At 41.9% G+C, this 110,000-nt stretch overlaps 7 protein-coding genes, 1 long non-coding RNA gene and 1 other non-coding gene across 17 annotated transcripts in view; 6 read left to right on the forward strand and 3 right to left on the reverse strand.

Moving 5' to 3' along the window:
* Positions 1 to 20,699: 20,699 nt before the first annotated feature.
* Positions 20,700 to 30,883, forward strand: LOC116224039 (hemicentin-1-like). Its single transcript, XM_042710028.1, has 10 exons — positions 20,700 to 21,099; positions 21,286 to 21,582; positions 21,808 to 22,077; positions 22,579 to 22,860; positions 23,103 to 23,351; positions 27,983 to 28,036; positions 28,239 to 28,487; positions 28,880 to 29,134; positions 30,405 to 30,701; positions 30,834 to 30,883. The coding sequence occupies exons 1-10, from the start codon at positions 20,880 to 20,882 to the stop codon at positions 30,881 to 30,883; spliced, it is 2,223 nt and encodes a 740-aa protein (XP_042565962.1). The 5' UTR covers positions 20,700 to 20,879.
* A 2,223-nt stretch (positions 30,884 to 33,106) lies between these two features.
* LOC122133569 lies at positions 33,107 to 34,008 on the forward strand. Its single transcript, XR_006152874.1, has 3 exons — positions 33,107 to 33,176; positions 33,381 to 33,629; positions 33,875 to 34,008. It is a non-coding gene; the product is annotated as an uncharacterized LOC122133569 (long non-coding RNA).
* Positions 34,009 to 34,607: 599 nt separating this feature from the next.
* rpap3 (RNA polymerase II associated protein 3) lies at positions 34,608 to 42,324 on the reverse strand. 2 transcript variants are annotated; one of them, XM_012828056.3, is made up of 17 exons: positions 42,033 to 42,324; positions 41,372 to 41,530; positions 41,127 to 41,276; positions 40,891 to 41,004; positions 40,594 to 40,721; positions 40,385 to 40,506; positions 40,119 to 40,189; positions 39,904 to 40,035; positions 39,654 to 39,781; positions 39,273 to 39,394; positions 38,831 to 38,901; positions 38,595 to 38,684; positions 38,211 to 38,491; positions 36,312 to 36,507; positions 35,913 to 36,010; positions 35,652 to 35,752; positions 34,608 to 35,169 (listed from the first exon to the last, which is right to left on the reverse strand). In XM_012828056.3, the coding sequence occupies exons 2-17, from the start codon at positions 41,522 to 41,524 to the stop codon at positions 35,084 to 35,086; spliced, it is 2,043 nt and encodes a 680-aa protein (XP_012683510.2). In that variant the 5' UTR covers positions 41,525 to 41,530; positions 42,033 to 42,324; the 3' UTR covers positions 34,608 to 35,083. The 2 variants fall into 2 exon arrangements, with proteins under 2 accessions (XP_012683510.2, XP_012683508.2); XM_012828054.2 differs by lacking the exon at positions 42,033 to 42,324 and having other exon boundaries at positions 41,372 to 42,026.
* Positions 42,325 to 43,093: 769 nt separating this feature from the next.
* Positions 43,094 to 48,059, forward strand: LOC105900681. Of its 2 annotated transcripts, XM_031583218.2 has the most exons (9): positions 43,094 to 43,305; positions 43,940 to 44,142; positions 44,218 to 44,310; positions 44,566 to 44,661; positions 44,871 to 44,981; positions 45,108 to 45,225; positions 45,766 to 46,420; positions 46,532 to 46,590; positions 46,677 to 48,059. In XM_031583218.2, exons 1-9 carry the CDS (start codon positions 43,302 to 43,304, stop codon positions 47,867 to 47,869), a joined length of 2,532 nt encoding a protein of 843 aa, XP_031439078.1. In that variant the 5' UTR covers positions 43,094 to 43,301; the 3' UTR covers positions 47,870 to 48,059. The 2 variants fall into 2 exon arrangements, with proteins under 2 accessions (XP_031439078.1, XP_031439077.1); XM_031583217.2 differs by lacking the exon at positions 43,094 to 43,305 and having other exon boundaries at positions 43,325 to 44,142.
* A 2,131-nt stretch (positions 48,060 to 50,190) lies between these two features.
* On the forward strand, positions 50,191 to 57,992 carry LOC105900680 (zinc finger protein 454-like). Of its 2 annotated transcripts, none has more exons than XM_031582638.1 (9): positions 50,191 to 50,282; positions 52,126 to 52,328; positions 52,424 to 52,513; positions 53,229 to 53,324; positions 53,500 to 53,610; positions 53,865 to 53,982; positions 54,868 to 55,495; positions 56,105 to 56,154; positions 56,259 to 57,992. In XM_031582638.1, exons 1-9 carry the CDS (start codon positions 50,279 to 50,281, stop codon positions 57,233 to 57,235), a joined length of 2,277 nt encoding a protein of 758 aa, XP_031438498.1. In that variant the 5' UTR covers positions 50,191 to 50,278; the 3' UTR covers positions 57,236 to 57,992. The 2 variants fall into 2 exon arrangements, with proteins under 2 accessions (XP_031438498.1, XP_012683482.2); XM_012828028.3 differs by having other exon boundaries at positions 50,240 to 50,471.
* LOC116224245 lies at positions 51,519 to 51,660 on the forward strand. The gene has a single exon (XR_004165517.1). It is a non-coding gene; the product is annotated as a U4 spliceosomal RNA (small nuclear RNA).
* On the forward strand, positions 57,343 to 68,011 carry LOC105900679 (zinc finger protein 91-like). Of its 3 annotated transcripts, none has more exons than XM_031582636.2 (10): positions 57,343 to 57,675; positions 58,028 to 58,090; positions 59,974 to 60,176; positions 60,379 to 60,483; positions 60,962 to 61,057; positions 61,201 to 61,311; positions 62,716 to 62,839; positions 63,277 to 64,075; positions 64,165 to 64,223; positions 65,285 to 68,011. In XM_031582636.2, the coding sequence occupies exons 2-10, from the start codon at positions 58,063 to 58,065 to the stop codon at positions 67,486 to 67,488; spliced, it is 3,729 nt and encodes a 1,242-aa protein (XP_031438496.1). In that variant the 5' UTR covers positions 57,343 to 57,675; positions 58,028 to 58,062; the 3' UTR covers positions 67,489 to 68,011. The 3 variants fall into 3 exon arrangements, with proteins under 3 accessions (XP_031438496.1, XP_031438497.1, XP_012683481.2); XM_031582637.2 differs by having other exon boundaries at positions 57,343 to 57,671; XM_012828027.3 differs by having other exon boundaries at positions 57,343 to 58,090.
* Positions 68,012 to 87,430: 19,419 nt separating this feature from the next.
* LOC122133573 (uncharacterized protein K02A2.6-like) lies at positions 87,431 to 88,897 on the reverse strand. The gene has a single exon (XM_042710029.1). The coding sequence runs from the start codon at positions 88,895 to 88,897 to the stop codon at positions 87,431 to 87,433; it is 1,467 nt and encodes a 488-aa protein (XP_042565963.1).
* A 7,997-nt stretch (positions 88,898 to 96,894) lies between these two features.
* The window catches only part of btbd11a (BTB (POZ) domain containing 11a), a 133,057-nt gene continuing 119,951 nt past the window's right edge, over positions 96,895 to 110,000 (reverse strand). For 2 of the 4 annotated variants that reach the window (XM_031582466.2, XM_031582465.2), the window contains 10 exons: positions 107,503 to 107,596; positions 105,363 to 105,498; positions 103,428 to 103,726; positions 102,548 to 102,726; positions 102,004 to 102,112; positions 101,507 to 101,609; positions 101,225 to 101,306; positions 100,564 to 100,632; positions 100,098 to 100,211; positions 96,895 to 99,773 (listed from right to left, as the gene is read on the reverse strand). In XM_031582466.2, coding sequence (XP_031438326.1) covers positions 99,552 to 99,773; positions 100,098 to 100,211; positions 100,564 to 100,632; positions 101,225 to 101,306; positions 101,507 to 101,609; positions 102,004 to 102,112; positions 102,548 to 102,726; positions 103,428 to 103,726; positions 105,363 to 105,498; positions 107,503 to 107,596 — 1,407 coding nt within the window. In that variant the 3' untranslated portion in view covers positions 96,895 to 99,551. Of the gene's footprint in view, positions 99,774 to 100,097; positions 100,212 to 100,563; positions 100,633 to 101,224; positions 101,307 to 101,506; positions 101,610 to 102,003; positions 102,113 to 102,547; positions 102,727 to 103,427; positions 103,727 to 105,362; positions 105,499 to 107,502; positions 107,597 to 108,621; positions 108,724 to 110,000 lie in introns of all 4 variants that reach the window. The other 2 variants (XM_031582464.2, XM_031582463.2) reach the window with 2 other exon arrangements.

Genomic DNA, 110,000 nt, shown 5'->3' on the forward strand with positions numbered 1-110,000 from the left:
CCTGTCTGTTCCTGCTGTATGTCTGCCTGGCAGGTAGGTTTGGGAGATGATTTTAACCATCTTTCAGTTTTGATGTTGAGGCTTAGTTTTACTAAGATAGGTAGTTTTAACTGTTAACTGTTTTAACTAGTTCTCACAGTTTTGATGTGTAAGCTTCGGGTAATGGAGGAAGGGCCTGTGATGTGTTACAGGAGCTGCTGCCAGTGACCAGCCTCAGAGCGCTACCGTCGTGGAAACATGTGAGTCCGGCCAGGCAGCGGGCAGTCGCTGAACATTTACATTTCATGCACTTGTGCTGTGTTTGGACTTGTATTATGCAGTGCAAGAATATGTTCCTTTCAATTCAAACTGCATACTGGTCCATGGGGGGCCTTAAAGTATCAAGTTTTATCAGTCATTTTGTGTGTGTCCTCTTTCATAGTACACATTGTTAAAACATTACGGTTACCGAAGAAACAGCTAAAACACGTTTACATATCCAGTGCAAATGGGATACATTACACTCAAATGAGCATTTTTAGATGAAATACTGCATATTTTTGTCTTACCAGATATCATTTTAAGAATGCATTATTTTAAACAGATGACCTTCAGTCAATACAGATAATCAGGGGTGGATTAAAAAAAATTATAAATAAAATAATTGTGTATTTGTCTGTTTTGCAAGTTACGATTTTAGAAGAGCCTTCTGTTTCTTTTTTTAGTAGACGATAACGAGGGCCCCACGTCTGTGAAGATTACAGGGGATGTTATTACAGTAGGAGTTCCGTCCAGTTTTGAGTGTTCCGCAGACTGCTCCCCACCCTGTACGTACACCTGGAATCTGGATGGGCAGATTGTACACGGAAGTGGACTTGACTTTACTCTTAACGGATACGCACCATCAGAAGTCCTCAACTGTGTGGCTAAGAATCCAGCCACTGGAAAGACCGCCAGCGTGAACAAGACTGTTAACGTGTCAGGTATAGTGGTGTGTGGCAGGTGCTTTTGTGAGTGATGAAGCTGATGCCAGGAGAGTGAAGTACCTCACCCTGTGAGGGAAGAGTTTAAGTACTGGGTGTGTGTTAGGGCTGGGTCACTGAACACAGGCGTATTATTAAGTAAAGAGTCGTTATGAATAGAGTACGTGTTTTAGATAACCACAAACATTTGCCTGATGTTTGTCTTCTAAAACTACCTCAACACTTTAGGTCACTGAACACAGATGAAATACTGCATATATTTGTCTTATCAGATACCGTTTTAGGAAAGTTTTGTTTTAAACTAATGGCCCTACGTCTATACAGATAATCAGGGGTGGATAAGCCTTTTTATGAATTAAATAGTAGTGTATTTCTCTGTGTTGCTGGTTATGATTTTAAAAGAGCCTTTTATTTCTTTTTTTAGTTGGCGTTAAAGAGGGCCCCACGTCTGTAAAGATTACAGGGGATGTAATTACAGTAGGAGTTCCGTCCAGTTTTGAGTGTTCCGCAGACTGCTCCCCACCCTGCACGTACACCTGGAATCTGGATGGGCAGATGTACACGGAAGTGGACTTGACTTTACTCTTAACGGATACGCACCATCAGAAGTCCTCAACTGTGTGGCTAAGAATCCAGCCACTGGAAAGACCGCCAGCGTGAACAAGACTGTGAACGTGTCAGGTACAGTGGTGTGTGGCAGGTGCTTTTGTGAGTGATGAAGCTGATGACAGGAGAGTGAAGTAGCGCACCCTGTGAGGGAAGAGTTTAAGTACTGGGTGTGTGTAAGGGCTGGGTCACTGAACACAGGCATATTATTAAAGTTAAGAGTGGTTATGAATAGATTACGTGTTTTTCATAACCCGATAACCAAAAACATCTGCCTGATGTTTGTCTTCTCAAACTATCTCAACACTTTAGGTCACTGAACACAGATGAAATACTGCATATATTTGTCTTACCAGATACCGTTTAAGGAATGTTTTGTTTTAAACGGATGGCCCTCAGTCTATACAGATAATCAGGGGTGGATGAACATTTTTTTTATAAATAAAATAATAATGTATTCCTCTGTTTTGCCAGTTACGATTTCAAAAGAGCCTTCTGTTTCTTTTTTTAGTTGGGGTTAAAGAGGGCCCAACGTCTGTAAAGATTACAGGGGGAGATGTGATTACAGTAGGAGTTCCGTCCAGTTTTGAGTGTTCCGCAGACTGCTCCCCACCCTGCACGTACACCTGGAATTGGGATGGGCAGATTGTACACGGAAGTGGACTTGACTTTACTCTTAATGGATACGCACCATCAGAAGTCTTCAACTGTGTGGCTAAGAATCCAGCCACTGGAAAGACCGCCAGCGTGAACAAGACTGTGAACGTGTCAGGTACAGTGGTGTGTGGCAGGTGCTTTTGTGAGTGATGAAGCTGATGACAGGAGAGTGAAGTAGCGCACCCTGTGAGGGAAGAGTTTAAGTCCTGGGTGTGTGTAAGGCAGGGGTGTCAAACTCATTTTAGATAAGGGGCGACATACTGCCCACTTTGATCTCAAGTGGGCCAGACCAGTAAAATCATAGCATAATAACGCATACATAAACGACAATATTTCTCTATGTTTAAATCATTGGTGAAGGTTTTTGGATGATAAACCCTATTTTAAGGTCTTTCTACAATAAACTATAAACATAAAGACCAAAAACTTAGACATCAGCCCATTGTTTATCTGCCTGGGCTCTCCTCTGCAGATTCCCTCGCTTTGTGACGTGTTTGACGTCAAATGCGCCACTAAGCAAGCAACGAGTGCTGCTTCCTGTGGCAATGAGCGCTGTCGCTACCCGATCCTAGTCCGCTACCCGATTCTAGTCGATGCTCATGCGCATGCTCAGACACAAACAGTTTATGGCATAAGGCTCATCATCAACATATGGGGCTTGTCTTAAGGCATAATGTGGGTTTATTTAACGTAATATTTAATAATGTTGTAAACGGTTTATAGCATAAGGCTCAACGTCAACATATGGGGCTTGCCTTAACGAATAATGTGGATATATTTAATATAATATTTATACCTTTCACCCTTTTTAAGCTAATTGGCTCAGACTATTTGAGCAGTCTTCGATTTACTGCTGTTGTGCTGTACAACGTACGTACCCCTCAAAATGTAACTGGGGATAGACAGTGTGAGCCTCCACCTCATATTTTTAGTCCATAGTGACACCATCTCTCTCGTTTTTAAATAAACGGTCATGTTTCGGTAAAACTGGCTGTCTTCGCTGTCTTCCATGATTGAAACCATAGACAAATATAGATATAAATGTGTATGATTGAAACCGGCAATCTTGCATGATCTGTCGTTGTGACGCCTGCGCGGCTTCGCTGTCGACAATGTCGCAAAGTGACGCATGCGCATGAGCATCGACTAGGATTGGGTAGCGGACTAGGATTGGGTAGTGACAAGCGCTTCTGCCTCCGGAGCAGACATCGCATTTACAGTGTTTTTAAAAGCAATTACTGGATCGATAAAAAAAAATGACAAAACGTTTGTACTCATAAACCTCCATATTCTTAAGAGACATTCTGATTCACAACCCTTGAAATGTATTAAGAAAAACAAGTGCAATTTCACCAATACTGTGCTTCAGTTAATCATTTACACATGTGCATTACAACTTCAGATCACAGTTGATCAGGGGGTCGAGCTGGACCCCCCTGGTGGGCCGGATCCGGCCCGCGGGCCATATGATTGAAACCCCTGGTGTAAGGGCTAGGTCACTGAACACAGGCGTATTATATTAAAGTAAAGAGTCGTTACTAATAGGTTATGTGTTTTGTTATTAGGGGTGGATTAACTTTTTTTTTTATGAAATAATAGTGTATTTCTCTGATTTGCCAGTTACGATTTCAAAAGAGCCTTCTGTTTCTTTTTTTAGTTGGCGTTAAAGAGGGGCCCACGTCTGTGAAGATTACAGGAGTAGATGTGATTACAGTAGGAGTTCCGTCCAGTTTTGAGTGTTCCGCAGACTGCTCCCCACCCTGCACGTACACCTGGAATCTGGATCCGCAGATAGTACACGGAAGTGGGATTGACTTTACTGTTAACGGATTCACACCATCAGAAGTCCTCAACTGTGTGGCTAAGAATCCAGCCACTGGAAAGACCGCCAGTGTTGACAAGACTGTGAACGTGTCAGGTACAGTGGTGTGTGGCAGGTGCTTTTGTGAGTGATGAAGCTGATGCCAGGAGAGTGAAATACCTCACCCTGTGAGGGAAGAGTTAAAGTACTGGGTGTGTGTAAAGCTTAATTCATGGTCTGCCTTTTATGCAGACATGCAAGCATGCAAGACACGCAAGAGCCCCTTGCGTCATTGGGAACCCCCTCTGAGCACCTCTTGCGTGCTTGCGTGCATCTCCCAAATTGTAACTATCCGACAAGGCGATGCAAGGCGACGCAAGCCGCAAGGGCTGTGATTGGTCCAACCCATCGCTGTTTACCTTGTGGGCAGTAGCATGCTAACATTAGATAGCTGGCTCAGACGCCTCGCAAATCCCCTCAGACGTATTTTTCAGTTACACTAACAGGTTTTTACATTGCAGAGTGTCTATTTCTTGGTAACTTTAAAAAAATCTTATCAAAATAAAGTCAAACAAACAACTTTTATCGCTGTTTACCTTGTGGGTAGTAGCATGCTAACATTAGATAGCTGGCTCAGACACCTCGCAAATCCCCTCAGATGTATTTTACTATAAATGTTCATGAGTCCCTCGAAGCAACTGCGTGACAACGCAGTAACGCATTCGTAGAAACATATTTCAGCCTTAAGGGCTTGGTCATTGAACACAGGCGTATTATTAAAGCAAAAAGTCATTACTAATAGGTTATGTGTTTTTGATAACCTGATAACCACAAACATTTGTCTGATGTTTGTCTTCTAAAACTACCTCAACACTTTAGGTCACTGAACACAGGCATGTTATTAAAATAAAGAGTGATAATGGATAGCTAATGTGGCGGGGATTTACGTATGCATATGTTGTGTACTTTATTCCAGTGTTAAGTTACAATGCCTTATTAATAAATCTGTTGTGAACTCCCACTGGCATGTTGCCATTAGTGATGCCATATAAGGTTACACTGTCAGTTCTTTATCCTCACGTTTCTTGACTACTAATGCAGCACATGTGTGATTTTTGTTCAGAGGGACCTTTGAATTTCACTATCACTGCACCCAAAAATCTGGTGAATGGAGTTGAGTCTTCATTTTTGTGCTCTGGTATTTGCTACCCTTCCTGTACCTATGATTGGTCCATTGGTGACAAAACATGGAAAAACTTCCCCAATGTACTACTTTACACACCACCAGCTGAAACCAAATCAGCAACTGTAACTTGCAAGGCTCAAAACATCCTATCTGGTCTTTTTGTGATATCCACCATTACCGTTCCAGTGGCACGTAAGTATCCGATTTCAATATGTAATCAGCAATTACATAATAATAATAATAATAATAATGATAATAATAATAGAGCTATATATGTCATTTCAGAAGAATAGTATATTCTAATAAAATGAATTAAACATGAAGATACAAACCTCATATGTTGTGTATTTTATTCCAGTGTTTCGTTACAATGCCTTATTAATATATTTGTTGTCAACTCCCTCTGGCATGTAGCAATAAGTGACGGCATATAAGGTTACACTGTCAGTTCTGTGGATTAGCATTTTTTTTTATAAATTAAATAATAGTGTATTTCTCTGTTTTGCAAGTTATGATTTTAATAGAGTCTTCTGTTTCTTTTTTTAGAAGACGTTAAAGAGGGCCCCACGTCTGTAAAGATTACAGGGGTAGATATGATTACAGATGGAGTTCCGTACGGTTTTGAGTGTTCCGCAGACTGCTCCCCACCCTGCACGTACACCTGGAATGTGGAGGGGCAGATTGTACACGGAAGTGGAATTGACTTGACTTTTCACGGACTTGCACCACAAGTCCTCAACTGTGTGGCTAAGAATCCAGCCACTGGAAAGGCCGCCAGCGTGAACAAGACTGTGACCGTGTCAGGTACATTGGTGTGTGGCGGGTGCTTTTGTGAGTGACTGAACACAGGCATATTATTAAAGTAAAGAGTGGTTACTAATAGATTATGTTTTTTTGATAACCACAAACATTTGCCTGATGTTTGTCTTCTAAAACTACTTCAACACTTTAGGTCACTGAACACAGATGAAATACTGCATATATTTGTCTTACCAGATATCGTTTTAGGAATGTATTCTTTTAAACAGATGGCCCTCAGTCTATACAGATAATCAGGGGTGGATTCACATTTCTTTATAAATGAAATAATAGTGTATTTCTCTGTTTTGCTAGTAACAATTTTAAAAGAGCCTTCTTCTAAAAGAGTTTCTTTTTTTACTAGATGTTAAAGAGGGCCCCACGTCTGTGAAGATAACAGGGGTGGATGTGGTTACAGTAGGAGTTCCGTACGGTTTTGAGTGTTCCGCAGACTGCTCCCCACCCTGCACATACACCTGGAATCTGGATGGGCAGATTGTACACGGAAGTGGACTTGACTTTGTTCTTCACGATCTCACACCACCACAAGACCTCAACTGTGTGGCTAAGAATCCAACCACTGGAAAGACCGTCAGTGTTGACAAGATTGTGAACGTGGCAGGTACAGTGGTGTGTGGCAGGTGCCTGTTGACAAAACTATCACTGTTTGTCTGATAACCACAAACATTTGTCTGATGTTTGTCGTCTAAACTACCTCAACACTTCACACTGTCACTGAACATAGGCATGTTATTAAAATAAAGAGTGATAATGGATAGATAATGTGGCGAGGATTTACGTATGCATATGTTGTGTACTTTATTCCAATGTTACGTTACAATACCCTATTATTATATCTTTTGCTTATTCCCACTGGCATTTTGCCATTAGTGACGGTCTATTAAGTTACACTGTCAGTTTTTCATCCTCACGTTTCTTGACTATTAATGCAGCACTTGTGTGATTTTTGTTCAGAGGGACCATTGAATGTCACTATCACTGCACCCAAAAATCTGGTGAATGGAGTTGAGGCTACATTTACGTGCTCTAGTATTTGCTACCCTTCCTGTACCTATGATTGGTTAATTGGTGACAAAACATGGAAAAAGGTCGGCAATGTACTACGTTACACACCACCAGCTGAAACCAAATCAGCAACTGTAACTTGCCAGGCTCAAAACACCCTATCTGGTCTTTTTGTGGGATCCACCGTTACCGTTTCGGTGGCACGTAAGTAACTGATTTAAATATGTAATCAGCAATTACATAATAATAATAATAATAATAATAATAATGGAGCTATATATGTCATTTCAGAACTATAATATATTCTAAAAAATGTAATTAAACACAATGACCTCATTGAACAGACAGATAGCTCTTAAGTATCCAATATATATATATACATTTTGCAATTTACATACAATGTTTAAGTGCAGGAGGTCTAAACTAGCTGCTGGAAACTAAAAGGCATTCACCAATAATTAGGGACTATCAGTGTCTCCGTGTATGGAACAAGAAATCAAATATGTATTTTCCCCATTCGGCCACCTGATGTAATTTCATGCCTTTATATACGTTAGGGTTAGGATGCATAGCCTTTTCCACTCTGGCAGGGGGACTTCATGTGTTTTATGTTCCTCAGAGGGGCCTATGTACACAGCCATTAGAGGCCAGCCATCGGTGATGGTAGGGGACTCTGTCTCCTACTATTGTTTTACTGATTGCATTCCTGCATGCAACATCACGTGGCACTTCCTGGGGAAAACCTTCACTGGAAACACGGTGTCTGTGCCCATCTTCAAGAGAGGGAAGACTGTGCTGGGGAACAAGCTGGTCATCCGGGTGGAGGACTTCTATGACACAGAGCCTCTGGGGTGTACAGCTGTGAACATTCTGTCTGGCAAGTCTGAGAGCATCACCAAGACCCTCAGGGTGTCTGGTAAGGAACGACACTTTATTTCTGTGCATTCTTGAGTAACAATGATCACAATAGGATAGAGTAACAATAGAATTTATGATATTTTCAATATTTTTCAATATTATCACAATGAAGACTGGTACAGGATAACACCTACGAGGAAAAAAAACACACTCTAATGCAATTGCAGTGGGAAGTTTGTACTTCAACACTCCTCACATAAATCAATTAAACAACTGCTTCTTCTCTGTCCACCAGATACAATTGCGGTGCGCCCTATCACAGTATCACCAGCTATAGCAAACAGCTCGTATTCCCTGAAGTGTGTCGGAGCTCATCAAGAATCTAATATTCAGTGGACCAAAAACTGGAAACCTCTGTCTACAAGTGACAGAGTCCATCTGGCTGACAACAAAGCTACCCTTTCATTTGATCCACTCCATCAATCTGATGCAGGCGTATATGCGTGTATTGTCAGCGAGCAAGGAAAAGTCATCCCTGGAATCTCCCATGAGCTGAAGGTCATCTGTGAGTACACTAGAATGCATTATGTGGTTGAGTATGTCTTTGAATTGATATGCACTGGCCCTACACATGAGGGATTCGTTTTACCTTTGCCCAATATGATAATGGCCTACTGTACAGGACCCTCATGCTCTGGCTGTCCAGTTGATGCACCCCAAAATGTACTCATTGTGCAAAGGGGGTTATTGACAGTTTCAAGACCTATGGTGTATTATTTTCAGATATTATATTGAATTTAGTCAATCCTAAATTATATCGATTCTGTATTCCTTTAACATCCAAATCTACAGACAACCAATGTGCATCTATACTGTTTTATAGATGGGCCACTACCTGTAAAGATAACTACCTCTGGCGGTAAAGCATTGGGAGAGACTACACTCCTTCTCCCTGGGTCTTCAGAAACATTTGTCTCCACGTCTGAGTGCTACCCAGCATGCACCTACATGTGGACTTTCAAAGGAAAAGTTGTGTCCAGAGATGCCACCTTCTCTATGAGTTCAGCGAGTATGGCTGATGATGGTGTTCTCGTCTGTGAGGTTATCAATCCGGAAATCAAAAACACTTTTGCGTATGCTACGACAGTCATTGAGATGATTGGTGAGTTGGCAAACCTTAAGTATTGACCTCTCCTACATTTATGTCTTCTGATCAGGAGAAGTGCAGGCGCACAAGTAGATAACACAATTTGAGATATGCAGAGATTCTTACATTCATGAAGCCTAAAACTTTTACTTATGAGAGAAAGTTCATTCTTAAATTAAAGTAATCATTGTTATGAGTATTTTGCAATTAACTAATTAGGAGCACATGTTAACTGTTATGTTCTATCTTCTTTTTCCGCAGATGGCCCAAAGAATGTCACTATCTCTGGGCCAAACTCACTACAGGTAGGACTGAAGTCCACCTTTGAGTGCTCAGCTGTCTGCTCCCCACCTTGCGTCTACACATGGGAGGTCTATGGGAAAACACTACATGGCAGTAAGGTGGATCTCACCATCAGCCACTATGTGGCCACTGAAACCCTGCGATGCAAAGCCCTGAACATTAATACCGGAGAGACTGCCACAGCGAATGCAATAATTGACGTTACAGGTAATACAGTTGCTCTATAAATAAAAATAATAATAATAATAATAATAATAATAATAATAATAATAATAAACTTTATTTGTATAGCACCTTTCATACAAAACAATGCAGCTCAAAGTGCTTAAAGCATATGATCACCAATATCAGGTAGTTCTACTAAGAGACCCATTTGTAACTCAGTATACAAATGCTTACCTTCACTACACGCTGCGATTGTAATACACTTTCATCAGTTTATTTTCTGTTGTTTCTGTCTCCTGCAGATCCTGACTGGTGTGGCTGTTAAATCCTGATTATTTGCTGAAAAAATAAATACAATTAGTTTCTCGAACAATGCTTCCTTGAATAAGGTGATCATAAATTGTACATTTGAATAGTGGTCAAACATTGTCTCAACTTCAAAACATTACTGTTTCTTTCTTTAACAAGGATTTATGTTGTCCTTGCTTGATGTCAAAACTTTCAAGCATCCTCAAATTAAGAGGTTCTTTCAGGTTCAGACACTTAACAAGGTCCAAGTAAATAATATGATTTTATATTAATTTAGTGCAAAAAAATTGTAGATGTCAGAGAGACGTTGTTAATTCTTGTTAAACCTTGTTAATGTCCGTGTCATTGAGGAGGTCTTGACACATTAATAAAAGTGTGTAGAGATCCTGCACACTAAGCCTCTCACCTCACAGTGACCCTGCCTGCATCCTATTCTTTGAGATACAGTTCATGTGCACAAGCATATTGCTTGAATCCCATCTGAAATAGAAAATAGAATAGAATTTGTTTTTGGCTCATTAATATACTGTAATCCATGATGGGGTGCAAGGGTGATGGTTCATGTACACTTTGACCACGAATATAAGCTGTATTTATACATTTAAATTATAATATATTAAGCATTTCACTGAAAAAATAAAACATGCTATTTTGAAAATAATTCTTTGTATAATTTAAGATTCACACACACACACACACACACACACACACACACACACACACACACACACACACACACACACACACACACACACACGTTCTACAGAGGAGTATACAGGAAACAAGACATCGATGAAAAGAATATGTAATGGCATGGGAGTACTGAACCTAAACATTTACTCAAGTTCCATCTATACAGATAATTAAAGTCATAAAAAGTTAGATGTTGTTCACCTATTTGATTTAATAAAGGCTTTTGGCACTGGCTTTCAGTGTCCATAACATGCCACCATATCATACAACACAAACACAGATCGACTCCATCTGGTAAGAGATGACTGGCATATCTGACTGGCAACTCTAGGCAGCTGATGTCATACTCCGCACATACTCCAGATGTCATACTCCGCACTTTGCACTATCCACACAATGTGTGTGTGTGTGTGTGTGTGTGTGTGTTTTTGCACTATCCACACAAGCAGGAGAACACTTTTCTCCTTGGCTTCTGGTTGATGAAATCCTTGTGAATGTCTTTGCATCAGGCAGATCTGTTAATGAGTAACAGACACATTTTATTTGAATTTGATAACAGAACTGCTATGTCAAATATTTTCCTCAGGGTGTCTCAAATGAGTGAAGGCTTCTTAGAGGGACATTTTAATACTTAAATATCCTGTAAGCGCACCTGTGGTAGTGTGGTTAGATTTCTGATGGCAGATTGGGATAGAAAATATACAAATTCATTAATCCTCACAATAAAAGAAAGGGAGCTGTGGCGCAAGCGGCAGCATCCCTGTACCATGAGTGGGTTGGACTGCCCATGAGGACCCGGGTTCAAGTCTGGCTCGAGTCTTCCTGCCTTCCTTCCTGCCCAATCTGATCAAAGGCATAAACCCCCCCAAAAAATCTTTAAAAAATGTTTAAGCATCCTCAAAATAAGAGGTTCTTTCAGGTTCAGACACTGAACAAGGTCCAAGCGAATAATATGATACTAATAGTGACCCTGCCTACATCCTATTCTTTGAGATACAGTTCATGTGCACAAGCATATTGCTTGAATCCCATCTGAAATAGAAAATAGAATAGAAGTTGATTTTGGCTCATTAATGTACTGTAATACTTGGTGGGGTGCAAGGGTGATGGTTCATGTACACTTCGACCAGAGAAGTAGGAGACTCACATTTACATTTACATTTAGTCATTTAGCAGACGCTTTTGTCCAAAGCGACGTACAAGGGAGAGAACAGTCAAGCTAAGAGCAATAAAAAAGCATGGTGTAACCATAAATACTACTTTACATGAGAATTAGAAAAACAACAACCTAGAAAAGAGGAAAAAGAAGTGCAGGAATGTAACTGCTGAAGTGCAAGTTAAGCACTAGTCAGGTGCCAGTTAGGAGGGGAGGTGCTCTCTGAAGAGTTGGGTCTTCAAAAGCTTCTTGAAAGTAGAGAGGGACGCCCCTGCTCTGGTAGTACTAGGCAGTTCGTTCCACCAACGTGGAACTACAAATGAAAATAGTCTGGATTGCCGTGCTTGCACGGACGGCAGTGCCAAACGACGCTCACTAGACGAGCGCAGCGTCCTGGGTGTAACATTTGCCCTTACAAGAGCATTTAGGTAGGTGGGAGCAGAACCAGTAAGCACTCTGTAGGCAAGCATAAGTGACTTGAACTTAATGCGAGCAGCTACTGGCAGCCAGTGGAGCTCGATGAGTAGCGGGGTGACGTGTGCCCTTTTCGGTTGGTTGAACACCAGACGCGCCGCCGCGTTCTGGATCATCTGTAGTGGTTTCACCACGCAAGCCGGCAGGCCCGTTAGGAGGGCGTTGCAGTAGTCAAGGCGGGAGCTCACCAAGGTTTGCACCAGCAGCTGGGTGGCATACTGGGTTAGGTACGGCCTGATTTAGCGGATGTTGTATAGCGCAAAGCGGCACGACCTGGAGACAGAGGCGATGTGGGCCGTGAAGGTCAGTTGGTCATCAATAATGACCCCGAGGTTTCTTGCTGTTTTGGATGGAGCAAGAGATAAAGAGTCAGTATTGATCTTGATGTTGTGGTGGATGACCTGTTTGGCTGGGAAGACCATCAGTTCCGTTTTGGCCAGGTTCAGCTGAAGGTGGTGATTTTTCATCCATGTGGATATATCAGCGAGACAGTCCGAAATCCGCGCCGAGACCGTGGTGTCCTCAGGAGGGAAAGACAGAAACAGTTGAGTATCATCGGCATAACAGTGGTAGGAAAAACCATGCGAGCGGATGATAGGGCCCAACGAGGTGGTGTAAATGGCAAAGAGAAGTGGTCCCATCACCGAGCCTTGGGGCACCCCAGTGGTGAGGCGGTGAGGTACAGACAGCTGACCTTGCCATGACACGTTGAACGAGCGCCCAGTGAGGTAGGATTCAAACCAGGAGTGCGCATTGCCAGAAATGCCCATACTTGACAGTATGGACAGAAGGATGCGGTGGTTGACTGTATCAAACGCAGCTGATAAGTCAAGCAGGACGAGAGCCGAGGATTGAGCTGCTGCTCTAGCTGTTTTTAAGGCCTCCATTACAGACAACAGGGCTGTTTCGGTGGAGTGACCGCTTTTGAATCCAGACTGGTTCGGATCGAGGAGATTGTTCTTTGACAGGAACTCGGTGACCTGTTTGGAAGCTGCCCTCTCAATGGTTTTAGATAGGAGCGTGAGAAGTGAGACCGGTCGATAGTTTTCCACCTGAGTGGGATCGAGAGACGGCTTCTTGAGCAGCGGCGTTACCCGAGCCACTTTGAAAAGAGAAGGAAATGTTCCAGAATTAAATGAAGCATTAATCACCTGTGTTATTGCCGGTAAGACGGCAGGCGATATGGCTTGAAGGATGTTGGATGGGATGGGGTCCAGCGGGCATGTAGTTGGACGGCTACCTGTTAGGATTTTGGAGACCTCACTCTCGCTGAGAGGGATGAAAGAAGGAAAAGATGAGCTATTGACGGTTGCGCCCTTGGGGGAGGGGGACAGTTGGTCGAACTGTTGCCCGATGGCTGCCACTTTCTCTGTGAAAAAGGAAGCAAAGTTATCAGCAGTGAGGTTAGTAGCTGGGGGGGAGGAGGAGGGTAGAGCAGAGTTTTGAAGGTGGAGAATAGTTTCCGAGCGTCAGTTGCACCGTTGATTTTGTCATTGAAAAAAGTCTTCTTAGCAGCAGTGATGCTGGATGAGAAGGAGGCCAGCAGTGTCTGGTAGCTTGCAAGATCGTCCAGCGCGGCAGATTTGTGCCACTTTCTCTCAGCCGCTCTGAGATTGGAGCGCTGCGTTCGGAGGGTATCACTCAGCCACGAATGAGACTGGGTAGATCGAGCAGGTCTGGTGGAAAGTGGACACAGGCTGTCCAAGCATGAGCTCAGAGTGGAGCAGAGAGCTTCTGTGGCATCATTGACACCTAGTGAGGAGAAAGTGGATAAAGGTGGAAGAGCAGAAGAAACCAGAGAGGAAAAGTGGGTGGGAGAGAGGTTGCGGAGGTTGCGCCGGAACGAGACCATCGGAGGGGGGACAGAGGGTTGCTTAATGAGCCGAACATCGAAGCGAATGAAGAAGTGGTCCGAGCAATGCAGAGGGGTTACCGTTAGGTTGTCCGTGGTGCAGTTCCGAGCAAGGATGAGGTCAAGCTCTTTTCCTGCTTTGTGAGTTGGAGGAGTGGGGACCTGTTGTAGGTCGAACGAGTGAACCAGGGTTCGAAAGTCAGCTGAGTTGGGATTGTCTAGGTGGATGTTCATGTCGCCAAGGATGAGTGTTGGACACTCCTGCTCAGAGATGGATGACAGCAGGGTGTCCAGCTCATGGACGAAATCACCCTGTTGTCCTGGTGGACGGTAGATAACAATCACATAAGTTTTAACAGGAGCAGTTACCATAATTGCATGATATTCAAAGGAGGCATACCTGTTTGAAGGCAGCAGTGGAGTGAATTTCCAGTTGTCTGAAATCAGCAGCCCCGTCCCACCTCCACGACCAGATGGCCGGGGAGTATGGGAGAAGGCATAGTTGGTGGAGAGTGCTGCCGGGGTAGCATTGTCTTCAGGTGTGATCCATGTCTCCGTGAGAGCTAAGAGCCCTAGGGAGAGGTGGTTGGCATAACCTGAGATGAAATCAGCTTTCTTGACTGCAGACTGACAGTTCCACAGGCCAACAGAGAAAGAGGTTACAGTAGATGAGGTTTGTTGAAGTGAGCGGAGGTTACCCAGGTTGCGCTGCCGTCTGCTGCGCTGTGATCTTTTTTGACAACCAGTGACAACAGAGATGCTACTGTGACACATGGCTATGGCAGAGTCAAAATGAAAAAAAGTTTACCTTGTTTGTGAACCTTGTTTCGGTGGACTTGTACAGGTAGACTTGTACGTCTTTACCCAAAAAGGTCTTGTACAGGTAGACTTGTACGTCTTTACCCAAAAAGGTCTTGTACAGGTAGACTTGTACGTCTTTACCCAAAAAGGTCTTCACACGAAAAGGGCTGAGCACGAGCGCTGACGCTTCAGCAGCAGCCCTATGGAAGTAGCATGCTCACTGATTGCACCTGGCTGAAGGCCCTCCCAGATCTTGATTACACAAAAGTGGCTGATTGTTGGAGGTGTGGCTTGACAAACCAGCCAGTGAGTGAAACTAACTTGGCAAACAGGGTAATTGCCAAGATAGTGCAAATTCAGAGTAATCCAAGTAATCTAAGTACAATTTAACTAGCAAAGCAGTACATAACTACACACATACAGTCCTTAAAGCCCTCTAGCTTTCTCTGAAGTAATTAAGACTGTAGTAAGCACTTATGTACCTGCTGTCCAGTGAAACAGGCCCTCCCAGATCTTGATTACACAAAAGTGGCTGATTGTTGGAGGTGTGGCTTGACAAACCAGCCAGTGAGTGAAACTAACTTGGCAAACAGGGTAATTGCCAAGATAGTGCAAATTCAGAGTAATCCAAGTAATCTAAGTACAATTTAACTAGCAAAGCAGTACATAACTACACACATACAGTCCTTAAAGCCCTCTAGCTTTCTCTGAAGTAATTAAGACTGTAGTAAGCACTTATGTACCTGCTGTCCAGTGAAACAGGCCCTCCCAGATCTTGATTACACAAAAGTGGCTGATTGTTGGAGGTGTGGCTTGACAAACCAGCCAGTGAGTGAAACTAACTTGGCAAACAGGGTAATTGCCAAGATAGTGCAAATTCAGAGTAATCCAAGTAATCTAAGTACAATTTGACTAGCAAAGCAGTACATAACTACACACATACAGTCCTTAAAGCCCTCTAGCTTTCTCTGAAGTAATTAAGACTGTAGTAAGCACTTATGTACCTGCTGTCCAGTGAAACAGGCCCTCCCAGATCTTGATTACACAAAAGTGGCTGATTGTTGGAGGTGTGGCTTGACAAACCAGCCAGTGAGTGAAACTAACTTGGCAAACAGGGTAATTGCCAAGATAGTGCAAATTCAGAGTAATCCAAGTAATCTAAGTACAATTTGACTAGCAAAGCAGTACATAACTACACACATACAGTCCTTAAAGCCCTCACCAGCAGCCAATAAGGTCAGACGAAGATGAGAAAGTCGAGGGGGAGCTGTGGCGCAAGCAGCAGCCCCGACCATGACCGGCTTGAACACCCACGGGGACCCAGGTTTGAATTCGACCCGTGGTCATTTCCCGATCCCACCTCTTCTCTCCAGCTCAGTTCCTGTCAAAAACCTTCACTATCCTATCTGATTTAAGGCAAAAAGCCCAAAAATAAATCTTTAAAAATAAAAAAATAAACAGATGAAAAAATCGGTTGCATTTGCTTCTCTTCCCTCCTTGCCCTGTTTTCTTTCCTTCTTGTTTCAAGGCTGTGAGAGGCTGTGAGAGGCCACGGCAAAGCCCTTCTTGTTTCGAGGCTGTGAGAGGCCACGGCAAAGCCCTTCTGCAGGGCCTGGAGGATGCTAACACCGATCACACCTCAGACTAGAGCCTTCGGTCATGTGGGAGGACCACCTAATGGAGCTAGAGAAGACTAACTCAATTCTTTGACTTTACATCGGGATTGGAGAGGAACACCTGGTGATATAAACACCATCACATGGGCGTGTAGAATGTCCAACTGATGTTGCTCATGTATCTCTGGTCCTCCTTAGCTGCTGACAAAGAGGAAATAAATGGATTATAATAAATGTTGTAGTTTTACTTTTGGTGGTGATCAGCCTATTAGTACCTTGTCATTACTGAAGTTAGAAAAAACAAAATGTAATATTTTTATTATAGCCTAGGGGGTGCTGAAGTTGCCCATAGCATGGTTCTCTTATACAACCCTTTGATACCTAATGTGATTTTTGTACTTTCAGTGTATGTGTCTAGTGCCTAATTCTAAGATCGTGCAAATTCCTTCTATAAGTTCCTTCTATTTATTAAACAGAGGGTGGCGTAGTCTGTCCATTTGTATAAGTGGAAGAGAGGATATTTTAACATAAGAGTTGGTACTGTGCCTGCGGTGTCTTTGAAGGTTGCACCTCACCCCTGTTGTGTCAGGGTAAACATCACCACCCTACAGATGTATATTTTAAGATGTATTTTAAGAACACTAGAAAGCCTTTTGAAAACTTGCACAACAGGCAGAGCCCTGCTACTGTAGTAGCTGTGAAACTGGATTGGTAAACCTCAGGTTTTAGGTACTTGCATGCTGGTCCTAAATGTTCAATGTTGAAATTCCATGTAATGTAAATTGATACTTATCAACAATATAGCAACAAATTGCTTAATAATGGATACATACATAAAGATTTGGAATCTAAACGCAGAATGAATCGATTGGTATTCATTTTAAAAACATGCATCATGTTGCTGTGTTTACCTCTGCTTTAGGGGACCTGAGGGTGATCGTGCGAAAGCCTCGAGGACTAAACACGTAGAGGAACGCCCAGAGGCCTCAGAGCCGGCCAACTCCAGCTTACAGCTTCCAGTTGGAAGCCGACCTGAGGAAGATCGGGAAAAGCAAATATATGTTGTCTTGGCTTTATGTTGAGCAAACACAATATTTTATCACTAAAGCCTTTGTTAGCTGGACTGCTGTACCTGATGTGTGCTAAATGATTTGAAACAAGAACAAAACATATCTTTTTTTTTATAGACTGTCAGCAAACTCTAAAAGATCATCTTGATCATTTACTGGCTTTAAAAATATACAGTCGAAAAATATATAGTTCCTGGGCAAGTGAAGTGAGAGAACAAGAAGTTGTTTCAGGACACTATAATATTTTAAAAGCCTTTACCCCCACTTTGCTTTGCTGAAAATAATAAAGCCAAAGATTGGCTCCAAAAAAGAAGAATAGAGTCTACTGCTGAAGCATGACAGCAACAAGCCAGCCAGCTCCCTAATGTTGGGACACCATGACTAATTCAGCAGTCCAAAAGTATCATGGTAGTTTGGGTGTTGCCATGAACTAAAGAAAAATGGTCTGACATTAAATTCTGGTTGATGAAATCCTTGTGAATGTCTTTGCATCAGGCAGATCTGTTAATGAGTAACAGACACATTTTATTTGAATTTGATAACAGAACTGCTATGTCAAATATTTTCCTCAGGGTGTCTCAAATGAGTGAAGGCTTCTTAGAGGGACATTTTAATACTTAAATATCCTGTCAGCGCACCTGTGGTAGTGTGGTTAGATTTCTGATGGCAGATTGGGATAGAAAATATACAAATTCATTAATCCTCACAATAAAAGAAGGGGAGCTGTGGCGCAAGCGGCAGCATCCCTGTACCATGAATGGGTTGGAATGCCATTCATGTTGCCATTCTTGTTTCGAGGCTGTAAGAGGCCACGGCAAAGCCCTTCTTGTTTCGAGGCTGTGAGAGGCCACGGCAAAGCCCTTCTTGTTTCGAGGCTGTGAGAGGCCACGGCAAAGCCCTTCTTGTTTCGAGGCTGTGAGAGGCCACGGCAAAGCCCTTCTGCAGGGCCTGGAGGATGCTAACACCGATCACACCTCAGACTAGCGCCTTCGGTCATGTGGGAGGACCACCTAATGGAGCTAGAGAAGACTAACTCAATTCTTTGACTTTACATCGGGATTGGAGAGGAACACCTGGTGATATAAATTCCTTCTATAAGTTTCTTCTATTTATTAAACAGAGGGTGGCGTAGTCTGTCCATCTGCTGTAGACACTTGTGGACACCACACTTGAATTTGGTTAAACAGCGATCAGTTTCACACTGAACATTAAAAACCTTTGGTTTATGGACTGTGTTCTTTTCGAAGAAAGGAAGGAAGCAAGATAGAAAGAAAGATAGATGGATAGACTATATTTACACACAAATACATAGATTGTCCATTTTTAAAAAGACATTTTCAGAGGACAGTGGACGGGGAGTAAAAGGTGTTGGTGCATATTTCCTTATTTTCTTAATGGCTAATCAGATCTCATGAGCTGGGTGAAAGTTGTCTTAATTTCTTAGTTTCCTAAGAGGGCGAGACAGAACAATCTATTATGTCTTAAGCACACAAGGTACTTCAGGTGTTATTAAAATAATCTGTTTACCATTCTGCTTTAATGCTTCTCTTGAACAAAAACGTCAGCAGGGTGGAAGGCTCCCTGCAGTCGTACATTTTAAAGATCCCCGGCAAACAAAAGGCAGCAACATGACTTAACGCCTTTTAATAGCATAATTAGCCCTTCTCGCTTATTTACGAGAATGCCGTATGAGAGCTGGACCTGATAACCAACAGAAAGGCAGTGTGCAGGTGATTAAGGCATTGTTTGTATCTCTGATATGAGTTTACGCAACCTCCTGACCCAGATTCTTGAATATATAAGGTGGCAGGGCAAGTTATGAAGGAGGAGTAACATTCAGGTCTCCACAGCCTCACGATGTCCCGCAAAACCTGCCTGTTTCTGCTGTTTGTCTGCCTGGCAGGTAGGTGGAGAGAGGATTTGAAACCTTAATCCTAATTCTGATCATACCATTTTGATGTGTGAACTTTGGATAATGGTGGAAGGGGATGTAATGTATTACAGGAGCTACTGCCAGTGAGACGCTGCAGAAAAGACCAGCCTCCGAGGCCAGCAAACCAAGTAAGTGCAGTCAAACAGTGGCCAGTCGTCGAGGCTGGTCTTTATGAAAATGTGCTATGCTTTCACCTTGGTTGTGTACTGCTAGAACATGATCATTTCAAATCAACCTTGAAATTAAGTGGATGAAAATTGTTTTTTTTTTGGGGGGGGGGGGGTTATTCAGTGAGAAATTTATTTAAGAACACACCACAGTTGTGCATATCTTCTGACACTGCACAGAGTGTAGACAGATGAAATGAGCATTTTACATGAAATAATAATGAATACATCTGTCTCACTAGCCAATGTTTAAGAAGTGTTTTTAATGTCTTATAATGAACAGATGTTTGCACCATGTATGTTTTCTTTATGAACAGATGGACCTCTGCATCTGGAGATCAAAGGGGCGGATGTGGTCACCATTGGCATCCCATACGGGTTCTGGTGCTCTGCAAAATGCCACCCGTCCTGCTTGTACACATTTACCTATAATGGGCAAACATCCTATGAAAGCGAGCTTGACATTATTTTCAAAAGGATCGTGTCCTCAGAAGTCCTCACCTGTGAGGCTAGGAATCCAACCACTGGAAAGACCGTCAGCATTAGCAAGACTCTCCAAGTGGCAGGTACAGTGATGCGTGACATCATGTGTGTTCATGAGTGATGAAGATGATGATGCCAAGATAGTGAAAGACATTATTATGAGGAGGAAGAGTTAACGCACTGCAAAGGCCGTGGCAATTATCACAGGCATGTTATTAAAGTAAAGAGAGATCATTAATAGAATAAACATGTCAGCTTTTGTGCATGCATAATTTGTGGACCTTGGTAGTACCAGTGTTGCATTACAATAATCTATAGTATCTTTTAAGAAACCTGTTACTATTTTCCCAGTTACTACTAATACTACCCCAAAATGTTTAAGACAGGGCTAACTCATAGAACAACTGTCTTGGGCATTTTGACCTTAACGATGGCACATAAGTAATAACTATTAAACAGCCTTCTTTTAAAAGTTTGTTCTCATCTGATTGCACAGTGAAATGCCTTGTGGTAGTTGTAGTTCCTTGACTACTAACGCGGCACATGTATTATTGTATGTATTATTTCCATAAGGTTACACTGTCAATTCTTAATCCTTATATTTCTTGACTATGTGTGACTACTAATACTACCCCAAAATGTGTAAGACAGGGCTAACTCATAAAACAACTGTCTTGGACATTTTGACCTTGTGTGATATTTCCATAAAGGTTTATAAGGTTGCACTGTCAATTCTTAATCCTTATATTTCTTGACTATGTGTGACGTGTGTTCTTTTCAGAGGGACCTTCCAAAGTCAGTATCACAGCACCTAAAATGCTGTTGAATGGAGTCGAGTCTACATTTGTCTGCAATGCTATTTGCTACCCTTCCTGCACCTACACTTGGTACATTGGTTTCCAAGTATGGACAAACGCCAGCCATGAACTTAATTACACAACATCACTTTACGCAAATAAGGAGACTGTAGAGTGCCAAGTTCAAAACAGTCTCTCTAATCTTTTTGTGGCAACCAGCGTTACCGTTTGGGTGGCACGTAAGTAAAAATGCTTTCAATATTTAATTACTGTATGCCAGGGATAGTTAAGTCATTAACCAACAGACACTCACAGAGTTCTTGTAGAAACATTGAGAGATAGTAAAAGAAAACATTCTCTATTTGGCAAAGCAGGTGTCACTTACTGTTTTTAAATCAGTTGTTCATGTGTTTGATGTTCCTCAGGGGGGCCTATGGACATGACCATTAGTGGACCATCATCTGTGACAGTAGGGGACTCCATCTCCTTCTATTGCTTTCCCAACTGCAATCCCTCATGCGACATCACGTGGCATTACCGAGGGGAGGCCTTCGATGGGGACACGGTGTCTGTGCCCATACTCCAGCAAGGGAAGCGGGCGCGGGCAAACAAACTGGTCCTCCACGTGGCACACTTCCACAAGACAGAGCGACTGGAGTGTTCAGCTGTGAATGTTCTGTCCGGCAAGACTGGAAATTACACAGTGACTCTTCACGTGACTGGTGAGAGACCACGTGTAATTAATGTGTGCTTTATGTGTTACTATGGCAACTTCTCTTATTTTCACAGTGAAGACCACAAGTCCAATATGGGGACATTATCTGTGCCAACCACATTTATAGTTGGATGTTTTTTCTTTCACCAAGTTGCTAATTAACTGTTATAAGTTGCACATAACAACCCTTACAGATATCAGTCAAAACAATCTATCCTTCTCTTTCCACCAGATCCAGTTGCGGTGCGTCCCATCACAGTAACACCAGCTATAGCAGACGGATCCTATTCCCTGCAGTGTGTTGGAGCACAGCATCAATCTAATATTCAGTGGACCAAGAATGGGAAACCTCTGTCTACAAGTGACAGAGTCCATCTTGCTGACAACAACGTTACCCTTTCATTTGATCCACTCCGTCCACCTGATGCAGGCGTATATGAGTGTATTGTCACTGAGCAAGGAAAAGTCATCCCTGGAGTCTCCTATGAGCTGAAGGTCATCTGTGAGTACACTAGACTGTAATGCACGTGTGTATCCGTTTTGGGATTTTGCAAAGGACCTAGGCATAGAATCAGAATCAGAATCAGAATTCTCGGGTATTCTTTTTAACATTGCATGAGGTCATAATGACATACTGCAGAACCTAAAGGTGGATATCACCTGATAGAACGCTACATTGTATTTCATTGGATTTATTTGACTCAATATGATAGTGGCCTATGGTACTGTAGCCTCGAGCCTTGGTAATCCAGTTTTTTAAGTGTATGCTTTACACTGTACCTATTTCTGCCAATGACACGTACTAACTGGTTATCCAGTTGGTGTTCTTCAGAACATATTCCCTATGCAAAGGGGTAACTTATAATGACATGCTAGTTAGATATTACGTAGAACAATTAGTCATTGCTAAATGATGTCATGCTATCTTGTACTGTAGCTATTTGTGCTGACATTGCCTAATCCAGTCCTACAGACAGCCACTGAGCATGCCTGTGTTTTACAGATGGGCCACTGACTCCTGTGTTAACTCAGTCTGGTAACAGACCAGTCGGACAGACAACATTCCTTCCCCCAGGAACTACAGACACATTTTTCTGCTCAGCTGAATGCTACCCAGCTTGTACTTACGTGTGGTTTTTCAATAGAGAAATGGTTGCCACAAATGGTTGCCACAGCTACTCTATCAGCACAGCAAGTATAGCTGATGAGGGTGTTCTTGAATGTGTGCCGTACAATCCAGTTACCCAAAACTATGCCGCTGTTCAGACGAACATTGAATTGACTGGTAAGTCAGACACATTTTGAGCTCTTTGATGCTGTTCTGATGCCTTTAGATAGTCAGTACATAATAACACTTAGGAGGTTGTTTAACATATTCTTCCACTCGTGGAGCCACATATTTACTTACAGTTATTCTTAAAGTAAAGTAAGTTCTGTTATAAGAATGTTAGTGTCCCCCATTTAGGAGTACATATTTAAATCACAGTTTTTTTCCTTCTTTTCCCCTGGCATTTTCATTTCCTGCAGATGGCCCAAAGAATGTCACTATCTCTGGGCCAAACTCACTACAGGTAGGACTGAAGTCCACTTTTGAGTGCTCAGCTGTCTGCTCCCCACCTTGTGTCTACACATGGGAGCTCTATGGGAAAACACTGCAAGGCAGTAAGGTGGAGCTCACCATCAGCCACTATGTGGCCACTGAAACCCTGATATGCATAGCAGTGAATGCCGTCACTGGAAATCTCGCTGCAGCAAATGAAACACTTGATGTCACAGGTAATACAGGTGCTCTATAACACAAAGACCAATAGCTAGTTAAAGTTACACTATGTTTTAATTGGTAACCAGTTTTGGTATCATCTTCCAATTTATTTGTATGGTATGTGGTCATGTGAAGGACAGATAATCACATCTGCCATTCCCACTGGCCATCCAGGCTATGCACTTTGTAGGGTTAAGAAACCCTGTGAAAATGTAAAAAAGCTTTCACAGCACGACATCACCAAAAATGTCACTAAAATACGCCAGTAAGCATTCTATCAAGCTTTCATCAGTGCCACTGGGCTGTTGATGGTGTTCGCAAGGTCTTTAGTTAGCTCACTAGTTTTAGACACAAACTCCACAATGCTGCTTTAAATATAGAGATGGTTTACTCTGGTAAACTGTAATCGCAGTACTTTAATAAAGATATTGAACAGTTGTTTCTTTCTCCTGCAGATCCTGACTGGTGTGGATGTTAAATGCATTACCAGATTGAATGTCTACATATATACAATTTCAGTAGTGTGTGTTCCTTGATTGCTTCCTTGATGTCTCCATCTGAACAAATACCTTTGAACGCGGAGAGGAAGGACTAAAAAGAAAACTAAAAACGTATCTCTTTACCTTAGCCTTTAACTAGCTACGACTTTGCACTATATATATACATATTTTTTTTTATGTGTTTTACTTTGATCTTCATAGTGATGTAACATGATATTAAGGGGTTAGATAAACTATATCTATGTCTTATTCTCTATCTTATGTTATGCATTTTATGTATTCTGTTTTATCTTAGATCTTTATGCACTCTATCCCTGTTTTTATGTTTTATGTTTTATGTTTATTTTATGTATATTTTTATGTGGATCACTGTGCATGTAATTTCCTTTTGCACGTAATTTCTTTGCTGTTAAGCACTTTGAGCTGCATTGTTTTGTATGAAAGGTGCTATACAAATCAAGTGTATTATTATTATTATTATTATTATAATAATAATAATAAATTACAAAACATTACTGGTTATTTTGCATGCTGAAAAATGTAGCTGAAATGCAAACTGTACATATACGTTGAACATATATTATGTATTTCACTGACAAAAATAAAACCTGCTTTTTTGAAAATAATCCTGGTGTATTTGAAGCTTCACATACAACACACAATGAGAAGTGCACTGAAAACAGGTAATGTGAAAAGAGCAAAGATAATATGGTGGGGATGTAGAGCCTGGACAATCACTCCATGCCCTAGACAATTATCTTTCAGTTGTCCTAACAGTCACTAGAATAATTGCACAGCAGAGAAACAAACTCCTTCCTCTGTCTTAAAACACTCAACTCAAAAGTCAAGAGATCATCTGGAAGTCTACTTAAGCCTCTAGAAATATATAATCACAGTGCTGCAAGGTAAAGAATAGCAAAGTGGCTATGGCAAAAAGAAGTGACAGGGCACTACCCATGAGGTTCAAAAAGGAGTTACAGGACACTACCCATGAGGTTTAAAAAGAAGTGACAAGACACTATCCATGAGGTTCAAAAAGGAGTTACAGGACACTACCCATGAGGTTTAAAAAGAAGTGACAAGACACTATCCATGAGGTTCAAAAAGCCTTTGTTCCACTCACAAAATAAAAATAGAAAGCCAAAGTATGGATCCAAACAAAGGACTACATCCAAAGCATGTCAACAACAAGCCTTCCTGATGTCCCAGATTGTCACCATCAACTTCAAGCCTCATCCCTTCCTCGCGCCCTGGCTGTATAACATGTAATAGGTGTAGGGAGTGTTAGTGGAGTGTGGGTTTGATGCCCGTGAAATAGGACATGAACTGGTAATGTTACTGCGCCCCCTGTCTGTTTAAGGGGGAAGTGCAGCGTGAGAGCACGTGTGTACTGTGAGAGCAACTGTGTTATGTGACAGCAAGTGTGTTATGTGACAGCAAGTGTGTACTGTGACAGCAAGTGTGGCAGCAATAAACACAGTGAGACTAGTTGTGCTATGTCATTTTCCACCTTTATACAACAAAACGCAGATAAGGAGGGGAACAATCATCCTCGTTCCACTTCCTTTACATCTCAACTTCACCCGAAGCATCCTCCTTTGGAGTTCTGAAGAATCCTGGTGCAAGGCTTGGTCTCAGTTTGACTCTGTCTGAGCTCAGTTTGGGCCAGAGACTCAGTTCGAATGAAAAGTGATTAACTGATAACAAACCAATTAGTTATACGTCCCTGACAATGAGGCTTTTGAACATTTGTAAAGTTTGTACAGATACATAGTTCCTCAGGGTGACGCCCTCCATGCTAATCCTGACATTCACCTCACAATGAACCAGTCCACACCCACGTCTTTCAGAAGCCTTCACATGCACAAGTACCATGCTTGAATGCCAGGAGCCAAAAGCCGGACTTTTGGCCACCCTAACACCAGGTCACCTGTCGTGGTGCAATAGGTCACACTGACCTGGATGAGGCCTCTGGCAGCCCTGGCAGACTCTGCAGGGGCCCGTGGCCTGTCTGCCTCACATGCACATTATCCATTACACCACAGTGGTTCTCTACGAACACTTTTATGCATACTGACAGGCATGGGCATCACCATAGGTTACCCATGGAAAACATTGATGAGGTTTTTACAGACAGAAATTATATTTCATGTGAACAGCATACTCTTTGAATATCAGAAAACCACGTCAACCAAGGTTTTGGTAACCCAGGGCTTAGACAGGCCTATAAAGAGGGCTGTCTGGAGACTGATTTTAAACTGGGAGATAACAAAGTTGAGTCTCAACAGTTCTCATAATCTCATTCCCTTTGTCCTCATCCTTTTTCTTTTTGAGAAAGGTTCTTATATCCACAGCCTTCAAGTCTTACCTCAGTGATGTAGCTAACTAGCGACTACCAGATGCCAACAATAGCAAGCGTTGAAACCAGTGCACTCTCCCTTTCTCTCTCTCTCTCTCTCTCTCTCTCTCTTGCGCTCACACAAAATGTGCACGTGCCAAGTCGTATGAAGTAGATCTGCTGCTTCAATGACACACAGATGAACCAAAATATAGGCTACTTGCGTTTTTGATCAAAGATATATTATTTTCGAGGGCTTTATTACATAACATACATACATGTCGGAATGACAGATGAAAAGATCCTTGGCTATTTTTTATTCTTCTTATTTTTGTAAAAATAAGCTATTCATGAAACATCAGATCTCAATTATTATTATTTATTTTGTATAGCTTACTTGGCCCTGCAAGCCATGGGCTGTCTTGAGGCTTACTGTTTCTGTCTCAAAACTGCGTGAAAATGCATTTAGCTGCCAGAGTCCTCATCCAGGTCAGTGTGACCTACTGCACCATGACAGGTGACCTGGTGTTAGGGTGGCCAAACGTGCGGCTTTTGGCTGCTGGCATTGAAGCATGGTACTTGTGCACGTGAACGCTTTTGAAAGACGTGGGTGTGGACTGGTTCATTGTAGCCCAGGACACCCAGGCCTAACGACGCCCAGGAGCCAAGTAATACCTGAAGTTGCAAAGCATGGAGTCTTCTCTCTAATACAGATCTGATTAATGACTGAGGTCCACCCAACATTTTCGGTCATTATTGTAATCAATACCTCAGCAAATATTGACTAATGCACACACGTACGTACGTCATCGCTCTGCGGTAGAAATCTAATTCTGTAGACACAGGAGTGTCGTTTGTGTTGGCATTGCCTGCCAGGCTCACTTCCAGGCAGTGCTGAAAAGAGATATCCATCTCAGATTAAAAAAAAAAAAACTTTGGTTGAATAGCGTTGAAACTTATCTCTTATCTAACTGCCTACTTGCCTTTGAGCAAACAAGGATGGGACCACACAGGATTGGTGGAAGGATGGGTTTCACACAGGACATGAAATTACTTATGAGCTGCATTGTGTCCAAAAATAAACAAAATATCTGAATAACAATGTCAGAGGACAGGAAGTAAAAAGTGTGGATACATATTTTTATGTTTTCCATTTTTATGGATTGCATCCATGTGTGGAGAGTCACAGCCTCCTTCAGCAGCACATTAACTGAGAGTGTGAGACAGAATCCTGATATGATTATGTCTTAAGCACACAAGGAATCCTGAGATAGTTATGTCTTAAGCACACAAGGAATCTCAGGTGTTATTTAAGTCACTCAGTTTTTCATTCTGTTTTCCTCATTTCAAATGCCTCCCTCAAACACAGACATAAGCATGGTGAAATGCTCTGTGGAGTCTTAGGTCTTAAAGATACCCTGCACACAAAGGGCCGCACCATGACTAAACGCCTTTCAACAACATAACAAACCCTTCTCACCTACTCCTGAGAACGCCGTGTTCTCATGTGAGAGCTGGACTTGATAACCAGTAGAAAAGAGGTGTTTCGGGGTGATTACGGCATTGTTTGTATCTTTGATATGAATCTGTGCAATCACCTGACCCAGAGGAGTATATATGAGGTCGCAGGTCAAATTCTGGTGGAGAGTTTACATCCAGGTCTCCACAGCATCATGATGTCCCACACAGCCTGTCTGTTGCTGCTGTCTGTCTGCCTGGCAGGTAGGTAGGGAGATGATTTTAACCGTCTTTCAGTTTTGATGTTGTGGCTTTGGGTAATGGAGGAAGGGAATGTGATGTGTTACAGGAGCTGCTGCCAGTGAGACGCTGCAGAACAGGACCTCAGAGGCCAGCACACCATGTGAGTCCAGACAAACAGTGGGCTGTCACTGAGCGGTGCTTGTACATGTTGTTTACCTTACCAAAATATGGGCATTTTGAATCAATTCAAAGATATGTTAATTTGTGTCTTAATGATTCTGTTTTATGGATAACTCAATCAGTCGATAAACAAAGATTGCATAATGTATGTTTGCACCATGTATGTGTTTTTTTATGAACAGATGGGCCTCTGTATCTGGAGATCGTAGGGGTGCAAGTGGTTACCATCGGCATCCCATACGGTTTCAGGTGTTCTGCAGAATGCAATCCACCTTGCTTGTACACCTGGACCCTTGATGGGAAAACATCACATGAAAGCGAGCTTGATGTTATTTTCAAAAGCATCGTGTCCTCAGAAGTCCTCACTTGTGAGGCTAGGAATCCAGATACTGGAGAGACCTCTAGCAAAAACCTGACTTTGCAAGTGGCAGGTATTGTAGTGCATGCGTTTGACATTACCAACATGCCATTTTTTATGCAAAAAGTAAACGATCTTTCAAAGGACCTGGGTTGTGTCTGTGATTTCTGTAAACCAAAAACTATAACTATATCTAAAAAAAAATGTAAACACCTTTTCACATAAATCTGAAATAAACAACTGTTGTCAGAAATGTAAAATTTGTGAACAAGTTATTGTTTGCAAACACACATAGAAACAATTGTGTATGTACGTGGCGCCTTCAGCTAATATCTCACATTGTTTTGCCCTCGGTGACTGCAGATAAGGAAAGGAATGGCTCTTTTGAAATGTCTTACTTTAAAATATAAATTCTGCCATCCGTTTCTTGATTATGAATGTGGCATGTATGTGCATCACTTTCAGAGGGACCTCTGAATGTAAGCATCAAAGCACCAGTGATGCTGGTGAACGGAGCCAACTCTACACTAGTGTGCTTAGCTGTTTGCTCCCCCTCCTGTAACTATAACTGGTACACTGATTACCAAACGTGGACGACCACCACCAATGAACTCCAATTCACACCACCTGCCAACAGCAAATCTGAGACAATAACATGTGAAGCTAAAAACACCCTATCAGGCCTATTTGCATCATCCACCATCACACTGTGGGCAGCAGGTGAGTAAATTCCTTGGATAAATAAATTGCATATGATAGATTGGGTAAGACAACTACATACTTTCAAAACCTAGACCTACTGCACAGCGGTGTGTAATATGACCGCTTCATGAAGTAAGAGAATTATCTTAGGTGAAGTGAAAAATCATGACTGATTACGTTTCTAAAAAGTTTGTTGTCTATCTTATTCTGAGTAAAAATGTGTGGAACTATAGTTTGTGGATGTGGCGGCTGTACACTGATAGGGTGTGTAGCAGGTCTGTGAGTTATATTCTGCAGTTTTGAGACCTGTCTAGTGAATATCAGGTAGAGTGTGACTTTATAACAGATGTATTTTTTCAATTCTGCAATGACATGCATACCTAAGCAACCATATGAGCTTTATTGTATAACTTCACTTGGCATTTATTTACAAAGTTTTGAAAAAATATGCATGTATATGTAAAATGTAGGATTATTAGTTGAAGGCAAGAGAATGTTTGAATTTATTACTAAATTGACATGTTTTAACAGGACAGGGGTATACACTATCATAATAATATGTTTTAAAATGGCTGCAAGCAGCGATCATAGGGGTCCAAGCAGAGTGTGAACTGCCCTAAGTAGCTAAATTGATAGCTTCATTATTTTTACCCACACAGGGGCGAAACCACAAAAAAGACCTCAAATTACCTCGGACGCTTATCCCACACTCTTATTTGCACACTCCTGCATAGACTGCACAGCTCTTTCATTTTTCCCTTTAACATATTCTGTACATTTTTTTATATATTTTATATATTGTTTTTCCTATGTTTGAAAAATAACTTAATGTGTGTATTGTTTATTGTGTATGTTTATTGTTTGCACCAATGTACCACAGAAAATTCCTGGTAGGTGTAAACCTACCTGGCAGTAAAAAGCTTTCTGATTCTGATTCTGATTCTGAGTTATCGTTATGTTGCTCTGATAAATTGGCTGCTAAATTTTTATTGGCCATTGGTGGACATATTCATGAGCAAGCTGAGTGGAACCTTAGGAGATGTGGATTGGTGAAGTCTAAGTTGATGATATCGTCAACAATTTGTGAAAAAAAGTAGAAGAAAACTTCATAACTTCATTACTATCATAATAAGATACTTGAACATACACATTGGCACACAGACAGGTTTAAATGAGAAAATGTGAATATAAATATGTTTACTAACACTGAGATCTAAAAGAGAATAAAGCACATAAGGTGTAACTTACAGTTGAAAAATCAGTTGGTCATGTGTTTAATGTTCCTCAGCGGGCCCCAAGTTCATGCAAATCCAAGGACCATCTTCGGTGACGGTTGGGGAAACTTTCCAATTCTCTTGCTACGTGGACTGCATTCCCTCCTGCAACGTCACGTGGCTTTTCCGAGGGGAAACCCTGACTGGGGAGATAGTGAATGTGCCCGTTCTCCAGCGTAGGAAGGCTGTCATGGTAAACAAGCTGGTCATCCATCTTGAACACTTCCACAAAACAGAGCCACTGGAGTGTATAGCTGTGAATACTGTGTCGGGCAAGTCTGATAGTGCCACAAAGACTCTCTCTGTGACTGGTAAGGGGTGTTTCACGTACACTTTGTGTTTTTCTGAAAATTTTAAACTATCTTTCAGTGATAGCTCTTCTGATATTGAAATAATGCATGTGAACTGCCTTGGAAAGATTAGCTCTAATGTTCTTTCAATAGACAGCTTTTCCCTCACTGTTAAATCGGGGCGACAGTGGTACAGGAGGTGAAGAAGGCGTTTAGTAATCACAAGGTTGCTAGTTCGATTCCCTGTCGAAGCGTCCTTGAGCAAGACACTGAATCCCTAATTGCTCCTGATGTGCAGTGTGCCACCAGTGTAAATGTAAAAAATGTGTATACATTGTAAGTCGCTTTGGATAAAAGCGTCTGCTAAATGACTAAATGTAAATCAATCAATCAATCAATCAATCAAACTGTATTTATATAGCACCTGTCAAATACATTAAATCGCAATTCAACGTGATTGACAAAAAATGATTTAGAGACTAATGCACACCCAAACAATAAAAGATGGGTAGTTAGGATAAAAAAATATATGAATCATGAAGGATAATACAAGCAATAAAATAACACCCAAACATGAAATGATGATGGTAAAAAAATGTTGATTAAACAAAATAGAATAAAATAAATAATAATGACTAATGACCATAACATTATAAAACCTGAAAAATGCTGAAAGCAGCAGCACCGTCAAGGGAACACGTGAAGGGCTTTCATGTTCAGTTCAAGTTCACGTTCAGTGAGGTTACTATTTTTTCAGTTCAGCATCAACCAGGTCAAAACGTTCCAACTTCACACCACTTTGCACACAGGGTAGGTAAAAGTACAGGCGTAGTTGTTCTGCTGACAGATACCAGATCTAATGTTGATTATTTACTCCTTGAAGTTGCCAGCAAGCTCTTCACATTTAGAACCTGGAAACTCAATACTGTAATTAATAGTGGGGTTTACCAGAGCTATCTACTCAACTAAATAACAGTCTGGGATTGTAAATGTTGGTGCTCTTCACATTTGAGAAACCTGCTTGCCATGAGGTTGGAGTTGCCTTGCTGTCATTTTCAAGTATATTGTGATGGATGACTCTTCTCATCATATCTGCAATCTCTTTTTATTTAGATTATTTTTCCATGGGACAGTCTTTTTTGAAGTTATTTTCCTGGTTTTCATTTGATTTATTGTGTTAAGCACTGTTTTCATTATAGGGTTAAAATCATTAACTAAGTCTTCACAGGATGATGGTAAGATGTTATTTTTGTAGGTTGCAGTGTGTGATGTAAGAGTTTTGGCTACTTCAGGGGAAATGTAGTTTTTTTTTGACAATACTTCTCTGTTTAACCGTTAAAAAAAAACATACAGTGGTAAAGTTATAAATGACACTCACATAAATGAACACAACAATAGATCCTTCTTTTTTTTTTACCAGATCCAGTTGCGGTGCGTCCCGTCACACTAACACCATCTATAGCAGACGGATCCTATTCCCTGCAGTGTGTTGGAGCGCATCAAGAATCTAATATTCAGTGGACCAAGAATGGGAAACCTCTGTCTACAAGTGACAGAGTCCATCTTGCTGACAACAACGTTACCCTTTCATTTGATCCACTCCGTCCACCTGATGCAGGCGTATATGAGTGTATTGTCACTGAGCAAGGAAAAGTCATCCCTGGAGTCTCCTATGAGCTGAAGGTCATCTGTGAGTACACTAGACTGTATTTACGACCCAGTGGGGTCTTCTCTGGTTGTGCCCTCGGCTGCACTCTTTCTCTCTCTCTCTCTCCATTGCTGCAGGTTGGATACAATCAGGTGTGTGATTTCTCTCTGATAAGCAGGTTAAGAAGCCCTCTTTGACCCACATGGCCAGATTCCTCGTCTTGTTTTGCATTACACAACTAGAAACGGAATTTTTGCTAATCTTTATTTTAAACTTCACCACAATGAGGTTATCCAAACTCTTAACTCATTCTTTGTAAAGTTGCCCTTATGTTGCCCTGCCACAAGTCAAGCATACCAAACATATAGGTGTGGAGGTTTCTGGACTTTGCCAGGGACAGGGTCATGGAGAATTCTTGTCCAGCATTAAAATGGTGTAGTGTGCCAGATCCTTAAACCTTGGCAGTTCAGTTGATGCTCTTCTTTTGTCAAATATATAACTGTAGCATGAGTTAAGATTTATGTTTTTTTTTTTTAAGTTTATGCTTTACACTGAGCATGCCTGTTTTACAGATGGGCCACTGACTCCTGTGTTAACTCAGTCTGGTAACAGACCAGTCGGACAGACAACATTCCTTCCCCCAGGAACTACAGACACATTTTTCTGCTCAGCTGAATGCTACCCAGCTTGTACTTACCTGTGGTTTTTCAATAGAGAAATGGTTGCCACAAATGGCAGCTACTCTATCAGCACAGCAAGTATAGCTGATGAGGGTGTTCTTGAATGTGTGCCGTACAATCCAGTTACCCAAAACTATGCCACTGTTCAGACCAACATTGAGTTGACTGGTAAGTCAAACACATTTTAAGCCCTTCAACTAAATATAACTTTTAACAAGGAAAATACCCTTTAGACTTTCAGGTGCATAAAAAAGGCACGTCCTTTTAAAATTAAAGTAATGAGAATGTTACTAATATCTATTCAAGTGACCTACTTTTAAGTGCACAGTTTCATAAACCACATTATTCCCTGTACATTTTTACTTCCTGCAGATGGCCCAAAGAATGTCACTATCTCTGGGCCAAACTCACTACAGGTAGGACTGAAGTCCACTTTTGAGTGCTCAGCTGTCTGCTCCCCACCTTGCGTCTACACATGGGAGCTCTATGGGAAAACACTGCAAGGCAGTAAGGTGGAGCTCACCATCAGCCACTATGTGGCCACTGAAACCCTGATATGCATAGCAGTGAATGCCGTCACTGGAAACATCGCTGCAGCAAATGAAACACTTGATGTCACAGGTAATACAACCAGGCAGAAATGGACAACAGTTTGCTTCATACCCAATTCAAGGCATTGCAGTACCAGTAAATATTACTACTACCAGAGACCAGAGATTAAATATATTTCTCTATGTATGTACAAGATTAACAGTAAGGGGCTCTTTAAGAGTGCAAGGGCACACTCATCATTGTCTAGTAGCAGTACCAGGTAACTACAGTTGGAAAAGCTAAATTGACTTCACTATCATTACTTTCTCCTACAGATCCTGACTGGTGCGGTTGCTAATCTTGGTAAAGATTAAGATCAGATAAAGACCTTTTATATACTGAAAGAGGACATAATCTAACCTACAAAACATTACTAGTAATTAGGGGTGGGGGAAAAAATCGATTTTTCGATTTCTCTCGATTCTCTCTAGAACGATTCTGTCTCGATTCAGAAAAGTTCATAATCGATTTTTTTTTTAAATAAAAAAAAAATAAAAAATAATAATATTTTTTTTTTTTTTTTTTTTTACACATTCATTTTGTGTTGAAATGCAAGCTGCATCGATTATTGCATTGTTCATAGAAAGTCATAATTGTGACAAGGACACACTTTTTCTCTAATAAAAAAATAGATCTGTTGATTTTCTTTAATTATCAAACACAAAGTAGGAAGTGATTTGAGACTCTGAGTAGCAAACTCAAATGTTTTAAAAATCTAGATGCATCGATAATCGTTTTATCGGTTTAGAATCGATAATCGGTTTAGAATCGAGAATCGGTTTAGAATCGAATCGTTGACCTCTGAATCGGAATCGAATCGAATCGTGAGGTGCCAAGAGATTCCCACCCCTACTAGTAATGTAACTTTTCAACTTTGAAATATGCAACTAAAATGCAAGCTATACTGTATATGTATGTATGTATACACCCACACACCCACACACACACACACACACACACACACACAACAGAATGTAGCATACACGTCACTGAAAAATTAAAACCTGATTTTGAAATCATTCCTGGTGTATTTGAAAATGATTACACACACATATGCAAACAAATGGATCCTCAAAACAAGTGATTTAAGGAATAAGCAAATGTAATGGACTGGACATCAGGAACAGCAGCCTGGACAATTAGGGCACTTCCTGGGCCATTGTGCTTTTTTGTTGCTGTTTTTGTTAGCATTTCTCATGCAAATAAACAATTAAGTCACAAAAGTTAATCTTCCTTCACCCATTTGATTTAATGTAAAAGCAGTGTCAAGCTTGTGCCACAGGACATTCATTCACCTTCTCCTCTGGCTCCACGGGGACTTTACAGACAGTGTCAGGTTCAGTGTCAACTCCAGGGCAACTGCATTCCACATGGCCATACCACAGAAACACAGTTCATCTCCATCTGGTAGGAGATATTCATTGACTAGCAGCTCTGGGTAGCTGCCTTCACCATGGCTCCCCTACCAACCCAGAGGTCAGAGGTCATACTCCATACTTCTTCTGCAGGGCCTGGACAGATGCATCGTTGAGCCCAGCTCGCTGTAGAGTCCCAAACAACTCCTGGATCACTAAAAGAATGGTATGGCAGAGATTAGTTAGAAAAACCCTTTCCTCTTTCAGAAAACACCGCTCACATAAGCGGAGAGACTTTCTCAAGTACTGCAGAGACATCACAAGTATATGTAGTGGAGCTGCTTCCTGGTGGCATAGTAAACTGGAAGTGGGAAGCAAGTTCCAGTATACTCAATAAGATTATAAAAGCCTCCATACCAAGTCAATGGCATAAATTAGCACTAGACGAATCCTTCACACCCCTGTTCAGCATCCAAATGCAACCCCTTGGTTCTAGTAAGTGAGCCTTTTCAAAACACGTTTTGGCTCACTTTCAAATCCAACAGGACTCAGTGTTTTAAAACTATGAACTGCACGAGGACTGTTTGCACCAAGACATTCAGCCTGCGCCAGAAAGCTTGCTCAAGACAAATAAGCATCCGTGACCTTTTCCATACTTGGAACAGATCTGTTAATATCATCAACTGATATTGTATACCTTTCTTCTCTGTGGTTGACATGAACATGACCGCCATGTCGAATCGCCTCACACTCGCCAGGTTCTTGAGGATGTCCAGGATGAGTGTGGGCTTCTCATTCCTGAGTGGAAGAAGACAGATGAGCACTCAAAGTATCTCTCAAACACACTTGTTGTAAAACATTTCTGATGGCACCATAAGGTGCACACCATAAGCAGAGATTACCACGACCCAGAATCACAAAGTAAACACCTCATTTAAGGGTTTTATGTTATGCTTACTTGATGTAATGATTTTGGAGTGTCTGCAAAATCTGATTCAGAATTTCAGGTTCTAGGGAGTTCTGGAAGATTCTGGCGAAAGCCTCAGGCTGAATTTGCTGAAATGACACGACAGAAACAGACAACAGTTTAAAACACAATGTCACGTGCACCTGCTTGCAGAAATGTACCAATGTGAGGTTTTCTTAATGAGAATTTGAAGATATTGTCTGGAACAGAGTACGAGATAAAAAAAAAAAAGATATGTTTTGTTCTTGTTTCAAATCAATTAGAACACATCAGGTACAGCAGTCCAGCTAACAAAGGCTTTAGTGATAAAATATTGTGTTTGCTCAACATAAACCCAAGACAACATATATTTGCTCTCCTGATTAAGCAGACAACCAGTACAGCACACACCTTTAAATATTTGTAAATCGATTCAGGCCTTTTCCCGATCTTCCTCAGGTCGGCTTCCAACTGGAAACTGTTAGCTGGAGGGGGAGGGGGGGCATCAGACTCCGGGTGACGTAAGGAGGTGGCCGGCTCCGAGGCCTCTGGGCGTTCCTCTACGTGTTTAGTCCTCGAGGCTTTCGCACGATCACCCTCAGGCCCCCTAAAGCAGAGGTAAACACAGTGACATCAGCATGTTTTTAAAATGAATACCAATCGATTCATTCTGCGTTTAGATTCCAAATCTTTATGTATGCATCTGTTATTCAGCAATTTGTTGCTATATTGTTGATAAGTATCAATTTACATTACATGCTAATTCAACATTGAACATTTAGGACCATTAAGTACCAGCATGCAAGTACCTATAACATGAGGTTTGCCAGTTCGATTTCACAGTAACTACAGTAGCAGGGCTCTGCCTGTCGTGCGAGAGTTCAAAAGGCTTGATAGTGTTCTTAAAATACATCTTAAAATATACATCTGTAGGGTGGTGATGTTTACCCTGACACAACAGGGGTGAGGTGCAACCTTCAAAGACACCGCTGGCACAGTACCAACTCTTATGTTAAAATATCCTCCCTTCCACTTATACAAAGCATCAAACAGATTATGTTTACGTGCACTGCTTATTAAAGTGGGTCCACGTGTCTCGCCCGTCTCAGGCTGTTTGTGATGTACGACCGCTTAGCTTACTGAATTGAACCAACGTGCAGAAAGTCTGCAAAGGTTCCAAACGGTTTCTGTTGAAACTGAACTGAATTGCTGACCCTTATAGTGGCTGAGAGTTTGAGTGGTTTGCTTATCACCTCCTTTTCAGTCACACAGGTGTTAGTCAAGGACTTCTAGTGAGGAGCTTTGCAAACAGAAACCTTCACTGAAGGGTTTACCCAGTACCATCAGGTTTATGGTTGCATGACGTAGTGTGTGTTTGGTGGTTTTATGCCTTCAGCAGTGTCAACCAGTGGCTGAGGATTTGATAAGGTTTAAAAACAAATAGAAAGTTATGCATAGAGAAATAGCTTAATGTGTACATGTACACACACAGACTTATCTTAAAATTGATTCAACTAATTTTTTCCCTCCCTCCACCAGCTTACACACAATACTCTACAATGACCAAGTAAAAACCTTGTTTGGAGTGTTTTGTAAGTGTATTAAAAATAAAATATCCCATTTACATTGGCATTCAGACCCTTCACTTAGTACTTGGTTAAAGCACTTTTGGCAGCAATGACCTAATCAAACCCTCAGCCACACAGCAGACACTGCCGAAGGCATAAAACCACCAAACACACTTTAGGCCATGCAACCTAAAACCTGATGGTACTGGCTGAACCTTTCAGTGAAGGTTTCTGTTTGTTTCTGTTTCTCCTCACTAGAAGTCCTTGCCTAACACCTGTGTGACTGAAAAAGAAGCGATGACCAAACCACTCAACAACCCTGCCATCTAAGCATGAACCATAAAGGATATTGTAATAAAACTGTTCATTTGACACCTTCATGGGAAATCAGCCTGCTGATTCTGACTCACACAAACACAAACAGACCACAGTACCTACCAAGAACTCTATTGTAACTAATTAATTAATTAATTATCGGACGGCGTGTGTTATCGGGAAACGTTCGCGTTGTCATGTTAACCCATTATTAAACTGAGCATATCGATTGTAAATCCATTATTAAACTTAGCATTTTGATTGTTTAACAGAATGGCCGATGTTTGATAACTGACATAGCTACGCTAGGTATCACAATGGACACACAAGTTGTTAGTGAATCATTTCTAACCATTTCTACACATTTATAACATAATTTCAAAAATGTCTAACAATTTATCAGAGTCTGATTGAAATGGAGTCTTACTTGGCTGGTGGTTGTGAGACCGTGTCAGGCAGCTCCTCGATCTTCTGTATTTTGGCAGAGGGGGAGGATCCCAGCGATGATCCTTCACCTTTGACCTTACTCTCAGACTGAACTGCTGCCAGTGATGACCCTTCAGCTTTGACCTTCCTCTCAGACTGAACTGCTGCCAGTGATGGGACCTGAGTTTCAAGGGATTCAGATATCTCTGCGGTGATCAGAGACCTGTCTGAAGGGGCGACGTCTCCTTTAATCTCCTCGATTTCCACCCTTCTTAGTGGCTTCTGTAAAAACATGGGCACAATCAGAACACAATGGCAATGGAGTGAATGCCACTCAACAACACACCAGCTTATAAAAGCATTAGACAGTGGAGACTTGACTTACAGTTGAGCGCAAGTGAGGTGGTTTGTTGATTGGCTGAATTACTCTTCTCTGGCTGTACTCCCCAGATGACATTTGACCCGCATTAATGTCCTTGAGAAGATGAGAGGACATTCAGTCTTAAGACTAACTGTTGTGTTTCAAGGTTTCAAATATTCAGTCCTTCAAATGAGATTTCACAGGTGAAATGTAATTTATGTCAGCAGGTTGATTTTGGTACAAGTCATTTGTGAATTTACCATTTTAATCTTGTTGAGTTCGTTCACAGCCTGCTTGTTGCCAGGCTCCAACTTCAGAACTTGCTCAAAATCTAAACGAGACACAACATTTCACTTTAGGCACCATGTTATTGCATTTGTTGAACATTTGAGTAAAAAATGTGCTGTATTCACTGAAGCAAGACAGAAATGCACAATTTCATCTTACACATCACAGACATTTAAAGTCTACACTGCAAGAAGATGCCACCATTGTTTTTGCTTATTTGTTATTGTTTCTTTCTGTTCTTCAAAGGGCTGGAATAATGCTTTGTCATTATCAGTAACCATGTACTATGTACTCTGGATGTTTAGGAAGATAGTAGCTGTTTGCATGAAAGGTTTGTGGAAAAGCAAAATTCTCAAACATCATGTTACAGATTTTTCCAGCAGCGTTTGTGTGTGGGTCATAACACCTACACACCTTGTTTAGCCTCTGGCAGCTTCCCGAGAGCGGCTCTGGCTGTTCCCCGTCTGGCGAAGGCCTTGGAGTAGGTGCCATCCAGAGCTATGGCTTTACTACAGTCCTCTTCAGCTTCCCCATACCTGAGAACAGAGAAGGCCAAGACGACATGAGGTCAGGACTTAACGAATCCAAACTGGATAAAATGATGACCTTAAGCCATACCATGGCTGCTGAAAACAATATTAGAAATAAACTTCTACTTTTTAATATCATCCTGAGAAATCTGTCTTCAAGAGTGTATTTTTAGGCAAAAACAGTAGTAAAGGCCCTGCAGAAAAGAGTGTTGAGGCCATTACGGACACCTTGAACAACTACTGGTGGTTTAGATGGGTTTAGTACCTCTCAAGTTTCAGGTAAGCCATCGCCCGGTTGGCTGGAAGGAGAACATTGGTGATATCTGCCTCCATTCCCTGGGTGTAGCATTCTGCGGCAGCTTCATATTTCCCCTCCTTGAAGTAAGCATTGCCCTAAGGAGGCCACACCATAGAATATGCAGTTGCTATATTTCACCGTCATTCAAAATGCCACACTACTGAAATCTAGATCAAAGGCACTTCATATGAGAAATGTCCTGGCTGAAAAGGCCTACCCGGTCCTTGTGCAATACTGCCTCCTGGCTTTTCTGCTGCTCCTCAAGCCTCTTCTGCAGAGCAGGATCAATCACAGTCTCTCCTTCTATTTGTTTCTTTGCTTCCTCTGTGGGTCCCGCTTTAGCTAGGGCCTTAGACATGGTAAGAGAATAACCATGAACACACTGCACACACATAATCCCTTTAACATTCATAGTGCGGTGTAGAGTCGTACCTCTTTAACTTTTTTCAGCTCGTTCTGAGCCTCCAGGCTGCCCGGATCAAGCTTGAGAACAGTCTCATAATCTTTGGACAGTCAACAGATGAATCCATTTTAGTGTGACAGACGGCGTGAGTTATCATTAATGCCACCGAAGCAAGCCCAAGCTTTACAGAAGTGTACATAAGTAGATTGGTCCGACACAAATTACAATTTTAACATCAATCAAGAGGATGGCTCATTTATCAATCCATCTGTTTATAGCCATAATGTCCACTCACCCTCTAAGGCAGACTGATAATTCTTCAGGGCAAAGCGTGCGGCTCCTCTTCTAGCATAAGCTTTGATGTATTTACTGTCCAGAGCCAGAGACAAATTGCAGTCCGACTCAGCAACGGCATACCTGCAAGTAGTAGGAAGAATATTCTGTTCCAGTACGGTGAAGAGTTATGGTCTCATACATCAACCAAGTACAAAGTGGATGACATACTTTTTGAGTTTGAGGAAGCACGCAGCTCTGTTGGTCGGGATGACGGGGTTATGTGGGTCTGCATCCATGCCTCTGGTATAACACTCCAAAGCTTCATCATACTTGCCTTGCTTAAAGAGCTTGTTTCCCTTTAAATATACAACAGAGTTTTACAGACACCAATCTAAAACACTATACAATCCTACAGCACCAGATACGGGACTCTACATGCCGACATTTCCTAAATTACTTTTACAACAAAGAAATTAAAACGCAGTCACATCATCAACAAATGAAAAAAGTTTCGTGGTGGCAAACCTTTTCCTTCTCTGCCAGAGCTGTCTCTTGGTCAACCTTAACACCGTCCTCTGAATCCGAGTCATTCGACTCCTCTGGACTGTCTTCCTTATCCATTGACTCTATAGCTTTGTCCTGTCAAAAACCGCAAGGACTGGTAAGCCTTAAACATGACTTAACACAAATTCGAGAACAGTGGCAGATAAGGTAACAAACAGAAACAAATGATGAGACGTGAACAATATCAGTATTATTACCACATCAAATTTATCCCAGGCCTGGTAGTCATGTGATCTAATCCGACTTGATTTCTTGTCTTCGTTGGCGGCATCATTGTCTGATATTTTATTTTTCGTTCTTCTCCTCTTCTTTTTGAAATCTTTATTTCTCACAGGTGGGACACTTTTCTGCCAAAAACAATAAACAACGGGAGTCCTTAGATTGATCACTTATTGGAAATGACTATTGAGAAACTTAAAAAAAAAGCTTTAACCAGTCATACTGAGCTTTCTCCCACGTTTCCTGTCCGGAGTTGTTCGTCCTTCTTCTTTATGTCAGTTTCCCAGTTACCAAGTTCTCTCATGAAGTGTTGGAGATCTTCGGTATTTTGACGCATTTGCATCTGCAGATCTATGGCTTTATTCCCGCTGCTCATCGCTGTCTTAAAACGTTAGCATAAAGCCAAATTGGAATGGTTAGTAGATGCTAAATCATAAGACGAACTGGCAGTTTAACAAATAATCTAGAATTGTATTTAGCACACTGTCTTATCTTTCTGTCGCAAACACTGGTAATGTTTTGTTAGCAAGTCAACAGTAGCTAACAGTTAGCATACCAGAGCTATGTAGCTAAAGCTAGCAGTTAACCTACTGTTCGCTAGCTACGTTTCTAACACGTGAGTTCTTTGCTCTCCTGACAGACTGTTAGAAACATGACATCAAGTACAACTTAACGACTGTATACCTGCAACGTTACATAGGTAACTCCATGACAAATAAAGCGACAGGTTATATAGGAGAAATTAAGTATACACGATGTTATCTTGAACGCAAATGCTTAAGATAGTTGGCAAGCTAAAAGCCTATCTAAGTGACATAGATACTAGCTGCTGCTAAGTTATTCAGCCGGCGAGTTTTTCTCGAAAGCCCCATGAACCAGACTACCTGCTATTGTGGTGCAAATGTTTTTCAAAGAAAGGGCACTGTTCTATAAAACACTGCCACGGTGTTCCGAGGATTAAAAACTAACACATAGTTATAAGAAAAAATTACTGATAAATACACAGTGGTCGACTTGTATTGACGTTTTCTGTTTTGAACTTGGCGTCATGACACCCAAGTACCAGAATACTTTGCGCGCTGCTCCTTCGGTGAAGCCAGAGCAAATCTGAAGCCAAGTACGCACTTCAAAGGCACACTGCTGCCTCCCCGTGGTCTATGGGTGAAATTCCGAAATCGAATCTGAGTGGTACACTCAATATTTTTATGTAATGGCTAAGATGTTACCCCTCATGGTAACATATTCTCCCATGAAAATGTGAAATCATTAAACACCTACACCAACACCTTTTTTTCAGAGTAACTACATTTTCTCAGTGTCAAATAATATCACCGACTCTACCAGTCAGTCTTCCACCGTCCAGTCAAAGCCAAAATACAACATGACAAAAATCCCAGAACATGGTCACGCCTATTTGTTATGGGGGATACATTGCAAGACTACCACTAGGTGGACTAGGAAAACTCCCATCTATTCAGCTATTAGCAGTATGGTGAATAGTCCCCTGTGGTGCCCTGCCAGAGTGACTTTGCACCACAGAAAATGTCCCTGGATATATGAAAATACAGGTAGTCTTTCAGCAGAATGACCCGGATATGCCTTGCTAATGTGTGATGAGTTGTGGCATTCCTTCACAAAAAAGCCGGCTCTTTGGTTCGGTGTAGGTTTAGCGCTGATGCGTTTTCTTTCATCAATCACTCTCTAGTAGTGTCGTTGGTGCATAGTGGACATTTAACATACAAAGTGTACAACATAAAACATGTATGTCGGTTCCTTCTTTATTTTGGATTTTATTGCTGCAATTCATTTTTCCTAAAAAGGCTGCATTGAGATTACTAGAATTATACCAGATCCGCCATCCAATCTTCGAATGGTTTGTATGTTGTTTAGCAGTTAATAACCCCCGTGAGTCACTCTGTTTTCACTTGCGTGTTTTTGTATTTGGCCCCGTCCACTTCTGGCGTTACTTACACCAGCCCAGTAGGTGGCAGAAACTCCACTATCAACTGAGTGCCAACTGCCGGTAATGTCACTCAAAGAAGAAGACTTAGGAAAAAGAAGAAGAAGAAATAGAAAACGTAACGATAGAAGTTGTAGCTTAGTAATTGTTATTTCATTATTTGTTAGGGAATTCTTCATGAAAACTGGCACACATGGGTATGGGTAAATTGATTATGTTCTTACCGTAATTCCAAAGGTTTGCGCGAAAGCTAACGGACAACATTATTTGATTTGACCCAACCTGCATGTAAACATACGATGCTAGGTTTGATTTAACCGCCACCATCTCTCTCTCTCCCTCTGTTTATGGTGGGATGTGTTTGCATAGCCACTTTGCAGTGTTATTCCATTGGCTATACTGCCCTGGTCTCAGTTGACTTTCTCTTAAGTCATTAATGCGTTTTTGGTGATCTAACGGTTTTGCTGAATTCAGTTTCAGTAGTAACAGCCACAAGAAGATATTTGTACTTCAGCTCATCTTTATTTTATTAAGCTTTAGTTTGTTAGATTATAACGAATCAACTTGGTCTATGTCGGTGTATGAGGACTACTGACTGATTCATTCATAAGTCACAATCTGTGTTGTTATTCTCATCCAATAGTTAAACACAGGAAAGAACCCAAAAAAGTAAAGCAGGATAAGGTAGATGCTTGCTCTTACATTGAAAACACAGATAGTGTTAATAACTCTCAGCAAAGAACAATATGTATCGCATGCATGAAGAAATAATGTACAATAGGTGGACCATTTGTGTGCTAACTGTAAATAAAAATGCTATGTTCTTTACAGATTCGGCTCCCTCTCTCTTGTCCCTCCGTCTTCTGGTTCCTCCTGTGCGACTTATGACCGCTTACATGTGGCAGGTTGCACATCAACAAAATGTAGAGAATTTTGGAAAATTGGAGAACTTTGTCTCTGTTGTGTTGAAGATTGTGCCAGACCTTTTGAGCCACAGGCAAAAAGCAACATTGATTATAGGGCTTCGAGCAAAGGTGAGATCAGAAGCCACCTAGCCCAATACAGTCAGTGTTAACGGGTATGTGTGCTAATGACCACAAGTGTTTCAGATGTTGCTGGAGATGTGCAAGGGGGATGTCCCAGTTGATCTACAAACCATCAGAAGTCATTTAAGTGGAATCCAAACTCAACATCTAAAAAGTGTAGGTAGGCTTAAAGAATTTTACATTTCTATCACTGACTCTGCATAGTTTGAAAAGCCAAAGCAGTGTAAAAAAAAAAAAGTCCTTTTAAATGAATACATCCATAATGCATTGACAACACAATTTTGTCATTTTTTTTTAAGTGTTTCTTGATGCATGGCAAAAATACTCGGTGCTTAATGCTGCTCTATTTGTTAAAAAAACTAACAATCTAAAAATCAATATTTTTTTAATTTAATTTGATGTCCTACCCAGAGTAAAAATTCAGAACTGGAAAACCTTCAGAGTAGTTTTCTGAAGCTTGTGTTGAATCTACTGGAGGATCCTGTTGGAAAGGAATACTTTTTTAAGGTCAGTCACACTTAAGTAGAATGCATATTTTTTTTAAACGTGGCTGATTCTGTGAACACATCTGATCTCCACACCAGCAATGTTGTTACATTTTGTCAGTTTAGTTTGTATCTGATTTTAACTGTGTCTTTTGATGGATTGATATACATTGCTTCACAGTAGTCCTCAGCAGCATCTTCACAATGAATTGTCTTGTTTTTTATATCCAGAGGGTGTATCCTGTGGAATATGGGCCAGACTTTGACAAAGCTCTCCAAGTTCTGGTTTGCTACTTCATTTCAAGACTGGAAAAGCTTCTCCCAATACCAAACTTTAAACAAGTACGAAAAAGGATTATTTTACCTCCATGAGGATGCATTGACATTTATATTGCAGCTATGACTGATAATACATCACTGTATCAATTATATTATGTTGGCCTCTAATAAAGAGTTCCATCATCTCAGGTGTCCTCCTGGGTAGACAGCTCCTCTCTCTGGAATGAATGTGAGCAGTATCTCTGTCAGCCAGAACACCTTCACTCTCTGCTTCAGAACACTTACCATGGACCACTGGGAGAGACAGGTGAGACTCAGCATCTCCATCAGTTACTCATGCATCTAACATTGCGTACTTACCATCTTCCTCTCTGTACAATAAGGCTGTGGCTGATCATATGAATGAAACATGCATTTCAAGAATGTCATTTTAAAACATGTGTAAAGTAAAAGGCACTCAGTACTTTCAGACACCAGTGAACAGTGCTTTAAAACTCCATCAACAATATAACTTATTTTCCTCATTAAACATAAAGACACTTAATTGTACACTTTTTTGTACTACTTGCTCTTTGGGTGCTTAAAATGGTCATACATATCCAGGAATCTGTGTGCATCTCAGGGGAATTTTAGCATATTGTTTTACCCAACTAGTATGATTGTTAAGGGGAATACCATAGTTTGTTGTTAATGAATTGCCAAGCGACTGTATGAAGTCTGCTAAAATTGCTACCATGGAAAGCATCTGAGGTGTTATGGAAGTGGTCAAAGCAGCCATGCATGTTTTTTTTTAGATAAGTCACAGTTACTTATTGAAGCTTTTGGCACATCTTGTCACCATCCACAGATCTTCCCTCTATAGTAGAAGACCGAATCATGTCCTCTCTGTCGTATCAACGCATACCTGGTGTGTGCCATCGGCTAAGCAACCTGCACAGGGAGCCCCACCTTGATTTACAAAGGCCTTCCTCCCAAGAACCTCAAGATGAGGACCAGGAGACAGACGGACATGAGCAGAGATGCCAAGACATTCATGCAACCTTAAGTGTGGTCAGAGAGGTCCAAAGACTGGCTGACCCTTCCTCTACTAACACAATCCAGGGTGGTGCACATGACGAGGATAGCGCTGAGTTTGACCTGGATATAGAGACTGGGATGGAGGAGGCGACTCCAAATCAGACCAATGTTCCTATGGTTGAACTCGGACGCGGGAAGACGACTCGAAAAACTACAGAGTCCGTATCCAACATGTTTGATAAAGATAAAGAGGAAGCAACTTTAGAGGTGACAGACATGTACGCTACCCTCACTTCTGATCAAGTGCTGGGTTCTTTATTCCCAGGAGGGGCTGTCTTACAGACCATTGTGCCTTTAGAAGTTCTGTCACTCATTCCAGTTGACCAGTGTACTGATGAGAAGCCAACTGTGGCTCGGCCGGGAGAGAACATGAATGTATCCCATCCTAAGCAAGAAGACGTTCGTCCAGTGTTGTTACAACAGAAGTAAGAAACTTAATAATTCTCATTTCCTTCTTTGAGTTCTGAGTACCTTTAGACCCGGAGCAGGGAATGTAGCGTGTCATGGACTGATAATGTGTTTGGTTTTTTGAGCAGAATTGTCTTGGTGCTCTCAGACCTATCCTCCACCAACAATACAAAGGATGATGTGAATGGTAGGATAGATTTTCTGACAGTTTGGTCAGTTCTTTACCATGTTGTTGAATTGCTGTGTGACCTTATTTTATGTCGTTCTTCACAGGGGCTGTAATAGAGGTGCCCTCCCATAATGCTGCCGACTCCCAATGTTCCTCTGATTCAACACAAAAAGCCTCTCCCTCCTCTAAGAGCCTTGCGTCCTTACGGGGGGGAAAGAAGTGCCCCCATTGCAGCAGGTGTTTCAAATACAACTCAGAACTCGTCAGGCACCTGCGCTGCCACATTAAGGATGGCACCCAACATGGCCGAGACCTCTTGAGTCTGGCCATCAACAAACGGAAAGACACGTGTGTGACGAAGTATAAGTGTGTCACCTGTGGGCTGAGACTTGCGTCTTTGCATAAGTGGCGCAAACACAGAAGAACTCACGCAGTGGACAGGCCACCGTTCAAATGTGCTCACTGCGGCAGGGAGTTCAAACAGCTGACCGGTCTCAGGAGTCATCAGCAGGCCAAATCTGACCAGGCGGACCCCTCACAGCCAACGTGTTTACAGCCAAAGAGAATCCGTGCCAACGGAAAGCCAAAGAACACCTCCGCCAATGCCCCAGCCAAGAGCGATTCGGGACAGTGCCGGTTCTGTGGTGAGATGTTTCCTGAGGCCATCGACCTGAGGAGCCACTTGAAGACACATCCAGAGTTTAAGCCCTACCACTGTGACCAGTGTGGCAAAAGCTTCACCACCAAAATGTACCACCAGGTCCACTTGTTGACGCACACGAGTGAGAAGCCTTACCTCTGCTCAGATTGTGGCAAGCGTTATCACAGCCTTCGACAGCTCAAGCAGCACATGAAGGTCCATGCAGGGGCCGGGCAGCACTGCTGTTCCTTCTGCGGCAAACTGTTCGGCCTCCAGGGGGCGCTGAGGGTCCACATGCGCATCCACACGGGAGAAAGGCCCTATTTGTGCTCACAGTGTGGGAAAGGTTTCCATTCTGGAGGGGACCTGCAGGTGCACATACGTAGCCACACAGGGGAGAAGCCATACAGGTGTGAGGTGTGTGACCAGCGCTTTACCACGTCCAGCCATCGTATTGATCACGCGCGCATACACAGCGGCGTGAAGCCTTTCACCTGTGACTACTGTGGGAAACGTTTTTCTCGTAAGGCCTGTCTTAAAAAACACATGTACACCCACACTGGGGAGAAGCCGTACAAGTGCTCCATATGTCCCAAAAGTTATAGTTATCGTAGTCACTTGAATAGACATATACACACACATAGAGCTGTAATTTGATGGAGCAAAAATTTGAAAAGACATCTGAACATCTGAAGGATTTCTCAAGTCAACAGTATATCTAAACCTTCTGTTCTTCTATATATCAATACAAAGTTGGTGAAAAGTGTGTGTGTTTGCATCACAGTTCAAATTTTGATTGTTGAAGTGTTGTTGGTGAGAAATTGAATTAAATCAATAACACATAAAAGGAAAAGGTTGTTTTGTTCCTTGTCAGTATTGATATATTTAAATATGGGGCCTCTTACAGCTCTATTATGTTTTTTTAAGGAAGCAATTCCTCAAGGCAAGGCAAGGCAACTTTATTTATCTAGCGCATTTCATGCACATGTGCAACTCAATGTGCTTTACATATACAATAACAGGAAAGACAATAAATAATTAAGATAAATTAAATAAAAATGATTAAAAAAATAAGAGTAAAGTGAAACAAGTAAAAAGAAGTTGATAAACATAAAATTAAAAGATTCAAAAGTAAGTCTAGTGGAAGACCTAATAATAATAATTTGTTTACAGAGCTCAGCTGATAGTACCTTTCACCTTAAATTTCAGTTGGGGTTTACAATTATACAGTGCCCTCCACAATTATTGGCACCCTTAGTGAATGTGACAAAAACAAGCTATGAAAAAAATGTCTTTGCTGTTTATCCTCTTGGTCTTTCACTCAAAATATTCACAAAAATCTTACCTTTTCATTTAAAGTAACAGTATGCAACAATTGTACAATTGTAAAATTATTGAAAGAAATTTATTTTTTTGACATTAAATAAATATTATTCTCCAAAACAGGTGTGCCACAATTATTGGCACCCCTTAATTTAATGTTTTGAGCAGCCTCCCTTTGCCAAGATAACAGCTCTGAGTCTCCTCCTATAATGCGTGATGAGGTTGGTGAACACAAGGCACGGGATCTGAGACCATTCCTACATACAGTATCTCTCCAGATTCTCCAGATTCTTAGGTCAACGCTTGTAGACTCGGCTTCAGCTCTTCCCACAGATTTTCTATGGGGTTTAGGTCGAGGGACTGTGATGGCCATGGCAAAACCTTTATTCGGCAGTCGGTGAACAATTTTTGTGTTGATTTTGAGGTGTGCTTCGGATCATTGTCCTGCTGGAAGGTCCAACCACGGCCCATGGGGGGTTGTTAGGTTTTCAATTAATATCTGCTGGTATTTGATGGAGTCCATGATACCATGTATCCTAACAAGATGTTGAGGGCCTTTGGAAGAAAAACAGCCCCGCAACATCAAAGATCCGCCACCATAATTCACAGTGGGTATGAGGTGCTTTTCTGTATGGCTATCTTTCTGTCTAAGCCAAACCCACCTTTGATGTTTATTGCCAAAAAGCTTTATTTTGGTCTCATCTGACCATATAACTCGGTCCCATTGAAAGTCTGACTTACATTTGGCAAACTGTAGGCGCTTTAGTTTGTTGTTGATCGACAGCAGAGGCTTTTTTCTGGCAACCCTCAAAAACAACTTGTGGTGATGTAGGTGGCGTCTGATGGTAGTTCTGGAGACTTTCTGACCCCAGGACTCAATTTACCTCTGCAATTCTCCAGCTGTGATCCTTGGAGATTCTTTTGCCAGTCGAACCATCCTCCTCACGGTGCGTGGGGTCAATTTACAGACAGGTCCTCTTCCAGGCTGATTCCTTACATCTCCTGTCGCTTTGAACTTCTTAACTATTGCCCTGATTGTGGAAATGGGTATTTTCAACTGTTTAGATATTTTCTTATATTCTTTTCCGGATTTCTGCAGCTCAACAACTTTTTGTCACACTTCGACACTGTGTTCTTTTGTCTTTCCCATCTTGATGAATGACTAAGGGTATTTGGCCTGTGTCATCTCATATTTATACCCGAGTGAAACAGGAAGTCATGGTTGACCACTTAAGAGTTCCTAATCAAACATGTGAACTTAAAAATGTAAAACATGACTGGTAATATACTTCAGTTAGATTTTAATTATAATATTTTTTAGGGTGCCAATAATTGTGGCACCCATGTTTTGGAGAAAAATATTTTATTTAATGTCAAAAAAAAAAATTCTTTCAATAATTTTACTTCAATGAAAAGGTAAGAATTTTGTAAATATTTTGAGTGAAAGACCAAGAGGATAAACAGCAAAGACACATTTTTTTATAGCCTGTTTTGCCCGTATTCACTAAGGGTGCCAATAATTGTGGAGGGCACTGTATGTCTACTTTAATTGAGAATGGCGCAGAAGGGTATTTGGCAAATCCCGCTGGGGGGCGCTGCTGCACTAACAGGATGTGCAGCAGCCTTGCAGTGGACATCCACCAGGCAGTTAGGGGGCGATAACGTTGCAAGAGTGTCGTGTTTAGCCTCGTGATTTTTTAAATTTACTTTACCGCTACTCATTCCGAATATCTGAGGAGAGCCATGGGTATGTTTGAAGAGTTGCTAAATATCTACAAGGGATACCTTTTGTAAACGACTAGCTCTACAAGCGTAATTCGTTTAACTAAAATGCGTTTTAAGTGTGATTGGCAAACAGTTAATGACTAGCAACCTTGCTGTCTAGTTAGCTTATTTCATCACTGACAAAATAACCTGACGTGGATCGTAATGACAGGTAGTAATTTGGCTGGGTAAAAAGTTTCTTGAATCGAAATGTCCCTCGTGAATTTACCTTGCCACTAGCAAAAATTAGGTTGGTAGCATATGTGTTGTGCCGGTATGTCAGTATGTTTTCAATCTTGAGTAGTGGGCAACTTTAATCCCAACGAAATCTAGGGTCAGTGCTAAGCAGAATTTGGGGGTTAGTGAATGTGTCACCGGTAGTTTAACGGGGTATATCGCCATAGTAATTTGCACCTAACCAATCAACGAACCTAACATATGATCAAGAAAACAGATTTAAACGTATAAAAGCACCGCTCACTGACCAATCAATTATCTTGGAAAATGGTGTCACAATTCTTGGAATATTGATTTACACGCCACAATACATCTAAGCAAGCCATTTAATGGAATACATCATTGTGATTACAGTCAGATCTACTCGTGCCTTAATGATGGGGCAGTGCTATTGATAAGACTAATTTACACATTCATACAGTCTACAATGTTTTATTGCCAGGTTTTGGCTGCACCAACTGTGTTGCTTTCTTTATACATGGTTATGGTTTGTTCTTGCGTAAAATACGCGGCTCTAGACCTCTCCGCGTCACCGCCCCTTTTACATTAAACGTGCTCATAGCTAGATTGGGAAAACCTGGGTTGGGTTATGCGTGCTTGCGGTTGTTGTTGGTGCGTCAAACCAGCTAACGAAAGTATACCGTGACTATGTTGAACTTGCTTCCTACTATAGGCCTCTGACAGCCAGTTCATGTTTATCAAGCTTTTACTTCCCTAAACAAACTCCATCTCCGCCTACTTGTGCGACGGCGTTTTACCATCCCAGCATGCAATATTCAGGTGGAAATATTGGTTATTCTCTACCAATTTCTGTAGTATTTTGAAGTACTCTTGTGGTGTCCATTGCTGTACAACAGCACAAAGGCTGTGACAGTATATTATTTAGCATAGGATGGATGATATTCTTTTAACAGTTGAGCTCACCACCTTTGTGATGACTGTGTTCCGTGACTGGGTGTGGCCAACATTCACATTACTTGTCAGCTTTGCGCAGTGGCAGTATCGTAGCCTATGAGGTTTATCCGAGGCGTGATTATTGCTAGTTGAAAACTTTACCCAATACCCCGCCCAAGACGACTTGCAATATAGTCGGCAACGGCAATTTTTGGTAGTCTCTAAGGAGACTGTTATGTTGTTGAAAGGAGCTTGGTTCATGGTGCTTTTGTGTGATAGCTAAATTGAAAATTGTTCTGCAAGTGCGATGTTCACAGGGGTAAAGATTGCGACAACCGCAGTCTTTTGCAGCCAAGCGTGACATTTCAGCTGAAGTGAGAGGCCTCTAAATAGGAGAGTAGCGTTGACGTCAGACGTTCACCTTGTATTTCTAAATTGGGCAAGCATAATTTAATCCACCTAATAAAAATCACAGCCCATGTACTTGCTGTTCAGAAATGTTGACAGTTGACAGACGTCTTTTTGTGACGTTTTGACCATTGCACCTGGATAAGCAGTTGATTCACTTCATAGGTTCTGCAGTTACAACGCAAAGCTACACACCAAGTAAAACAGTATTTGAAGTTAGGCATAGCCATATATGATGCAGGCTTACTTTGACTGAAAATCCCTCTTCCCTGTTGTGCTGTTTTTAGACTCCATGCCCCCTTTGTCATCCCTTCGGCTTTTGATTCCTCCTCTGCGGCTCATGTCAGCCTTCATGTGGCATGTTGCAGAAGAGCAGAAACTAGAGCATTATGAGAAGCTGGAGAACTTTGTCTCTCTGGTGACGAAGATGGTCCCAGACCTTCTTAGCCACAGGCAGAAAGCCACTCTGCTTATGGGACTTCGTGCAAAGGTGAGAACACCATTTCAGTGGTGTCATCATATCTCTGCTATGGGTGCATTCATTTTTCTATGATGATGTTGTTGTTGTTGTTGTTGATGTTTCAGATGTTGTTGGAGATGTGTAGAGGGGATCTACCTGTTGATTCACAGACTGTCAAAACTCATCTACATCAAATCCAATCTTCTCTTCCAAAAGTTAGTGGACCAAAATCATTTTTTCTTTCTCTTGCTATTTTGGTCTTTCCCATTGTGGTAGTATCAGGTCATGCATACAAATGTTATGCTGCACAAATTCATTGGCAATGTGTGTAAAATTACCCAAAAAGGATTGACTTTGTTTAACTCAATATGAAATTTTGAACACATAATGAGTTATCAACCAGTGAACCAGTCAGCCATCCATTACATCTTTAAATTATGATGTCTAATTCATCCAGCCATTGCATTAAATTACAATTAAATTACCTGCTGGTCATTTCACCAATTTTGGAAGAAACAGTGACATGGATCCTACAGTGCAAACAAAGTACAGAATAAACCTTTGTGCCGAAGAACTCCACTCTAGACTCCAGACTCCAGTAGACAATGACATTGTCAGTGTGCACTTTATTTCAAAGCTATTATAAAAAAAAAGAATTAAGTGCCTGAAGGTAGGCCTTTGAGGGTGAATGAACTAAGTAAACGTGTGTATTGCATTTAAAGCGGTTGCATGATATGGTCTTAGAGCTTAGACCCTGCCACTACTGATTAAAAAGGTACAGATGTTGGACCTGGGAGGGGTCGTTTATGATAAGAGATTTTAAGCCCTGATGTGGTGCAATATCATGCATCGTGGAATATGAACTTGCTTTGTTTTACCTTTTTTCTTGACCAAAACAAAAATCCGTTTTTCTTTTCTACTCACCCACAGCCTAGACATTCAGAAATGGACATTTTGCAAAGCAACTTGTTGAGTCTTATTTTAAAATTGTTGGAGGACCCAGTTAAAAAGGAAAAGTTTTTTCAGGTCAGTGACTACAAGCTCGAAAAAAGTATTGTCTTTTTAACATTATCTTCAGGGTTCAATCACATTGTTCGTTTTTTTAAATACTTTTTCTTTTAGTTAATTTGGACCTATATATGTTCAATCCAAACATTTCTTCCCATTTGTCATTCCCGATTCCTCCTATGCTGTCATCCAGAGGGTGTATCCTGTGAAATATGGGCCAGACTTTGACAAAGCTCTCCAGGTTCTGGTTTGTTTCTTCATTTCAAGACTGGAACAGCTCCTCCCAAAACCAAACTTTAAACAAGTATGTCTAATAATAATAATAATTCATTTCATTTGTAACGCACTCTTCATTCAGAAGAATCTCAGAGTGCCAACATATTAGAAACTAACTATAATAATACAATAAAATTAAAATTAGTTAACATAAGCATAATGTCTAGGTATCCCTTCACCTTCCACAAGAATACATTTAGGTACATCAGTGTTGAGGAAGCCTCCAGTGCATGGGTTTTTTACTCTGTAGCCTCAAGGTCAGTTTTATCCTCCATTTGTTAGGTTGCCTCCTGGATGAACAGTCCCTCTCTCTGGGACGAATGTGAGCAGTATCTCAGTCAGACAGAGGACCTTCAGCTTCTCCTACAGGACAACTGCCACAGGTCCTTGGAAAAGAATGGTATCCTTCTTACAACATCTTTGGCATTTTTATATGTTGATTTGTTCACTATGTAGACAGTGGTATTATACTTCAAAGCCACATATATTTTCACTGTTCTGTCCTCAAAATGGCCCCTCAAATGTTTCTTATTTGTAGTTTAGGAAACAGGCAACATGGAATTCAAATAAACTATCAGAGCTGCTTCAGGAGCACAGAAAGGGAGGGGTGTAATTTGATTGGCTGTTGAGCTAAAACATCATCGACCCTTCACCAGAATCACGGACTGCATGTTTAACTGTTCAGAGCTCACTCTTGTTTAATTACTGTTTACTTTCGGTTCAGTTCTTTTAGTTCAAAATATCCACCACATTGATAGATTACGTAACATTGCATCTCACCAGCTTAGGGGAAGTAAGCCATAGGCTTCACTATGTAATAATAATAATAATAATAATAATAATAAACTTTATTTATATAGCACCTTTCATGCAAAAGAATGCAGCTCAAAGTGCTTAATGTACAGTGTATTATGTAGCTACCTTACTGCATAGAATACTTTACTACAAGTACAATACACAACACGAATGTACACAAAATTCTATAAGGTTTAGTAACACTAAACTGAGCCCCAGGAGGGGAACTCTAACTTAACCCCTGTTTATACCACAGTTGCTCTTCTGCATCTTGGGATGAGGTTTGCCCATAGATGTCAGTCACTGATGTCTCATGGATAGCATAGCATAGCATAGCATAAGCCCTTACAACTTGTGTTTACTGCGGTTTAGTGTTTACAACTGTATTTATTAATTTAGGAGAAAAAAAACTGATTTGGAAAATAATGTTTTTAATCAATTCATACTTGTCACCTTTTTCACTTCTCAAGTTTTCCCTCATCCTCCATAGGTCTTCCGTCTGTAGTGGAGGACAGAATCATCGACTCCTTGTCACTGTCACCTACAGCTACTGCACACCGCAGTCAGAACGACATGCAAAGTGAGCCGTGTTTGGACGCACAGAGCTCCTCTTCTCAGACCACACACCAAGCCAACCAGAAAATACAGGGGCTTCTCCAGAACTGCCAAGAAGTTGACACAACCTCAGGTGTTGGCAAAGATAAACAGAGGCAGTGTGATATTGAAGATGATGATGAATATGATGTTGGGACTGAACTTGATCTGAGCGAATATGGGGGAAGGGAGAAGGAGATTACAGAAGACACCAATGTTTCAGATTTTGCCCATAAATTTGAAACACACAGAGGAACACCTCCGACTGCTTCAGAGAGCTTTGATATGGAAGACATCACTGTAGAGAAACCGACTCTTCCCGACACCTCTGGTCAAAACCATGGTGAGACATTGTCAGGAGGGGTACCTATGGACACCACTTTACCTTCAGAGTTCTGCTCGACTTTTCCAGTCAACAGAAGTGATCAGACCGTGCAGGAGACACCAGCTGGGACTCGTCATGGCAACAGAATGAACCGGAATGCCAACCTGACAGTACCATCCCAAACCTCAGCCCAGCAAATGTAAGAGCAACAAATCAGTATAAAAAGAATTGTCAATACCATGACATGGTAAAAAATCACTGTTTTGCTACTTCATTGGTACAGTCCTTATCAGTTAAAGAAATGTGTCACAGTTAATACAGGTCAGAGAAAGTTGCTAAGTAATGTATGTGTGTGGTGTCCTTTCAGAACTCTCTTGGTGCTCTCAGAGTAATGTATGTGTGTGGTGTCCTTTGAGAACTCTCTTGATGCTCTCAGAGTAATGTATGTGTGTGGTGTCCTTTGAGAACTCTCTTGATGCTCTCAGAGTAATGTATGTGTGTGGTGTCCTTTGAGAACTCTCTTGATGCTCTCAGAGTAATGTATGTGTGTGGTGTCCTTTGAGAACTCTCTTGATGCTCTCAGAGTAATGTATGTGTGTGGTGTCCTTTGAGAACTCTCTTAGTGCTCTCAGAGTAATGTATGTGTGTGGTGTCCTTTGAGAACTCTCTTGATGCTCTCAGAGTAATGTATGTGTGTGGTGTCCTTTGAGAACTCTCTTAGTGCTCTCAGAGTAATGTATGTGTGTGGTGTCCTTTCAGAACTCCCTTAGTGCTCTCAGAGTAATGTATGTGTGTGGTATCCTTTCAGAACTCCCTTGGTGCTCTCAGACACTTCCAACGACCAAGACGATAGGAATGGTAGGATCCATTCCGAACATACTTTAAAATTGTGAATCATTCTTTTGTTGTTTGTTTTATCTTCGTATGACCTCACTTTATACACATTTTCTCTGGGTCTGTAGAAGAGGAGCTCTCGCAGGGTGTGGCTGACTCCCAAGTTGTCTTTGATTTGACAAGCAAGGGCTCTTCCTCATCAACCCCCACTAAGAGCCTTGTGTCTCAGTGGGCCAAAAAGAAGAAGAAGAAGAAGAAGGAGAAGAAGAAAACGCACATCAGCACTCCATTCCAGTGCTCTCACTGTGGCCGGGAGTTTGAGACGCTTTCAGGCCTGTCGAGTCACAAGCGGGCCCATCGTGACTGTGCGGATTCATCTCCTCCATCCTGCTCTGAAGAGACACCAAAAGAAACCGAGGTGACTATGGCACGGATCAGACAAAGTGAGTGTGCGTTCTGCGGGATGAATATCTCCACTGAGGAGATGAATAACCACCTGTTGACGCACAAAGGGATCAGGCCTTATCGTTGTAACCACTGTGACAAAAGCTATGTTAACAGATCTAGCCTTAAGGCTCATGTGTCCAACCACACAGGTGAGAAGCCACACCTTTGCGAGGAGTGTGGCAAGAGTTTCTTTAGTCCCGGCTATCTTAGGGCTCACATGAAGAATCACTCCGCTGATAAACACCACTGCTGCCCCTACTGTGGTAAATTGTTCAGCTTTCTGGGAAGCCTCAACGTGCACATTTGCATCCACACCGGAGAGAGGCCCTACTTGTGCTCAACGTGTGGGAAAAGCTTCCAGCTTGCGACATGCCTGCAGGTGCATGAGCGCTGTCATACTGGGGAGAAGCCATACAAGTGTGGAGTATGTGACCGGGGGTTTACCACCTCCTCTCACCGCTTGGTCCATGCACGGATGCACACGGGGGAACGCCCTTTCTCCTGCTCCGTGTGCGGGAGACGTTTTTCACGGAAATATGACCACAAAAAGCACATGCAGACTCACTCAGGAGACAGACCGTACAAATGCCCGGAGTGTCGCAAGAGTTACACCCGCATGTATCACCTGAAGACACACAGAAAAACACATAGGAAATGATTTCTGTGGAGGAAGGTTTTGTGACCAGAAAGCTATGATTGCATGCGACATGCTATATTTTATTTTTGTTAAATTAAAAATGACCAATTACTTAAAAGTTCTAGTCGGGCGCGCTTGTTCAAAATGGTACGCCACTTGTGAATTATTTGCATAAAACTTCCTAATAGCAGAGCCCTATTGCCTCTTTCCATCAAAACAGAGCCACAGGGGCTCTTCCATTAGAAAGTTTACCACGTACTGACTTAATTTAGCCATGTTTGTCTCTAAACCATGTTCTTGGAATACCCCCAGGTCAGTTGTTAATTTTCACTCATTATTTGGTTTTATGCAGTGCAAAGCTGTAATGGTGGCTGCAAATATAAACAGTTTTTTTTTCTAGTGATGCTCAGAAGTAATCCCCCATCATCCAGATCAAGGAAAGATTAAAGGCTGATATGTGTGTATGTTAAATTTGAACTCTCATTGCTTAGGCTACTTTCTCCCATGGTGATGTTGCATACTTCCAATTCAAATATACTTACAAATGTAATTATTGTTGCTTTATAATCACATAATGAAAATAATATGTTATGTGAACGTATAAGTGATTTGCATAAGATAAGTAGATAAACGAAGAAGTAAAGGACCAGAAATGGAATAGGAAAAACTTTGTCAGAAGTATGCGAACTCGCCAAACTCCTAACCAGTAGATGGCAGTAGTAAGTGTCATTAATACAATGTTTGGTCATGTAAAAAGAAGAAAAGAAAATTGAAATAACTGACGTGTTTTGACATACTTTGATCTTTTTTCAGAGGTTTAAAGATAAATTCTGGTAGACAGTTGCGAAATGCAACCACAATCTATAGCGAAAGAAGGTAAGTGAAATATTTGCTGCACACATGCTTGGGTTCCAGAAAGTTACCCTTACGTTCGTGAGTGTGTTTAGCAAACATTAGCCAGCTAGCAAACAACTTTGTCATCTCTGTTGAATGGTTAGCTTTTAAACGTGAACTACACGTTTTAATGATACTCTAGCACTCAAGCTTCCTGAGATATGACGATAAAATCGTAGTACTCATTGTGGATAGTGGTCTAAACGGAGGGATTAATGTTAGTCGAAATTAAGCTTGTCAATACCTGTCAGTGTAGTTATCTACTGGTGCCTTTAATCTTGTATACATGCCCTTACTGCTCCACGTCTTACCAACACCCTCTTACATTCTGCATAGATCAGCGCGCAATATTATTTGTCAAACTCCTACCTTGACAAAGGCATTTGTGTGGTATGGAAATTAGGCAACGTCATGTGGTTTTCAGTTTGGATTCAGTTCTCAAACAGGACAACTGAGTGATCTCAATCTTAGAGTACTCAGCTCAAATAATGAGGCAAGCCTAATCTCAATACTCTCTTGCATAAAACCTTTTTATCCATTATCCATTTTGTCTGTTTAGATGTGCTTGGCAACCAAAGGACGAGGATTAGTATTAGTAAACAATTCGACTCTCAGGCTGAAGTAGTTGCAAATCAGAATTAGAAGAGTTAATGATGATTGACAGTAATCAATAATCCAATGAATCTTATATTAATTTGTATTTGTTGCCTTTTAATTGGACTTAGGTTCAAATGTAACGGTCTCTGGTTGAATGTCCTGCCATATGGAATGCCCTAGAGAGGTGTCTTCATCACCTCTCCTCTCAGGTCATATCAAAGTGTCATAGTATTCTTTCTACCCTCCACCCCCATACAGGCCTCTGAAACATCTGCTCACAGCTGTATATCTTAATTAACAACTTCTCCCGTAAACCAACATTGTGGCAGTTCTCGCATCAGAGGAAGCAGACTGATACATATTCATGTAGGGTCGGGGCTAGTGGTTGACACCCATTATGCTGTTTAGGATACTTAAACTTGGACTGATTCAAAGTCTAATCAGAGACAGGGGTGGATCTGCTGAGTGAAACCTTCCTCTCTCCCTTGATGCGCATCATTGCAAGGATAAAGCCTGTTTCCTGATTGATCATTCTCCAACCGAGTTTCCACCAATCTTTGATATTAGACAAATTCACCAACAGAGCTCTAACACCAGAGACCACATTTGAAATCTTAGCAATCATATAGACTCAGATCCCACCTTCACCAGTCTATCAAAGCCATTCATATAGACTCAGATTTCACCTTCACCAGTCTATCAAAGCCATTCATATAGACTCAGATCTCACCTTCACCAGTCTATCAAAGCCATTCATATAGACTCAGATCTCACATTCACCAGTCTATCAAAGCCATTCATATAGACTCAGATCTCACATTCACCAGTCTTATCAAAGCCATCACCAAAACAGCCTGCTGTCATCTTAAAATATAGCCCGAATCAAGGGTTTGGTGTCCCGAAAAGACCGAGAAGCTCATTCATGCTTTTATCTCCCGAATGGTGGACTACTGCAATGGTCTTTTAACTTGACTTTCCACAAAGATCATTTAACAGCTGCAGCTCATTCAGAACGCTGCTGCTAGAGATTTATCTGTGACCAACAGATTATTCCAGTTTTAAAATATATTTATCTTTTAATTATATCACTGACTTTTAATCACACATGTTCATTCTATGTTATGTACTTTGTACTTTATTTTAATGATATTTAAAAAAAAAGAAACCTGTTATTTGTTTTTTCACTCTTCAGCACATTGTCTTTTTCTTTTGGATTTTGCTTTTGTTTTTGTTTATGTAAGTATTGTATTGCCTCTGTGCATCCCTAGAGCCTGGCCCCCACGTGTCAGTCCTGCGCCTGCTGACTCCTCCACTGCGACTGCTCTGCGCCACCATTTGGCAAGTGGTCCAGGAGAGGGATGTGTTCAATTATGGGATGTTGGAGGAATTTGTGACACTAACTACAGAGACAGTCCCTGAGTTGTTAAGTCACAGACAAAGGGCCCAGCTTATCCTTGGGCTGCGAGCAAAGGTAAGATCACTCTAAAGATAGGAGGTTCACTGACCAATGCTAGCTAAATATGTAAAGTATTGAAAGTATTTTTTCACAGAAAGAGAGTTGGGACAAAGCTGAGATCTTACAATCATGTTTACTGATTACTGTTTACTGATTGGCATACAGGCCTAATGTATAAGGCCAGCATTGCTACGCTAATGTACTGTTTTCCTTTCAGGTGGTCCTGGAGTTGTGCCGGTCCGAGAGCTCGACTGATACTGAAACCATTCAGCATCACCTGGACCGAATCCGAATACCTGCTGCACATCTTGCAGAGTTTTCGGTAAGTTGGAAAGCACAGATGTGTCCAATGGAAAAAATTATTAGCTAAAAGCTGACTTGCAAACAAATGGCCTCCAGCTGATGGATGCGAATAGATTAAATAGGGGAAAACATACCCTATAAGAGTTCTTAGTGTTTTACAGTTAGTTGGATGAATTTAGGTTTTTACCTTTTTTTCTATCATCAAATATCAATCCAGGTTTCATTTTTTCATTTTGTTTTGTATTTTGATCGGATATAGCAGGAATCAGGAGTGAAGGGTAGCCATTGCATATTTAACATCAGCACAGCGTAGCGTTTATCAGATTGGTATCAGTCAGCTTTCATTTATCAACATGCTTTGATTGGCCCTCAATTCAAAACGTTATGGGTGCAGTCGTTTTTCTTGCACTAATAGAGAAGTACTAGCTTCTGTTTGAGGAAGGATGTACGTTTTTGGTAGCATTTTGTTGACCGGTATGCCGTGTTTCCCCTTTTAGATGAGCGATGCCGATGTTGAAACTTCAGAATCTAATTTCCTTGCCCTTGTGGATATTCTGCTGAATGACCCTATTGAGAGAGATATCTTCTTTCAGGTCAGCCCAGTCAAATACATTTTATAATAATTATGTACATGCTTATAACTAAACATATATTGATGAAATTGTGAGCTAGTGTTAAGATCTCTGTATTAGATTCTAATGTATGACAATTGCTGTTGATTTAAATGGATGTCTAGGAGGTGTTTCCAGTGGAGTATGGGCCAAAGTACGACCATGCGTTGCAGAGACTGATCTGGATATTTGTCTCCAGACTTGAGGAGGTCCTTCCTGTACCCAGCATAACCAAGGTATGACCCCCGCTAAAGTTTCTACTTTTAGATCACATTGCAGGAAAAGGTAACAGGCTCACAGATGGATCCTAAAGGCCGAGATGTGCTTCTACGACTGCGTTACTGCCTGGCCGCATTGATTGTTTATTTACCTCCCGGCCTTTTTCTACACACACACACACTCACACACACACACACACACACACACACACACACACACACACACACACAGTGAGCGATGGCGACCGAGAGAGAAAGACAGGTGTTGGAGTTGGAGTTGGAGCTGTCCCTACCTGCTTGTTAAGAAGTACTCAGTTTCCACTGCGATGCATATTCTGGCTGGTAGAGCTGGCTTGTAGTAGTGCAGGTCTCCCTATCTTGTTGCTGTGGTGTAGTTGATAGGGGTGGGAATTTCTACAGAGCTGTTGTTCGTTTTATATAAATACAATTGAATTGAATTTAACTGAATTTAACTGAATTGAAAGTTCGATACTATCATGATATTTTGGCCATGATATGATATTGCAATTCTTTACATTTTACGATACAGCAAAAATGAATCCGACGCTGCGGTCAAATAGTCAAAAACAATGATTTCTTTTGTCTTTTTTTTTAACCACTAGTCCTTGACCTTAAATGAAAATGTCATGAGGTCAAGGGAAGATGTGAAGGAGAATTCATGAGGACAACTAACGACTGCCCTTACACTAGGCTACGTAATTATGCAACGGTGGATGTTATTGACATGGGAAATGTTGCTGCTGCAAGGATGCACTATAATGGCACTATCTCCTTTCCTTTCGTAAAGGATGGTCCAGTACCCTATGATAAAGCAGATAAGACAGGATGGTCCAGTACCCATGATAAAGCAGATAAGACAGGATGGTCCAGTACCCATGATAAAGCAGATAAGAAAGGAAGCATTTAAGCACATTCCTTGGAATATAGACAATTCGACCAGTTCTTATCATGGCTGCCACTTAGATAATTCCAGGTCGTTTCACTCAGTTAGGAACACTCATAAGCAAGAAGGAAACTATACCACCGCAGTCCAAGGCAGCCACCAGCAGAGGGAGCTAAACAGGCTTTGATGTGTTTAAAAAAAACTTTCTGTGAGGCTTCACTAATCTGACCGACTCACATTAATTCCCCCATATACAGGGGCAGATTTGCATGGTTCTAAGTTCTGTATGGGAGATGTGACCTGACACCTTAGTTTACCTTGTTCATAGGTTAGCATGCTAAAGTTGGTCAAAGAGCTAGGCCCCCTTTGTTTTGTATCAGTAGCCACACAAAAGTGTTCTGTCGGTTTGTAACTGTATGTGTACATGGACCAACAAGCAGGTTCCTTGCAAAGTTTGTTTTGTGTAATGTCATTTGGCATTTTATTCAGTCAATATAAAGTGAGGCATTTTCTTTCAGGTAGCTTCCATGCTTAGGGTTGCTCCTTCTGTCACGGAGGAGTGTTTTCAAGCCCTTTCACATCCTCAGGAGTTGCTGAACTCTCTACATCATCACAAAAATCATCCAGATACTGAAACCAAGGGTAAAGACAATTTTCACCTTGTATTTTGTACTGTATTTCCCCCCACAGATATTATTTGCTGAAGAGAGATGTGAACAGCTGGCCTGCAATAGAGTGTTGATACATTTTAGTTCCTTGCTGTTTGATCTTTAGTTATACACAGGAATATTTCTGATGCTATTGGTTGGAGACCTCTTACAGCAGCCAAACCTCTCACTCTCACATGCAAATTTCTCCACCTCTGATATGGCAACCTCATACACACTCAAAGGCTACCTTATGCGTGGCAAAAGCCAAACTGCAAGCACCAACATTTTAATTTACCGGGCTACAAGGTCTTGTCAATGGTATTGATAGCCTTAACAATTAAGTCTTTAAGCTCTTCAACCTGTCCTCTGTGAAATTAAAGATTGATTCATGTCGTCTCTTCTGTCTGCCGTCTCTTCTCTTAATTACAGCAAGTTCACCAGCACAGCCCTCTCCAGATGACGACTGCATCTTCTCCTGTCTATCACATCCTCCCTTGGTGCGAGTAGTGATGGACACGGAGCGCAAAGCCTCCGAAATTGAATTTGAGTCGTCTTATTGTGAAGAGGTCTCGGTAGAAAGTGAAGGGGTGAGTGCTTCAGCCACTGAGGTCCACATCGAGTATGTCAAGTCTGAGGAAGAAATGAGCACAAACAGTGAAGAGAGGAGCTCCAGAAAGGAGAAGGTGGTCGAGACTGCTCACGAGGAAGGAATGAGCACAAACGGTGAAGAGAGGAGATCCCGAAAAGAGGAGGTGGTCGAGATTGCTCACTCCCAGCGTGACGACGTGCATGAGGACGGTGAGCACCACGGAGAGCGGGTTTGTGAGGAGGTGCAAGTCGATTCGCCCCAGAAGACGGCGACTCCTGATGAGGAAGAGCCACTAAACTCAGACGAGGCCACCAGCTGTCAAGCTGTCAAGTTCATCAAAGAAGATGGAATGGTGGCGGACGCTTATGAAGTGACTATCGAGGACAGGCCAGAGAGAAGGGAGAAGACAGAAGACTGGGAGGGACAGACGGTATCTGCACATGAAACCAGAGGTGATCCACGGAATGACGTTTGTCTGCAGCGCCATCCCACTGTTAAACTTGAGAGAATTGACATCACAGGCAAACCTTTGCCACCACCCCTCCCGAGACAGAGTGGCAGGGTCCGGAGGAAGAGAGTGAGGTTGCTCTGGAGGAAGAATAGAGGGCCTGAGATCACTTGGGTTGATTCAGAAGATGAGTAAGTGGCGGTTGGTTTGGTATTAGCAGTTCATTTAATTATGTTGAAACTGGCTTGGAAGTTTATACCTTCTTATGTTCTTTTTTCAGGCTTGATCCGACTCCAAAGAATGTGCACTCCGTCAGAATTCCGAAAACAGCCAAATCAGGTAATTTATTTTACAGTGTTTGATATGAAACCCATTAGTTTAGTTAATTCATTAAGGCCAATTCATTTTTTTTTTTTGGTTGACTTTGAGGATAGACCAAGGAAGACAAAGAGGATAAACAGCAAAGACATATTTTTTTATAGCCTGTTTTGCTCATATTCACTAGGGGTGCCAATAATTGCGGAGGGCACTGTACATATGCCTGTGTGAATGACCAATCTTAATGTGATGTAGTAGGCTCATTCATAATGGTATATAGAAGCTATTCACCAAATTTCAGGCAAATCAGCCATAACATGTTTTCTCCTGCTGTTCTCATATGGCCTGGTCTATCTTAAAAATTAATTTTGTCTTTAAATCTTTACGTGTAACATTTACAAAATTCAAATGGCCCTCTTTCACCTGTTGAAGCAGTCATATTATTCAACCTTTCACGACTTGGGGCAGTACATTCTTCTTGGAACCCAGTGATCGCTGCTTGCGGCTCTATTTAAGCGTATTATTTTGATAGCGTATACCCCATCCTTTTATAAATGTCCATTTTAGTAGGCCTATATGTAGCGTTTACTATTGTATTCAAACATTTTGCCTTCAACTAATAGTTTTTACACTTCTATATAGACCTGCATATTTTTCAGTTTAGTTATACAGTGAAGCTCATATGTCAATTTCATAAAATTCTCAAATTTGCCACAAGAATATATCTGTTATAAAGACATGGGTTTATTGCTAACCAAGTCCCACCTGCAAATCAAACACTGACACATTATGCCAAGTAAAACAGGGTGTAGACATATCCCAAAGAATGGAGCTCAATATAAGTTGGGGGTTCCCACAACAACACTTAGCAATTGGGGACATTCGCAACTTTCCTTATGGTGAAAGACAGATGCCAAGGATGTGAACTTGAATTTCAAAGTATTTGCAAAAATGGGTGTACATGCAAAATAATACAAAATATGTAAAATGTTTCCAGGTGTACTGGAAAATGGGGGTACTGCTTTTTTGTAATATACTTTTGTTCTCTATAATTATAACATGTTGTTGACATTGTCTTGAAGATTGGGATGAGACGCCAGCATCTATGGCCTTCGCCTGCTCCAAGTGCTCTTTCCACGACGGCACCGAGGCCAGCCTGCACCAGCACCTCATGAAGAACCACCCGGAGGAGTTCAGCAGGCTCCTGTCGGCAGGCATCCGCCAGACAAGTGGTGCCGAGCCCCTAGGGAACCGAACCGCTGGTGCCTCCGTGCACGAAAAAGAGCTTCCCAAAAGAGGCTCCGTGTCCAAGACGTGCCCGGTGTGCACAAAGACTTTCACGCGTGGCTCCGACATGAGGAGGCACCTGAAGGGCCACTCGGGCGAGCGTCTGCACTGCTGCCCCGGCTGCGGAAGATGCTTCCAGCACCTCCACGACCTGAAGAGACACGCCGCCGGGTGCAGGGAACTCGCCGTCCCTCAGCCGAAACAGGATCCTCCGTCTGGGGAGGGCAATGAGCCAGAGTCCAACAGTCAACATGAGGAAAGGACTGAAGTGCTGGACACTACAGACAGTAGTAAGGAGGTCCCACAGGACTCTAAGGAGGTACCTCAGGTAGTCGAGGTGCCCACCTCCTCCATAGAACAGCCAGATAGTGTGACACCAGACCCAAGATTGTGTCCTGTGTGCGGCTTGGTTCTGGCTCGTTCCTCCGACATGGAGAGGCACATGAGATCCCATTCCGTGGAGAAGCCGTACGAGTGTCTGCACTGCTCCAAGACGTACCGCTACCCCTACAACTTAAAGAAACACGTTGACACGCGTCACAAAGGATTGGGCTCGCCTGAAAATGAAAGTGCAGAGAATCCCAATGATGGTTCCAATGACCAAACTGCTGTGAAGGTAGGCCCAGATCTAACTCTTTCACCGGGCGACGTGCACTCAAAAGTATGCCCTACGTGTGGCAAAACCTTCACCCGGGCCACCGACATGCGAAGACATCAGAAATGTCACTCAGGCCACCGCTTTGAATGCTCACAATGTGGCAAGGGTTTCCGTTACCCTTTTGACCTGAAGCAGCACAAGCAAAATTCCTGCACTGAGCCCTCCACCCAACCACAGGGAGTCATCTCTGCCAAGAGACCCCTCGTCTGTGGTACATGTGGTAAAAAATTCTCTTTCCTGACCCACTTTGAGAGACATATGAGAGCGCACCGCCAGGCCAACAAGCCCACCAAGCGGTGGCACAAGTGCGCCAAGTGTGAGGAGATCTTCAGGACGCTGTACGATCTGGGCAAACACCAGCGCTGCCACTGGGGCGATGACCCGCTGCGATGCACCCAGTGTGGCCGCCGCTTCTCCCACTCCAACCAGCTTGCCAGCCACAAGCAGGTCCACATGCTGGTGTTCACCATGAAGTGCACCATGTGTGAGGAAATATTCACCGATCTGGCAACCTTCCGGCTGCACTACTTGCAAGTTCACAACATCAAGGGCGCCTACCCGTGCTCTCACTGCGAGAAGAGTTTTACCGAGCTGTGCCCCTTGATCCGGCACCTACGCACGCACACGGGCGAGCGTCCTTACCAGTGCCCGCAGTGCCCCAAGAGCTTCTCGACGCCCTCCAAACTGTCCATGCACAAGCGGGCACACGGCGTCGTCGGCGAGAAGGCGGCCCCTCGGGAGCGGCGGCACCTGTGCCACGAGTGCGGCAAGTGTTTCTACACGTCGGCGGAGCTGCTGCGGCACGAGGTGGTGCACCGCGAGGAGCGCCCGCACACGTGCACCCATTGCGGCAAGGCCTTCAAGCGCATGCGCAGTCTGACGGCGCACACGGAAAGCCACATGGAGAGCCACGTGCGCATGCGCTTCCCCTGCTCCTACTGCGGCAAGACCTTCATCAAGGCGGGCGCCCTGGTGCGCCACCACCGCATCCACACGGGCGAGCGGCCGCACCGCTGCAGCGAGTGCAACAAGAGCTTCCTGACGCGCTCGGAAGTGCTCAAGCACATGCGCTTCCACACGGGCGAGAGGCCGTTCAAGTGCGAGGTGTGCAGCAAGAGCTTCACCCAGTCGTGCTACCTGACGGCGCACATGCGCACACACACGGGCGAGCGGCCCTACGCCTGTAAGGTGTGTGACAAGCGCTTCTCGGACAGCGCTCACCGGAAACGACACATGCTCATCCACACAGGGGAGAAGCCCCATGTCTGTGAACGTTGCGGTAGAGCATTCAATCGCAAGAACCTTTTGAATGTTCACCTGAAAACATGCACTATTGACTGAGTTGGTGAAATGAACTCATGGACAAGTGGCTATAAGGATGCCCAAGTGATCTTTTTCTTTCACTGATTATGAGTTCCTTTTGTGTAGTTTAGGAAACCGGAAACTACACGATTGCAGCTGATGTTATTTGCTTTCCTGGGAAACTGTGATTGATATAGTATGATACATCTCAGATTAATCATGCAAAATGTTCAGTGATTCTCAAACTATGTTCATGGACATTTAACAGAGGATTCGGATGGCAATTTAAGAATTTACAAAGATGACTTTGATAGGACCTAAATGATCCTAGGAAGTTGGAATGGTTTACACTGTAACTTGATTCAGCATGTTATTCAGTCAAATAAAATACAGTTCCTGCATTTCACTGTACATTTGTTACAAGTCATACATTCTTAAAATTAATGGACACTTTCATCAATATCCACTTCCTTTGAGAGGTATTTCTTGCCAAATTAGCTGTAAACTTTTGTATCATGTAAGGACGGGACCATTCCCCACATTAAAGAGCTGCTTACCTTTGCCTCATAACTATTTAGTAAATTCTGTACATTTGTCAATGAATTACTTAATCGGTCTGGCTTTACGCCCAATTACATTCTATACTCCCCTTCAAGTTTTACACAAAGATCAATGCCTTTCTGACCAACTGACAGAGCCTGCACTTTTGGCTCACATATATTCTCTGATTTGATGGCTGCTAATATCCTCTCCAAAACTGCTTTTCTGGAAATGTGATTGAAAAGGTTTTCATCAACAAAAATGTTGCACTGATGGTCAAAAGTTCAGCTGATATTGTTTGCAGCCAATGTATCTGTCCCCTGCATCTCCCCTGGGCTGTGAAGTGATTTTGATTCCAATAGCTACCCTCAGATGTAAATGTGTCCACCATTGACATTTACAGTAGCTGTTTTAACCATCCCCGATAGAGAAGAGGTGACACCTGATGAGAGCGCTTCAGCCAGGTTCATTCCAGTCTCCTCCCACCCGTTCATCTCTATTTTTCAACAGTCAATTTCTGCAATGACCCTTAATGGAATTGAGTGCGCAAGTTTGCAACACACTGTCATGTCTATTCTGTTCCACTCCTGAAGGATGACCTCCTTGAGTGCCTTGGCGTTTTAGAGGGAGTGCTGCTCGGCTTTTCCCTTCAAAATCCCCACAGGTGCTCAACAGGATTCAGCGCTCATACATTACTATAAAATAAAATAAAATAAAATAAAAAATCCACGGCCGGGATCACACACTTCTTATTGTACCCCTCCCCCTTGCAAGACATTTTGGATGCCGTCAGATTTAAAAACCTACCTACCCTAATTTTATCCTTCAGATCTATTCCCCCTCAACCACTACTTTTTACTTTACTTTACATTCTTCTGCTGAATCCACAGCATGACATGGAAATCCCACTTCCTCTCTTTAAGCTGATTCACTGTCATTGCTAATGAGGCCCACCAAAGTAGTGTCATCCGTGAACTTGATGATATGGTTTCTGCAGTGTCTGGCCAAACAGTGGTGGGTCATCAGGGTAAACAGCAATGGGTCGAGGATGCAACCCTGAGGGGCATCTATGCTCAGAGTGAACTCATGCTGGCTAAGATCTGTCTGTAAGGAAGCCCAAAATTCAGTTGCAAAGTGGCATGTTGAAACGTAATGGAACCAGCTTGTTTGGGACTAATTGGACCATTTTAGCCCCATGCGCTGCCTTATTAAAAGGTGCACCTCATTGCGCCGAGTGTTTTCCCTCTTCACCACCAACTTCAGCCTACCCTCCACAACGTGGGATGGCTGACTAGTGCCATTTCTCACACCGGGAGACAGAGGCAATGTGGTCTGAATGTTAATGATAATGACACCTAGATGTCTTGCTGCTTTGGAAGGAGCAAGAGATAAGGAGTCAATTTAGATTTTTCCGCGCATCGGCCCATAAACATAAACTTTTTTTTTTTAAACAAATAAACACTTTAATATATGAGGATTTACTTCTCAAAACCAGCAAGAGTCCTATTATAAATCTTATAAACTTGTGTGACATAGACAAGTTCCTACAGATGGGTACAGTGAATCCGGACAACATTATGGTTTAATTGAATTGTGTTCATTAATCATTTTGTGTATTATTGCTTGTTCTGTACAGTTGTGGTTGTCTGCATTTGCAAGTTTACAATTGTTACGCCCCTCTGCACCCCCTCTGGCCTTGCACTGGAGTCGGATGGTAAAACCTTACCCTGCAATTCAGTCTACTCTTTGGTCAGGACATTGTAGTGCCACCATGAGAGATGGAGTTGGGCTTCCTGATGAAATAGGAACTCTGAATCACTACCATAAGTGTGGCATATTTGTGTTATTTTGTTTTACTGAATCATTAGTGAGCATTCTTTTATTTGTATTATGTTATGTTGCTACAATAGCTAGCTAGACAGTTGTCGTAACGCTGGTAATTATCGACCTGCGTGTGTTATCGGCAAACGTTCACGTTGTCATGTTAATCCATTATTAAACTGAGCATATCGATTGTTAATCCATTATTAAATTTAGCATTTTGATTGTTTAACAGAATGGCCGATGTTTGACACTGTCCGATAACTGACATAGCTACGCTAGGACACTGCCCTGTCAGGTACAGGGTAATGCTAGTTAATAAACGTAGGTCTACATCTCAGTGCCTCTCCAGATGAGTTAAATTAACTGAAGGTAAATTAATTTAATCTTTCCCTGCAGTGCATGAACAATGCTGGTATGAGATGTTGTTATCTGCAATCGTGATGACCGTGAGATGAGGCCTCTCCCTCTTGCATTGTGATCTCACCCGGGGCGTAATTTCATGTAGAACCGCCACTGGCTACAATAAACTGAATGTTCCCTGTCACCTCAGAAAGCTTGGTGTATCTACTTCAGTAATCCTTTAATTTTGTGTTGTTAGAATGGGAGAAAAACAAGTAAGTTCAATGACAGATGAGAGACCACCAAGGGGTGGTCCACTGACTTAAGTATGTTTTGATGGTTGTAGTGCATTTTGCACCAAAGGTTAACTGATTTGCTCAGGTGTGTTTGGACTTATAACTTTATAGCTGTGGTTTAGGTCCACCTACTCAAATCAGTGCATCATCTCAAAATGCAGGGGCAACCCTCAAGATATGAACAATGTTCTTCATACTCACTGAAGTGTAATAGGAAATTGTTGTATTCCAGAAGGAAGCTATCACACTAGGATGATTTCCTAAAAGCTCTGTTTTACTGCAGTCATTTCTAAATGATATTGAGATACTGATTTTCAACTCTCAGTTCCAAAGGTCAAAACATGTCGACGCTTTAGGGAAACACAGCCTAGAACTACCTCACCACAATAACAGCAAAGGCAAGGTCACAATCATTAGAAACCCACATACAGGCCCGGGGTGGGTAGTCGGGAGAATCGGGAAAGTTCCCGGTGGGCCGCTTCACTTATGGGCCGGTCGAGAATTTAATTTTTTGACATTTGTCACGTTAGTCCATCTTCTCTTAAAGTAGGCTACAAACGTTCCGTATTCTGACACCGCAGCCTCTGCATGGGTTGTACCATGCGAGGGAGTTCTCCCCTCCCAAATAGAGATTAGGTTGGGTCCATAGCCCGTCTTTTCCAAAAAGTTTTCTCAGACTACGATAGCTGGGCCGGCCCTACCCCAACGATATGCGTCAGAGAGGATGGATGGGAGGAAGAGGGTCTGAAAAAGCCAGGTTGAAAAAAGAAAGGCATTGGAGGGGGATGCTGCCAAATTTGCCAAGCTTACCGATTTATTTTCAAGAGGACAAACACAAGTGGCAACTGGTAAAGAGAGACATAGGCCTAATGATTAGCAACGTAACTATTAGGCTAACGTTGTAGCGTTGGTTAATATCGTTGTAGCGTTGTCAACCTATTCGCAAGCAAAATATTACCAGAGATGGAGCTTAAAAGCAGGACCTGTTCCTCCTGCAAAAACTGCTATTTGTGTCCATTTAATAGCTACTCTCACAGTACAACCTCCTCACAGATGCGTATCATGTCATTGGGTTAGCATATAAGTTTCTGTTGACTTTGTCCATCACACAGGTTGCATGTAAGAGAAGCTTCTCAACCTTAACATTTGTGAAGAATAGGCTACGAAGCTCATTGAGTCAGGGCCATTTGGAGGCTTTCATGTTAATGTGCACAGAGAAGGAAATCCTCATGTCTATAAGCAACGACACAGTTATTATAGATAAAGTGGCTGAAACCAGTGCACTGCTTAGGCGGTTACTGATGCTGTAGATGCTGTTGGTGCTATTCGCAATGTAACTTCTGTACTGTGAGTTGAACTGTAAACATTAGTTAAATATGCCTCTTTGTTGAAGAGTGGGATACGTTTCAAATGCTTAATTTATTTATTTCTGCTTTTGTTAATTTATCAACCTATCCTTGTGGAATAGTGGAATATTTTTTGTTAACTTCTCAGTTTAAGTGGATTATAATAACCTTTACATTATTTGTTGAACCATGGTATTAATAAAGAGAAAACTACAGGATAGTAAGAGCTGAACTGTTGCTTCATTTATCCAATTTCCACTACCATGGAAAAAGTGGGCCGGTCTTGGGCCTGAAATTCCCGGGCTGAAAAGTGGCCCCACTCCGGCCCTGCCCACATATAACTTTATTACAGTTCAAGGTACAATTCAAGATCCAAGTATTCACTTTGGATCATATACATGCAAGATGTAACCTACCTGCAGCTAAATCAACTGTGATTTTGGAAGGGTGAGCTGACATTTCTAAGCATGGGGCTCATACGCTTCATTCTTCTTACACTGCTTCTCTGTTCAACCTGATGTCTGGGTCAAGGTATGGACACAATTAATATGCTCTTTTTATGTCTATAATACATGTTTGGTCTATGCCCACGGAAATAAATTACTCTGATTAATAACTATAGGATAGGTTTTGGGCCCTGTTGACTTTTCCAAGTTTAAAGTTGGGTTTAACAAATAAGACTTTTTAAAATTAAAATGGCTTTTTGTCAGTTTACAAACAAAGAGTTCCTTGATCCTGGGTTCCTTGCTTGTGGTCAAACTTACTAGTTCAGTTTTTAAGTGAAACTCCGGTGTACTTTTTAGATTATTAAAATTATTTGTTTTACTTAACTGTACAGGTGAAGAATGTTTTTCAAAAACAGATATTTCATAACTACTCATTTTTGTTGCCTCTAAAAATCTTTCAGTAAATGCTTAAGTATGAATATATGCAAGAGCGTATGAAGAACATGTTGTAGAACGTAGTGGAACAATACAGGATGTGAAGTTTAGTAGTTCACCCTGCCATTGAAGCTTATACAGGATCTTTTAGTTTTCAAATTTTGCCATGAGAAAGCAATGGGCTATTATCACATGATGTGGCATACTTTGTTTTATAACAGCCATAACGATGGTAAACAGTCAAAGGTTTAAAAAAAACACACCCAGTGACTTGCTTAGTCATAAACACTGATCAAGAGTCATCCAATGTCTGAGTTTATCAACTGCAGGTTCATTCCATGCCAAACGGGACAATGGCTCCCACTCGACCGTCTCAGATTTGGCTGAAAATAAATCAAGGTTGTTCATACACTTCTTAATAGGTATAGTCCAAAATATTAGCTCTCTACTCCCAATAGTTTTGTCACAAAAAGATGTTTTAGGGGGGAGGGGGTGCCTGTACTTAAGACACTTTTTTAGCAGAGTTTTCTGAAGAGCCATTTTCAAATTGCTATTACTAGAAAAGCATTTAAGCTAGCTCCTTCAAACTTTCTAGGCTTAAAATATGATACCATTACTTGAAGAATATGGACTTCCAAGGGTGTGGCTTGGGTATATCACAGTATTCGGGGTGCTTGAATTTGCGCGGAAATTTTACACTACGCTTTGTTGCAGTATCTTTGAAGGCCTGTGGAAAGCTCAATGTTAAAGCTAGAGACTTGATATTGAGGGGAGGGGGGGGGGGGGGGGGGGCAGCTGTGAAAAGAAAAAGCAAGTTATTTGTTATAATACAAGTGTACAACACTTAGGAACTGTTTAATTTCAATTGTGTACCATTTTTATAACAAATAAACAACTAAACCAAGCTAGTCAGAGTTTCTACAAAAATAAAAATTCTCCAATAACAAAAGAGATTAGAACTCAGACTCAAACAAAATCAACTCAAACAGTTGAAAAGGCTTCTTGTACTTGTAATAATACTTTTTGAAATCATCGTGGTGGTATGTTATTCTTACACTAGGTGAAGGGGGTGAAACCATAACGACATATTCAACTCCAACCACCACTGTCACTACAACAACAACAACAACAACAACTTTGGCCTCCACAACTAAAAAAGGTGCCCTTGTCCGTCTCAGTGTGCTTCTTTGGCATCTCTGTTGAAAACAAAACATGTGACAGGACATTTTAAGAAGATTATGACTGCACACATGGAACGTTAAATGATCTGAGGTCTTGTTTATATTACTTATGAAATTCACCTTCACGTTTTTGAGGACATCTATCTATCTATCTATTTATCTATCTATCTGTCTGTCTGTCTGTGTCTTTTTGTCTGTGATGTATGTGTGTGTGTGTGTGTGTGTGTGCGTGTGCATGTGTGTATGTATGTCTATTCAGCCAACCATTATGTTCTTTCCTCCATCAGGTTGGCTGCAGTCCGAACCCTTGTCCTCCAAACAGCATATGTGAAGAGTGTGTTAATAACACACACACCTGTGTGGATGAATCTACAATGACAAGTCATGCCAAAAAGGTACACTTGTAGCGCTCTCTCACAGACGAATGCTCACACCCTAAAAGCATAACTGAGTCCATAGGGACTGTTCTGAGATAGGAGAGTGTATTCTCTCCATAGGGACTGTCTTGAGATGCTTAATGTTACCAAAAGTGAACCAGAAATATCTGTCAAAAAGCTGTGGTATCACAGCTTTTGAGAAAAGTGAAGAATTTATGTGTTATTTGAATTGTAGCGAAAGTCTTCTCTGGAGAGCTGACCTTGACATTACCATATGACCATATTATACTCATGTAAATAATATGAGTATGTTCATAACATTATACTGATAGGATTTACATATATTTCATTTATATTTCATTCATTTATCTATTTCAGGGGAGACTATCTCGAAAAGTGTCCAAGTCAGAACTATTGAACTTCAACGGCTCAAACTTTGGCATGCCTCATGTGAACCAAATGGTCCAGCCCGAGACAATCCCTACAACCCGTATGATGATCGCAGAGACGATTTAGGAGCTAGGATAACAATCTACTTGTGAATGAGAAAGAGAGAGAAAGAGAGAGCTTGTTTGGCAAGTTTGCACTCTTTACTGTTTGTTTATTATAAAATAACAATATAATTAATTTCTTCTCCTTAGCTCTTAATATTTATTATTTACTCAAATTAAATTAAATTGCAAACATAAACTAGAATATGCATTTCCTGAAAGAAATACCAGTGCATGAAATGCAAAAGTTAAGAAAGGAAGAAGAAAGGAAAGAAGAGTGAACAAGTGAAAGAAGAAAGCAAAGAAGAGTGGAAAATAGTGGCTATGGATAAAGACAGTAAAGCGAGAGTGAAGAGGGAAAAGTTTGAAAGAAGGAGAGATAATGGACTGAAGTAGAGAGATGGAGTGTGAGAAAGAGGAGTTGGAGAGAGATAGAGGTTCTACAGAGAGAGGGAATGAGTGAAAATATGAAAGAAAATTGACTGGAGGAATGAGATGTTATAAAGAACGATGGATAAAGTGGAAGAAGGAAATGGAAGGGAGGATAGATGACTGTAAAGTCAAAGAAGGCTGACAAAAAAGTTGAAAAAAGTGTAGGAATTGATGGACAGAGTAATTGAAAGAAGAAAGGATAGAAGAGTGAACAGGAGTGGCTATGGATATAGAGATATGGATATAGAGATAAAGAGAGAGTAAAGATTAAACACATGATAAGCAATATCTGAATTAGTGCTGTCAAACTATTAAAATATTTAATCGTGATTAATCGCATTTATGTCATAGTTAACTCAAAATGAATCGCAAATTCTAAATGTCCCTTCATTTTTTTTTTTTTTTTTCATTTTAATGCTCTTATCAACATGGAAAAGTGGATTGGCTTGCTTTATGCAAATGTTTTATTTTACTGAAAAACAACATTGCCAAACAGGGCGGTACAAAATAAAATTATAAAGTGCACATTTCAGGTAAACAAGGACTCAGCCTATAGTGCAGTTAAACCATTGCTTAATATTTTCTTTTTTTCAAGTTTGCTGGGAACATAGCAGTCAGGCCTCTTATTTCAGAAACAATGAACCGTAACAGTTAGGTAACCAATAAAAGGTAAGCCTACTACTTCTTTGCTTTCAGCCAGCTACTCAAACAGACAAGCTTGTTGACATTTTCAGACAACAGTAAAGCTCGCTTCTTTTGCACAACACAACTTTTAAAAGTAAACTTTCCATTCAGAAGCTTTTTATCATCCATTTCGCCGTATCGCGCTCACCATTCACTCAAACCGTAACGTTAGCCTACTACTATTGGCCAGCTTCCAAGCCCAAACGGCGTGCCAATTGTTTTGCTTCCGGTCTAGCTAGATCCGGCGTGATGCTGTGGTTTTTCTAAGGTTAGTTGTTGCAACAGCGTTAAAAAAAAAAAAAACAGTTTGCGAGGCCAAAAAGAACGTTAATCTCGTGATAAAAAATTGACGTCGTTAACTCTCTACTCACAACGTAACTTTTTATGTCTAACACCTTGTCTGTCTGGTTTTTACAATTTGTTATCTTAACTGCACTGTTTTGTCACACTGTTGTTTACCTTGTATGTCTGTCTGGTTTTTACGATTTGTTTTCTTAACTGCACTATTTTGTCAAACTGTTGCTTATCTTTTTTTATTATTATTATTTCTTTTAATTATATAATTTTGTATTATTATTTCTTTCTTTTATTTCCGTATCTCTCTGTCATGCCCTGCACAGGGCTGTAGTGGTAAAATTAGAGGTGGGTAAACTATGAATTTTGTGATCACAGACCTCGACGCAAAGCGTCGCGACTCTGTAAGGCTGTCCTGACTATATTCCATTATGGTATCAATTAAAGTCATATTAAATCAATGACAGTGAATAAATGTGTTTGTAGTTTATTCAATTTCAAGAAAACAGTAAAGAAAAGTATGTGTAGCCCTCACAACAATGAAAGGGGTGGAGAAAGAAACCATAAACCATAAACCATAAAAAGAAACCATGCTGCAATTAACACTTCCCCTGTTCTTTAACTATTGGAGAAACCTCCAATGTCAACACAACACAACAACACAATTGCTATTGAGATTAAGACGTACGGGCAGGGGAGGCTGTGCCTCATCTCAGATTGCGCAATCCCTCACAAACTGGGTTGAGCGCATGCGTAGAACCTTCCTAGTATCGCTGATCTGACATAAAAAAAAATCACGGAGGGGAGGCAAACAGTACCTCTGCCTCACCGGTCGGGTTTATGCTTGTTCTGCTGTTTCTTCAATTTTCAATGAATTAGCCTAATCTACAGCGATATGCGTGAGGATAATTACTCATGCATCTTCAATTGCTGAAATAATTGACGTTTTATTAGGCCTATTTAGATGGCACCGGGAAAGCTGGCTTGTTACCTGCATCATCGTATTTGCAAGCACGTTATTAATAGTTTGTCCCTGTCCTAATGCGATGTTGTCCGAACCAAAACAACGTTTAAAAACATGAATTGATCTTATTCAGTCTTACTTTGTACTTGAGGCCTTTTGCAGGCATCTGTGGGAGTGGGAGCACTGATGGCTGTCTTGTTTCTTACTGTATGTACAAAAATCAGGAGCACACCGACGTGCTATAAACTGTATTTTATTAATACTAATGCGGGAGTAACATAATATGTGACCTAGCTGTGTCACGTCTCACTCTAAACACACACTGAGGATGCGCAGTAGGAATGCAACAAATAAATCATGAAGCGCACTGATTGGCCAACCGTAACATATCAAATAATATTCAATGTGAATATTACATCTCCCTTCTTATAAAAGTATAAGCTTCCAATTAAGATTAATGTATATAGTCAGTATGGTAGTAACTCAAACAGAATATTATTAACTAGGTGCATACTGTAATGTTGTACTTACAGTCAAGTAACTCTTAAATCTTCATTGGGCTTAAGATTTACACTTAAGTGAATTAACACATATATCAAGATATCAGACATCACAAATTTACAACTGAACTCAGTATTATGATAAGTTAACAATGACATTTTTTTTTTGGTGTAAGGGCAGCGATCCGCCTACACCCTTTTACATGGTATTACAAGTCCAGAACAGCTCTAGGCTTGATTCCTTTTCCAGATCTTGTTGTGTAAAGGTTGGTATGAGAGATCATCTCATCTGCTATCTGTGAAGTAGTTAGTGTGCTGTTGTGTGGAGTCTGTGGTGTATTGTCCTCAGGACTTTTGTCAATGTATGTGTGATGCCCCTCATTGGTGGAAAGCAGGTGGCGTCGGTTTCTCCTGTATTCCGGTCCTTCAGCTGAACGTATGTGGTAGGAACGGTCAGTTTCAGCTGGTCTGATGACTACTGCAGGTTTCCACCGACCTTGCTCTTGGAAGCGTATGTGTTGACCTTCCTGCAGTGGCGGCAGAGGTCTCGCTGACCTGTCGTAGTATCTTCTCTGCTGTTGCTGCTGGTGGTCTCGCCTAGCATGAACTTCTCTCTGGCTGATGACCTGTGGCTGAAGCTGCTGGTGGGTATTGGGTAAGACTGAGCGCAACCGTCGACTCATGAGCAGCTGTGCAGGTGATCTGAAACTGTCAACAGGAGTGTTACGATACTCAAGGAGACTAAGGTAGGGATCTCTTTTATCACTTTTGGCCTTTTCCATCAGCAATTTTGCAATCTGCACAGATTTCTCTGCGAGGCCATTGCTTTGAGGATAATGCGGACTGGAAGTTATATGGGTGAACTCCCATTTGTCAGCAAAGGCTTCAAATTCTCTGCATTTGTATTGAGGGCCGTTATCTGATATGACAGTCTCAGGTATGCCATGTCTGGCGAAGGCTGCTTTAAGCTTGTGAATTACAGCAGAGGCTGTTGTGCTGTGTAGTTTGTCAAGCTCAAAATACCTGCTGTAATAGTCCGTTGTGATGATGTATTGTTCACTGTTCCAGGTGAACAAATCCGTACCAACAGTCTGCCATGCTCGATCAGGGATCTTATGGCTGATCATGGGTTCTTTGCTGTTGGATGGTCTGTTCAAGGCATGTGGAGCACTTTTCAACTGTTTCCTCAATGTGCTTGTTCATACCTGGCCAAAAGAGGATGTCCCTTGCTCTCTGCTTGCACTTTTCGATGCCCATGTGACCAGTGTGTATCCGTGACAACATCTCAGCACGCAGTGAAGTTGGAATCACAAGTCTCTCACCCTTGAATATGATGTCGTTCATCTGGGAGAGTTCGTCGCGGAAGTTCCAGTACTCTGCAATGCTTGGTGGGCATAGTTTCCTCTCCTCAGGCCATCCGTCCTTGATGGTTCTTTTTAGTTGCTGTAGCTGTGTGTCCTTGTCAGTCTCTGCTTTGATTTCTTCCAGCTTTGCATCACTGACAGGTAGATTACTGTACAGCATGTGTACCTGCATGTCCATGCCCTCTCTGAGGCTGTCATCCTGGTCAGACAGAGACTTCCTGGATAAAGTATCTGCCACAGGGATGTCCTTGCCTGGTCTGTGGACGATGGTAAAGTCATACCTTTGCAGCTGAAGGAACATGCGTTGCAGCCTGGGGGGTGCTGCTGCAAGAGGCTTACGAATGATAGACTCAAGAGGTTTGTGGTCACTTTCTACTGTGACGTGATGTCCATAGACATACTGATGGAAGCGTTTGCATCCGAACAGAATGGCATAAAGCTCTTTTTCAATCTGCGCATAATTGACTTCACAGTCTGTGAGTGCTTTTGATGCATATCCAATTGGTCTGCCCTCTTGCAGTAAAACTGCACCCAGTCCATATTTACTGGCATCGACTTGTAGTGTGAGCTCTTTGCTGGGGTTGAAATATGCTAGGACAGGACCCGGTTCCCGTGTGATGAGCTCTTTAATCTTCTGAAAAGCATCTTCATGCTGCGTATCCCATATGAACTCACTTGTCTCTTTCAACAGGTGGCGCATAGGCGCATTGATGCTTGCAAGACCTGGGGCAAACTTCGACAAAAAGTTCACCATGCCTAAGATTGTTACTAGTTCACCTTTGTCTTTTGGCGATTTCATCTCATTGATGGCTGCAATTTTGGCTGGATCTGGCTTGATCCCGTCTTTGGTGATGAGGTGGCCAAAGTAGCTTACCTCGGTGGCGCAGACGACACTTTTTTCAGGGTTGAGTTTCACTCCTCTCTCTCTGGAGCGCTGCAGCATGGCACGGAGGTTTTCATTGTGCTCCTGTTTACTCTTGCCATGTATGAGGATGTCATCCACAATTGCCATGACTCCTTGTAGATCTTCATAGGTCTCGTTCACTTTCCGCTGGAACTCGTCCTGTGCGGATTTCACTCCAAAGGGTAAGCGCAGGAATCTGTACCGTCCGAACACTGTGTTGAAGGTGGTCAATTTGGAAGACTCCTCTGTGAGTTTTATGGCCCAGTAACCTGACTTGGCATCCATCACACTGAAGTAGCATGCTCCTGCTAACCTGGATGTGATGTCATCGAGGGTTGGTAAGGGGTAGTGCGGTCGTTTGATTACCTTGTTCAAGTCTTTAGGGTCGAGGCATATCCTTAGCTTGCCTGTGCGTGGTTTTTCAGCTGCCACCATTGAGTTGACCCATTCAGTTGGTTCAGTGACTTTCACAATGATCTTTTGTTTCTCCATGCTCTGTAGCTCATCCTGCAGGCGATCCCGCAAAGCAATGGGGACACGTCTTGGTGGGTGGATAACAGGCACTGCATTGGGGTCAATGTGAATGGTGCACTCACCAGGGAATAGTCCTATCCCCTTGAAAACCACAAGATAAGAACTGCATAAGAACTGCATTTCCTGACCCCTTGGGTCAATATGTTGGCTGCAGGGTGCGCCGTTTGGTGTAAATATGTAAATAGTTTTGTTATTTATGTTCAATGTCAAAAAACATGTACAGTTTGATGTTCATTGTTTTTTATTTACATATAAATAAAAAAATATTTCTTTTTACGACTCTTGAATTATTTGCAAATTATTTACATACACAGCTATGAAAGAATGGAATAGTTTAGAATTCACTTTGGGCACCACCCTCTCCCCGTGAAACCTGAGCCGCGACAAGTTCAAATGTGAATGGAGGCTGCGTTGCGGCAAGCAAACCCAAGCGCCTGGGATCATCAGGCCTTAGACCCTGTATTCTGGGAAGGCCCATTCCACTTCCCAGCCTCTCAGCAAGGATGGCCTTCTGCAGGTCTGGAATGTAATGGTAGCCTTTGCTCTCCTTCAACACATATACACTCCAGCGCTCGGACTTCTTGTTGAAGTACTGTCTGTACCTAGTAAAGTAAATGCACAATTCCACAACTGTTTAGGTAAGAACTAATGAATTATTTTTGGTAGTACACTACTGTTATAGCAAAGCTTACATTCGGTGTCCATCCTTGCCACGTGCAGGAATGCGGTGGTTGTGATAGTTGTAATCGATTGCTGCAAGCAATGTCTGAGTTTTGTAAACAGGGGGGCTGTAGGCAAACCGCTTTCCTGCATACATGAGTATGTGGTTTTGGAAATTCTCCAAATCTGAAGTTGTCCTGAAAAACACATACATAACCCGAAAGGCCCAGTCAGTGACACACTTCTCACCACTAGATGCTACTCCAGGAAAAGTATCAGATGAGGCTTCATTTCAATTTCAATGTGCTTAGCAGTCAGGCCTAAGCAGCTGATTTTGCACACAAAACAAACATGGAAAATCACCCAGAGTTATACAATTATTGTATTGGTAATGGTTCTACAAGACAGACAAAAAAGTTCAGAAATATGATCATAAGTGCTTGTGTGTATGTGCAAATGTATGACAAATACTAGCATTTGCATAACTATAGGGGCATACCTGAAACTTTTTGTTGTTCTGGAGTTTCTTGTATATCCTCACCTTGAGGATTGGGTGTTGCCACATCAAGCACGGCTTTATCCATGCTTATCTCCAGGAGTTGGTTTATGTTGGCAGTCATAGCTGGGGCACTGCAAAGCAGCAAGATATGTACATAGAATCAATTTGAAGATCAAAAAGGAACAACTGCATCATGTTCTCCTAAAACGTTGTCTTCTCCTGAAAGACCAAAATATTTGTGATTGCACCCTTCAACATAGCAGTAGTTCAACCTGAAATGCAACTAGAAACTGAAACATACCGTAGATGAAGAAAAGGACTATAGTCTTCATCAGAGCTGTCCCGATCTTCTTCCAAGCCCTTCTGATTAGGATCCTCCCAGCAATCATCCATGTCAATACTGTAAATAAAAATGATTTACAAAACACACACACCCACAACACCATAAACTTGAAGCACAAAAGAACACGAACTAAGATGGTTTCATGTGCAAGACTTACATGCTATTCCTCATATAATTTGCCTCCTCCTCATCCAGAGTCATGCTGCTCCTCTTCAGCAATGCTCAAGGAGTGCATGCTGTGAATATAAAACGAATCTAAATAAATATATTCATCAACAAAACAATGCATTACGGTCGCAGTTGTAAGACGAACTCACCTAGATTCTAGCACACCAACGGCTTCGGTATCTTTGCCCAACGGTTGAACACCTTGTATAGCGAATTCTTTGTCCCTGATTCAAAAGATAAATAAGTCAGTCACAACTTACAATGTCCTGCATGGCTGGTATAGAAACGCAGTTCTAAGATACACCCATCTCGGTCGGACTCTTCTGAAATACTATATACAGGCGGCGGTGGTGGCTGTGCATGTCCCTTGCTGGGAGTAGACATTCCCTACCGCTTTTGATAGAAAGAACCAATTCAGTATGTTTGCCGCTACATCTTTATATATGTTTTCACAAATCACGGCATTCAAGTCAGGTAACACACAAGTAGCATACTAAGCTAACGAAACATGAACCACAGACCAACTGGCTGTAAGGGAATGCTAACAGACAAAGTCAACTATCGCTAAATTCCTTGGAAATATCTGGAATATCCTGAGACTAGTGGAGCTTGGGTGGCAAGTTAGCCAGATAGCGATCACAATAACATTACAAAGAAGTGTATACGACGTTATTACTAGCTACTCGATTATTACTAGCATCATTGTCCAAGCGTGTTATAACAAGATGTCTGATATCGCTAACGAGATGTCTTGATAGCGGCTAAGCTAGGGTGACCAGACGTCCTATTTTACCCAGGCGGACAAGTCCTCTTTTACCTGGACAAAAAAGAGGACGTAAACCTAGCATCAATGTCCAAAAGTGTTATAATAGGGTGACCAGATTTGAGTTTGTGAAAAAGAGGACACTTCGTCGCAGGGGAGAAGGCAGGGTAGGCTAGTGTTTAGCATGCTGGACCCCGCACCCTCCCCCAGCGACGAAGTCCTCTTTTTTACAAACTCAAATCTGGTCACCCTAAAGCCTAGCAAAACCTATTGAAATGTGCTTTCCTCGAGTATGACAAACTAGCGAGTCAACAACTTTAACACAGTCAAACATCAAGCAAGAGACAGTACAAACTACTTACTAATCCAGCAGAAAGATGGCTAGCTGTGAATCGAACTTGTATCCAAATGTGTCTTTCAGCTCTCTCCAACGAGTAAAAGCTGTTCCGATTGTGACCCTAGTCCGATCTCTTGCTCTGTCGGCCTCTCTTTTTCTCTTCTTTGCTTCATCAGACATCGTCTTCTTCTGTTTCTTTGGTGCGTTCTCCATGATGAATACTGATGAGACTTCGCTTGCTTCTCCCTTATACTGTAGCTGCGAGCGTGGACTGGCACTATATGACATTGCGTAATCACTGCCAGAAAGCAGGTCGAAGTACATCCGCCCCCAGATCGGGCGGCCTCAGAATCCTACATAGCGGAGTTATTTCCCCACAGACCCCCGATGGCAATGGCGGAGGCGCAAATCGCCATATTAAAAGTCATTGTAGCGGCACACCCCCGGAAAAAGGAGGGATCCCATTGACCAAGGACTGATATTAGAGTTAGATTAGCGGAGGGAGAGAGTTCTTTGCGATCGCCAAGATCCATTATTCTTGTATGAGCGCTACCGATTCAGCCGACAAGGAATCATTCATTTACAAGACCTTCTCGAGTCATTTATTGCAAACACCACATTGACTGTCTTGCGCTTTTTTGCGAGTGGTACATTTTTGTAGTGTCGGTGATGCGGAGAACAAAGCACTCATAATTATATGAGTGTTATTAGTACACCATAGCATATCATTATTGTAGAAAATGATTACGATGGACTCATGATAAGAATAGAGAGAAATACAGACAATTTATTTTCACTGCTCCAATTTATTGCATTTGTTATTAATACATTTAGTCATTTAACAGACGCTTTTATTCAAAGCGACTTCCAAGGAAATGTAAAACTACATCGAGGAAGGAGGTGAGGGGATTTGAACTAGCAACCATGCAGATTCAAACCGGTAGAGGAAACCTCCGTACCAGCTGACACTTGCCGTCAGGTATTCATACATAGATATCACGTTATAAACATCCCAACACACCTTGCTCTCACAGCGGTGGTGGTGTTGAATTTTGCCATGATTATGGTCTTGTATTCTTCATAAGCGTTCATGTTCATCTCCTACTCGCCAGCGGAGAAAAAAAGAGCCCTTTTCTTTGAGTTTAGAACCATTATACCGTTAGAAAATCATGGTTTTGGTGATCGACCTTTCCTGCCTTTTGAAGTAGGACGTGCACGCGCAAATGCCATGATAACTTTAACCTGGTTGAAATTAACCACATGATTAGGATGCGGATCAGCCGTTAACGAACCGATATTTGCTGTTCTCAATCAGCTCGCTAATCTTAACGGGCTAAAAGGCCAATTGATTAATTTAGCTTCAATCCTACGACGAACGTACCCCTGGTAGGCAGGCAGGCTAATCCACAACGTGTATGTGTTAACATACTTCCTGGATCCTGATTGGTGTCGCCGCGGCAGCCAAGGCACCGATTGGAGGGTCACAGACCATAATACAGCGCAGATGAAAATGATTCAGACTACAGCATTTGAAATTTAGGTGACACCAAATTTATTTCTGATTATTCCAACGCCAGAATACAAGGCCCAGGGAACCTTGAGGTGTGTAAACGCCACTTACAGGTGCGTAAACGATATTTAGAGGTGCGTAAACGCAATTTCCAAAATTCCAGAGGTGCGTAAACGGCGTTTACGTGCGTTTACCCTCCACTACAGCCTTGGGGATGTGATATCTTGGTGGGTTTATATTAAGCACTCAGACGATGGTTTATATAACTGAACACGTTTACTAAGACAGATACAGAGCTGCCAACTTTTCAAAAAACCTTGGAGTGAGAAAATGTTGCCGCGCACGCAGCTACACACGTTGGGTGGCTCAGATATCAAGGAATTGGAATTAATTTGGCGTTGTACCCATGTTGTGCTCTGCATTCTGTTGGTTTTTGGGGCCCAAAGTCTGCCTACTGTGGGGCCTACTGGAGATGGACAACATTGGTTACATTCTGTGAAGCAAAGACATAGCTGAAGGTCCACCCCCAGGACATTTTGGTTTAAGTAGATGTTATTTCCTGCAATCTAGTGGATTTTTGGGTGGTATGCTAAAGATGTGCAATACCTGAACTTATTCTGATTCATGTTCATCTGATCATGACTTGGTATTCAACTAATTCTTAACTGGAACCTAACCTATATTGTTAATAATTGTATTTAATGATTTATGAGCACTTAATTTAAGAGCACTTAACGATTTATGAACAGCAAAAAATGACACAAGATTAGTTAGGGAGAAATATTTTTCAGTATTCAAAGCCTCCCACCACACGTTCCATCAAACAAAAAAGTGCAACAAATAAAGTGCTTAAACAGTAGCCTTTTTAAGCAATAAAATAGATCAACACATGACAAAAATAACTAAAAATGAGGTATCAGGTGCAGATCAGAACCTGGTTAGTCGTTTTCTAAGATATGTGGGCAAGGTTGTACTGGCCTGTGGCCTTCTTGGAGGCCTTGATGACCTCTGAGGGGGGCTCCCATCTGAAACAGGGCTCCAGGTCGGCCATCTTTATGGCCATTATTGAAGACAGGGTGCCATCCAATGCCAGGCTATTTCTGGTCTTAGTTTTGTTCAGTCCCACTGGACACTGAAAACACCCTCTCAGCATCTGCATTCGAATGGGGCAACACCAGGACCAGCTTGGCGACGGCAACAAGCCTCTCAAATTCTTTGGTTCCTGCCACCTATTGAGAATGAACAAAGAACAAAATGGAAAAACATACCATATTTTGTTTTGATTAATACTGTAAGTACACTGTAACAAAGTTCAGATACAACATGCATAGTTTGCATCATGTATGACACGATATAGGCATGCATCAATAATAGCAACAGATGTAGCCAAGCCACACCTGCCAAAAAAAAGTATACCTTATGTTTCCGTGTTGCCATTCCAGCCCAGAAGCTTTCCATCTCAGTTTCGTCCTGAAGGGAGGTGGTTGGCATGGTCTGATAATTCAGAAACTCCTCACCCAGGTGGTCATGCTCCTCTGGCCCATGGTATGGGAGGAGATGGGGAAACCTATTTATGAAAGTAGAGTTACAGGTTGTTAAGTTATAGGTATATTGTCATCGACCAGCAGCAGTTCATACACATGTCCGAGGAAAAGCCATATAAGAATAACTCAGGTGCAGTTTAGGAGTGAACATACCTCATCATTCCTGTCTTTATGTTAAATTCTTTGGAATACATCTTACCTGTTCAAAGTGTTGTTTGGAAAAGTCTTCAGAGTGAGTCCTTTTCTTTGGCCTGTTAATAAAAAGATAAATGCTATGTGAGCAGCCTAAATAAACAATGCTATGATGATTTGAGCATGCAGTATACCACGAGGTTAACAAGGTGCTCTCCTGCTGCTTGTAATGACAGCTGAGTTTACATTCACCACACAAAATCAAGTTCACACACACAAACACAAACGAATAATTTCTTTCAAGATTTAAAGTTTAAGAGAGTGAATACTTAATTGAACCACATGTCATTAACATATCTAGTCTCTGCTCAGATTGGAGATGAAGATTTTCTTCAGCGATAGATTCTCTTCGCGAGTTTCTCCCGCAGTTGTCTCTCTTTGTAACTCTTCTGCTGTCGCTATTACTTCGGGACTTTCGGGGAAAATAGGATGTCTATGCAGCGAATAGGGTTACAGATGCGCTCCTTAGCGCCATATAACGTCGGGGAGTTTGCAAAGGAACCAACGCGTCCCGGCCCAAAATCTGAATTTTTTTAGCGTGAGATATTGGATGTGTGGCGTGAGTGCGTGTGAAAACATGCAAAAGCGTGTGTCACACGGCGAAACCGTGAGAGTTGGTAGCTCTGCAGATAGAAATCACTAGCATAGACACAAGTCTCCCGCTCCAGAACTAACTTCTTAGTTTACTCGTTACACTAAGTCATGTGACTTCGAGAACCAATCACATTACTGATAACTCTTAACCTGAGAAACCCAGTCTATTACATTCCTCCCCTTTACATTTAAGACCCGTCTAAACTAACAATCATTTACTTAAACTACTAGGTCTTCTTGACACTGTAACAGTCACCTTAACATTATTATTATTATTATTTTTAAACACCACTCATTTTAACTCATTACAAATCCAGCCTTTTTGGAGCACTTCTGAGTCTCTCTGGATGTCTTCTGTGGGGCACCCCGGACGGTACAGCAGGTGGGCTGACACTGCTGGGCGAAGGGGGAATAACTTGGTCATTCTCCTGAAATTCTCAATTTCAGTCTCTCTTTATCATGATACAGTTTCTGTTTTGCCTGCTTGTGCTCTACAGTGTGGGACAGATCTGGCCTCAACAGACTGAAGCGCGTGCGTATCTCTCTCTTTAAGAACAGCTCAGCTGGAGAGCGACCTGTGACTGTGTGAGGCGTAACCCTATACATGAGCAGAAAGTTTGACAGCCTGTGTTGCAGTGTGATGCTGGGCTGTCCACTTGCTTCTAGGACCTGCTTCACCAGAGCACGCTTCAGTATTTGCACAGACCTCTCTGCAGCTCCGTTCGAGGCTGGATGATACGGTGGGACCAGCGTTTGTTTTATTCCATTTTTGGCTAGAAACTGCTTGAACTCTGAGGAGGCGAACTGGGGTCCATTGTCCGACACAACCTCTTCCGGAAGACCATGTGCAGCAAAGAGGTTGCGCAACACCTCTATGGTTCGGCTCGATGTGGTGGAGGTCATGTGAAAAACCTCCAGCCATTTGGAATGACTATCCACTACCACTAAGAAGTATTGTCTGTCTTTCTCCGCAAAGTCTAGATGAATCCTCTGCCAGACTCTGACAGGCCACCGCCAGGGATGGAGCGGTGCCACAGCAGGTACCTTCTGCACAGCTTGACACACTGCACAGTTCTGAACCATGTTCTCAATCTCACCGTCCAAACCTGGCCACCATAAATAGCTGCGGGCTAAAGCCTTCATTTTGTAGATGCCTGGGTGTTCATGGTGCAGGTCTTTAAGAATTTTCTGTCGGTGCATTTGAGGAACAATGACTCTGAGACCCCACAAAACACACCCCTGGTCTGCTGACAGCTCATGTCTCCTGACAAAGTATGGTTTCAGGCTTTCATCGTTCATGTAATTAGGCCATCCATTCATTGTATTGCTCCAAACTTTACTCAGCAAGGGATCTCTGCTTGTGCCTACTTTGATGTCATGAGCTGATATTGGCAGATCTTCCACATGTGAAAAGTAGAAAATGTTGGATTCCTGTGCTGTCTTGTCGGACTCAGTCACAGGAAGTCTGGACATAGCATCAGCTTTAAAGTCGTCTGCTGACTTCTTGTATTCTAGCTCATAACTGTAAGCCATCAGGATCAACGCCCAGCGCTGCATACGCAAGGCTGCCAATGTAGGCACAGCTGACTTTGGTCCCAGTATAGCCAGTAAGGGCTTGTGATCAGTGAAGAGAGTAAATTTGCGTCCATATAGATACTTGTGAAATTTTCTCACTCCATAGATGATTGCCAGTGCCTCTTTCTCTATTTGAGCATAATTATTTTCTGCATCAGTCAGAGTGCGCGAGGCGAACGCAATTGGTCTTTCTTCACCATTCTCCATCACATGCGAAATGACTGCACCCACCCCGTAGGGGGATGCGTCACATGCTAATCTTAACGGCTTCTCTGTGTCATAATGAACCAGGACCGTGCTGCTCATTAACATCTCCTTTCCTTTCTTGAAAGCTTCCTCACATGCAGGTGTCCAGCTCCATTTTTCCTCACTTTTCAGCAGAGCATGCAATGGCTGTAACACACTGGACAAGCTTTTCAGAAAACGGCCATAATAGTTTAACAGTCCCAAATACGACCGCAACTCAGAGACATTTGTGGGCTTTGGGGCATTCACAAGTCTCCCGCTTCAGAACTAACTTCTTAGCTTACTCGTTACACTAAGTCATGTGACTTCGAGAACCAATCACATTACTGATAACTCTTAACCTGAGAAACCCAGTCTATTACAGGGGACAACGGATGAAAAATTGCTAACCCAGCTAATTCCGGTGCATTTACATTTTTCTTGGGAAATGTTTATCAATGTACACTGTCCCTTTTCAAATAAACGCATAAACAAACGTCAAGGTACAGGTCATGTGTGGGTTGTTAGTGAGACAGGACAAGACAGAAGACAAGGTTAATCAAAAAGCAAAGCATGCTTACATACTTTTATTTGACAAATGTGTATGTATTTGACAAAGACATGTGACAAAGACATACAAACTTCACAGGGAAATACCTAGAACATGGCATACATAGAACATACTTTTAAAGGGGAAAATGGAGAGAACAACACTTACCTGTCCCCTTACAAAAAAACACTAAAGACAACAACAATGACAAAAAGCGAGGCGCATCGAACCCCAAGTGTAAAAAAAAACATTGATTGTGTGAATGTGTGTGTGTGTGTGTGTGTGCGTGTTTGTGAGAGTGCTCTAGCTTGAGCTTACCAAACACCATATAGCTAGCTAGCTAGTTAGCTCACGTAAGATACTGTAAATTAAGATAACCAATTAACTAAACTTTTTACAAAAACCCATCAAATGTGTGTGTCATCAATCACTCACATTATTTACATTTACATGTCATTCAATTGCTATTAATCTTGAACTTGAACTTCAACAGCAGTGTTTAAACGTGACACATCATTAAAAATTAGGCAAACGTCATCTTAGCTCAAGGACAAAAGAAAGGTCCTGGTATTGGCCAATCAAACGTATTGTATTTTCCCGTTCTGGTCAGATGGCAAGTTTTAACCAAACAGAGACCGGAATGACGCACTTACTTCTGGTTTTACCACCGATCCCAGCAGATATACGGATCCTTAACCGACAGGTGCCTTTGAATTGGCATATGCATTTCCTGAAGAAAATACCAGTGCATCAGTGGCGTAACGTAGTAACGACGGGCCCAGGTGCAAGATATTATTACGGGCCCCCTTGGTGAACGCAAAAAAAAAAATCATAGCGTTCCCTACTTCCGCAACCGCGTCTAAAAACCCGCTAATCAAAGGTGTTTATTATCGATATAAATAGTGTTTAATTAATCAACCTTACATATTTCAGAAGCGATGGGTGTGTAGGCTACTGTGTACACAATTAACTAAGTCTTGTTTGACTCTCAGCAGGAACATTTCATACCGTAAAACTTGTTAAAAAAAAGTAATAATAATAGCGACCACTATTTACCCAACTTGTAGCCTAGTAACTGCTGCACTGCTGACTCCGTGGGCTGGCGACTAGTTGACTAGCTTTGCTGCCTTCTCCTCCTGTTCTTTTTTCTCTTGCCCCTTTCTACTTCCACTCTTGTGCTTAAAATGCATTGTTACGAGTAAAGTTGTGCTGTGCTCAACGAAGTAGGCTATCAGACCTTAACTATAGCGTATTGTATTGTCAAATAGATCAAATAGAGACTTGACATTGGACAACAACATACATATTACCCAGCAATCATATCATAATCATAATGAGGCCAAAGAAATACCAAAGAAAATAAGAACGTATTCATTTGATAATACCAAAGAAAATAAGAACGTATTCATTTGATAGTTTCTATAGTGTATGTGTAAGGATAAGCATATGATTTTGTTATAAATTGCTACTTTTCCCCAAAAAATAATAACAACCATGACTGAGATAAGTTTGTCTTTTCAAGTGTATATATATATAGCATTTGACACTGCCATTTGGGTATATGTAGCGCGTATTTGAACATAAGCATATCCGAGAAAATTTCACGCTGTACAGACGGTGGGCCCGTATTTGGAGGGGGCGCCCGTCGAGCGACTTCTGTATGTCTTTGGGACACCCCACAGCCCAGGTGCAGCCGCACCTGCTGCACCCCCTATAGTTACGCCCCTGCAGTGCATACAATGCAAAAGTTAACCATTTAAAATAAATATTTTGCAAAAGATGAGGACATTTAACGCAATTCGAGGCCCCCAGAGAGAGACAAAGGGTAAGGAGGTCAAAAAGCAACAGGAGAGGTGTGTAAAGTCTGATAGATTGAAAGATAGAGACATAGTGAGAGTGTAAGACTGGGAAGGTGATAAGAACATTACCATAATGCCAAACAGGCAGTCATAAGGTTTTTATCATTCTGAAGTTGATATAATCGGTTACAGCTGTGTAAATAGGACTGAGATAGATAAAATAAGTTAGAATACAAAACACAGGATTGTGATAACTGTAATATGTTTGTAGAACACCTGAATTTGCACAGTGTTGCAGACAGTGGCGGTTCTACATGGAATTACGCCCCGGGCGAAACCCCCTCTGAGCGCCCCCCCCTAATCTAATTTATTTTTTATTATAACAATATAAGTGAAAGACAAACTTAAATGTATCAATTGCACAAATCCTTCAATAGAAAATTTGACTAACACACTTAAGAGAATCAATGCACACATCATGTACATTAATGTTAGCTAACCAGCTCTCTGCAAGTTAGGTTAAGCACTCAACATGCATTATGGTATAGTTGAGTTAGCTAATCGTGGCTAACGGGATTTCGCTAACGCTGGCTAGTATAGTTGTGTCAAAAGGAAATATATGGTCTAACCAGCTAGCTATCGACCTGTTCATTATTAAGATTATCCTAGTACTCTGTATGCTGTTATATTCTGTTAGTTGTGGCTAGCGGGACTTCGCTAACACCTAGCCTAGTGTCAGATGAATGAACATGTTCATACCCTATGGTCAAATCAGCTAGCTAACGCTAGCTAGCAAACAATTCTGTTGGTGCTCAACATTAGCTGGTTGCCTTAATAGGAATTTAGGTTAAGTTACACTTGACTGAAAACACATTTTTACCTTGTCCACTTGAGCATCCTTCAATAGCTTTCTTGATAATGTAATAGACTACTCTGTAAAAGATGTATTTAATTTCCCTCGGGATAAATAAAGTATCTATCTATCTACCTATACTCTGCTAACTACGTACTACCTTCGCCAGTTGGATAAGTTGAAGCAGTCAGTGGTCTCCTTCCACCAATTCACCTTGCCTTGGTGACCACATCATCGTTCTGTATTACCTATTTGTATTAGCCATTTCACACAATTCAGAAAAACGAAAACGTGCAGGAATTATAGGCCTGTAATTATAATGTTATGAATGTGCGTTATTGGGAAGAAAGTCGAGGTGTGACTGCTATACAGTGGATCCCCGCGCCCCCTCCCCTTCCCCCTTCTCACGCAGGATCTGTCCACGGCACCTTCTTAGCGAGCAGAGGCGCCTGCAGCTGCAGGGGGCGCCAATTTGCCAATTCCACACACAGTGATATGATAGATAATAGAAAACCGCTTCGCGGCCCAGATGATTTTTTTTTTTAAGTGCTCTTGCCGCCCCCCACGTCTTATGAAAAAGTGCCGCCCCGTGCGGCTGATCGGGTCGCCCGTGCCTAAAACCGCCCCTGGTTGCAGATCAGAAATGAAAATATTGTCCAACAATGTATTCTTATCTTTGGTGGAAGTGTTAATGAGATGTGTAAAACCTCTAGACTGGAACAACTCAAAAATGGGTTTCCTTCCATAACCCAATAAGTCCTCATTGGAACAGGACTAAAGGAGAACTAGAAGCAAGAACTAAAGGAGAACTAGAAGCAAGAACTAAAGGAGAACTAAAGGAGAACTAGAAGCAAGAACTAAAGGAGAACTAGAAGCAAGAACTAAAGGAGAAATAAAGGAGAACTAGAAGCAAGAACTAAAGGAGAACTAGAAGCAAGAACTAAAGGAGAACTAGAAGCAAGAACTAAAGGAGAACTAGAAGCAAGAACTAAAGGAGAACTAAAGGAGAACTAGAAGCAGTCTCATGTAGTCTCAGTCGCATGCAGCTCACAATAATGGATGAACACTTCTCAAGTTCACAAGTCCCTGCTGCTCCACCTCTTCCCACCCTCTTCAGTTGCATTAATGATAACAAAATTAAAAAAAATTACTTTTGAGCCGAACAGGGAGCCGTTCTGCCAACAAGGTCAAAATGTGCAAATGGCTGGAGACACTGTATCTACCCTTGTTTGAATGTCCCTGCTGAGAGTGTTGTCAAGGTAGTGGATTTGGGAATGAAGTGTTGGGAAATCCACTCATTGTCAGTTTTACGACACTTTAAATAGGGTACCCCCATCGGAGAACTGCGCCCTTTCTCCAGATTGCTCCACACCAGTGTGTTCAAATTGAAGAGAGACGTCTAAAAGCATACATTACTTATTTTTGCAGCTTATTTGTGGTAAGTGCTAGATCTGTGATCATAGTCAATCATTTTTCTCTGAACCTTGTGCTACATGTCAAATAATGTATATATTAAGTAACATTATATTGTTGACACATCTAAAGGCCATTAAAAGTGGTTGAACGTGTAAATGTAAGAATAAGGTTTTTGCCTGTTTTTCTGATGTTTGATGATGTACCATGTTCTAGGGATATTCACAGCTGTCATGGTGACTGCACGCTGAAGAGACATGGCTAGTTTCACAACTTTGCAAAGAGGGAAAACGCAACACAATGGTAGAGGTAGGTCACTGTCCCATGCCATCAAAGCCATGTCTGTGTAGATGTCGTATGTGAACAATAGTAATGATCTCCAAAGAATTATAAATATAAGTTGGAAATTAAGGTTTGTAAGCAATGTTTTACTGCTTTAATGTGTGTCCTGCTGTTTGTTCATCAGCCTTTGCTGGAGAGATAATCTGTACTTTTCACTTAGAGCGCTCTCTGGCGAATGCTCTGCGACGGGAGAGCCTGAAGCTAGACCGCACGCTGCGCGGTCTGGGTCTTCAGTACCAGCAGGAATTAGCAGGGTTTCGGAGTGTTCAGATGGAGGTGCAGAGAGCGCTTGAACGTCTCGATGGTGCCAGTGCAGTTGTTGCACCAAGACTTCCTCTCATCCATGGCTCCCCTGCCAGGTGCTCTTCTCTGCGTTCCCAGACACCCAGACCTCTGCAGTCCTGCTGCCCAAACCACATCGTGTGCTCCACCTGTAACCTTCGACTGCGTCTGGCCGATTCTGTCACGCGGCGCTTCACCCCCAGTCTGTGGACCATGTATAACCACCCCCCTAATGCTCCCATTCGTGACGGCCACTACCGGATGCCCAGTTTTGTGAAGCAGCGCAATCTCTCAGCATCTGATAATTCCCTTCGCTACCTTCCCTTCATGTGAGCAGGTGATGTGAATTGCCATTTGGACTCCACCGTGCTCCGATTAAACTTTAATAACCTTTTTTATGTATGCCCCAGCACAGAGCAGAGTCTGGAGATTTGGATGTCAGGTAAACAGTGCAGCAAAGGTCACAGTTACCTCCAGATCCCCAAGTTCCACTGTTACTATTCTGATTAGTGGCATTTAGGACAGCAATGTTGCACACTTTACCATGGAGTTAAAGCAACACTATGCAACAATTTAACACTTTTTGAGGTATGGTTTTATATGCAGCTAGTTTTGGTACCATCCTCAAATTCATTTTAATAGCATATGGTCATGTGAAGGGCAGATAAACACCTATGTTTTTCCCACTAGCCATCCAGGACATTCACTATGTAGTTCTGTGTTCCGGGCTGGAACACCCGGCAAAAATGGAAGAAAAGCTTACACAGCATGACATTGCCAGCTATACTGCCAAAAGACACCAGTTAGTGTGTTGGCAAGCTTCTATCAGTATCAACTGGGCTGTTGGTAGTGTTTGCAGTTTTGCACGCCTTTTAGGTAGTTAGCTTGCTAGTTTTGGAACAGAACTACTTGTTGCTGCTTTAATGTGAAATTGAACTTCCAAAATGTTATTCTGTATTATTTATTAACCATACAGTCAATAATGGCATCTACACAATAAAACTAAGATCAGTCATCTTCATGTTGTAACTGTATGATTGTACCTCATGTCTTTAGAACAAGAAAAGCATGTTTGCTTCAGATTTTTAGAGACACTCTTGGACACCTTCCCTAACAACACACAGACAGATGTACACCCTTTTATACAGCAAAGATTGATAAAAGAAAGATCCATTGCATAAAATTCATGTCCAAATCTCCAGGAGGATTCCCTGCAAACCTTTCAGCTATGTTTTTGTTCAAGAAAATTAGCATTTTACAACCATTATTTGTACAGACATTCCTCAGCTCTTAGGAGCCAACCCCCTTGAGCTCTTTTCACACACAGATAATGGGTGCACTGCAGTCACCTAACCTGGCATTTGTCCGGGCAATAAAAGAGGCAATTTATTTCATGTCAAATTAGCAAAGAAACTGTATAGGCGGGCTGTGCAGTAATATGTTTATGTTTGTTATTCTTGCTGTATGTTGTGTAATCTACCAACAAACTCAAATGTGGCATTCCAACACACACTGCATTTTGTCGAAGTGCCAACAATTGAGATTATTCACTGTGGAGGCCATTAGGTTTCCAACCCACACAGAATCTGCCTTATGGTTTATCAGTCAGAGTAAGTAGTAGAAGGAAAGATACAAGATGTCTACAGGTCATCAACGAGGATTATCAAGGGCTATTTGACATGTCCACACATTTTTTTTGCACCAAATAATATTAAAAAATATGAATTGGTGCAAAATAATATTGTATTATTTAAAAAAAAAAAAAGAGTATAGAATAAAACAGTATGAAGATAAACTTCATAGAATGGTGGTTATTTGATTCTGGATTTTCAATCACGTTTTTCTCAAAAGCGCACTTGTTAAGTCACAGTTGACGAGGTAACAGTCATTTTTGCAGTATAGCTGGTTCTACCTAGGTAATATTAATAAGCCTTTAGCTGCTTTAGGTGAACAACAGAGTGTCCAACACATTATCCAGGTTTCTAGATGACAGTGCCCTGCTCAATGGTTACAGTTATAATGGAAGAATGGTCCCCTTGTTCAGCTTCTGATTCGTCTCCGTTGTGTTCCAGGTGAGATAAAGGACTTTAAAATATCTAAGAGGATCCTTAACCATGAGCTTTTTACACATGGATATTACTGGCCTGAGCCAGTGTGACGATGTGATCGTCCCTACGGTTGAATATGCTCTCTGGCTGCCATGCCATTGAGCCGGGCTCTTTGGTGTGGCGGTCAGAGCGCATGTTTGGCACCCTGTAGACCCGGGTTCGAGTCCGGGTGGGGTGACCAGTTCTCCCTTCGCTACAGCCAGTCTCACGGTGATGCCTTGTTGGCATCATATAATGTGTCCAATGGATAAGATATCAGATCCTTCGTATATGCAAAAATAACCTACAGTTGAGAGCCTATTTGGTGTTTGGTAAAACAGTGAAAAACCTAAACCTGTATTTTTTCAGTCCGTTGTTGTGGCTTGTTGTCATGGCAATCATTTTAAACACAATTTGGAGTAAACTCGTTCACAAGTTCATAAAACAGAGCTGCAGAATTGATTACTTTGATTTAATTACTACTTTCATGTCCATGTCCACTCAAGCACCAGTACAACAGTGATGTGTTTCCTAAGCTAGTCGTATTGGTTTTCTCTTCAAAGTTTGATTCACCTTCAGTTTTTGGAAGAAACACTGTCCTTTGGTGGAATTCATGCATATATTTTGTTGGTACTTAAATGGCAATGAACCACGGTTCAATAAATTAAAACATTTTTAACCGCAAAGAATTACAACGGATTCTCCTTACCGATAAAATGCTCAGACGGGATATTGATACGAGGTGAAACAAAGTGAGAGAGTGTTTTAAACTGTGGTCGTTTTATTTTCTGTACATAAATGCATGTCAGTCAACAACTGCACTGTAGCACAAGAATAACATTCTTTTTCCCTGTTATTAAACTCAGCCACATCCCCGATATTTACATGTAGTACATCATATATGTATGTATATATATATTTTTGTACAATGTACAGTTTAAATAATTGTAGCAAATGTATGCAATCCGTCCTAAAGACTTAGAGAAAACATGCATGTTTTGTCTAACAGAGACATCAAGGGGTGCTGGTCAAAGCAAATCAGTGATTCATTTAGGTTGCATTTATTAAGCAGATTTCAGTGTATATAGTCCAGGCATACAGAGTAAAAAAGCCATGACACAGAAAGCTATCTGTCTTCAATAGCAGGACTTAGCAAGTTTCTTTCCAGGCCTGACAAAAGTGAATTCAATCAGCGACACAGCCACCTTATGGTTGTACATACTTATGGATGTTCATATGGGAACAAAGACAAAGAAGGAAAAGCAAACCCTTGAATGTCAATCCATGAAAATAAATCACTTATATTACCTGTCAACTTGAATCACAATACACTATAATCCTAACACATAGGCTGGACTCATAGATAATATTTCCACCTCTTTGTACTCAACAACAACTTTCATATATCTCTGTGTCCTTGTCTGTGACCACTTAATAAAGGTCGTCATCTCTGAATCATATATATATAATTATCATATATATCTATACTCTTCTCTGCTCTGTGTATCTATGAGGCATTAAAAATAAAGGTGAATATTGTAAAAAAATAAAGTAATATTGTGAATGCTAAAAAATAAAATAGTTTCACAGTTTTCTATCATGATGATCACACCTTAAGGATGTAGTCAACTACCGGTTATTGTTTGCCTGCCAAGTTTGGTTTGCACATTAAACAATTGTACCGCACAAACCTGTCCAATAGAACAGCACTCCAAGAACTTATTCTATTCTTTATAGTTCAATTTAATATATGAACTAAAATGTATTTTATGTCATTTCAAATTAATTTTCACAGAAACATATATTTAAATCTGTTACATTTAGGGTTGCACTGGATAAGACAACAATAGGCAAAATGTTCTATGAAGAATCAACAGTGTTATCGTACAAGTATCTACATGGTAATCCACTGGGACAGGGTGGTGTCTGGTTGATGAGTAGAAGATACAGTAGAAGTGGAGAACAACATATTTACTTCTGCTTTGCCTTACTTTCCTTCCGACACAAACCCATGCTAGCAATGCTACATATAAAGAGATAGTCCACCTCAAAATGAAAAGTTCTATCAACTACTCACCCCTGTGCTGGTAAAAACTATAGTGTTGTTTTTCCCCCCTCTCTAAATGGTTGCTTTTTGTGTCCTTTCTAGCCTTTGAAAATCATCACCACCTTATTTGCTATTGGCATTGAAATAAAAAAAGGGTGAGGGACTAAACATTCCTTTTGGAGTGAACTGCTCCTTTAACATGAGACAGAGACTAAGCTTAAAACACACACAAAGAGACAAAATAAAGAAATTAAAGGGAGCCTGACATGCACCTGCAGGGACAGAACCGCACGATTGGAACGACATTTAAAAGTTTAATTTGCTGGCACCATATCCACTGGAAGCAGCAGGCTAGAAGAGAAGAGAGGAGCAGAGAATGTCCAAGCGCTTGCAATTAGGCTGCTGGATGCATGGCTACACAAGTCCTTGTCCCATTTGCTGTCCTGTCTCAATATACTGAGCTCCACCAACTGAGAGGTCAAATCCAAGGTCACAGTTTTCAGTGTACAGACAGTGTTTGTAATAAGAGAGAGAGAGAGAGAGAGAGCAGTCAACGCAGTGTTGTTGTGTTTTCCATGCAAGTTATTGACATCATTGACCGATTTCCAACTAGGCTAACATTAAAGAATGGATGAACTACCAATAACACAGGTGTCTGGATCCAGTAACGCTTGGCAAGAACTTAAATGAATGATACGTACTGCATGACAAGCTTGTGAACCACGAAGAAATCAGATAAGTTTGTGGACTAGTACAATTGGGTAAAAAATGACTATATCTATCCATCCCCACCGTGCCTTCTGTGGGTGTTTTAAATAGATATACGAAATACTAATATATATTTTAAATACCTTGACTTTGATAAAACTGGTTTTATGACAACTTAAGTTCATGTAGATCCAGTGACCATGTTTTTTTTCTTTTCATTTTGTTGTAACATACCTTGCCTGTCATGCTGCAAGTAACTAGTAACGAGATCGAAAACTGCAATAAAAGTCATATTTCATCTAGAATTAGTCCACTATAATCTCGGATCACTGGAACCAAAGTTACATGTAATGTTCATAACATGTGAAACTCCACAATGCGTAAACTGCTAATGATATAAAACTAGTGTAACTCATATATAGCCCTACAACAGTGCTTTTGGAGATAAGAGCTGGTAGAGACGCATGTTTCTCTCTGTCTAAGGCGAGTTCCTCTGCTTCCATGTACGTGGAACAGGCATATGTCACCACGGCGTAGTGGGGATGTTGTCGGAATGTCACACAGTGGTAGCCCTTCAAGGGGGCCCCCTGGGGGCTGGGAGTGGTTTTGCAAGTGGGATCATTCAGTGAAGGCGTTACCGCTGCTACCGTGTGGCGAGCTTCACACAACCGAGCCCTTGGAGGATGAGAGGTGTATGGAGTGGATGCGGGCTGCGAGGGTCTTCTCCAGCTCGTGGAGCATGTCGTACGCGGGGCCTGAGCCGGGGCTGTCGGCGGGCGCGTCGTACAGCAGCTGTTTGAAGCCCTCCAGCTCAATCAGGAGCACCATGTTCTTCAAAAAGTAGCCCTCAATGAATGCGGCTAGCTCGTTCGCACCCAGAAACTAGAAACAAGAAAGAAATGTTGGTGCACTTTTTCATTTGAATAACTTTACACTGTTTTGTGTAATTTAAAAAGCCACTTTACACACACACACACAGCCACCCTTTGTAATTCAAAAGCCCTATATGCAGTTTTAGCTAGCTGTTGGCTTGTGAGCTAAATCATTTTAAAGGGTAAAGGCCAAATCTGTAAAAGTAAATTAATTTCACCAGCGAACATTATCCAAGTTGACACACAAAAAAGTCTAGTTTGGCAGGCAACAGTATTTGTTTGACAATACGACTCTTACAGCATAACTTGAGCGTATTATTTGATGCTGACTGACCTTGGCATGTTTGTATATATCCACACATGTCTCTATTGTTATGTTCTTTGAACAGATGATCTCACAGTGACGTTGGAGGGCCTCCAGTTGGAAGAACTTGGCTGCAGACAGGAGCTTTTCATCCACAAACAAATAGAAAGGTTACTATGAGTTTCCCTGAAGATGAAACCAGATCTGCAGTTTTAACAACACATGCCTGCAAGACAGGCATCTTCCTCCATTCTTAAGTTGAGTTCAGGTTGCACTTTGTTTATGGTATGTTAGAACGTAATTACAAAAAAAAGAAAAATAAACTTTTAATGTTAATCGCCTACAAAGTTAAGCAGCATGCAATTTAGACCACAGAGAAAAAGACAGATCCCCGACACCGGTGGGACTGCCATTGATCCAGGAGAACTCAGGCTCTAGGGCGCCACCTGTGGTGAGACACTGTAATGACAGCTGGCACCCAGCAGCAGGAGCTCACCTCCATGATCTCCGTGTTCCTGATGTGCAGAGACTCAGTTCCTCCACAGTACAGGTACTGCATCACCAACTAAAAAAACAGCACATCATTTTCACAAAACGTGTGGTAAATCTTTTGATAACCAGCCTCTCATTTAGCTATTATGTCTGCAGCTGGGAGTAATTAGGGGAAGAAATATTACAACTGAAAGTAGAATGGTACTTTAAATTCTCACTTCAAATTATATTTAGAAAATCACCAGAGATAGGGGATGCAAGGGATACATACTGAGTATGTACAAATGTAAATTACCTCTACTTTACATAAAGAATACAATAAGAATGAATAAGAGTCTATCTAGTCAGATATGGGGAAAGCTCATGATTTCAAGCTCACACTGCAGAATGCTGCTGGTCAGAGTTGGCTGGACAGACTTTCTTCAAAGGCCAATTTTTTTTAATTATTCAAAAATTATAGATTATATTCACTGAAGCGAATAATACAAAATTGTTGCTATTTATAGTATTGTAGTATTTCTCTGGGGGATAGGGGCATAGCTCTCAGACGGCTACCATTGTGGGAGCTTTTCACTTCTAACATTCAAACAAGCCCAAATGGAAATGGCCAACAATTGCACTCTACGCGGTGAAAAGCAAATTGCCAGTGTCCAGACACTTCATACCTGAAATATATTGTACTTGACGTGACTAATTTCAATGCAGGTGTTCTCTGAGGCAGGCCGGTTGGCAAGCAGAGACTTAAATCTGGTAGAATTGAAGAGACACAGAGAGACGGAAGGAGAGAGAGAAACACAGATGAAGAGAGGTTAAGGTTAATACAACACAAAAGTGAACTGAAATTGAAAGGTAGATACTATATACTGCTAGGACCTAAACAATATTAGTGTTGACAGTACAGTGGTTTTAACTCCTGCTGTAGAGACTCCCCACTAACTGAGGCTTACCGGACTGAAGCAGTGAAGAGTAGCACTTTGTGGGCATAAAATGGCTTCCCTTCCACCAGGAAAGTCACATCTGACATCTCTTTGTTGTTGAGAAAATGAGGATCTGGAAGATAAACAAAGACATGACGAATGTCGAGAGGTAAATAAAATGCAGCATCAGAAAATGGAAGGCATCCAGGGCCCTTATATTGTTTAACAACACTTTTCATGGCCATATTAAATTCCCCCCTTTCAATCACAATAGACAGACTATTCAGTGGCAGACAATAACGACTGCAATAAAGTATTAAATGTCTAGATGGCACTGTTGCTTTTCTTTACCAAAGAACATTTTCAAATAACATTTTAAAAAGGACTCTGAAAGAACATTTTTAAAGAACATTTCAAAGGATCCGAAAAGAGGAGAAATTGTCTTGATTTAAGAGCGCCAAAGCCTTGCCACAAACGGATTAACACCAAATTAATCTTTAAAAGATGCGGATGGGTGGCTCACTAACCAAGGCGTGACGTCTGCTTTCTCTTGAGCTCTATCAGTTTGGGGATTGGGAATGGCCCATAGCACTGGGTGAAGATCACAGACAGCTGCTGGCTGATCACCTCGTTCTGCTGGTCGGACACAAAGATGTTGAATGTTAAATGAAGCATATTATCTATTATCTATTTATTATCTCATTCTACAGGTGGGCAGGGTCAGTCTGTTTGGAACTGGTCATTCAGTTTTTAAAATGATAAATAACCTCAAGCAAGGGACGTTAAGTGTTCATGAGATTTTATGTTCAACTCAGCTGAAAATACCACAGTCCTGTTTCCATGGTTATCTTTACCACACAAACTATGAGCAAAATCAATATTCATTGTAACATAGATCCTTTATAATACATTTCTGAGCAACTGAAACATAGTATATATTAAAACGGTGTATCTTGACACTCAAATGATCAAATGATAAAGGCTATGAGAGGATCAAAAGGTGAACTGAAGGTGGATGATAGAGGCTATGAGAGCATCAAAAGGTGAAGTGAAGGTGGACAGCACTGCAACCTTGCTGGCTCGGAGGATCTCGAACATGAGCGGCAGGCCGTGGGTGATGAGCTCCTCGGTGTACTCGTCCTCCTGGATGCAGCTGAAGTCCTTCAGCAGGCCCTGGATCAGCGGCCGCCGGTGCTGCTGGAAGCAGGTGCGCAGCGTCTCCAGCCAGGTGTGCAGCGTCCACGGTACACCTGAGGCCATCGTAGAGGACGCAAAAGAGGATCGCAGCTTAGCCTTCAACTCAGCACTCTACCTCGTCTTAATGGATCTACAACCTCATATGTGACGGGTACGTAAATAGAGTGTTTGCTTCAGTCCCACAAATCAAATAAATATTATTTGAACGGCGCATTTCATACCAGGAGGTCACACAATGTGTGTGTGTGTGTGTGTGAGGGGGGGGGCTACAAACACTTGTAAAGAGACACAGATTTTCCAGAGATACAAAACAGGAAATTACGTATTAACCACACAAGGCTCCACACAATAATGTGTGTATGTGTATATGTGTATATGTGTATATGTGTATATGTATGACTGTGGAATACTATGGGCCCTAATTTCATTGACGGGCATCAAGCGAAGCCACGAGCAATGAGCGAAGTCTGTTGTGCATGAACTAAAGCTATCGTGCGGCATGTGGGAGCATTGCACTGACCCACCCATATTTTTGCTTAGGATCTTGCTCATGGTATTAAATTAGCAAGATTATTTTGCCAAGTTATTAAATTAGCTCAATATCTCTAGCTGTGTGTGAATAGGGGTGTGTGGGTTTGTCTCTAGCTGTGTGGTCAGGGGTGGAGGAGGTCTGTGTGTGTGGGACGGGATATTAAGCAGCCCCTGACTGTGTAATGTACTCTGCTTATTATTGTTGGCTGCTAGTGTGACTGACCCAGGCTGCGGATGTCGATGGTGATGTCCACATGGCTGTGTTCTGCGCTGTGGTACATGGCCTCCCGCAGAGCCCGCAGCTTGGCTTTCCCGATCCGCGTGGCGGCGCCCTCCTGCTGGGTCGCCCGCTTCAGGGTCTGGCTCTGGGTCTGGCTCAGGGTCTGGTTCTGGCTCAGGGTCTGGTTCTGGCTCTGGCCCTGGCTCTGGCCTGCCTCCGAGCCCTCAGCCAAGATCTCCTCCAGTGACAGCACGTCGCCCTTGTCCTTGTCGGCCTGCGACAAAAGCTTCCGGAATACATTCCTGGAAGACCAAAGGGCAAAAAAATATTTGAGGCTCAGATTTTTTTACGATGTCAAAACGGATGACAAGACCAGGCTAAAGCACAGTAGAAAAACAACATGATTGCTCGGAGCATAAAATCTGTAACAAAACAATGTGATTCAGGAACAGACACAAACAAACAACATGGGTGATTAAGAGAAGCTTTCATGCCTAATCTGATTAACAACCCATGCTTTGTTGTTGCATATTGTCATGGTAATCACTCTGATCAATAATAATGCCACACAGAGAGCTTATTGTACTCCTGATTGGAATGATTTTTTTGTCTTTTCTCTGCCTTTTTCAGTGATTGGCAAGAGGATGAATATAACAAACAGACTTTACCTATTGTATATACAAACATTACATTATATACACCTCAAATCTATTACTCGTAGCTTGACTGTTCTCTCTTTGGATCAAAGCGTCTGCTAAATGACTAAATGTTAGTGTAAACAAACAGCTCATCTGCACCATCGTCACACAATAAGGACTCGGCTCTGTGTGCGTTCCATCATCACTTGAAGAACGCCCCTCAGATTGCCGGGTGCACAGAGGTGCTACGATCCTTCGGGCAAACCACTGAGATTTCATTACCTACTCTACGGGGCTTGTGTGAGTCACACTAGCGGGGATGTGGAAAAACTGGGTTGCCTGGCCTTGACCCACTAGTTCTTGCCAGAGTTCCACACGATGTACAGGATGTTTTGCTGCTTGTATAGAGAGGACCTCCATCTCACTCGCTGACTTAGAATTTGTATTCTTTGGCTTTGTTTTGTGGATAATGACCAATTTTGCATTCCATTGACAGAAGCCCTCTCCAGACACACTCCAGACCGTACAGAATAATCCATCTGAGGAGTCGTCATCTTTGGGGCCTCGGAGTACACAAAAACCCAATTTTCGAGTCAAGTAGAAATGGTAATATTTTCGGTGCGCGGCAGCCTCTCCCCTTGGTAAATGATTGCCTTAATAAAGCAGCTTTGGCGGCGGCGGTGCTAATGCACTCGCACGTGGGTTGAATTCTAATGAGGTTTTCTATTGTGCTGCGTGAAGTGACAGCAGCAAAAGTTGAGGGTGACTGTGACAATGACAATGACATAGAGCTGTGTGGCTGGGGGGCCTTTAGGCATTAGACTGATACTTGATACATTGATACTGACGTGTGTCTGTGTGTGTGTCTGTGTGTGTGTGTGTGTGTGTGTGTGTGTGTGTGAGTGTGAGTGTGTGTGTGTGTGTGTGTATACTATATGTGTAAGTCTGTGTGAGTATGTATATACTATATGTATACGTATGTGTCTGTATGTATGCCGGTATATCTGTGTGTGTGTGTGTAAATATAATTGTAATTTAGAGTTACTAAGAGAAAAATATGTAATTCAATTACAGTTACTAAACAAAATGTTTGCTTTGCATCTTTTTGCCATCTAAACAAGCTCCCTTTATCTAAACCTGCCAAAAAGTAATCAAAAGTATTCAAATGTTATAAGTTATATTACTTTGATTAAGTAATTAAAACAGTTACATTACATATTGCATTTTTCAACAGGGTAACTCGTCATGTGTAACCTATCACATTTCAGAAGCAACCTTTCCAACCATGCGTATGCTTTACCTGTGTCCATGTGCGGCGGCTAGACTGTACGAGTTCATGTCCCCCAGAGGGGCAGAGGTGATCCCGTTGCGGTACATGGTGCCGATGAACGGGTCTGCTCCTCTCTCCAGCAGCAAGCTCACCAGCTCAAAATTTCCTGCAGTGCACCAGCATCACGTCAGTTTAACAGCCACATCGTCAAGACAGCACAGGGGAGCCTTCACACTTACTTACAGAGCCGAAATAAAACAACTGTGAGCAAACAACACTCAAGTCGCCAGTAAAAAGGCTAACAACGCTGGCATTCTTCACCAGGTTAGTAGGATGGCACACACACACACACATGCTCACACACACGCTCACACACACACACGCTCACACACACACACACACACATACACACACACCTACACACACACACACACACACACACAGACACACACACACACACAATATTGTGAGCTGGATAGGGCGTGGAGCCAGTGATACAGCTCACAGAGGCACAATGACTGGACAGGTCGCCTGACTTTCCACACCAACAGAGGGAAGCTGGACTTTAGCTGTTAGTGTAGTAGTGAGCATGGGAGCCAGTGATACACACACACACACACACACACACACACACACACACACACACAGCTGGACTTTAGCTGTTAGTGTAGTCGTGAGCGTGGAGCCAGTGATACACACACACACACACACACACACACACACACACACACACACACACACACACACACACACACACAGCTGGACTTTAGCTGTTAGTGTAGTCGTGAGCGTGGCAGCTTGGAGCTCAGTGACTGGGAGAAGAGGATGTCTCTCAGTCTTTGTCACCTCCTCGTTGCTACCTAGGCTGCCGTGGGTATCTTGGCATCCAGCGCTGCCAATTAACGAGACTTTACGACGAGAGCAATGACGAGCCTAATAATGTGAGACTAGAGCAACGCTCGTAGTAAAATGTGATTGCAACTCTACGCTCGACTGCTCTCCACTGTAACAGGAGCACCTTGATTCCCGGTGGAATGGGCGAGTTCGATCGAAACCAGCTGATACTCGAGCAGAAGTTAGCCCAAAGCTTTCAGCCACTTACAATTCGAAGCTAATTAAATCAACAGTGTGAGGTGGATCCATAAGCACACGAGGCTCTTGATGTGTAAAATGGCTGTTGATGATGTGCTGTAAAAGCAGATCCAGAAGATTGGTTAAATGATGGTGTGTGTTACGCACGTCAAACTGTGTTATAGGATGCAGGCGGCGTGCTGCACTCCAGGAAAATGACTCTCTGCCAAGAAGACGTTACGCAAGCTCGACATACAAGCTCATTTAAATAAGGGGGCAAAGGGCCAGGGAATGACACAGAATCGTACTGTCACTTTCCTGGCTTTGCAATGCAAATGTGCCGTCCCCGCTTTCTCTAACTGTAATTTCACCAGTGCTCAGGCAAGACAGAATGCTCCCTGAAGGGAACAAATTCATTATCTCCATGTTGAGATGGGACCAAGTTGCCGCATAATGGGTGACTCTTTCTTTACAGCTTTCTCCATTCCCAACATAATGTAGATAGCACGGGGTGGAGGACAAGCCTGAATAAAGGCTCTCATAATGGGATGCGCGTTGAAGAAATGAGAACCAGACATCCCATCCCTTGCTTTGCATTCGCTTGGCGGTCTGCAGTTTTCAATTAAGGCAGTGGTTCCCATAGTGTGTGTGTGTGTGTGTGTGTGTGTGTGTGTGTGTGCGTGTGTTGGGGGGGGAGGCAGGTTGAGGGTGAAAAGACAACTAAACAACCCACTACCTTAGTATGGCAGTGTTCCTACAGCATAGCATCCTATAAATAACCTATTTGGACTTTACAGCCTTTGAAGGCTACTTATTTATTGAGGTCGGGGCCTACCGTTTAGCCTATGTTAGAAGCCTACTTATTAATATAATGTACATGCGCCCAACAGAACATTGTATCGACTGATCACCCAGTGGAAAGTTAAAACATTTTTTAACAAGAGCTCTGATCAAATAAAATAAAAAATAAAAAGTTTAAAATAAAATGATAAAATATTTAAGTTGAAAATTGAAGCTGCACTCCAAGTGTCTGGTTCTTAACCTTTCTACCATCACTGCCATGTATGGCTCAGAATGTTCCGGGCCTTTCGGGGCTCACCTGCGGCGGAGGCCAGCTGCAGCGGGGTCTCGGCGTAGTTCTCCGCGCCGTCCTGCAAGGCCCCCTCCACGCTCGCCCGCGCGTCCAGCAGCAGCTGTGGTCGTCGCGGTCCGCGTTGAGTTGGGTCGTGGCGACAAAGAAAGGAGGAAGCAAAAGGAGACAAGTCTTTATTATGCCCGCCATCACTCAGGGAGCCTGAGCCTTAAGCCTAAGAGGGATTTTGCTCTGGTGAAGCTTTACAGGCTCTCTGTTCACTGCTTCCTACAAGCCTCTCTTTCCAACGAGGAGAACAGAGAGATTAGAAATGGAGTTGGAAAGCTCTGTTTGATTATAGCAGAGGTGTCTCATAGGACGTGTCTTCTTAATTTAAGGCTTGTGTGCTGCATCACGTACATATACTGCTACACATATAAATAAAATAGCTGCTTTTGGCTTTCGAAACTGAAATCTCTTATAAATAATAATAATAAAATAATAATAAAAGTTTATCTCTTTATCTCTCTCTCTTATTTCAAGAAATAAAGAAATCAAGAGGTCTAGAGATATCTTAGCTAAACTGGTCTTGGTCAACAGTCCTCAAAAGTCTGATTTGCCAGAACATCGTGTGGAGTTGGCTCTATAGTCCTTTTAGTCACATTTGAATCTGATCTGAGAAGAGCTCAGTTGCCCAACCTTGAGGTGAGGGGAGGGGTTCTGCATAACCAAAAAAACAAAGGATTTTTTGGGACCAATTACTGTGCCTGCTATTTGGTGCCCATAGCACTCCTGGGGTTCCTGCAGATACGGAGATGTCAGGAGACAGACTGTACCCTGGGCGTGACAGAATGCAGCCGGCCCATAATCTCTGCATTCTGAGGCCCATTAAGTTCTATTTGTTTCTTTCCCTCCCTGTAGATTCCTCACAGTAACATTCAGACTTACAGCAATTCGGGGGCAAGCAGTTAGTGGTGGTGTTTGGGGGATGGGAGTGGGGGGGAGGTTGGGATTACATTCACTGCAACTCTATGCCAATATCATCACAGTAATTATTATCATTATGCTTGTCCATAATAATAATAATAAACAGGGAGAGTGCAAACAAAAAAAAGGTGTGAAGGCATCAAGTCATGTCGTCACTACCTGCACGACAGGGACGTGTCCATGTAACACAGCGAATGTGAGTGGTGTCCCCTGCCTGGTTTCGGGGTAAACTGAGGGGTGCTTGTGTACTGTGCTGGGCACCTGGGAAGTCACAGGTTGAAGTTCAGGGAGAGAAATATTAGGCCATTGAGAAAAATAATATAAGAAAGAAGAGTTGACTTGAGGAGTCGTTATTTTGTGCAGAGGGGGGAAAAGGAGGAGTAAGAAGAAGATAAAAAAAGGCAAAATGGAGATAGGCATGAGTGAGTTGAGGGCAAATCAAGAATGAGAGGCTGATACTGACACCTCCTTAATGTTTTATTTTACCAACATCTAGGTGGAGAGAAGCACATTAGTATGCTTCTTCCTTTGTTTACTAATCTTTGGTTGTTGTTGTTGTTGTTGCTACTTCCCTTGATCAACCCAATATTTATGCTCGTAAATGGAGCTCAGGCTGTGCTAAGTGTCTCTCCAGTGCTGTGCTACATACAGGTTGTGACCTTACCCAACTACACCAACTACACACTACCAGTCTCAAATGGGCTTCATAGAGATAACACACAGACAGACAGACAGACTCACTGACAGTGAAACAGTCAAATTGCACTACAGCTGCAGGAATGAATCATGAGAAAATGCACCACATTTTTTTCTCAAACTTATATGTTGTATATATTAAATGTATACAGATAAACTATACCTATACCTATCAAATATCACAGTATGTGAATACTAGTTTTATGGAGCCATACTGCAACAGACTGTCACGTCTTCATTTGGAATTTTGGCAGTCTGTTGCAGTGAAATCAGCCATCAGAATCAGCACATATACATTTTTGGAAATGGATACTTGTACAAGTTTCAATTTAGTCTGATTTTAAAAGTAACATTGGATTTGTGTGCTTGTCTGGAGTACATGGCCAAATATTTGGTGCATTCGGTCAGTGTCCATGTCTGCACAGATAACATGGCTACACATATATGGATGCACACAGCAAGCAAAACCATTGAATACAGCGACGACAAGTTAGGGGAGAAATCCATGAAACAGCATTAAACACTTTTTTTGGACACTGGAATTGTACCAGTGCTGTAACTTTCCACATTTCCCATTGCAGTGCTTTAATGCACTTTAGAATATCTTTTATATTATCACTCTTGTATAATGATGATCTAATTGAATTTATATTTGACATTCAAATTATGAATTTGTTCCTGAAAGTTTGAGTGGATTTACTGTAAGTGTAGTAATGGAAAGGGGAAAGGACTAAGACTATATGTGGACAACACTGGGACAAGTGTACCGTGCTGTGGTGACATTCATGAATCTAACCCCAAAGGTGGGCATTACGGAAAGTGCATCTTCACTAATCCCAAGA

Source organism: Clupea harengus, chromosome 16 (assembly GCF_900700415.2).
Source record: "Clupea harengus chromosome 16, Ch_v2.0.2, whole genome shotgun sequence".
NCBI classification, from domain to species: Eukaryota; Metazoa; Chordata; class Actinopteri; order Clupeiformes; family Clupeidae; genus Clupea; species Clupea harengus.

What these genes read in the sequence shown, in the direction of transcription:
- LOC122133573 (XM_042710029.1), bottom strand. Translation starts at nt 88,897, where the DNA reads ATGTTAATGAGCAGCACGGTCCTGGTTCATTATGACACAGAGAAGCCG.
- LOC105900679 (XM_012828027.3), top strand. Translation starts at nt 58,063, where the DNA reads ATGCAACCACAATCTATAGCGAAAGAAG. An exon ending in AGAGAGATATCTTCTTTCAG is followed by an intron (nt 61,058 to 61,200) that starts GTCAGCCCAGTC and finishes ATGGATGTCTAG; the next exon opens with GAGGTGTTTCCAGTGGAGTA. An exon ending in TCCAGATACTGAAACCAAGG is followed by an intron (nt 62,840 to 63,276) that starts GTAAAGACAATT and finishes TCTTAATTACAG; the next exon opens with CAAGTTCACCAGCACAGCCC.
- LOC105900680 (XM_012828028.3), top strand. An exon ending in TTATGGGACTTCGTGCAAAG is followed by an intron (nt 52,329 to 52,423) that starts GTGAGAACACCA and finishes TTGATGTTTCAG; the next exon opens with ATGTTGTTGGAGATGTGTAG. An exon ending in TCCAATCTTCTCTTCCAAAA is followed by an intron (nt 52,514 to 53,228) that starts GTTAGTGGACCA and finishes ACTCACCCACAG; the next exon opens with CCTAGACATTCAGAAATGGA.
- LOC105900681 (XM_031583217.2), top strand. Translation starts at nt 43,855, where the DNA reads ATGTATCGCATGCATGAAGAAATAATGTACAATAGGTGGACCATTTGT. An exon ending in AAACTCAACATCTAAAAAGT is followed by an intron (nt 44,311 to 44,565) that starts GTAGGTAGGCTT and finishes TGTCCTACCCAG; the next exon opens with AGTAAAAATTCAGAACTGGA. An exon ending in CCAGTGTTGTTACAACAGAA is followed by an intron (nt 46,421 to 46,531) that starts GTAAGAAACTTA and finishes TTTTTTGAGCAG; the next exon opens with AATTGTCTTGGTGCTCTCAG.
- LOC116224039 (XM_042710028.1), top strand. Translation starts at nt 20,880, where the DNA reads ATGCTGTTGAATGGAGTCGAGTCTACATTTGTCTGCAATGCTATTTGC. An exon ending in CGTTACCGTTTGGGTGGCAC is followed by an intron (nt 21,100 to 21,285) that starts GTAAGTAAAAAT and finishes GATGTTCCTCAG; the next exon opens with GGGGGCCTATGGACATGACC. An exon ending in CTCAGAGGCCAGCACACCAT is followed by an intron (nt 28,037 to 28,238) that starts GTGAGTCCAGAC and finishes TTTTATGAACAG; the next exon opens with ATGGGCCTCTGTATCTGGAG.
- rpap3 (XM_012828056.3), bottom strand. Translation starts at nt 41,524, where the DNA reads ATGAGCAGCGGGAATAAAGCCATAGATCTGCAGATGCAAATGCGTCAA. An exon ending in CACCTCACTTGCGCTCAACT is followed by an intron (nt 38,492 to 38,594) that starts GTAAGTCAAGTC and finishes ATGTTTTTACAG; the next exon opens with AAGCCACTAAGAAGGGTGGA. An exon ending in CTCCAAAATCATTACATCAA is followed by an intron (nt 35,753 to 35,912) that starts GTAAGCATAACA and finishes TCTTCCACTCAG; the next exon opens with GAATGAGAAGCCCACACTCA.